Source organism: Chrysemys picta, chromosome 3 (assembly GCF_011386835.1).
Source record: "Chrysemys picta bellii isolate R12L10 chromosome 3, ASM1138683v2, whole genome shotgun sequence".
In the NCBI taxonomy this organism is placed as follows: Eukaryota; Metazoa; Chordata; order Testudines; family Emydidae; genus Chrysemys; species Chrysemys picta.
The window spans coordinates 200,158-344,336 of record NC_088793.1 but is presented as its reverse complement, the minus strand read 5'-3'; the positions used below and the strand labels follow the sequence as shown (position 1 = coordinate 344,336).

At 44.4% G+C, this 144,179-nt stretch overlaps 3 protein-coding genes across 21 annotated transcripts in view; 1 reads left to right on the top strand and 2 right to left on the bottom strand.

Annotated features, from left to right (window-relative positions):
* LOC122172128 (zona pellucida-binding protein 2-like) overlaps positions 1-20,348 on the bottom strand; it is a 21,680-nt gene extending 1,332 nt beyond the window's left edge. The window contains exons 1-6 of the mRNA XM_042845508.2: positions 20,167-20,348; positions 19,886-20,011; positions 14,928-15,071; positions 6,222-6,434; positions 5,274-5,365; positions 1-768 (exon numbers count right to left, since the gene is read on the bottom strand). The exon at positions 1-768 is cut by the window's left edge and continues 1,332 nt beyond it. Of these exons, the coding sequence (XP_042701442.2) occupies positions 436-768; positions 5,274-5,365; positions 6,222-6,434; positions 14,928-15,071; positions 19,886-20,011; positions 20,167-20,203 (945 nt within the window). The 5' untranslated portion in view covers positions 20,204-20,348 and the 3' untranslated portion in view covers positions 1-435. The remainder of the gene's footprint in view (positions 769-5,273; positions 5,366-6,221; positions 6,435-14,927; positions 15,072-19,885; positions 20,012-20,166) is intronic.
* A 7,247-nt stretch (positions 20,349-27,595) lies between these two features.
* Positions 27,596-84,031, bottom strand: GPN1 (GPN-loop GTPase 1). Of its 2 annotated transcripts, XM_005313257.4 has the most exons (14): positions 81,989-84,031; positions 81,779-81,872; positions 77,749-77,788; positions 74,768-74,834; positions 72,830-72,867; positions 67,939-68,017; positions 67,734-67,828; positions 64,131-64,176; positions 58,696-58,842; positions 49,730-49,812; positions 46,294-46,333; positions 41,647-41,737; positions 40,330-40,440; positions 27,596-28,393 (listed from the first exon to the last, which is right to left on the bottom strand). In XM_005313257.4, exons 1-14 carry the CDS (start codon positions 82,100-82,102, stop codon positions 28,308-28,310), a joined length of 1,131 nt encoding a protein of 376 aa, XP_005313314.3. In that variant the 5' UTR covers positions 82,103-84,031; the 3' UTR covers positions 27,596-28,307. The 2 variants fall into 2 exon arrangements, with proteins under 2 accessions (XP_005313314.3, XP_042701433.2); XM_042845499.2 differs by lacking the exons at positions 46,294-46,333; positions 49,730-49,812 and having other exon boundaries at positions 81,989-82,148.
* Positions 84,032-85,767: 1,736 nt separating this feature from the next.
* On the top strand, positions 85,768-143,246 carry ZNF512 (zinc finger protein 512). Of its 18 annotated transcripts, XM_065590009.1 has the most exons (18): positions 85,814-85,911; positions 88,969-89,091; positions 94,729-94,819; positions 97,368-97,423; positions 99,423-99,543; positions 110,831-111,024; positions 113,796-113,885; positions 117,201-117,287; positions 118,861-118,985; positions 119,424-119,510; positions 120,932-121,030; positions 124,210-124,377; positions 125,152-125,346; positions 131,394-131,495; positions 137,563-137,625; positions 138,187-138,285; positions 138,611-138,797; positions 142,875-143,246. In XM_065590009.1, the coding sequence occupies exons 6-18, from the start codon at positions 110,979-110,981 to the stop codon at positions 142,922-142,924; spliced, it is 1,398 nt and encodes a 465-aa protein (XP_065446081.1). In that variant the 5' UTR covers positions 85,814-85,911; positions 88,969-89,091; positions 94,729-94,819; positions 97,368-97,423; positions 99,423-99,543; positions 110,831-110,978; the 3' UTR covers positions 142,925-143,246. The 18 variants fall into 18 exon arrangements, with proteins under 18 accessions (XP_065446072.1, XP_065446070.1, XP_065446069.1 ...); XM_065590007.1 differs by lacking the exon at positions 88,969-89,091 and having other exon boundaries at positions 85,808-85,911; positions 94,729-94,800; XM_065589999.1 differs by lacking the exons at positions 88,969-89,091; positions 142,875-143,246 and adding an exon at positions 109,651-109,727 and having other exon boundaries at positions 85,830-85,911; positions 94,729-94,800; positions 138,611-140,768.
* The last annotated feature ends 933 nt before the right edge of the window (positions 143,247-144,179 follow it).

Below are 144,179 nucleotides of genomic sequence, written 5' to 3'. Positions count from 1 at the left end.
GAAGCATGCTTTACTGTCATTACAGAAGCATTACTTGCTGGACTAGGAAAGCCCTCACTACTCACCACAGTCTTCACTGGATGTAGCCCCTTTGTGATAGGTCACCAAGCTCCTTGTGCAGGTCTCACACTCTGTCTTCCCATAATGCTCATTGTAAGAACCCAGGGGGCAAGTGGCACATGTGACTGTATTCAGTGAGCTGTACAGCCCTGGGGAACAAGCAACTGTAAAACCATTAAAAGAAGAGATGCAGTGACATTTGGGGTCAGGGTCAGAGACTCAGATTGAGGATTCCTATCAGGGTTAAAGATTAGAGTGATGGAGCCGGTGCAGGAAAGAGCATCTTATTAATGGATATCCCATGGCTCATCAAGAAAAGAAATGTTTTGTGTGTACAACATTTTCCTACGGCCTCTATATACTTGTAATTAATTTTTACATGGTGTGTTTAAGAATAACTGCATCTTCATCTCCATTTCTAGCCATTAGTATAACAAAAGTGACTCCAGTGTGAAGTCTGTGATAGGAACAATCCCCAGTGCGGATTGTGCCCCACTGATGGGTTTGGGTGGGAAGATTTTTGACAATTGACTTACTGCAACAGTTGGAACACCCGTCTGTAGTGTTAATTTTACCAAACCCTGGCTTACAATGATCCACCTTATAGGCCAGAAGTGACCCAGCTTTGTAGTGCAAAGGAGGCAGATTCCCCTCACGGATCTGAAACTCATTCAGCCCCTCGATGGAGCGATGAATTCTCTCATAGGCCTGTGAGGAGTCAAGAAAACAATTAGCAGTATTCACCAGGTCAATAACATCTATATTTCCCACTTCCCCCTGGCTCCCAGCCCACCATCCACAGAGATTAAAAAAAAACAAACAGTATGCTGCCCTGGCAATGAGGGATGAAGAATCTCCCCCAAAGATGGAGGAGGAGATACCATGTAGCCCCAAGACTGGGAGGATCATGGATCCCACGCCCCAGAGAAAACCAAGGATGGTGATGGTTGGTAACTCCCTTCTAATGGGGAAGGAGGCATCCATCTGCCAGCCGGACAGATGTGCTGCCTGCCAGGGGCCCATATCTGAGACATTACAGAAGGATTGCTGAGGATCATGCGGCTCTCTTGCCACTACCCCATGCTGCTCATCCATGTGGGCACTAATGATACTGCGAGGTATGACCCTAAGCAGTTCAAAAGCGACTACAGGGCTCTGAGAGTGATGGTGAAGGAGTTGGGGGCACAGGTGGTGTTCTCATCTATCCTTCCAATCAATGGTAGGGGCCCAGGCAATGACAGACACATCCTAGAGGTGACTGCATGGCTGTGCAGATGGTGTCGACAGGATAGCTTTGGCTTCCTCCACCACGTGATGTTGTTCTGAGAAGAAGGATGCTGAGTAGAGATGGGGTTCTCCTAACAAGAAAGGGGAAGAGTAGCTTTGGATACAAACTGGCTAATCTAGTGAGGAAGACTTTAAACTAGGTTAGATGGGGCAAGAGACAAAAGCCCACAGATAGGTCCAAAACATAAAGACCTGGGTGAAGGGTCAGAATTTGGGAGGAACATGGCCAATCATAGCGGGGCAAAGGAGACAGGAGGGAATATAGAGGGGAAACTGAATTAACATCTTAGATGTCTGTATACTACTGCAAGAAGTAGGAGGAATAAACAGGAAGAACTACAAATACTAGTGAATAATCACAATTATGACATAATTGGCATCACAGAGTCTTGGTGGGATAATTCACACAACTGGAATATTGGTATAGAAGAAGCTTGTTCAGGAAGGGCAGGCAGGGAAAAATGGGAGGTGTTCAGTGTTACCTTGTATATCAAAAATGTATACACTTGCACTGAGGTTGAGATAGAAGCGGAAGCAGACCAGTTGAAAGTCTCTGGATAAGGATAAAAGGGGTTTAAAAAGGGTGATGTCATGGCAGGGGGGTCTAATATACCACCTAACTATGGAGAAGAGATGGATGAGGGTTTTTTTTTTGTTTTTTGTTTTTTTTTTAAAAACAAACAAATCATCCAAAGCACATGATTTGGTGATGATGGGGAACTTCAACTACCCAGAAATCTGTTGGGAAAATAATACAGCAGAGTAATGATTATTCAACAAGTTCTTGGAATGCATTGGAGATAACGTTTTATTGCAGAAGGTGGAGAAAGTGACTAGGGAAGAAGGTGTTCTAGACTTGATTCTAACAAACCATGATGAATTGGCTGTGAATTTGAAGGTGGAAGGAGCTTGAGTGAAAATGACCCTGAAACGATGAGTTCAAGATGCTAAGGAATGGTAGGAGAGAAAACATCAGAGTGAAGACAACGGACTTCAAGAAGGCACGTGTTAGCAAACTCAGGGAATTGGTAGGTAAGATACCATGGGAAGCAAGTCTAGGGGAAAAGGAGTCAGAGGAGTTGGCAGTTTTTTAAAGAGATGTTATTAAAGGCACAAGAGCAAACTATCCCAATGCATCAAAAACACAGGAAGTATGGTAAGAAACCACCTGGCTTAACCAGGACATCTTCAATCATACAATATTAGGGTTGGAAGAGATCTCAGGAGGTCATCTAGTACAATCCCCTGCTCAAAGCAGGACCAACACCCACTAATTCATCCCATCTAGGGCTTTGACAAGCTGGGCCTTAAAAACCTCTAAGGAAGGAGATTCCACCACCTCCCTAGGTAACCCATTTCAGTGCTTCACCACCCTCCTAGTGAAAAAGTGTTTCCTAGTATCCAACCCAGACCTCCCCCACTGCAACTTGAGACCATTACTCCTTGTTCTGTCATCTGCCACCACTGAGAACAGCCTAGCTCCATCCTCTTTGGAACCCCCCTTCAGGTAGTTGAAGGCTGCTATCAGATTCCCCCCTTGCTCTTCTCTTCTGCAGACTAAATAACCCCAGTTCCCTCAGCCTCACCTCGTAAGTCATGTGCCCCAGCCCCCTAATCATTTTTGTTGCTCTCTGCTGGACTCTCTCCAATTTGTCCACATCCCTTTTGTAGTGGGGGGACCAAAACTGGATGCAATACTCCAGGTGTGGCCTCACCAGTGCTGAATATAGGGGAATAATCACTTCCCTCGATCTGCTGGCAATGCTCCTACTAATGCAGCCCAATATGCCATTGGCCTTCTTGGCAACAAGGGCACACTGCTGACTCATATCGTTTCTCATCCACTCTAATCCCCAGGTCCTTTTCTTCAGAACTGCTGCTTAGCCAGTCGGTCCCCAGCTAATGACCTGAAACTCAAAAAAGAGACATACAAAAAGTGGAAACTAGGTCAAATTATGAAGGATTCATATAAAAAAAAATGACAACTCAAGAATATAGAGGCAAAATTAGAAGGACCAAGGCACAAGATGAGATTAAACTAGCTAGGGACATAAAGGGTAACATGAAAACATTTTACAAATGTATTAGAAGTGAGAGGAAGACCAAGGCCCATTACTCAATTAGAAGAAAATAACAGAAATCACAGCAAAGGCCAAAGTGTTAAATGCCTTTTTTGGTTTCAGAGAGACAAGATGGATGAGGTAATATCTTTTATTGAACCAACTTCTGTTGGTGAGAGAGACAAGCTTTTGAGCCACACAGGGCTTCTTCGGGTCTGGGAAAGGTATTCCCAGCATCTCAGCTAAATGCAAGGTGGAACAGATTGTTTAGTATAAGTATTAGAGTGGTGGCCGTGTTAGTCTGTATCAGCAAAAATAACGAGGCGTCCTTGTGGCACCTTAGAGACTAACAAATTTATTTGGGCATAAGCTTTCATGGGTTAGATGCATCTGATGAAGTGGGTTCTAACCCACGAAAGCTTATGCCCAAATAAATTTGTTAGTCTCGAAGGTGCCACAAGGACGCCTCGTTATTTTTGCTGATACAGACTAACACGGCTACCACTCTAATACTTAGTATAAGTAGTTAGCACATATTGTATAAGGGACCATTCAAAGTAGAATGGCCAATTAACATCTCTGCAGTCATAAGACAAAAATTGGGAGCTAGTGGGTTACAGATTGTTGTAATAAACCATAAATCCAGTGTCTCTGTTCAGTCCATGATTTTTAGTGACTAGCAGATTAATGAATTTAAGCTCCCAGGCTCATCTTTTGAAAGTCTTGTGCAGGTTTCTTTGAGGACTGGTAGGTCAGATACAGATTGATTGTTTTGTGAAAAGTGTTCACCTCCAGATAAGGTGGTAGGAACAAAGAATGTAGCGCATACTTACAAGATGGGGACTCAGTGACTCTGAGAAAGATTTGGGGGTCATGGTGGACCATCAGCTGAACATGAGCTTCCAGTGTGACGCTAGGGCCAAAAGAGCTAATGCGATCGTAGGATGTATAAATAGGGGGATTTCGAGTAGCGGAGAAAGGTTATTTTACCTCTGTATCCTGTGTTCAGTTCTGGTGCCCACAATTCGAGAAGGAGGTTGATTGGGGGGAGGGATAGCTCAGTGGTTTGAGCATTGGCCTGCTAAACCCAGGGTTGTGAGTTCAATCCTTGAGGGGGGCCACTTAGGGATCTGGGGCAAAAATCAGTACTTGGTCCTGCTAGTGAAGGCAGGGGGCTGGACTCGATGACCTTTCAAGGTCCCTTCCAGTTCTAGGAGATGGGATATCTCCATTAATTAATTAATTAATTTGAGACAGTTCAGAAAAGAGCCATGAGAATTAATAAAGGATTATATAGCATGCCTTATAGTGATAGGCTTAAAGAGGTCAATCTATTTAGCTTAACAAAGAGAAAGTTAAGAGGTGACTTAATTACAGTCTAAAAGCATTTACACAGGGAACATATTTCACAATGTGCTTTTCAGACTAGCAGAGAAAGATCTAACATGATCCAATGGCTGGAAGTTCACACTAGACAAATTCACATTGGAAATAAGGCAGACACTTTTACAATTGAGGATAATTAACCATTGAAACAATTTACCAAGGGTCATGAAGGAGTCTCCGTTACTGACAATTTTTAGATCAAGATTGGAACATTTTCTACAAGATATGCTCTCGGAATTATTTTAGGGGATTTCTCTGGCCTTTCTTTCCAGAAAGTCAGACTAGATGATCACAATGCCTCCTTCTTGCCTTGGAATCTATGAATGATCAGGAACCTGGGACACTGCCCCAGCTTTCCAGCCATAATGATCTGCAACTCCTCTATGGTGTGTTTAGTCAGTTTTGTAGACAATTTTGCTTTCTGAGCTAGGACTCTGATACTGATTTGGAATCTGGTACCAATTACAGCAGATACATTACCTCTTTAGAGCGATCCTCGATGTCTTGTTCACAGTTTTTGCTCGTACTTTCTGGCGGGCAATGAATTTCCCACATGACTCCATAAGGAAACACTGTGGTGAAATAAAGCAAACATGGTCACTGACAGCTCCTGCACTGTCTCATAGTATTTATCCATCCATCCTTGTATGTTAGCATTTCACAACTGTAAATGGCTACTGATGTCCAGATCATTCCAGACACTGTACACAATCCACAAAGCATAGCTACAAAGAAGTTGCTGTCATTTCTGAGAAGCATCTTTATGCCTCAGGCTTGGCTCTGGGTTCTAGCCTTGATTCCATCCTGGACACTGGGAATTGACTTTTCTCTCAAGACAAGAACAAGACAAATAAACCTGTTACTTGCATCCATATTCAACAGTACTGGGTTTAAGTGGGGAAAAGGTAGCATGCCCCTGTCGGAAAACAATATGCAATGTCTGAATGTACAATTCCCATAGACATTTCTGAGCTTCCTGTAGACAGCTGCAATCCCGAAGACAGCCTTCGCCAGATGCTGTAACCCAGGCTCCAGGCTTCTCCAATAAATGCTAGTTTAGTAAGTTGACGACATAAACTGTTTGGGCCAAACTCTCCTCTCGCTTACCCAGTCATAACTCTCTTGATGTCAGCAGAGTTACATCTGACTTATGCCACTGCAAGAGGAAAGGGGTCCTTGTGTTATTTTGTTACCTGATCAGTTCTGCAGCAGCTTGAAGCCTGGTTTGTAGTCTGGTCTTGGGTTTGCACCACCCTATTCATGTCACTTTTGGTGAGTGGCTTTGGCTGTCTGAAGGAGTCTTGAAAATGCAAACTGTGATTAAATACATGCCCAGAGGCAATGGTGATGAGAAGGGCCAGCAAGGTCATGGGTATAATTTCCTATCTGTAAACACACTAAGGGTTAAGTAACAAGCTCTGCTCTTACTCAGCACAGTCATCCATACTTCAGAGTGGTTCCTTTCTTGCGAGGGCCGGATGCACTTAGTGTATTTTTCAAAGACCTCACAGCTGAGATTCCTCACTAGCCCATTCAGATGCTCCAGAAAGCTGTGGATGTAGATGCTGTTGGTTGCTGAGCTGCAGAGAGGAGAGTAAAATGCAGACCGGATCTCCACACTCCTGTCTGGCCTGTGATAAGCTAAAGGGAAAGGACAGTGTTAACTCTATTAAACACTCAATTTGCATACAGTTTTCTAATCCCCATAGTGCTGCACAAGCAGCATCCTCCCCATCTATGTTAGCAACAAGAAGAAAGTCAAAGAAAGTGTGGGCCCCTTACTGAATGAGGGAGGCAACCTAGTGACAGAGGATGTGGAAAAAGCTAATGTACTCAATGCTTTTTTTGCCTCTATCTTCACAAACAAGGTCAGCTCCCAGACTGCTGCACTGGGCAGCACAGTATGGGGAGGAGGTGACCAGCCCTCTGTGAAGAAAGAAGTGGTTCGGGACTGTTTAGAAAAACAGGATGAGCACAAGTCCATGGGGCTGGATACGCTGCATCCGAGGGTGGTAAAGGAGTTGGCGGATATGATTGCACAGTCATTGGCCATTATCTTTGAAAACTCATGGCGATCGGGGGAGGTCCTGGATGACTGGAAAAAGGCTAATGTAGTGCCCATCTTTAAAAAAGGGAAGGAGGAGGATCTGGGGAACTACAGGCCAGTCAGCCTCACCTCAGTCCCTGGAAAAATCATGGAGCGGGTCCTCAAGGAATCAATTCTGAAGCACTAGAGGAGAGGAAAGTGATCAGGAACAGTCAGCATGGATTCACCAAGGGCAAGTCATGCCTGACTTAATTGCCTTCTATGAGGAGATAACTGGGTCTGTGGATGAGGGGAAAGCAGTGGATGTGTTATTCCTTGACTTCAGCAACGCTTTTGATACGGTCTCCCACAGTATTCTTGCTGGCAAGTTAAAGAAGTATGGGCTGGATGAATGGACTATAAGGTGGATAGAAAGCTGGCTAGATGGTCAGGCTCAACGGGTAGTGATCAATGGCTCCATGTCTAGTTGGCAGCCGGTTTCAAGCGGAGTGCCCCAAGGGTCGGTCCTGGGGCCAGTTTTGTTCAATATCTTCATTAATGATCTGGAGGATGGCGTGGACTGCACTCTCAGCAAGTTTGCAGATGACACTAAACTGGGAAGAGTGGTAGATACGCTGGAGGATAGGGATAGGATACAGAGGGACCCAAACAAATTAGAGGATTGGGCCAAAAGAAACCTGATGAGGTTCAACAAGGACAAATGCAGAGTCCTGCACTTAGGACGGAAGAATCCCATTCACTGTTACAGACTAGGGACCGAATGGCTAGGTAGCAGTTCTGTAGAAAAGGACCTAGGGGTCACAGTGGATGAGAAGCTGGATATGAGTCAACAGTGTGCTCTTGTTGCCAAGAAGGCTAACGGCATTTTGGGCTGTATAAGTAGGGGCATTGCCAGCAGATCGAGGGACGTGATCATTCCCCTCTAGTCTACATTGGTGAGGCCTCATCTGCAGTAGTGTCCAGTTTTGGGCCCCACACTACAAGAAGGATGTGGAAAAATTGGAAAGAGTCCAGCGGAAAGCAACAAAAATGATTAGGGGGCTGGAGCACATGACTTATGAGGAGAGGCTGAGGGAACTGGGATTGTTTACTCTGCAGAAGAGAAGAATGAGGGGGGATTTGATAGCTGTTTTCAACTACCTGAATGAGGGTTCGAAAGAGGATGGATCTAGACTGTTCTCAGTGGTACCAGATGACAGAACAAGGAGTAATGGTCTCAAGTTGCAGTGGAGGAGGTTTAGGTTGGATAGTAGGAAAAACTTTTTCACTAGGAGGGTGGTGAAGCACTGGAATGGATTACCTAGGGAGGCGGTGGAATCTCCTTCCTTAGAGGTTTTTAAGGTCAGGCTTGACAAAGCCCTGGCTGGGATGATTTAGTTGGGAATTGGTCCTGCTTTGAGCAGGGGGTTAGACTAGATGACCTCTTGAGGTCCCTTCCAACCCTGATATTCTATGATTCTATCCTGTGGGGGAGCTAATCTCTTTAGGGTATGTCTACACTGTGATAAAAGACCTATGGCATGGCCACAGCGGGCCCAGGTCAGCTGACTCAGGTTTATAGGGATTGGTCTTGTGGGGCTATAAAACTGCAGTGTAGATGTTCGGGCTCAGGCAGGAGTCTGAGCTGTCACCCAGCAAGAGGTTAGAGTCTCAGAGCATGGGCTACCTACCGCCCAAGCCCAAATGTCTACATTTTAGTCCTCCAGCCCAAGCCCTAGAAACCTAGCGCCCCGGGCTCTGAGACTTGGTGCCACTCCCTGCAGCTAGGACATTGACTCGGGGAGGCAGACTGAGGTTTGCTTTCATAAGTTCATGTACTGAGTGAAAAACGCAGTTTCAATCAGAATCCTTTAAAAACTATATTTAAGAAAAAATAAAATGCATGTTTATGTGATTGTTCAGCATAGCAAATATTCAAGCATGCACAAAAATTCAAAGATTCAGAAATATAAAAGTATAGATCTGAACATGAAAGTGCTGTGTGACGTAAAGACTGTTCATGACACTAAAGTTGAAGTCTTCTTGGATAATAGTACCTTAATTCCTCCACAAAGACATACAAGGTTCAGTTTTCAAGTCAAATCACTTTCATATGACAGGAGAATCGTTTCTCTTTCTTTCATGGGTCATGCTCATCCTTAGATGTGATAAAATTATTTTCAAACAAGAAAAGGAATTCCCACGTGTTGCAATTGATGCTCCAAATAACAAGACCACTATAGACATTTCAAAAATACACGGGAAAGCCTCATTTAAGTCCTTGGCAGTACCTAGAACTTCTTCAAATTCTTTGCAATTTTTTTTTACCTATCAGTGGTTTAAATACACCCATTTGGGAGTGAGGGGTGGGGGTGGGGTGTCACATGTTACCTGTGAGGAAGATGGCCGCCTAGTCCCAGACTTCTCATTCCCCACATATCAAGTCGTCTCTAATAATTACTTTCCTAGCAAACTGCCAATAACTTTCTGTCATAAAAGTTTAAATTAAGCCCCTGGATAAACTTCAAACTGTTGACTATGAATTCCAATGACAAAATGAGAGGCAACAAAAGTCCTAAGCCTGAATCACCTCAACAGCTGAAGTGGGAGAATGCAAGGCCACAGCAGAACCTAACCCAGGATATTGCGACACTGAAAGAATTCCTCATAGACTGACTAGATTCAATATTGAAAGATATTCATGGCCTCTCTAAAGATATATGTGATGTAAATTCCTGAATGGTTCACTTGGAAATGAGCTACAAAAGACTACCATTGAAACAGTGAAATTAAAGAAGAAACTGACTCCTTAAAGCTCAGATTAGACAAACTGGAAGAAAATCAGGATGATTTAAAAAACAGATCTTGAAAAAACAACTTTTGCCACTTGGGCACTGCTGAGGGCTTTGAGGGGATGGATATTATCATCTTTCTTCAGAAACTGCCCCCTGACCTACTTAATTGGACCCCAGCTGCTCCCATTAGCTATTGAAAGGGCTCATCGAATGCCTGGTACTAGAAAGCAGGAATCCCATCATCTTCAAGCTGCTGAAATTCAGTGACAAAGTACTGCTAATGAATGCTGCCAGAAAAGCTGAAACCCTTATGTACAAAGGCTACAAAATTTCTCTTTTTTCCTGACTTCTCAGCTGCGTTTAACAAAAAGAAGGCTGCATTCAATGGCATAAAACAAATCCTGAAGGGGACCAATGTCAGATACAGCATCAAGTACCTATCCACCTTCTGTACGGATTTAGCAGGCTCCACAAGATTTTTGCAAAAACCCCTCTGAAGGTTGGCAGACATTCCAAAGACTGAGATCAGATTTGACCAAAAGTACAAGAATGTGGTTTTTTTTAAAGTATAAAAAGCATACTTCAACAAGTTTAAAAATCAGTATGGTTTTCCTATGTATCCTTGTAGATATGGTAATATTGACTTATATAATCATAGAATATCAGGGTTGGAAGGGACCTCAGGAGATCATCTAGTCCAACCTCCTGCTCAAAGCAGGACCAATCCCCAGACAGATTTTTGCCCCAGATCCCTAAATAGCCCCCTCAAGGACTGAACTCACAACCCTGGGTTTAAGCAGGCCAATGCTCAAACCACTGAGCTATCCCTCCCCCAAGCAGATAACCAGTTGCACTGAACTCTTCTATTGATCTCCTTTAGAACCAAATAGTAAAGACAATTGTGTAGCACTGCAATGCAAAGAGTAATAGTTTATCACTAAACAGGGGTATACAGCGCCATCTACAGACTGAAGTATTATGTGCACTAATCATCACAATTTGCATTGCCAGACAGATTCTCTTCACCAGATTTGCCTCTGATGGATTGTGTTACAATAACCACTAATCCCTTGGAACAGTCAACACTCCTGACATGTAAAGCAGACTATAACCTAAATCTTAAATCGCACTAGTTATTCACTTGTGCAGGGCATTTGATATACTATGAATGATTTGTTTTATATATTATTGTGTTTTTCATATTTACATTTTGTATTTAGATTTATCATTAGCCTATTGCCTTTCAAGTTCTCTCCCTTGCTCTTTTCTCGAATAAATAGACTTACCATGCAATTTATATGGGTAAAAAAACAGCCTTGCTTGTCACACAAGACCCTTAAAAAATCCTGGGCAACTGGAGGTATGGGGTTGCCAGATTTGTGTTTATATTTATATACCTATATATAATTTTTTATATGATCTAGTATTCCAAATGCATCCTATTGTAAGGTGTTTTCCCTCCAGTAGCACTTTATTCAGCCTTGTTTGACACTGAAAAAAGCCTAGCTATGCAATTTGGTTCCCACTCATCTTTTATATACACCTTAAGAGGCTTCCCACACTCAAAGAAAAATCCAATCTTGCATCTACGTGGGGCATCTTGCAATTCATTAAGATGACTACAGCATCTAATCTTATTAATTCTCTTCTCCCACCTCTCTGGGATAACCTAGTTTAAAGCCCTCCTCACTAGGTTAGCAAGCCCGCCTGAGAAGATGATCTTCCCTCTCTTCATTAGGTGGATCCCATCTCTTCCTAGCAATCCTTCTTCCCAGAACAACATCCCATGGTCGAAGAATCCAAAGCCCTCTCTCCGACACCACCTGTGTAACCACGCATTCACCTCCACAATTCGACAGTCCCTACCTGGGCCTTTTCCTTCAACAAGGAGGATGGACGAGAAAACAACTTGCGCCTCAAACTCCTTTATCCTTCCCAGAGCCAAGTAGTCTGCTCAAGGTCATTCTTGGCAGTATCATTGGTGCCTACATGGAGAAGTAGGAAGGGGTAACAGTCTGAGGTCTTGATCAGTCTCAGCAGACACTCCATCACATCCTGGATTCTAGCTCCAGGCAAGCAGCACACTTCTCGAGTCTCCTGGTCTGGTAAGCAGATGGATGACTCCGTCCCCCTTAGGAGGGAGTCCCCGACCACCACCACCCATCTCCTCCTCTTGGGAGTGGTGGTCTTGGAACCCCCATCCTTAGGACAATGCATCCTGTGCCTTCCGGCCAATGGGGTCTCCTTCTTATACCTTCCCTCAGAGGGCTCTTCCAAATCCTTCTCCGCAGCAGTATCTGTGCAGAGAGCCTGAAAACGGTTTTGCACCTCTATATGCATTGGGGGTACATAGGTTCTCTGATGCTTGGTCCCAGGCTTGTGTTGAGTTTCCTGCGTGCTACTGTCTCTTTCCCTCAGGGCATGCAGCTGCCAGGAACCCTCTAGCTCCCTCCCCAGCAGTGTCTTCTATGTGTGAGCTGGGTTCTGCCGGGTCTAGCAGCACTGCAGCCCATTTCTGTGGGAGGAAGGAAATTCTGCATGTACAACAGTAATTTCTGCAAAATTCTGCATTGCGCAGTGGCGCAGAATCCCCCCAGGAGTAGAGAGAGTGTGGGCTGACTAGAACTGGAATGCACCTCTAGAGTCCATAAGAAACCTTAGATGGTCTGCCCAGGGGGCCTGGGACACTACTGCAGAGTCAAGGAAGGGGAACTCCTAGATTGACTGACCACAGGGTTAAAGCTTGTAATGTTCTGAACCTGATGGCTATTATGAGTTATGTACATAGACTGTGGCTTTATGTATTTGTATACATAAAACTGTGTTCATAATTTTTGCTGCAACATTCAGCTCCACCTCACTACAGGGAAGTAAAACAATCAGACAGGGAGGGGGACCTCCCCAAACAGATGAGACAAGTTCCAAGTACCTAGCATTGTACAACCCAGCAAAGACAATGATGGACCATTAAAATTATTGGGAAAACAGTGAAGCAACTTGAAAACAAAACCCTAGTAATGGAAAATTAAGAAAGGAGGGAATTTTTCCCACTTACTACGGTTCAAAAGTGTAAATGAGCATCAGTAGTCCCAAGCGTATCATAAACTGATCAAGGAAACCAATGGTGAATTGCAAAGGAATTTTGTTGAGAACACCACCAAGTTATAAAAAAGCTTTTCAGCAATCTAGTCTACCAGCTCTCCAGACTTCTTGAAATAGGAATCACTGTGTCCTTTGATTGCCTTGCTTGGATTAGATATTGAGAAGGTAAAACTTAAAATGGGTGTATTTTTTGTATATAACCTTAAGATAGAAATACAATACAAATAACAAAATTCAATGTTAAATATTTGTAAAACCTGAAAAAAAATACAAAAAACAAACAAAAAATAAAACTGAACCCATAGAAGTCATGCAAGGGCATCAATTATTCAAATGACTAAAGAGATAAATAAGTGACACCATAACTAAGGATAAGATTTTGTCATGGATATTTTTAGTAAACGTCAGGGACAGGTTAATAAAGAAAAATTCATGGAAGCTGGTGGCCTGTCCCTGGCATTTACTAAAAATATTCATGGGGAACCGCTGTGGGGGTCGGCTGGGAGCTCCCACCACCTGTACGGGCTCGGAGTTCCAGGTCTCCCTCCCCCACGGCTCAGAGCTGCAGAGGTGGGCAAGCAGCTGCGGGGTCCTCTGCAGTGGCTCGGAGCCCCCAGGTGCCCATAGTGGTGAGGAGCAGTGGGGTACCCCTGCCCCCCCAGCAGCAGGCAGGAGCTGTTGGGCAGCAGCCATGAGCTGTGGGGTCCCCTGCCACCCACGAGCTCTGGGGTACCCCTGCTGCCCACAGGAGCTCGGAGGGCCCCACCACCGCAGGTGGCAGGGGTACCCTGCAGCTCTCGGCTGCCACGGGTGGTGGAGGGACCCTGCAGCTCCCAGCCGACTGCTGGCTGAAGTCACAGATGTCTTTGGAAGTCACGGATTTCACTAGATACCACAATCCATTTCTTAATGTTAATTGGTAAAGCCAACTCATCCGGCACCCCTAAAATTACACAAGCTTGTAGAAAGAGAGAGAACATTTTTTGAGAGAGCACTGACTATGATGTTCCAAAACACATGCATTTTTGGAGAAGTATAGAGCAGCAGTTCTCAAACTTTAGCAAGCTGAGGACCCCCATTTTGATTTAAACATTTTTGCAGATCCCCAAGCCGGCTTTTAATTCCTCCCCCCTCCACCCCCCGGGGGTGTTCAACAGCTGTTCTGCAGCATGCAGGAGGCACTGGGAGGGAGGGGGAGGAGTTGATCAGCAGGGCCGCCGGCCCCAGACATGACTTGTGGACCGCCTAGAGCCAGACATGACTCGCGGACGCCGGGGAGTACCCTCGCGGAGCCCCAGGGGGTCCGTGGACTCCAGTTTGAGAACCGCTGGTATAGAGGATGTATGAAAGGTTGTCATGTGGCTGTTTGCATGTCCAACATTCACTGTGTGTTGCCAATTTAGCCTTAAACAAACATTGAGCCCAGTATATCTTGTTCTGGAAGAACAGTAAGGCTAAAGACAACCAATTTGACTCTTAATAAATCTGATCTTTTCATTGAAGGTCTGCCTTTTAATACCATAACTTCAGAATAAGTGTTGTTTATGGAAAAAGCTGTCACAAGAGGTCAAACAGGTTATAAAATATAGCCTCTCTCTGTCTGAAAGGAATTCTTGTCTCCCCTCCAAACAGGCAGGCAGGGTTTGGTCACAGAAACTCAAGCATAGAACCATGTGTCCCCACTTTGCAGAGACTTCTTTGCACATCTTTTATTATGGCACCAACGTAATGCAGTCACCACACTTAATTTAGCTGAAACAGGGTCACTAACACACCCCACCCCCAAGGGCTACTAGAATTGTAACTACTACTTTGTGGCTTTAGGACTACAATCACTCATCTGAGGAAACTCAGAATAAGAAACTGGGGAAGAAAAAACTGGAACATCTTATTTACAAGGACAAACAAATGTACAGGGGGGTCAGTGCCTGCTCATGCTCCCCCTTAGCTATGGGGCTGTGCCATGGGTTTTCTTAATCTCAGTGTAGACATACCCTTAGTGACCCACAGTTATTCCCACTGGCACTTTCCTCAACACCCTAACCTGCATCAATACCCAGACTCCCTGGGTCTCTCCAATATAGGAGATCATGCTCCCCCCTTTGGTCATGGCAACCATTTATCTCTGGCATCTTGATCTGTTCTTCACAAAGCAGCCAATCCCTCTCCCACAACTCTCTGCACCTTGGGCAGCTTTCCTACATACCATACCCCTGACAAAGAAATGGAAGTTCTTTGTGTAGCGCTTGCCCTCTTTGGAATAGGAGACATTGCATTTGTAGATTCCAGACTGCGCTGAGCCGAAGTCCTTGAAGGCTAGGGATCCATTCTCCAGTATGGAGCAATATTTGGAATCTAGAAGAGATAGAGAGATTATAGATTGTGGTCTTCTGTTCCAGTCATAGAACTCCAAATCCAGCGGATTATGACAAAATACTAAGCATGTTAATTAACCACACATCCTGGGACACATTGACTACACTCTCAGTTCATTCTTGTAAACGTTCAAGAAACCAATTAACTAATTTTGGCCAAATTTATTGTCAAAAGACAAAGCAATACAATATGAAAGAGAGACGTACATACTCTCCTTCCAGGAAGCAAACTCTTGCAGCATGTTCACCTTACACAAGTGTGCTTCAAAGACACTCATTTCAGATAGTATGATTTTACAAGTTATGCATCACTAGAAGTTTAAGTTTAACCCACTAGTTTGTGCCAGCTTCCCATTAGTACTTCCCTATACTTTCCCATATCTTGTTTTGAATACAACATTCCAACCATTGATGAGCCACAAAAGTACTTCCTAACCATATTTGATACAAAGTATTCATGCATCTTTGCTTTGACAAGTTTCCTGTTTTCTAATATCAAAGCTTTGGACAGTGTTGTGAGATGCCTGACATGGGTGAACAGAATTATGGGAAGAGCATAATACATTCAGTTAACATAACTTCCCAGCACTTTATTTATATAATGTATATTGTATAAATAATGTGTGCATAATACCCATTAATGTGGTGTATACTCCGCCCAACATATATTGGCTAACAGGCAATTTAAAAAACTTCTCACACATGTATGATCTATTCCTCCACCACTAAAAAATGCAGCCATCTCTGGGGTGTTATATAGCAGATGTTTAACAGTCAAGCATCCCTAATGCACAACAGTTTAAGCAAGAAGTAAAGATGAACCCTACATCCAACTGAAGCTATAGGAAGGAGGCAATAATTTAGGGAAACAAAAATTAAATTTCCACAGGTCTTCAGTTTTAAATATGAACCAAAAATAGCACTTCCAGCAGCACAGCCTCACTCCCAGCACAATTCTGAGGCATTGGGGTCAGTACTGGCTCAAGGAGGACGAGCACACCCTACTATGTCACCAACACTGCTTCCTGCAGTACAGCGCTGTCAAGGTTCCTTCCCCACTCTGAACTTTAGAGTACAGATATGGGGACCTGCATGTGAACCCCTACACTGAATTACCAGCTTAGATCTGGTTTTGCTGCCACCACTCCCAAGTACTAACTTCCTTCCCTGGGTAGCCTTGAGAGACTTCTTCACCAATTTCCTGGTGAACACCGATCCAAACCCTTGGATCTTAACACAAGAATTTAACCATCCCCCTCCTTTCCCCCACCAATTCCTGGTGAGTCCAGATCCAATCCCCTTGGATCTTAAAACAAGGAAAACTCAATCAGGTTCTTAAAAAGAAGGCTTTTAATTAAAGAAAGAAAGGTAAAAATCATCTCTGTAAAATCAGGATGGAAAATAACTTTACAGGGTAATCAGATTCAAAGAGCCCAGAGGAACCCCCTCTAGCCTTAAGTTCAGAGTTACAGCAAACAGAAGTAAACCCTCTAGCAAAAGGAACATTTACAAGTTGAGAAAACAAAGACAAAACTAACACGCCTTGCCTGACGGTTACTTACAAGTTTGAAAAATTAGAGACTTGTTCAGAAAGATTTGGAGAGCATGAATTGATGTCTGGTCCCTCTTAGTCCCAAGAGCGAACAACCCCCAAAACAAAGAGCACAAACAAAAGCCTTCCCCCCACCAAGATTTGAAAGTATCTTGTCCCCTTATTGGTCCTTTGGGTCAGGTGTCAGCCAGGTTACCTGAGCTTCTTAACCCTTTACAGGTAAAAGGATTTTGGAGTCTCTGGCCAGGACGGATTTTATAGTATTGGACATAGGAGGGCTGTTACCCTTCCCTTTATAGTTATGACAAGCCCCGTCTGGGATCATGTTGGGGCACTGGTATCAAAATGACTAAGTACATGGTAGATTCCTTCATCCCTTGGTTTTTCCTTTGAAGTCTTGTCTATATTACAGGATCAGAAAAGTAAGACAGATGGAAAAGGCCTTGTACATCATCTACTCTCAACTTCTTCCTCTCCTGTACATTATCCAGAGTTTATCAGTCTACAATTAAGTAGCACATTTTGAAGGGGCCTCACTTTCATCTGCAGAAGTTCCTTGATCGTGCAAACAAATAACATGATCACAAGCAAACTATCTAAAGATCAGTTGTGCACACATACTGCAGGGCTCTACATGTACTAAAAATTGAAGGCACAATTTCATCCCCTAAATGCTCATGTACAGGCCTGGTGCCCTGACTCCTTTCAGCTTGGGAGACCCAGGTGCCCTGGATGAAGGATAAACCCATTAAAACTAGGGCTGTCAAGCAATTATAAAAGCTAATCGCGATTAATCACGCAATTAAAAAAATTAATCACGATTAATCACGCGATTAATCATGCTGTTAAACTATAATAGAATACCATTTATTTAAATATCTTGGGATTTTTTCTACATTTTCAAATATATTGATTTCAAGTATAACAGAATACAAAGCGTACAGTGCTCACTTTATATTTATTTTTGATTACAAGTATTTGCACTGTAAAAAAAGAAAATAAATAGTATTTTTCAATTCACCTAATACAAGTACTGTAGTGCAATCTCTTTATCATGAAAGTTGAACTTACAAATGAAGAATTATGTACAAAAAACCTGCATTCAAAAATAAAACAATGTGACATTTTAGAGCCTGCAAGTCCACTCAGTCCTACTTCTTGTTCAGCCAATTGCTCAGACAAACAAGTGTGTTTATCTCCTGCAAATGTAATGCTGCCCGCTTCTTGTTTACGTCACCTGAAATGAGAACAGGCGTTCTCATGGCACTGTTGTAGCCAACATTGCAAGATATTTATGTGGCAGATGCGCTAAAGATGCATATGTCACTCCATGCTTCAACCATCATTCCAGGGGACATGCGTTCATGCTGATGACGGGTTCTGCTTGATAACAATCCAAAGCAGTGCGGACCAACGCATGTTTGTTTTCATCTTCTGAGTCAGATGCCACCAGCAGAAGGTTGATTTTCTTTTTTGGTGGTTCAGGTTCTGTAGTTTCCGCATCAGAGTGTTGCTCTTTTATAACTTCTGAAAGCAGGCTCCCTACCTTGTCCCTCTCAGATTTTGGCAGGCACTTCAGATTCTTAAACCTTGGGTCGAGCGCTGTAGCTATCTTTAGAAATCTCACATTGGTACTTTCTTTGAGTTTTGTGAAATATGCAGTGAAAGTGTTCTTAAAATGAACTCATCATCTGAGACTGCTATAACATTAAATATATGGCAGAATGCGGGTAAAACAGAACAGGAGACACAATTCTCCCCTCAAGGAGTTCAGTCACAAATTACATTTTTTTAATGAGCATCATCAGCATGTCCTCTGGAATGGTGGCCGAAGCATGAAGGGGCATATGAATGTTTAGCATATCTGGTACATAAATACCTTGCAATGCCAGCTACAAAAGTGCCATGCAAATATCTGTTCTCACTTTCTAGTGACATTGTAAATAAGAAGAGAGCAGCATTATCTCCTGTAAATGTAAACAAACTTGTTTGTCTTAGTGACTGGCTGAATAAGAAGTAGAACTGATTAGACCTGTAGGCTCTAAAGTTCTACATTGTTTTGTTTTTGAATGCAGTTATGTAACAAAAAAAAAATCAGCATTTGTAAGTTGCACTTTCATGACAGACATTGCACTACAGTACCTGTATGAGGTGAATAGAAAAATACAATTTCTTTTATCTTTTTACAGTGCAAATATTCATAATAAAAAATAATATATACTGATTTCAATTACATCACAGAATACAATAGATATGAAAATGTAGAAAAACATCCAAAATATTTAGTAAATTTCAATTGGTATTCTATTGTTTAACAGTGTGATTACAACTGAGATTAATCGCGATTAATTTTTGTAATCACAATTTTTTTTAGTTAATTGCGTGAGTTAACTGCGATTTATCGACAGCCCTAATTAAAACCAAATTGGGGAGCTGGCAGCAGCTCCATTGGAAATAGGTGCCAAGTTCTTACAAGTATCATGGGGCCATTCACTTGTTCAAAAATTAGTTATTGGGCTTGATACAGGATTACACTGGGTGAAATGCTCTGACCTGTGCTATGCAGGAGGTTGAACTAGATAATTACAATGGTTGCTTCTGTCCTTAGAATCCATGATTCTGTCCCAAATGGAGGTGCCAGACGACAATACATCCGAGCAACATTTGAGGACTATGGGTGAATTAGCACACATGAAAAGATCAGGACAAGTCTTGGAAGATTCAGGTGCTCTTAGGACTTCTGTCCTGGGGTAAATTTCACCCTAAAGGTGAAGAAGTGATCTGGAGATGCTGGTCCCAACACAATAACACTGGAAGCTGGACTAGTTCCTTGTGCTGGTGACTGACAACAGGCTAAACTGACACAAAGTGTGCTCAAAGCATTTGTAACAGCAAGTAAAGCTGATGTATCCAACTCTTACAAGTAAGAGGAGGCAAAGCAGCCAATGAATTAATCACAGAGAAAATCTGAGCACCTTTTTTTTGTCCAGAAGCAAAGCAGTGACTTCAGGCTCTTAGGCCAGCAGTGGTCAGGAACACAGTGAATACACCAGAAGAGGTCTTACAAATACTGGATCTAATGCAAACCATTTGCGGGGCAAAGAGACAAATGGGGTGATATCCTGTAGGTTCTCTACCCTAATGAAGGGAGGCCCTGATTCATGCTACCTGCCTAGCCAACACAGGGGAATTAACAGAGAGCTTCAGTACTAGGAGGGAGGTTGGAGGAGGGCTTACAGCACCTTGAATTTCCTGCCCAGTGTCCTTGGTCCATTTGTAAACTTGATCCATCCACGTCTTTGTCCCCAGCTGTTCAGAGGAGCAGGGCAGGACTGTCCCTGCACTGTTAATGCGGATGAAGACATAAACTAAGGTACAACAAAGATTGTTATTAATCATCTCTACACAAAACGTAAATGCTGGGGCCAGACAAGGGGGTGGAGACTATGGGGCTCCACAGACCCAGTTACTGCCCCCAAGTAGAGCATTGTGAGGGGACAGAGGATGCCCTTCAGGCACTTACCCATCTCATTTTCCTTCCCATAGATGAGCTGGTTCATGTTCTCTCTTTGTGGGCGCCTTGATAATACTGGCTGAGCTTTAGCCCTTTGTAATGGAAGGATTTTTCGGGTTGGAATTGGAACATGAACAAACCCTGCAGAGGCAGGAGGAAGGAGAAACCTCACTCATTCTGGCACCCCACAAAACAAGCCACCACAGACAATAACTAGACAGAAAGGATCTCCTTGTGCTTCTCAGGTACATACAGGATCACTGCACCCACCATAGGGAGGTGAACACCAGCCATTCTAAACATGCATAGTAGTATCACACTTTGGGGATCTTCTCTGGAAGCTTTAAGTCTATGACCAGCCCACACTTTTCTGCTGAAAGTCTCTAGTTCCAAACCTCTAGTCCCTAGTCAAAATAAGGGCCTGGAACCCACAGAAAGAGGCCAGAGGATTCCCAGGCCTCATCAGGAAAGCTTTGAGTTGATGTTTGTTAGAACCCCTTTTGATTGTTGGAGACTAACTTTCTCAGAAATGACATACTATCACTGCTCAATTGAGGAAATGCAGTCAATATGACCCATAATCATCACTGGTGTTAATGACCCAGGTAAGAGCTATCCTCATATCCTCATCACCATTAATGACCTGAGCTTTCACCAAATACAGCCCCAGTAATCAAAAGGAGGCAGAAGATCTGGGACTTCCGGCCCTCCATGGGGAAGATCCATCTAGACTGTCTGCACAGCTAGGGTCCTGCTCTCCCTTATGCCCCCACTCTCCCAGTTACTATAGTATAATTAGAGCTTGCTACAAGAATTCTCAGCTGTGACCTCAGCACCTGAAAAATCTAAAGGATACTTTCCACCCTTGGAGCTTAAAGTGCCTGAGCATTCCTCTGTGTGCCATGTAACAGGGGGTCAACTGTCTTTTCAACTTGATCATGGAATTGCTGAAAGTCATTGTGGTTAGGGAGAGGAGCTACAGATGACTAGTCCACATTATCAGACAAAGTGATGTCAGAGTCCCTGAGTCACTATATCAATAGGAACAACTGGTGGAACATATTCCGTTTCCAAGAGAGTGTCAGTAATTATCAAACACTGGAGAATAAGCTGGAAGTGGTTCCCGTACAACTTGAGTACAGAACATAAAAATGGCAATACAGGGTCAGACCAATGGTGCATTTAGCCCAGTATCTTGTCTTCCAACAGTGGCCAGTGCCTCAGAGGGAAAGAACAGAACAGGGCAATTATCAAGTGATACATCCCATTGTCCAGTCCCAGCTTCTGGCAGTCAGAGGTTTAGGGACATCCTGAGCCTGGGTTGTGCTCCTGATCATCTTGGCAAATAGCCTTTGATGGACCCATCCTCCATGAACTTCTCATTCTTTTTTTAACCCAGTTATGCTTTTGGCCTTCTCTACATCCCCTGGCAACAAGTGCCACAGGCTGATTGTGCATTATGTGAAGACATATTTCCTTATGTTTGTTTTAAACCTGCTGCCCATTAATTTAATTGGGTGACTGCTGGTTTGTGTGTTATATGAAAGGGTAAATAACACTTCCCTATTCACTTTCTCCATACCATTCATGATTTTATAGACCTCTATCATATCCCCCTCCTCAGTCATCTCTTTTCCATCTTTATTCTCTCCTCCTATGGAAACTGTTCCATACCCCTACTAATTTTTGTTGCCCTTCTCAGTACTTTTGCCAATTCTAATATTTTTTTTTTAGATGGAGAAGACCAGAATTGCACATAGTATTCAAGATGTGGGCATACCATGGATTTCTATAGTTATTACAATATTTTCTGTCTTAGTATCTATCCCTTTTCTAACGGTTCCTAACATTGTTAGCTTGTTTTGACTGCTGCTGCACACTGACCAGACGTTTTCAGAGAACAATCCCCAACGACTCCAAGGTCTTTTTCTGGAGTGGTAACAGTTAATTTAGACCCCATCCTTTTGTATGTATAGTTGGGATGATGTTTTCCAATGTGAATTACTTTGTGTTTACGAACATTGAATTTCATCTGCCGTTGTGTTGCCAGGTCACCTAATGTTGTGAGATTCTTTTGTAACTCTTCAGAGTCACCTTTGGATTTAACTCTCTTGAGCAGTTTTGTATCATCTGCAAATGTTGCCACCTCGCTGTTCACCCCTTTTCCCCAGAACATTTACAAATACGTTGAACAGTAGCCATAGTACAGATCCTTAGGGGACCCTATTTACCTCTCCACTGTGAAAACTGTTTATTCCTACCCATTGTTTCCTATCTGTTAACCAGTTACTGATCCATGAAAATCCAAGAACACTATATCCACTGGATCACCCTTGCCACATGCTTGTTGACCCTCTCAAAGAATTCTAATAGATTAATGAGACATGATTTCAATTTATAAAAGCCCTGTTGACTCTTCTAATATATCATATTCATGTCTGTGTCTGATAATTCTGTTCTTTACTATAGTTTCAGCCAATTTGCCTGGTACTGAAGTTAGGCTTACCAGACTGAATTGCCAGGATGACCTCTGGAACCTCAACATTAAAAAATAATAATAAAAAAAATCAGCAGTACATTAGCTCTCCACCAGTCATCTGGCACAGAGGCTCATTTAAGTCATATGTTACATACCAGTTAGAGTTCTGCAACTTTATATTTTTGTTTCATTAAAAGCCTTGGGTGAATGGTCCTGGTGACTTATTACTGTTCAATTTATCAATTTCTTCCAAAACCTCCTCTCTTGCCACCTCAGTGTGGGACAGTTGCTCAGATGTCACCTAAAAAGAATGGCTCAGGTGTGGGAATCTCCCTCACATCCTCTGCAGTGAAAATGGATGCAAAAAAATTAATGTAGCTTCTCTGCAATGGCTTGTCTTCCTTGAGTGCTCCTTTAGCACCTTGATCGTCCAGTGGCCCCACTGATTATTTGGTAGGCTTTCTGCTTCTGATGTACTTAAAAATATTTTGCTGTTAGTTCTTGTGTCTTTTGCTAGATGTTCTTCAAATTCTGCTTTGGCCTGCCTAAATTATATTTCTGCAATTGACTTGCAAGAATTGTTTTTTCCCCAGTAGAATTTGGGAAATGAGAATGCATTCTTAGGGCTGGTCCACACTAACCCCCCAGTTCGAACTAAGATACGCAACTTCAGCTACGTGAATAACGTAGCTGAAGTTGCGTAAGTACCTTAGCTCGAACTACAAGGTACTTACCGCGGGTCCACACGCGGCAGGCAGGCTCCCCCGTCAACTCCGCATACTCCTCTCGCGGAGCAGGAGTACCAGCGTCGACGGCGAGCACTTCCGGGATCGATTTATCGCGTCTAGACAAGACGCGATAAATCGATCCCAGAAGATGGATTGCTTACTGCCAAACCCGGAGGCAAGTATAGACGTACCCTTAGTGTCTTGGAAGGAGAGGAGGGAAGAACGGGAGAATGAAGCCTCTTGGAGTGCTTGGTTGTGGCTTAAAGCTAGTAAGTCCCTCAGAGGTGGAACATATAGAGGGTGCAACGCTCGAATTACATGAAAGAGTTGGGTGTGATGTTACACCCCATATTCTTCATAGAAATATGGTTGTGATATGCATATGGCGTAAGTAAGGTATATTTTATGTAAGATGCTCATGTAAGGTATCATTGGAAAGGTTATGATTTACTGAATGCGATTATCCAATTTGTATGCATGTATTATTTCTGTATTTAAAGTTAGGAATATTTATTATGTAACAATTACAAATGTGTGTGTATTTGTGAGACACCCACCAGACAACCATCCATCAGAGCCTTGATAAGCCTTCCTGAGAGGCGTCCTGGGACATATCACCTTATCTGGTAGTGTCACAGCTAAGATCACCTGATACAAAATACCACCTTGGACACTGCTGGTACTTTTCCTCTGTAGGGAGATGGGGATCAAACAAAGGTTTCCTGCCTTAGGTAAATCCTTTTAAGGCTGGGGAAGGGGTTAATCTGGACTCTCCTCCATTGCCTACCCAAGAAGAAGGACTGCTGAAAGAACCAGAAGGGACGAAGGAACTAACCTGAAGGGAAAGTCACGGGTGAGTCCTGAGACTTGGGTCCAGTCTGTAAGAAAAAATAACTGGAACTCTAAGCTACTGAAATGCTGCAACTTACCTAAAATAACATTTAGGGTGAGGAATTGCTTCTTGAAACCAGTCTCTGTAAGATCTTAAGTTTAGTATGCGTGTTTTGTTTTATTTGCTTTATGTTTTCTATCCCTTATAATCACTTAATCTACCTTTTATAGTTAATAAACATGTTTTTGTTTATTATTAAACCCAGTTTGTGCAATCCAGAGCAGGGGAGAAGGGGGGAGAAGCTATGCATCTCTTCACATTGAGGGAGAGGGTGAATTTTTATAAGCTTGCGCTGTGCAGATTTTTCTATACAGCAAAAGACTATTATTTTGGGTTTATTCCCCAAAAGGGGTGTGCATATGAGTGCTGGGTGAATCCTCTCACACAGAGGTGACTTCAGTCTGCGTCTGCAGCTGGGTGTGGCCCTACCTGTGTGTGCGTGTGCTGCAAGAGACCGGAGAGCCTAATTCAGCAAAACATGGAGAGGGAATCCAGGCTGGTGGAACAGGAGGGGCTCAGTGAAACTCCAGTACATCAGGTGGCATCCCAGAAGTGGGGGGTAGAACCTGTCACAGTACGTTCTGGTTACAGCAACCAAATATATCAAACCCAGATCTTCTGCAGATTCTTCAGCTGTAGAATATATCTCATAGGTAGGAGCTCAAGGAAACTGCACTGATGAAGTGGAGGTATTGCCTGTAGTCGATACCAATGGAGTCATCAGCAAGCAGGGTCAGATCCAGAGCCATAGGTGCAAAATCATAATTCTCTCGAGAGCAATGCTGCTGCTTCTCTTCTTCTATTTTCCCCTTAGTAACAGAAAGAGAAACCCTCACAAAATCTGTTTCTAGAGTTGATGGGGAGGAAGCAGCTGGCACCAGGGATGAACTTAGGCCATGTCTACAATACCAATTTTTGTCGAGAAAAGTAACTCTAACCGCCGACCCAACGATCTTCTCAGTTCCTTCTTGCCAGCAACTCCAACATAGGGGCAGGAGAGCAGGTAATGGAATGGATGTGAGCAAAACATCTCGAAGAACAACAGTTATGAAAAGAAGGTAACCGTTTTTTCTTCTTTGAGTGCTTGCTCATGTTGATTCCATTCTAGATGGCTCATAAAAACAGTATCCTTGGAGGTGGGCTCAGAGTTCACAGTCTAGCCGTTTGCAGTACTGCTCTACCAAAGCCAGCATTGTCCCAGGCCTGTTGGGTAAGCACGTAATGGGACGTGAATGTGTGGACAGATGACCGCCATACAGATGTCCTGGATAGACACTTGGGCTAGGAAAGCTGCTGAAGAGGCTTGCGCTCTGGTTGAGTGGGCAGTGACAATCACCGGAGGTGGCACCTTCGTCTGGTCATAGCAGTAGCAAATGCAGGCGGTGATCCTAGAAAAAAGTCTTTGAGCGGACACCGGACGACCTTTCATCCTGTCAGCCACCGCGACGAACAGCTGTGTCGATTTGCGGAATGGCTTGGTCCGTTCAATGTAGAAGGCTAGCGCCCTTCTGACATCTAGGGAATGCAGCCAACCTTCCTCCTCCAGCTTATGTGGCTTTGGAAAAAAGACGGGCAGATAAATGTCCTGGCCCATATGAAACTGGGAGACCACCTTGGGCAGGAAAGCCGGGTGTGGATGCAGTTGGACCTTGTCCCTTGTAAAAGACTGTATAGGGTGATTCCAAGGTAAGTGGTCTGATCTCAGAGACCCTGTGGGCTGAACTTATTGCAACCAAGAATGCGACCTTCCAAGAAAGGAAGAGGAGAGAACAGAAAGCCAGAGGCTTGAAAGGGGGGTGCCACAAATTGCAGGATGTAGCCCAAAGAAATTGTGTTGAGCACCCAACAGTCCGAAGTCAGCTGCGACCAGGCTGACCGGAGAGGGCATAGACAGTTGAGGAAAAAGCAGGAGGTGGATCCTGGGCAGTGGCTGGGGTGCCATCCTTGGGCGCATCCTCAAAATGCATGTTTCTGGCTGCCCTGGTCTCTAGAGGGGGTAGGCTGGGCAGAAGAGCGGGAAGACGAAGTGTGCTGTTGCCTAAACCCGTTGTCTTTCTCCTTCTTTCTGTAGGAGCTGGACTGGGGGACACCCCACAACCTTGACTGAGGCAGAGGAGGTGGAAGCCAGAATGGCGTTCTAGCTTGTTGAAGGGTGTGCAGCTCTGCAGTCATAGGACAAAAAAAGGGGGGTTAGTGGGTTACCGATTGTTGTAAGGAGCCATAAATCCAGTGTCATTAATAAGACCACGATTTTTAGCATCCAGCTAAATTATTAAATTAAGTTCCCAGGCTCGTTTTTTAAGGTGGAGTGCAAGTATCCCATGTGGATGAGGAATGAAGTCAGATATGGAGTGGTTGTTTTGTGAAAAAGTGTTCGCTCCTATGATATGGCTTTTTATAACAATCTGTAACCAACTAACCCGCTTTTTTGTCCTATGACTACAGAGGTATTAATGGGCCACTTCACCTTGAATAGGTTCCCAGACCTGAAGAACTCCTCTATGCAGCTCGAAAGCTTGTCTTTCACCAACAGGAGTTGGTCCAATCAATGATATTACCTCAACCACCATGTCTCTCTAATATCCTGGGACCAGCACAGTTACCATACTGCCAACAAAATAGAAGTAAGGAGCACATTTTTAATAGTGATTATAATTAACCATTGGAACAATGTACCTAGAAACACAGTGGATTCTCTCACTTGAAGTTTAAAATCAAGACTGGATATCTTTCTAAAATATATGATATAGCTCAAAAAAGAAATTATGGGACTGATGTAGTAATTACCGCGTGCGATGTAATGGCCTGTGCATGTAGGTGGTTGGATTACATGATATTAATGATCCTTTCTGGCTTTAAAATCTACGAAAAAACCTCCTGATGAAGGATAATGTATATAGAAAATAAGTGTAACTGTAGGTAATGGCAAGATTTCCCTCTTCCCGACTTGGATAGCACCCTTCATTTTGCTTGTCTTGGGGGTCAAAAAGTTTTAGAACTATTTGGAATAAGAATGAAACTGATGAGCAATTGTAGGTGAGCAGCACAGTGCTCACACCACTATGCAGGGTATTAGTTCATTTTTGACTCACAGGGAAGGAGCACCAGCTACTGAATCACTAACACCACTTCCTGTAGCATCTGCGTTTGCAGTATCTCTGGTCACCAGATGAAATGCTGTTTAGCTTCACAGCTCGAGATACTATGGCTTCAGGCACGCAGCTCACTCCCAGTGTGGTGCCTCTGGGTGTGCTGCAACCATGTAGAGCAAGCTTATTCAATGAACCTCCCATAGCAAGAAAGAGTCCAACTCGGTCATTCCCAATCACCACTAAGCCATTTGTCAATAGCAAAAAATACTTTATAATAAATTACAGAACAAAATAAAATGTCAAACATGGGATTGCAGTGACATTTCAGTTACCCTGTTTCAGTAACTCAGAGAAAACTCCATTTAGAAACAAGTTATTGAAAAGACCTTTCTAGCCTCTGATCAAATTTTAGCTGCAGAATTTAATAGGGAATACATTTAAAATTGAGGCTCTGGCTGTTATCACACAAGACTATTGCCCCAACCCTCTGAATTTGAGCCACCACCATAACTAAATGGAGACAATTCTCAGAAGAGCTTTCCAGCAGAGGTCTCACCCATCCCCTGCACCCAAGAGAAACCATGAGCTTTGAATGTGGGGATGGTGTTGAACTCCCAGGGGTGGACCAAAACTCCAGACAATAATGCTGACACACCAGGAATTCAAGTTCCCAACAAGGCGGAGCAAAACTATTTGGAGAAAAGGGAAAAGTGCAATCCTTATTTTGTTTTAAAAGTCACAATGGCAAAAGGTTAAACACCTGAAGTCAGAACTCCAGCTCACAGTAACCAACTGATTTTGCAAGTACAGATATTTAAATATCAGAGAAAGTGCTTCACGGAAGTTAGATTGCATACAAGGCTGCACTGGTGTCTTCACAGCACAGAAGGTGGTGGACAGTTTGCTCTTGCTGTTCTCGCCAGTCGAAGGGTTTGCAGCGCTTTGCTTCTGAAAGTCTCTTAGTGGCTACTTCTATTCTGGTACTTCATCCTTGTCTCCTGCATGAAGTTTCTGAAGGCTGGTTCTTCGTGGCTTTCCTCAGTGACTGGGGGGGGGGGGAACAAAACATATTTCAGTACTAAGACAGCTCCTACCCTGCTTAAGGTTCTGAGTTAAGATGGGAGTAAGGCTACTGGGAACACAGAGTAAGATGGAAAATGTGTGTCTAGGTCTTCATCTACTTGCAATTCCGTTCTCCTTGGCCCACTCAAGTCCTAGAAATTCCCAGGAGAGGAATATGAGAAGCTAGAGAGAATTGGACAGGGAAGGGGAACACAGATACAATCTCTGCCTCTCCCCCGCACGCTCCCTGTTCCCCGCCCCCCCCCCTCCCACACACACATTTTAGTTGAAAAGTGTCTGGCAATTTAGTAAGATCCCCATGGAACAATGGGATTGAAAAACCTACATCATATGACACTGTACCTGTCCCATAAGGCATTGCAAACCCTTCCCAAAGCACCCTGCAGCCAGTTGCACAGCGGGATAGCTACCCACAGTGCACTGCTCTCAGTGTCGATGCGAGAGCTGTTAGTGTGGATGTACTCTGCCAACACAAGGAGCATAATGTGGACATGCAACAGTGGTTTAATTAAAGCACTTTAATTAAAAGAGCATAACTTTTGGCAACAAAAGTCTGCAGTGTAGACATAGCCTAAGACAGGCCTGCACAACTCGTAAAGCAACGAGGGCCATATTACTCCAAAGAAAACAGTTGAGGGCCAACCCCTCCCCTCAGCGCCGCCCGCCCTGCGGAAACAAACCCTCCTTCCCCAGCGCCACCCAGCCAAAACAGCAGTGGGCCGAAAAGGAAGGGTTTTTTTTTTTTTTTTTTTGGGGGGGGGGGGTGGGTGATACTTTATTAAGAATTTTTCAATTAAAGCAAACAATTGTATGTCAGGCACACTGACAATGTGTGGAAGCCTGTAGTGTAGAGGGGGAAAGAAATGGCGTGCATAGGGTGACCAGATCACAGCAGTAAAATAGGACCCAGCCCCTCCCCGCTCGGCCCCACCATCACACCCCTCTTCACCCCCTAGCTCCCCCGCTGGCTTGCTGCGTCCCTCCTAGTCAGTCCCCCACCCACCACTCACCTCCTTTCACCTTCTCCCTTCCCTGCCAGAAACCCCCATGCCTACTCCTAGAACCCCTGCCTGCTCACTGTTCGCCTCTTTTCCCACCTGCTGCTTGCCTACCCGCTCGTCTCCGACTCACTGCTCGCCCCCTCCTAAGTATAAAGCCTCATTCAAAGACCTGGGGTCACTATATTACTGCACACGGCAGTCAATCAATGAAGTTGTAGATAAATCTCTGCATTATGCATTTTTGTATAACTTTTATATGACTTTGTATTGAACCTTGGTAATGTGTTATAGTGGGCCCCTGAGGTAGTATAATTAAGATAAAAGAAAAATGTCTTTTTGCTAGAAGTAGAATAAGATCTTCCCCCCACTTTGTAATCGATTGCCCTGTTGAATGAATGAGGTAGGCGTGGAAGGCAGTACCTCCAGACAGCTGCAACCCTTGGAGAGGGGATGGGAGCCAGACCAGATCAGGCCCAATGCTGGTCGCTCACCCGGATGTAATGGGCCAGTGGTAGCCACTCCATAGTTCAGACTGATCCTAACTTACAACTAAGATCCATTTTTAACTTCCGTGCAACTTCTCCAAAAAATTACCAGATCCCCTGAGCTCTCTTAGGCCAGGGTTAGGGTTAGGATTTGTCTGGGAGGTTTGGTAACCTTCAGAAAAGGGGTTTTGCAATTAAGGTATTTCACAAATATCCATCATTCCCTTTCTGAACATTTTCCTAGCTTCCTACCCCCAAAATGGCTTGGCCCCAAACACCAGGTGTCTGGCTGAGTCGGATGGGGGCCTCTGGGTGCTACTGGGGGAGAGCTGGGGGAATCACAAAGACCTGTGTCATGTTTAGAACATTGACTCTGTAAATTATTGAAACTGCCCTTCTGCTGAGTCCTAACTCTGCGGCAAGGGCTGCTCTGCAGAGGAAGAGGTGGGGCCCTGGATTGGGTGGGATGTGGCTAAAATTCTTGGGGGCAGGGCAGGGCAGGCAGGATGGTGAGGAACAGGGAAGAATGATATGGCTGTGGGGTTGGATCCCTGAACTGTTCATTTCTAGACTATCCTGCCTTCGGGTTTTTAGGGAAGCTGTCGAGTATTTGTAAGTGAGATTTTTGACGGGCTTTTAACTGGGCTCCTCTAAAATTTACAGCTTAACTCTTCAGCTAACGAAGTGGTTTGGATTTATGTGCAGTATGTCATAGTTCTCTCTTTTCTAATGCGGGGATGGACATTTGATTTGATCCTGTCCTCACTTTGCCTTTGCACTGCTGGGGACAGACTCGGCTGCACAGGTTCCCAAAGCGTGGTGGGATTGAGTCCAGAGAGCTGGGTGTGTGCACATGGGGCCAGCTGCTTCTGACTGTGAGATCGAAAGAAGCTAAATATACATTTAAACATCCTCCTAAGGTGGCTTTTCCATGGAAGCAGTTGCTGTAGTGACGACAGGCACATGAACTCATGAGGTAGTCCCTGCATTAACTAGTTTTCCACACTATGAAAAAGTTGAAGAACCCCTGATCCAAACACAACAGCCTGTCTGGTCCTGGGATTAGCAGTGATTCCCCCCAGAGACTGTCAAGACTTAATGAGCCAGGAACATCTGGGACCGTCGGGGGCATTCTGGCATTTCCCTCTCCCAATTGCCCTCCCACCTCTGCCCGCCTGCTCACCTCCTCACCCCCCCCCCGCTCACCTCCTCACCCCCCACCACTGCCCACCCGCTCGCCTCCTCATCCCCCCCTCCCTCCCCCGCCGCCGGCTCACCAGCCCCCCCGCTTACCTCCTCATCCCCCCTCCCCCACCGGCGGCTCACCTGCCCCTGGCCACCGCCCGCCCACCTCCTCCGTCCGCCCTTCCTCCCCCGGTCACCTGCCCCCCCGCTTGCGTCCTCAGCCTCCCTCCCCCGCCGCCAGCTCACTTGCCTGGCCTCTTACCTTCTGCCGCTGCCCCTGCCTCCTGCCGCTGGCTCACCCTCACTCTCCAGCCTGCCACTAGCCCCTTCACCACCCCGCCCACCCGCGGGACAGCCAGCCGTTGGCTTATACTTACTCACCCCCCACGGGCTGCACAGTGAGCCCACCTACTCACCCCCCCGCGGGCCGCACAGTGAGCCCACACGGGTCACATGCGGCCTGCATGATGTGCAGGTCTGGCCTAAGACATAGCCTTTCCTATCCATCCACACAGCTAAAACTTTCATCCAAGTCTCACTTCTCAATTACTGAAACATTCTTCTTGCTAGCCTTGACAAATGCAATCTTGCCTCACTTGTATCCATTCAGAATGCTGGCTGCAAGGAATTTTCCTAGCCTCTCTCTTTGACCAGGTCACCCATCTCTTACATGCCTCTTCTGGCTCTCCCTTCTCTATCACAAACATAAACCTGCTTGCATTTTCAAGGCCCTTCACAGTCAATCCCCACTTTACCAATTATCTCATTTGCTAATGAGCTGTTGATGCTTGCCTCTGATCCACCCCTGGTGGCAGCCTCCACTGCACACTGAGTCTCTAAGGTGCCACAAGTACTCCTGTTCTCACTGCACACTTGTTACACTTTCAAACAAGCATTTTCTCCAATGCTGCTCCTCATACTTGGGAGGTGCTCCCCCAAACTTCCACAAAGCTATCTTATTCTCCATTTTCAAATCCCTCCTCAAAACTCTTTGCCATGATGCCTAAAAAAAAGTTGACAATGGTTAGGCTACCGGTGAGTTAAGCCCACTGTTTATCATGCTGACTCCATGTACTACTCCGTCCATTTGTTATCTCTTTGTCCTATATTTAGGTAAGTACTGTCTTTCTGTTGTGTGTTTGTACAGCACCTTGCACAATGGGTCACTGGTCCACCAAAAACGGTTACTAACCTTCCGTAATGGTTGTTCTTTGAGATGTGTTGCTCATGTTCATTCCATACTAGTTGTGCACACACCACATGCACAATTGCTGGAGATTTTTCCCTTAGTGGTATCTGTAGGGACAGCCCTAGTGCACCCTGGAGCCCCGCACTTATGTGCCCGTATAAGGGGCGCCACCAGCCCCGCACCCTCTCAGTTCCTTCTTGCTAGCAACTCCGACAGAGGGCTAGGAGGGAAGGCCATGGAATGGACATAAGCAACACATCTCAAAAAACAGTTACAGGAGGTAAGTAACCGTTTTTTCTTCGCGTGCTTGATCATGTCAATTCCATTCTAGGTGACTCACAAGCAGTATCCCTGGCAGTGGGTTCGGGCTTCACAGATATGTTGCAATCGACACTGCTCAACCAAAACTGGCATTGTCACGGGCTCGCTGGATGATGGTGTAGTGGGATGCAAAGGTATGGATCGATGACCACCTTGTGGCCCTGCAGATGTCCTGGACTGGAATCTGCGCAAGGAATGCTGCTGATGAAGCCTGGGCCCTTGTACAGTGGGCTGTCACAATGGCCGGCTCGTAGCACGCCCAGATGCAGGCAGTTATCCAGATCTTCAGATGATACTGGCAGACCTTTCATCCTGCCAACCGCCTCTATAAAGAGCTGCGCTGATTTGCAGAAGGGATTAGTCCTTTCAATGTAGAAGTCCAGGGCCCAGCTAACATCTAAGGTATGTAGTCGACGATCCTCATCTGATCTGTGAAGCTTTGGAAAGAAGATGGGCAGAAAAATGTCCTGATTGTTATGGAACTGTGAAACCACCTTTGGCAGGAAGGTTGGGTTGGGGTGCAGCCAGACCTCATCTTTGAAGAACACCATATAAGGGGTTCTGAAGTCAGCGCTCTGATTTCGGAGACCCTTCTGGCCAACCTAATTGCCACCAAGAAGGCCGCCTTCTATAACAGTAGTAGCAGGGAACAAGATGCCAATGGCTCAAAGCTTTGACAGTTCCAGATTCAAGTCCTGTGAGGTAATCAGGTCATGAACCTGTGGGTAAAGTCTTCCCAAGCCTTTATGGAACCTGACTGTCATCTCATGTGTGAAGACTAATTTACCCTAGCCGGAGGATGGGAAGGCCAAGATGGCCACCAGGTGTACCTTGACCGATGATAGGGCCAGACCCTGGTGCTTCAGGTGGAGTAGATAGTCATCTATGCAGTCCATCTTGGACTCATATGGGGAAAGACCCCAATCGGAGGCCCAACAAGTGAAGTGCTTCCACTTGGCCAAGTAGGTCACCTTGGTAGAGAGGGTTTCCTGCTACCCAGCAAGACTTGCTGGACTGGCTCTGAGCAGGCCTGTTCCTCAGGGTTCAACCACGCAGCAGCCAAGCTGTCAGATGCAGGGACGTGAAGTTCAGGTGAAGCAACCAACTTTGGTTCTGTGAGATCAAGTTGGGAGCTATAACAGGGCTGCTACCGAAAGGTCTGGAAGTGTGCTATATCAATGCGGGTGTGGCCACACTGGGGCTATCAGGATAATCCTCGCCTTGTCCCTCTTGATCTTTAAGAGGGCCTTGTGGACCAAGGGTGTCAGTGGGAAGGCGTACAGTAGTCCTGTACTTCCTGAGATGTTTGTTGAAGCAATGCAGGTCCAGGATGGGCCTGAAGCCCCCTTTGGCCTTCCGGATTAGGAAATATCAAGAATAAAACCCTTTGCCCCTCAAATCTTGAGGAACTTCCTCTATGGCCCTCATGCGTAGGAGAGCTTCCACCTCCTGGGTAAGGAGTTGCTTGTGAGAAGGGTCCCTGAAGAGGGACGGGGTTGAGGAGTAGGAAACTGCAGGGTATACCCAACTGCCACGGTCTTGAGTACCCAACGGTTCAAAGTTATTAGGGACCATGCAGTATCGAAAGGAAACAAATGGTCCAAAAACAAAAGAGGGGATGGATCCTGGGTCAAGTCCGGACCACCGTCTTTGCGTGCACCCTCAAAAGGTCTGCCTCAAGCGACTCGGGTACCTTCCCGAATTTGACAGAGGCAGAGGTGGACAGTGCAGGAGTTGGCGCTTATAACCTTTCCCTTTTTTCTTATAGGGATCATCCCTGGGAGGTCCTGAGAACCTGAGAGGCAGCTGCAGCCGGAAATGTCTCCTGGAGGCTGGGGATGCGTACAGGCCCAAGGAGCGCAGCGCGGCCCTAGAGTCCTTCAGTCCTTGGTGTTCGTCTGTTCCGAGAAGAATGCAACCTGGGAAGTCTTGGACTGATTGCTGCACCTTGTGAGAAAGACCCAATAATTGCAGCCATGAGCTGTGTTGCCTGGACACTGCTGACGCCATTAATCTGGCTGCTGAGTCAGTCACATCCAAGGCAGCCTGAAGCGAGGCCCTGGCCACCAACTTGCCTTCCTCCAAGATGGCCAAGAATTCCTGCCTCGATTCCTGTGGCAGGGAGCCTTTGAACCTGGCCATCGAGTTCTAGATATTAAAATCCTACCTCCCAGCAATGCCTACTGTTTGGAGATACGAAGCTGTAGGCTGACTGTTGAATATACCTTCCAACCAAACAAACGGAGTCTCTTTGCACCCTTATTTTTAAGGGTGGCACTTGCCTGCCCCTGTCTGTCCTGCTCATTTGTTCATACATATATTCACACCCCTTAGCTGGGACATAATATTTCTTCTCTGTCCATTTTGAGGTCGGGGCAGGAAAGATGGGGTCTATCACAGTCCCCTAATTAGCTTCAACACCCTTTTGTGAACTCGGTAGGGCCACTTTGGAGGGGGCCACTGCAGCTAAAATGTCAAACAGGCTGTCCATGGGCTTGAGCTCCTCTGCCTCCAGCCCCAAGTTTGTGGCAACTCGCTTGAGGAGCTCTTGGTGAGCCCCGAAGACATCCAGTGGAAGGGGACTGGCTGGATCCACAACCACCTGGTCTGGGGACGATGAGGAAGAGGCCACCACCATAGGAGGAGCTGGCTCCTCCTCCACCATTGGGGTTGCTTCCACTTGGACCACTGCTGGGGTCTCAGTATAGGGGTCCGAGTCAAGGTTCGGCACTGGCTAGGGCAGGGCTGTGGTTCGCCTCTCAGATACCACCAAGGACGACATCTGGGACTAAGGTCCCAGCATTGACGGGAAACATGCTCACCACCCCCCCCCGGGTTCCAATATTGCCAGTGCACTGGCCACTGCCCTGGTGGCCAAGCGCCCACAGAAGGTCCAGCACCGAAGTCCGGTGTGTACAAGCTGATGCCAGTGTCTCCTTGTGGGAGGGATGGATTCACACCTGTACTCTGATGAGGACTCTTCCCTCAGACACAATAGTGGCGCCGTTGCCACTTCCGCCTATCGGCTGTGATGGGGAACCAAGGAGTGGTGCCAGGAAGCTGGAGATCAGAGCAATGGAGTAGGCGATCGTTGCCATGGGACTGGAGATAGGTGTCACAAAGCTGGGGATCGGTGCCGTGAAGCTGGCGACTGGGAAGCCGGTGACCGGTGCGCCAAAGCCGGAGACCACTGAAGTGGACCCATAGAGGGTTTCTCTCTGGTGGGGGCTGCCATCGACGATTCCGCTGGTTGAGGTTCTTGGGTGGCACTGGGAGCGACATTAGGTCTCTTGACACCTAGAATGCCTCCAGCATCAATGGGCTTGCAAGTGTAGGGTGCCCCAACTGCTCCCAGGAGTCAGTGGTGGATCCTGGACCAGCCTCGGTGCCCTGGGTGGAGTTGCCACCACTGATCGCCGCTCTGCAGAGGACAAGTGGCCCAACACCTTGTCAACCATTCCCCGCCTATTCTTCTTTGGCACTGGGGAGCGCCCTCTTTTGGTGCGCTGTTTCTTGTGCCTTCCCCTCAGCACTGGAGATGGCAAATGGTGCTGGGGATGGCCCGGTGCTGGTGAAGCACTCCGTACCGAGGCTAATGTGTTCAGCACTGAATTGGAGCAGCACATCTCTGAAGTTGGTCTGAGTGCAGGCTATAGCTCCAGAATGAGAGACTGTATCCTGGAAAGCAGTGACTGTCTGAAAAGGACTTCGGAATCATAGTACACAAATAATTGAACATGAGCTCCCCATGCAATGCTGTGCCAAAAAGTATAAACAGGGAAGCAGTGTGCAAGAGTAGGGAGATTATTTTACTTTTGTATACAGCTTTATTGAGAACAATACCGACTAATGAATCCAATTCTGGTGTCCACATTTTAGGAAGGCTGCTGAAAAACTGGAGAGGGTGCGGAAGAGAAAAGTTACTGGAAGCTTCGAAAAAAATGCCTTAGAATGAGATATTATGGGTATGTCGATTACACACATTTTGGTGCCTCTCAGCTCTGGTTGACAGAAATAGAAATAGCTACATAGATCGTGCTTAGAAGGTGTGGCTTGGACAGGAGCTTAGGCTCAGAAGCATTTAGAAGATATGATTTGGTCAAAAACAAGTTATTGGGCTAGATGCAGGAGTAACTGGATGAAATGTTATGGCCTGTGTTATACAGGAGGTCAGACTAGATGATGCCTTGTGGCCTTAAAATCTATGAAACCTGAAACTAGAAACATTTAAAACAAGAAACAGAGTTTAATTAATCTTTGAAGCAACTTACCTAGGGAAGTGCTGAATTTTCCATCATTTGAATTGTTTAAATCAAGACTTGATATCTTTCTAATAGATACATTATCGCTCAAACAGAAGTTAAGGGCTGAATGCCGGACTTACTGGGTGAGGTTCTCCAGCCTGTGGTATGCTGACTTCAGATCAGATTATCATAATATATTTTATTTTAAGGCCGGAAAGGACTATGAATTGTAATATTGTAAAAAACGTTTTTGCAGCACTGCCCACATGAACCACTCAGGCAAGAATCCACGATAAGGACATAAAATATTTTTTTTAAATTGTACCAAAAAGTGACCATTTGGAATTGCCAAACCACCTTATTTATTGTCATCCTCTCCTACTCCCACCCTTTCACCCATTATGCTTGTAGCTACCTTCATTATAAGTCACATCTTTGGGTACAGTTCAAAACAATACGAAAAAAATTTCAGAAGTCAGTTAAGATTGTTAATTGACAATAGTTGGGGTTGGACTAGATGACCTCCTGAGGTTTCTTCCAACCCTGATATTCTATGATTCTATGAAATTATTTACTTATAAGACAACTTTCAAAATTCCAACAGGAATAGCAAGGTCTAGTACAAATGTGTATTTCTTCACAACAAAAAAGCCTTAAATTCTACAGCCCGGCAAAATTTTTCACATGAAACTGACAAAAAATGTCATTAAATTGTTTTGCAAATTTCTGTAGATTTCACCAAATTAAAAGGGTAAAAAAACCCTTAACAATGAAAATAAATAAAATAAATAAATAAAAAATCCCCCTCAACTTTTCATTTCAACATTTTCAAAAAGAAATGTTTTGATATTTTGGATTGAAATGACTTTTCGTTTCAAAATTTCCTTTAATTGTATTAAATACACACATTTTAAAATGGCTGAAATCAAAACGAAACATTTCATTTGACTGGAAATGAAATTATTTGGACTTTTTCATTCACCAATTTAAAAAATAAGAGAAAATCCATTATTTGCCCAGCTCTATTTAATTGTAATTCATGGATGATATAGGCTTTAATATAACTATCTTCATTTCGCTATATAAATGTTTAAAAAGGGGCATCCCTCCACCACCCACAATTCTCTGCTTAACTCATCTATAACTTCTAATTCACTGGCTAGAAGGGACTTTACAAGATCATCTAGTCTAACCTCCTCTATAACACAGGCCATGGAATTTTACCCAGTTCCTCCGTATGCAGCCACATAAATTGTGTTTGGCTAAAGGATATTTTCCAGGAAGGCCTCCAGTCTTGATCTGATGATACCACCCCACTAGACTCTCCTCTATCCTCAAACCCGTCCCTAGATTCATAGATTCATAGAATATCAGGGTTGGAAGGGACCTTAAGAGGTCATCTAGTGCAACCCCCTGCTCAAAGCAGGACCAATTCCCAACTAAATCATCCCAGCCAGAGCTTTGTCAAGCCGGGCCTTAAAAACCTCCAAGGAAGGAGACTCCACCACCTCCCTAGGTAACGCACTCCAGTATTTCACCACCCTCCTAGTGAAATAGTTTTTCTTAATATCCAACCTAAACCTCCCCCACTGCAACTTGAGACCATTACTCTTTGTTCTGTCATCTGCTACCACTGAACAGTCTAGATCCATCGTCTTTGGAACCCTCTTTCAGGTAGTTGAAAGCAGCTATCAAATCCCCCCTCATTTTCTCTTCTGCAGACTAAACAATCCCAGTTCCCTCAGCCTCTCCTCACAAGTCATGTGCTCCAGCCCCCTAATCATTTTTGTTGCCCTCCGCTGGACTCTTTCCAATTTTTCCACATCCTTCTTGTAGTGTGGGGCCCAAAACTGGACATAGTACTCCAGATGAGGCCTCATCAATGCCGAATAGAGTGGAATGATCACGTCCCTCGATCTGCTGGCAATGCCCCTACTTATACAGCTCAAAATGCCGTTAGCCTTCTTGGCAACAAGGGCACAACTTCTTGTCCACCGTAACTCCTAGGTCCTTTTCTGCAGAACTGCTGCCTAGCCACTCAGTCCCTAGTCTGTAGCAGTGCATGGGATTCTTCCTTCCTAAGTGCAGGACTCTGGACTTGTCCTTGTTGAACCTCATCAGGTTTCTTTTGGCCCAATCCTCTAATTTGTCTAGGTCCCTCTGTATCCTGCCCCTACCCTCCAGCACATCTACCACTCCTCCCAGTTTAGCGTCATCTGCAAACTTGCTGAGGGTGAAATCCACGCCATCCTCCAGATAATTAATAAAGATATTGAACAAAACCGGCCCCAGGACCAACCTTTGGGGCACTCCGCTTGATACCGGCTGCCAACTAGACATGGACCCATTGATCACTACCCGTTGAGCCCGATGATCTAGCCAGCTTTCTATCCACCTTATAGTCCATCATGCTCGTAAGAATACTGTGGGAGACCGTATCAAAAGCTTTGCTAAAGTCCAGGATTCTCCATGGACCAACAGACAAAAAGGATTTTTGAATAAATACCCTGGTTTTAAATAAACTCTGGGCCGTCTTCCTGATCCAGCAAACATACAGGACCCCAAGTCCACAAAGGGCCCTAATCCTTAGGGAAGGATTGGAAGGACTAGGCCTACTGAGGACGCATAAGACTATGTGCTTGGTCTATGCTGGAGCTGTGATGAACATGAATCCACAAGGAAATCCTTAGATGGGATGTTGAAGGACTTCTCCTGCCAGAGCCCATGTTAGGGTTGGGGTGATCTCTGGTAAGCTTATTAGCAACTGTGTAGGTTCTTTATTGTTTTTAAATGTGTTTTCCTTTGTAGTGTTTTTACCTTAAGAATAAAATGGGCTTGCATAAAAAGCGCTGTGCTGTAACTAACAATAACTGTGGACAGTCGCACGGTTTTTCATGTCTGAAGAGGAAACATGCAGCTGTGCTTGGGGAGCCTGCCTCTGCTGGGACGAATACAGTGAAGGCAGGGAACTGTGCAGCGTGGGAATGCCGGAGTCGAAAGGGAGTGCTCGAGAAAGAATTGCTGGAGAGCTGGAAGCATGAGAGTTACGTGTCCTTGATGGACTACTGAGGGGAAACAGAGGTGCAGAAAACATGGTGGGCACAGGTTTCTCTTCCACTCTTGTCATTTCCAACCTCTCCTCCTTCACCCCATTCTTTTGAAGAATGACTCCATCTGACTCCCCTCTTCCACATCACAGTTACCTGCCTCTCCCTGACTCTGACCCCTTCACCTTCCTCTCCAATTTTGGATTCATAGCTCTCGCTCTTGCTCTCTTCACAATTTCCCACCCTCAGTATCTCTAATGGCTACACTGATGACCTGTCTGATCCCTGGCCTCCCACCTCATTTGGCCTTCAACCCTGAATCAGCTCTCTCACTCACCGTAACAGCCATGCACTTGACCTCTGATCTCCCCTCTCAAGGGGCATGTTGTGTAATTCCAAGCCACAGGCAGCCTCGCTTTCCCTTACCTTGATGGTCAATATCATCAGTATCACTCTCTCTCTCTTCATCTTCCTCATCCAAAGTTCCTCGTGTCATGATCAAGTCAGAGGGGCCCAATGCAGAAGTGTCAGAAGAATCTAATGAGAAATAGAAGCTTCTAAAGACAAAGTCTCATACTGACAACAACCTAATTCCCTAATATTTCATAACGTAAGCATCTGCACACAGCAACTGGTACCTACCCTACAAGTATGGACCACACCCCATGGTCCCCATAGACACAAATACATGCGCTAGAATGTGAGATGCTACACAGTAGCATGTTCCCTGTAGAACCCCACAGATTACAGCCCCACCCATATTGTTGAATTCTTGTTGGATGCCAATTTAATTGCTATGTCACCCTGCCTGGAATGTTTTATCAACGCAATCTATTTATTTCTAGCATGCCCACTCCCCTATCGGCTAGGCACCAGGGTTTCTTCTTTCCCTGATCTTCTGCTGGGGCTAACGCATAGAACAGAGGTTCTCAAACTGTGGTCCGTGGACCATCAGTGGTCTGAGAGCTCCATTCAGGTGGTCCGCGGATAGTTCCCTCTAAGGTGTGCGCCTGGGTGGCTGCACACGAGAGAATGAAGGGACACCCACCTAATTAGTGGAGCTGTGCAGGCCTGGCTCCACTAGTTAGGTGCCTGGACCCTGGAGAAGATGCACATGCAAGGTGAGGTGGTGGCCTTGGGGGAATAGGGTGTAGGTGGGAGGGACAGTGGGGTGAGAAGAGGGGGTGGGGGAATTTGGGATGTGCAGGAATTTGGAATGTGTAGGCTTGCGGCGGCCAGAGAAAGAGGCGACTTTCCCCAGCTCCAGGGCTGCAGCTGCCAGGAAGAGACAGCCCTCCTTCCCACCTCAGCTCTGTGGCTGCTGTTGGGGGCGGAGAGAGAGCACATCCATTGCATTGGAAAGGTAAGACTATTGATATTAAATATGAGTTGTGTGCTTTTATTTGTAGAACAAAAAATGTTAAATATTAAAGATTTTTTTTTAATATAGCACTTTTACCCAAAGCACTTTACAACAGTTAGCTAACGGTACAAACAACATTTGGAAAGATCATTAAGTGGTCTGCCGAGACCCTCGGCAATTTTCAAGTGGTCCACGGAAAATAAAGTTTGAGAACCACTGGCACAGAAGATGAGACAGGGAAATGGTCTGTGCCCTTCACTGGGACTAAGTTGCTTTATACTTTTGTGGCAGAGAGAAAAGCTTCAGAAAATTTTCAAGGCAAACTCTACAGAGACTCTTCTGAAGTTAAATTACTCCACCACACAAAACCCTTTCATTACCTGCAAGTAGGTTGCTCTCCATAGCCACAGAGCCCATGTCTTTCTGCAAACGTTCCAGCTGCTCTTTCTGCTGCTTGATCTGGGCTTTCGCCTACACAAGGAAACATTTTAACGTGATTAATGTAACACCCACCACAGGGTCTCTGGACACAGTTCAAGTAATACAAGTAAAACAGTATTTCCGCTCTAGAAGAGAGGACTACCCAAATGTTGGGTAAAGGTATGAGTCAATAAATGGACTTTACAGCAGAATTTGTTGGACCAGAGAAGGTAAATGAATTCCAGAGCTGAGGGACCTCCACCAGAAGCACTTTAAGCCATCTAGTCTCAACTGTCACACTAGTGCATTGAGAGAGGTGTCTCTTGGATAGCCAGGACTCAAAGCATGTAGAGGTACAATCCGTTTTGTTTCAGTGGAATACACTGAACAGAAAGCCAGCAGAGTCTTTGGAGAACTGGCACAGTAAGTTCCAGAGTAAAAAATGCTCAACTGATCAGCATTCTATGTTAGCTGGAGTGTGATAGCACTAGTCTACATGGGGCATATTGCAGAAATACGATTTGGTGGTTACAAATTATTCTCTCTGAAAAATATTTCTGCACCCTAGACAGGAACTTTGGGGTAGGAGCAGGGATCATAAAGATGAGTTTTGCTATTGTTCAAAGTTGTGCATAGTGAAAGGTAAACCTCAAATTGTTTGGAGGTTCAGATCACTTTATATTTTATCTCAGTCAGTTCTCTCATCCCTAGAGGTCATGGAGTGGCAGACTCTATGACCCTAGGACACAGACTTGGAAGGGCTAATAGTGTAACTGAGGGCAAGCCTTGTGGATAAGGGGGATGAGGCGGACATGGTATATCTTGACTTTAGTAAAGCTTTTGATACTGTCTCACATGGCCTTCTCATAAATAAATTAGGGAAATGCAACCTAGATGGAGATACTATAAGGTGGGTACATAACTGGTTAGAAAACCGTTCCCAGAGCATAGTTATCAGTGGTTCACAGTCATGCTGGAAGGGCATAATGAGTGGGGTCACGCAGGGACCAGTTCTGTTCAATATCTTCATCAATGATTTAGATAATGGCATAGAGATTACACTTATGAAGTTTGTGGACGATACCAAACTGGGAGGGGTTGCAAGTGCTTTGGAGGATAGGATTATAATTCAAAATGATCTGGACAAACTGGAGAAATGGTTTGAAGGAAATAGGATGAAATTCAATAAGGACAAATGCAAAGAACTCCACTTAGGAAGGAACAATCAGTTGCACAGATACAAAATGGGAAATGACTGCCTAGGAAGGAGTACTGTGGAAAGGGATCTGGGGGTCATAGTGGACCACAAACTAAATATGAGTCAACAGTGTAACACTGTTGGGGTCGGGGGGGGGGGGGGAAGCAAATATCATTCTGAGACATATTAGCAGGAGTGTTGTAAGAAAGACATGAGAAATAATTCTTCCTCTCTTCTCCGCCCTGATTAGGCCTCAATTAGAGTATTGTGTCCAGTTCTTGGTGCCACATTTCAGGAAAGATGTGGACAAATTGGAGACAGTCTAGAGAAGAGCAACAAAAATTATTAAAGGTCAGGAAAACGACCTATGAGGGAAAAAATTGTGTTTGTTAAGTCTGGAAAAGAGAACTGAGAGGGGACATGATAACAGTTTTCAAGTACGTAAAAGATTGTTACAAGGAGGAGGGAGAAAAATTGTTCTTCTTAATCTCTGAGGATAGGACAAGAAGCAATGGGTTTAAATTGCAGCCAGGGAGATTTAAGTTGGACATTAGGAAAAACTTCCTAACTGTCAGCGTGGTTAAGCACTGGAATAAATTGCATAGGGAGGTTGTAGAATCTTTATCCCTGGACATTTTTAAAAGCAGGTTACACAAACACCTATCAGGGATTGTCTAAATACTACTTAGTCCTGCCATGAGTGCAGGGGACTGGACCAGATGACCTCTTGAGGTCCCTTCCAGTCCTATGATTCTATTCTATAGTAACAGAAAAGTTCAGGATGGCAAAGGACAGCCCAGAGGAAGAGAAAAAAGGGTACAGTAACCTACCAGACTGGAGCTAGAATCCAAACTTTGCATAAAACAGGGCAGCCAGAAGACATTTTTCATCTCTAACATGAAAGTTACATCTCTGTCTTCTACTTTATTAGAGGGGTAGCCGTGTTAGTCTGAATCTGTAAAAAGCAACAGAGGGTCCTGTGGCACCTTTGAGACTAACAGAAGTACTGGGAGCATAAGCTTTCGTGGGTCAGAACCTCACTTCTTCAGATGCAAGTAATGGAAATCTCCAGAGGCAGGTATATATCAGTGTTGGAGAGGTTTAAGCTGAGGACATTTTTATGGCTGACCTGGAACAACGCTTCCTCAGCTCTCGTCCACTCATGCCCCTTCTCTACCTACACTATATTGATGACATCTTCATCATCTGGACCCATGGTAAGGAGGCCCTGGAAGAATTCCACCATGCTTTCAACAGCTTCCACCCCACCATCAACCTCAGCCTGGACCAATCTACACGGGAGGTCCACTTCCTGGACACCACCGTACAAATAAGCGATGGCCACATTAACACCACCCTATACCGAAAACCCACCGACCGCTACGCCTACCTTCATGCCTCCAGCTTCCACCCCGGTCACACCACACGATCCATCGTCTACAGCCAAGCACTGAGGTACAATCGCATCTGTTCCAACCCCACAGACAGAGACCAACACCTACAAGATCTTCACCAAGCATTCTCAAAACTACGATACCCACACAAGGAAATAAAGAAACAAATCAGCAGAGCCAGACGTGTACCCAGAAGACTCCTGCTACAAGACAGGCCCAGAAGAGAAACCAACAGAACTCCACTGGCCATCACCTACAGTCCTCAGCTTAAACCTCTCCAACGCATCATCAGTGATCTACAACCCATCCTGGACAATGATCCCTCACTTTCACAGACCTTGGGAGGCAGGCCAGTCCTCGCCCACAGACAACCTGCCAACCTTAAGCATATTCTCACCAGCAACCACGCATCGCACCATAACAACTCTAACTCAGGAACCAACCCATGCAACAAACCTCGATGCCAACTCTGCCCACATATCTACACCAGCAACACCATCACTGGACCTAACCAGATCAGCTACAACATCACCGGCTCATTCACCTGCATGTCCACCAATGTTATATATGCCATCATATGCCAGCAATGCCCCTCTGCTATGTACATTGGCCAAACTGGACAGTCACTACGCAAGAGGATAAATGGACACAAGTCAGATATCAGGAATGGCAATATACAAAAACCTGTAGGAGAACACTTCAACCTCCCTGGCCACACAATAGCAGATGTTAAGGTAGCCATCTTACAGCAAAAAAACTTCAGGACCAGACTCCAAAGAGAAACTGCTGAGCTTCAGTTCATCTGCAAATTTGACACCATCAGATCAGGATTAAACAAAGACTGTGAATGGCTATCCAACTACAGAAACAGTTTCTCCTCCCTTGGTGTTCACACCTCAACTGCTAGCAGAGCACCTCACCCTCCCTGATTGAACTAACCTCGTTATCTCCACACTGATATATACCTGCCTCTGGAGATTTCCATTACTTGCATCTGAAGAAGTGAGGTTCTGACCCACGAAAGCTTATGCTCCCAGTACTTCTGTTAGTCTCAAAGGTGCCACAGGACCCTCTGTTGCTTTCTACTTTATTAACACACTTGATATCTTCATGTAAGCCAAAGTGGGAATTTGCAGTGGTACATACAAAGACCTAAAAAGTCACTTTGGAAGATCATAACAAATGGTGTCCTCCACCCCTCAAGTACATGAATCCTTCTAGATTAGATACCCCTTGAAGCTAAGTGACTATAACCATGCCCAGGATTCCTAGAGTAATTTCTCTACAGCTTGTATAGTAGAATTATTCGCTCCTTGCTTTATAATCTATTCCCCACCGTACACACCCTACACCTTATTTGCCTTCCTCATGGCTCTCAGGCTGGGTCTACACTACCCGCCTGAATCGGCGGGTAGAAATCGACCTCTCGGGGATCGATTTGTCGCGTCCCATCGATCCCCGAATCAACGCTCTTACTCCACCAGCGGAGGTGGGAGTAAGCACCGTCGACGGGAAGCCGCAGAGGTCGATTTTGCCGCCGTCCTCACAGCGGGGTAAGTCGGCTGCGATTCGTCGAATTCAGCTACGCTATTCACATAGCTGAATTTGCCAATCTTAAATCGACACCCCCCCCCCCCCCCCGTAGTGTAGATGTAGCCTTAGACACTGTCCAAGCCTTACCACATTCAATTACTAGCACTAATGCATTTGGAGGATGTGTGGTTTGTAGAAAAGACTGCTGTACAAAATAAAACCGCACCATACCAAATCTAGCAAAGGAGAGACTGAGGATGGGTCTCAGGAAAGGGCTTTTCACCGTAAGTGTGATTAGTAAATTAAATATTGGGCTTCTGCAGTGCAGTGGAAATTTAAATCCAGATTGGATAAGTCTTTTAAGGAAAATAACCAGACTATACTCTGAGAAGCTGGAGTACTGAAGGAAAGCTGGAGCAGACTAGTTGGCACTCTGACCCCAGAATACACTGCCTGTATGTGAAATACTTGTAAATCTTTACCAATGATTTTCTCAGACGCTCATATTCTGGACGATACTCCCTGAAAAGAGAAACGTTTTGAACATTTACTTATAAACAACATCTGTCCATTACCTAAGCCTCTGAGCATATTTCCATTAATCCAACAATTAAGACAACATTTAACATTACAGCTGCAACTAGAACAGATCCTGAATTTTCCATTACCCATAATAAACCAGACATTGAGTGAACAAATGGTGCCTTATTCAAGGGAGATTTTTTTTCAAAAAGCATATAGGAATGTTGACCAATACATGGGCTGTCCCTCTTAAGGCAGAAGATGAGAAGCTAAGGACAAATACAAAAACTGCAGCTGTTGCTCACACAAGCAAGCTGGCAGAGATTCAGCCCAGAGACGACTGAGATAAGGCTGCTATGATGAGGGAAACTGCCTGAATTGGTGAGGATGACATTGTGCAGTGTTGGTGTAGCCATGTCGGTCCCAGGATATTAGACAGACAAGATGGGTGAGGTAATATCTTATTGGACCAACTTCTGTTGATGAGAGAGACAAGCTTTTGAGCTAAACAGAGCTCTTCCTCAGGGTCAAGGAAAGGTACTCAGAGTGTCGCAGCTAAATACAAGGTCAAACAGATAGTACATATTCTAAGGGCAGGTCTACACTACTGCTTAAGTTGATATAACTTACGTCGCTCAGGAGTGTGTGAAAAAGCCGCCAGTTATAGTGACCTAAGCGAGGTCCACAACAGCACTGTGTCATCAGGAGATACTCTCCCGCCAACATAGCTTCCGCCTCTCGCGGAGGTGGAGTAATTATGCTGGAGGGAGAGTGCTCTCCCTTCGGCATAGAGCAGTGGTTACCAACTGGTTGATCACGATCGACTGGTCGATCCTAGAGAATCTCCCAGTTGATCGCAATCTTTGGCGGTGTAGCGAAGCTGCTGCTAAGTCAGGCTCCCTGCCTGCCCCGGCCCCGCACTGCTCCCGGAAGCGGCCAGTGCAGCCCCGCGGGTGGGGGTCTCCCTCCACACACAGCTCCCACCTGCAAGCACCGCCCCTGAAGCTCCCATTGGCCGGGAACAGGGAGCTGTGGCCAATGGGAGCTGCGGGGGCGGTGCTTGCAGAGAGGGGCAGCATGCAGAGCCATGTGCCCCGTGCCCCACCAGGGACCGCAGGGGCACGTTGGCCTCTTCCGGGAGCAGCTTGGGGCCAGGGAGCTTTCCTTAATGTCGCTGCACTGCCGACCAGGAGTTGCCTTAGGTAAGTGCCACCCTGCGGGATGCCGTACCCCAACCCCCAGCCCTGAGCCAGCACCCCAAACCCCCTCCTGCACCCCAACCCCCTTCCCCAGGCTCAGCCCAGAGCCCCCTCTCACACTGCGAAACCCTTGTCCCCAGCCCAGAGCCCGCACCTCCTCCCAAGCCCAAACTCCCTACCCCAGCCCAGTGAAAGGCAGTGAGGGTGAGCGAGCGACCAAGAGAGGGGCGGATAGAGTGAGTGGGGCAGGGCTTTGGGGAAGGGGCAGGGCAGATCCTGGGTTGCCTTTAAATTCAAAAAGTAATTTTGGGTGTAAAAAGGTTGGAGACCACTGGCATAGAATATCTTCACCAGACATGCTACAGCAGTGCAGCTGCACTGATGTAGCGCTTCTAGTGTAGACTAGCCCTACCATTCAAGGTGAAGTGGCCTGTTAACACCACTGTGATCATAGGACAAAAAAGGGGGTTAGTGGGTTACAGATGGTTGTAATAAGCCATAAATCCAATGTCTTTATTAAGACCATGATTTTTAGTGTCTAGCAAACTCATGAATTTAAGCTCCCAGACTCATCTTTTGAAACTGATAGGTCTGACATGGAGTGACTGCTTTGTGAAAAGTGTTCACCCACAGGTGATAGGGTATTTTTCGTCTTATGATTTTCCTGTCAGAGTTCATTTAAGACAGTGGTTCTCAAACTTTTGCACTGGTGACCCCTTTCACACAGCAAGCCTCTGAGTGCGACCCCCCCCCCCCTTATAAATCAAAAACACTTTTATGTATATTTAACACCGTTATAAATGCTGGAGGCAAAGCGGGGTTTGGGGTGCAGGCTGACAACTTGTGACCCCCCCATGTAATAACCTCGCGACCCCCTGAGGGGTCCCGACCCCGTTTGAGAACCCCTGATTTAAGAGCGTAGTGATTGTCTGGTTTCACCCACACAGCTATTATTGGGACATTTAAAATGTACTGGATGAGATATACCACATGTTGTGATAGAGATCTGTAGGATCCTTGATCTTGAAAAGTGTATTGGGGGGTGGGGTGTCCTATCGAGTATGGGTTGTAATTGTTTCATAATACTCCACATGGGTGACAACTAGGGTTAGGAGTAGGGACAAGTGTCTCACAGGTTTGCAATTTGGGGGCCTGATTAGAAGGGCTAATTCCTGGCAGCACTCACTAGCCTAGAGTACTTTTTGCATCTGTACCCAGTAAAAAAAGAAAGATTTACCTCTCACAGATGCAGGACTTGTTACAGATTTCCAAGACTTTGTCACCTCATGATTACACTACTCTGGCACACTTTACATGGCGCTACACCGTGGGACTATTTGGAAGCTAAAGCGATTGCAGAATGCTACTTATTAATTAGGGTTTCACACAGGCAGCACATCTCACCAGAACTCCATGACCTACAGTCTACTCACAGGTGTCAAGTTGGAGTTCCAAGTGTTGAGTTTGACTGTATAAGGCAACCAAACAATCTGGCAGTATTCCATGAGGGGAGAAGCACAACTGCAATCAGCAGAGATGCCTGACCTGGAGCTTCACCAGTTTAAACAGGAGAGGGCTTGCTGGCAGGATGTTTTCTGTTTTCTTCAATTTGCTCACCACTGAGTCTGCCAGATTCCTGTTGTGGTTGCTTTCTGGGCACAATGCAAACCTAGCCTATCCTGAGGGATCGAAGGAGGAGGTGGGTTGAAGGGGTTATCTGTACTGGTGTTTTCTGGATTTTCTATTGAGCAGTTACCAATTTTTAAATTCATGTCTGGACAGTTTGTGTGTTTGAATGTCTTATTTGTGTACTCTAGCATACACAGGACAGGTGTTTTATAACAAATACTCTAGGTCAGTGGTCCCCAAACTTTTTTGGTTGTCGTCTCCTCCCTCCTCCCCCCCACCCCGGAGCCATGGTTGGGAGCCAGGACTGGGGCCAGAGTCATAGTCCGGAGCGGAGCAGCGGCTGGGCTGAACAGTACTCCCTCACCATCCCCTGGGGGGCCTCCTAAACATTCCTCCACATCCCTCTAGGGGGGTCACACCCCACAGTTCAGCGACCACTTCTCTAGGCCAACTGAGCTGCAAAAGACCATCACGCATTCAAGCAAAGGAACAAGCCCATGAATTGGTAGCTGAGCAGCATTCTTTAGATCAAGGACACTTTCCCTCACACTGAAAATCACCACCTCACCTCTCATATTCATCTACAGCTTCAGAGACTTTCACAAAAAATTCATCCAGTCCTGTACCCAGCACAGCAGAAACACCAACCACCTGCAAAAGAAATGTATGTTCCACAAACTAAATTGAGGCACCGTTCATACAAAGGATTATAAATAACCTTTATGGGAGATGAATACTGGAGTTACCAATCAAAGATAATGACTGAGGAAATTACCCATGGGGACTGCTATCAATTTAAAATTTAATTATAACTACAATCCTTCAAATGACCCAGAACCATCAAGCTGTGTATACAGCCTACGTTCCTGTCATTGCTACATTCATCATCTCTTCCTCACTCACTCCGTTTGTTATACCCACTTATTTTGTCTGGTCTTTACACTAAGTTCTTTGGGGCAAAGACTGGGTCTATCCTATACATGTGTATAGTGCCTAGCACAACAGGGCTCCAGGGCCCCAGTCCTCATTGGGCTTTTAAGCACTGCCACAGCATAAATAACAAAGACAATGTGAAACTGAGAATATAGTATCTTTACATCATAATGTTCAGCTGAATCATAGTAAAAATATGGGCAACACAATCCAATGCATGAAAATAATGAATTCCTTGTATATAGTAGAGAAGATGGGTAAGCGTAGGGGAAAAAAATCAAGTCTGTTTTCTAATTAAAGAAAAGATGGGTTATCATGGGGCATAGAGCAAATCTCTCATTCTGGGACAGAAACTAAAAACTCATCTTTTAAACATATATGTTATGGGCTCCTAGAGTGATACTGAGGCAAATGCAGATTCCTAAGGCCAGAAGGGAACCTTGTATTCATACAGGTAAGACTAGAACTATTGGTGTCTCCTCCTCTTCTTTCTGTTTTCCCAGCTAGCTGGGGTTGAGTCGCTGGATCAGTCTGTGACAGGATTGCCAATCCAATGCTCAATCCGTACCCACTTTGTGAGCCCGTACACAGTCCATCCACAATTTTCTCGGGTATCCTCTTATTCTCTGCCTATGAATTCTAGTTTCAAACATCTCCCTAACAGGATTCTCTTCATTCATCCTTCGTACATTCCCAAACATCTCAGCCTTCACTCTTCCTGCTTCTCTCCAATAACACAGTTCTTGGTCTCATTCCTGAGAACGTCATTCCACATGAGGTCCAGCAATGTCACTCCCTCAATGCCTTCAAACATCTCACTTCAATAGCTTCAAGTCTTCTCAAGTACCTCTCTTTGGTCACCCACATCTCTGATCTGTACAGAAGAGCTGGTTTTACCATGGTTTGTGTAGTTGTCCCTTAAGTTGCAAGGACATCCATTTATCATAAAACATGACACTTCCGCTGCACCAGACTTCTCCTACACTCACTCAACAGCCATGCTTGTGGTTCTCTGTTGATTTTGCCATTTGCCGTTAATCAGCCCAAAAGATACTTACACGCAGAAGCCTGATTTAGGTGCTGGCTCTCAACGTTGGTATTCGTCTGTCTTGGTTCCACCCAAGCCACCCACACGATTTTAGTCTTTGCTTTACTCATTCTGAGGTTACAATTTGTTAGTTCCCTGTTCCAGGCATCAGTTGCTTGGACCAAATCTTCCTTAGCATTGGGCATTAGAGCAATATTGTCTACACAGATCAACTTAGTACAATATTTCATTTTTGATTTTCTTATTGATGAAATTCATCACAATTATGAATAGCGAGGGACTAAGCATTGATCCCTGGTGGAGCCCACCTTGCATCTCAATATCCTCTGTTAGACCAAAGGGCATCCACACTTTAGTCATGGAACTGTCTATTGGTCTCTCCTGGCCTCAAAATCTATGCAGAAAGCTACCATTCAGAGTTTGGGTCTTGTATTATAAAGCAGCTCAGTACAATTAACTATTTAGCACGATAAGTATGCATAGCACTATTTTAATGATTTATATGATGCCATGATTTGCCAGATGCTTAATACAATTAAAATTGACAAGGGGGAAGGAACACAAGCCAGAACAGGGAATAAAGAATATTTAGATAAATCAGAATAAAATTCACCCTAAGGTACTTAAGAAACTAGCTGAAGCAATCATGGACCCTTTGCCGATTACATTCAGGAACTCATGGAGGACAGGTGCTGCCCCGCAGGGCTGGAGAAGGGCAAACATAGTATCCATCTTTAAAAAGGGGAACAAAGAGAACCCAGGGAATTATTGACTAGTCAGCCTAACCTCAACATCTGGAAAATACTGGAACAAATGATTAAACAATCAATTTTTAAGCACCTAGAGGATAATAGGGTAATAAGAAAAACCCAACATGGGTAGTCAAGAGCAAATCATGCCAAGCCAACTTAATTTCCTTCTTTGACAAGGTTACTGGCCTAGTAGAAAGAGGGGAAGCATTAGATGTGATATATCTTGCTTTTAATAGGCTTTTGACATAGTCCCTATAGTAAGATGAGGCCCTGAGACATAAACCCTTGGTATCAGAGGCCCGGTATGAGACCTGAGGCCTGAACTGAAGTAATGGTCAAGACTTTGCTAACATAAAGTTAAGCTGTGAGCCAGAGGCAGGCCCTGCTCACAGAAGTTGGCAAGAAGAAGGCTGCTAAAAGCACGTAGACACATATAAGCACTAATAAGATGAACGTGTGCCAGGATGGCACCAGAACATCCCGGTATGAACACATTCCACAGAGATAACAAGGAATAAGCAGACCCATCCTAAAGACAGGGTCAGAAGGACATTATGATGGATAGACTTGTTTGTTCGAACCAACCTGAACCAGGGGAAAGGCAGCATGCTAATGCGTAGAGGGGTTGTACCTCAATACGTCAGGAGTGATGTGCAACCTGTTTATACCGGTGTATAAGAATGCATCCCTGAGTGGAAGTCTTGGTCTGGCCTAGGGGACAGTGGCAAATCCCGCCACTGACTGAGTCGGTCCATTGTCAGGTAGCACATACATACTAGCAAAACTGTAGACATATGATCCGGGGAGGCAGAGACTGTGTTTCGTTTGGCAATAAACCTGGCTGAGTGCCTTCGTACCTTATTAGAGTCTGTGGTCATTGGGGTTTTTTGGGGTGTGTGCTGTGTCAGCTATCTGCACAGAGCCGGGGCAGCACACAGAGGGAACACACGCACGCAGACAACTCTTATAATTGAACAGAGCAGAGCACCACACCAGTGACATCTGATAACATTCCCACTTGACATTATGATATACAAACTAGGGAAATGTAGTCTAGAGATGAAATTACTATAAAGTGGCTTTACTGTCAAAGAGTGGGCATATTTAGTGGGGTCCCACAGGGGTCAGTCCTGGGTCTAGGTACTATTCATATTTTCATTAATAATTTGCATAATGGAGTGGAGAGCATACTTTTAAAATTGGTGGATGACACCAAGCTGGGAGGGGTTGCAAGCACTTTGGAGGACAGGATTAAACATAAGAACAGCCATACTGGGTCAGACCAAAGGTCCATCTAGCCCAGTATCTTGTCTTCCGACAGTGGCCAATGCCAGTTGCCCCAGAGGGAATGAACAGAACAGGTCATCATCAAGTGATCCATCCCCGTCACCCATTCCCAGCTTCTGGCAAACAGAGGCTAGGGACACCATCCCTGCCCATCCTGGCTAATAGCCATTGATGGACCTATCCTCCATGAATTTATCTAGTTCTTTTTTGAACCCTGTTATAGTCTTGGTCTTCACAGCATCCTCTGGCAAAGAGTTCCACCGGATGAATCATAGAATATGAGGGTTGGAAGGGACCTCAGGAGGTCATCTAGTCCAACCTTCTGCTCAAAGCAGGACCAATTCCCAACTAAATCATCCCAGCCAGGGCTTTGTCAAGCCTGACCTTAAAAACCTCTAAGTTGACTGTGTTGTGTGACAAAATACTTCCTTTTGTTTGTTTTAAACCTGCTGCCTATTAATTTCATTTGGTGACCCCTAGTTCTTGAGAGTAAATAACACTTCCTTATTTACTTTCTCCACACCAATCATGATTTTATAGACCTCTATCATATCCCCCCATAGTCGTCTCTTTCCCAAGCTGAAAAGTCACAATCTTATTAATCTCTCCTCATACTGAAGCTGTTCCATACCCCTAATCATTTTGGTTGCCATTCTCTGTACCTTTTCCAAGTCCAATATCTTTTTTTAAATGGGTTGACCACATCCGCAGATCATTTATGAATATGTTGAATAGGACTGGTACCAGTACAGACCCCTGGAGACACCACTATTTACCTCTCTCCCTGACCATTTATTCCTACCCTTTGTTTCCTAATACGCAAGAATGGCCATATGGGTTGGATCAAATGGTCCACCGAGCCCAGTATCTTGTCTTCTGGCAGCAGCCAATGCCAGATGCTTCAAAGGGAAAGAACGGAATAGGGTAATCAAGTGATCCATCCCATGTCTGGCATTCAGAGGCTTAGGGACACCCAAGGCATGGGATTGCATCGCTGACCATCTTGGCTAATAGCCATTGATGGACCTATCCTCCATGAATTTATCTAATTCTTGTTTTAATCGAGTTATATTTTTGGTCTTCACAACATCCCCTGGCAATGAGTTCTAGAGGTTGACTGTGCATTGTGTGAAGTAGTACGTCCTTTTGTTTGTTTTAAACCTGCCGCCAATTAATTTCATTGAGTGAGCCCTGGTTGTTGAGTTATGTGATGGGTAAACCACACTTCCCTGTTCACTTTGTCCACACCATTCATGGTTTTATAGACCTCTATCACATCCCTCCCCAGGTAGTCTCTTTTCCAAGCTAAATAGTACCAATCTTTTTAATCTCTCCTCATAGGGAAGATGTTCCATATCCTTAATCATTTTTGTTGATTGTTCTGTTCTTTTTCCAAAATATCTTTTTTGAGATGGGGTGACCAGAACTTCACACAGTATTCAAGGTGTGGGAGTACCATTATGATGGCGAGTGTCTCTTATTTCCTTTCCTAATGGTTCTTAACACTCGGTTAGCTTTTTTGACTGTCACAGCACATTGAGCAGATGTTTTCAGAGAACTACTTGCTATGGCTCTCAGATCTCTTTTCTGAGTGCTAAAAGCTAATTTAGACCCCATCATTTTGTACGTACAGTTGGGATTATGGCTTTATATATATATATATATATATATATATATATATATATATATATATATATATATATATACACACACACACACACACACACACACACACACACACACACACACAAATTTCATTTGCCATTTTGTTGCCCAGACAACCAGTTTTGTGAAATCCCTTGTAACTCTTCACAGTCTCCGTTGGACTTAACTATCTCGAGTAATTTTTTATCATCTGCAAACTTTGCCACTTCACTGTTTACCCCTTTTTCCAGATCATTTGTGAACATGTTGATCAGCACAGGTCCCAGTACAGATCGCTGGGGAACACTTACTTACCTCTCTCCATTCTGAAAACTGTCCCAGATTGAGGTGTCAACAGAGGTGGTTTTGGAGCAAATTGATAAATTAAACAGTAATAAATCATCAGGACCAGATGGCATTCACCCAACGGTTCTGAAGGAACTCTAATATGAAACTGAAGAACTATCATCTGTGGTATATAACCTCTCACTTAAATCAGTTTCTGTACTAGATGACTGGCAGATAGCTAATGTGATGCCAATTAGAATTCAAAGTGATCTTGACAAATTAGAGAATTGGTCTGAATTCAACAAGATTAAATTCAGTAAAGACGAGTGCAAAGTACTACACTTAAAAAGGAAAAAAATCAAATGCATAACTACAAAATAGAGAATAACTGCAATGTGGTAGTACTGCTGAAAAGGATCTGGGAGTTATAGTGGATGGCAAACTGAATATGAGCCAACAAAGACTAATATTCTGGGATGTATTAACAGGGATGTCATATGTGAGAAATGGAAGGCAACTGTTCCGCTCTATGTGGTACTGGTGAGCCCTCAGCAGGAGTACTGAGTCCAGTTCTGGGTGCCACGCTACAAAAATGTGGACAAATTAGAGGGAGTGCAGAGGAGAACAAGAAAAATTATAAAAGGTTCAGAAAGCCTGACCTATGAGGAAGAGTTAAAAAACTGGGCCTGTTTAGTCAGTAGAAAAGACAACTGAAGAGGGACCTGATGATAGTCTTTAAATGCATTAAGGGCTGTTACAAAGAAGATGATTATCAACTGATCTCCATGTCCACTGAAGGTAGGACAAGAATTATTTTAATCTGGAACAAGGGAGATTTAGGTTAGATATTAAGAAAAACTTTCTAACTATAAGGTTAGTCAAGTTGTGGAATAGATTACTAAGGGAGGTTGTGGAATTTTCATTACTGGAGATTTTTTATGAACAAGTTGGATAAATATCTGTCAGGGACAATCTAGGTTTAATTGATCCTGACTCAGCACAGGGAAGTAGGGTGGACTAGATAACCTCTTGGGGTCCCTTTCAGTCCTACATTTCTATGATTCAAGGGGCTTTAAAAACAAATAAGACATAGTCCCTGCTCTGACCTAAACAGACTTTTTTTAAATCTAAGGCTTATTATAATTTGGGGTGCTGCATAGAGTGAAGAAGTGAATCGGAAAGGGGGATGGTGTGAATGAAAGGGCAAGCAGAAGGAATGATGAGACAACTGAGCAGGAGCACGAGGTTATAGATAAGACAGACAACAAGGTCCCTGTCCTGAGGAGCTTACAGATAACTCAGTGGAAAACAAAGCATCCCAGGGCTTTCTAGAAAGGGAGGATAGACCACGGGCTAGTCTGGAACTTGGGAAACTGGTGTTCAATTCTGTAGTCTGCTACAGACTTACTGTGAGACCTTGGGCAAGTCACTTAGCCTCTGTGCCCCATTTCCCTGGATGGAACTACAAGACATGGCCTGTCATGACCCTGATCACTTTGTTTATATGTTGTGCTATCTCATCTAATTTTGGTCTTGAGATTACAAGGCTTTTGGAGCAGGGGCAGTGTCTTCCTCTGTCTGTGCAGCACAATGCAGCCCAGACCTTGGGCCTTTTGATGCTACCATAATACAAATAATAAACATCCAGGGTACGCAGTAATTTTTATAAAGTACAGGAACATTTGCAATATAATCAAGGCCTAAAGTATATGGTAAAACCTACCCGATTTCTGTGGTTCTCTAGTGATACAGACCAGAAAATCTGAGATACTCATTTATTTACAAACAAAAGAGCAGAATTTTATTGAATTAGGTATGAAAACAAATCATGCAATCAGTAGAGTATATTTGTAAGTCATGCTCTGGCCAGAGGATCCATGCATGAAAAGGATGGTCCAATGGTTAGGACACTGGTTTAAGACATAGGAAAACTGGGTTCAATTCCCTTCTCTGCCACAGACTTCCTGTATGACCTTGGGAAAGTTACTTAGCCTCTCTTTGCTTCAGTTCTCCATCTGTAAAATGGGGATAGTACCCCTCCCTAAATGACAGGTGTTGTGAGGACAACTTCATTAAAGATTGGGAAGTACTTTGGGATATACTGATGAAGAGTGCTATATAAGAAATAGCATTATTGATTCAGCAGCTGGTGTTATTTATTTTGATATTGAATTCAGCCTTGTTGTCCACACATTTTCAGATGTCAACATGTGTAGATTTGTGTACTGACAACGCCTAACTGCATCACAGAACTGTCAAGAAGGAAAGCAGAAGGGTTTTTACAGCTACATAGTGGGAGCAGGCTGTTGGTACTTTTAGCAGCTAGGGAGACAGAGGAAGCCATTTGGAATTGTGGCATAAACTCATTAGCCGGATGTTTCTACTAAAATTATCAGTGAAATACTTGAGTTGACATTTTAAATTATCATTAGGTCTCAAAGTCAACATCGGGTTACGATGAATAGGGCAGTTCCAATAGAGCTAATGTTTCAGGAAGAAGATATAGCAACAGCTTACACTCTGTCCACTTAATCATTATCATCTGTAGCATTACCATCATGCCTAGGAACCAGGACCTGATCGTGTTGGATGCTATACAGATACAGAACAAAGAGACAGTACCTGACCCACCGAGATTACAATCAAGTATCAGGCAAGAGACCACAGATGGATATGGGCAGATGGAGGGGTACAAGTGAACAAGGAGACAGTATGGTTCTGCATTATAGGCAATAGCCTTTGCACACCAACAGCCTAACTATTGTCAAGTTTTTTGTAGGCACTGTGGCAAAGGACAGTTTTGAAGAGGGAGTGGAAGGTGGATAATGAGGTACCTTTGTGGATCTTTACAGGAAAGACCTGCCAAGCATGTGGGGCAGCATGGGTGAAAGCACAAAGGTAAAAAAAATTTAAATTTTAACACTTTTTTTAAAAATTGAAAGCTAATGGGGAGCACAATTCTGCAGCCAGGGGACAGTACGGGAGGGACACCATGCAAACCCCAATGAAATAGCTATGGGATTACTGGCACTCCCTGACATATAGGCTTTTCAATGGCACTCATTACTGGATTATTTAAGTACTTTATAGTAATGGATTTAGCCTCCCAATCCCACTGGGGTAGGAAAAGATATCTTCCCATTTACCATATGGGCAAGATCTCTGTTTCTAAGGTCATGACCAAAACAACCTCCTTCAGTAAGTGGTACAGAACTGAATCAGACTCCTTTAAAAAGAATGAAGGTCTTAGCTGACCCTGCTAGAGTACAAGGTATTTCAAATGAGAGACTCTGAAATGACACCATCCACTCCAACAATTACACTGCTTTCTTAGGAACACGACTACTTCATTCTTTGCTTTCTCTGGTGATTTATTTGCAATTTAATTTTAAATTACTCCCTCTGCCACTCTGAGGCAGGATAAAGTAATCCAAAGCATTTGCCCCTTATTCTCTGAAGAATGACGCAGAGAAATCAGTCCCCTCTATGTCCCAGGGTGCAGGACTCAGCAAGGAATCGAGTCTGAGAGCAGTGAAGAGAGATCCCTGTGTATGGGGGGTAGTGAACAGGGGGGAGGCTTACCTTGAGTGAGCTGTAAAACTCATCCAACACCAGGCTCATGGAACGAGTCAGGTTACTAACATATGTTGTCTCTTGATTCAAGGCATCTTGAAAGATCTCAAAATCCTGCATCCATTCTACTGCAAAACTGTGATCAATGATATCTGTCTGGAATGTATAAGGAAATGAGAAGTCAGTTTTCAGAGATGATGGTGGTTCCTTGGTTCTGTATTAGCATGGGCACTCCACAGTACCTGAGAGTTAAGGCTAGTAAACCGTTTTCATTCTAATTCCATTATCAAATGCTCATAACTTTCCAAAACATTCACTCCCTGGCCTAAAATATTCCATGCTTTGTTTTGCCAGTTCAGCTGTTTCAATCTGAAAAAGGTACAAACCCCAACACTATTTCAATTTTAAAAAGGCATGTTTAGAGTTTAAGGCAGTGCTACTGCAATTTGATCAACATGGGAGGACTCGTAGGTCTGCGTGCAGTCCCACTGAAGCCAATGGGACCCTGCCAGCGTGTACGAGATTGCATTATTGGGGTCTAGGCAAGTTGAGTCCTCACTTATGACCTCACACACCGTTGGTTGGTTTGAAAAACTTTAGTTTTTTTTATTAGTGACTAAACACTACTCACCGAGCACCACAGCAATCAGAGCTATGCAAACATATAGTACAGCACTCCCTGCCCCCATAGAACTTACAATATAATTTTTAACGCAAGACAAATGGATTTGGGGGAGAACACTGAAGACAAAAGAACAGGAGCAGTAAAGGGGAGTTTTGCAAAGGACTTTTACAAGTGAAGGAAGAAAGACTGGGTGAGTCTGTCTGTTAGTTTGTTCTGTGCTTGCTTGCCTGCCTGCTGTGTGATTCCTTAATTGAAGATTATAGTGTGGTCTGTTCTGGGGGTTGCGTGCTAAGCCAAGTGCTAGGCTAGGCTGAGAGTTTACTAATGAGGCTCTAGCCTGCTATCCTTTGATACCTAAATACTTTTGGGTCCCTTGACAAGAGGCAGGGATAACTCAGGGGAAATGGGGGCTTAAAAAGCTAGCTCCTAAGAAGCCAGAGAAAGCAGCAAACAGGAGTTTTGTGCGGGAGTGAGTGAAGCAGATACACCTAACAAAAATACTCTAAACTTAGGCCATTTTAATCACCCACCCGCCCCAGCCAAAAAGAAAACCTGCAAGAGTAAAAATAATGCAGACAGAAGTCCAGCAACGAAGTGGGGACTATATAGCTTATTACACCGGGAGCACTCAAGGAAGACAAGGCCATTGGGGAAAAGCTAAATGAATTCTTTGTATTGGTCTTCACTGCAGAAGATGTGGGGGAGATTCCAGCACCAGAGTCATTCTTTTTAGTTGCCAAATCTGAGGAACTGTCCCAGATTGAGGTGTCAATAGAGGCGGCTTTGGAACAGATTGATACAAACAGTAATAAGTCACTAAGACCACATGGTATTCACCCAAATGTTCTGAAGGAATTCATACAAAATTGAACTACTATTGTAGTTTGCAGCCTATCACTTAAATCAGCCTCTGTATCAGATGACTGAAGGGTAGCTAATGTAGTGCCGATTTAAAAAAAAAAAAAAAAAAAAAAAAAAAAAGAGGCTCCAGAGGCAGTCCTGGCACTTCCAGGCCAGTAAGCCTAACTTCAGTACCAGGCAAATTGGTTGGAACTATAGAAAAAAACAGAATTACCAGATACATAGATGGACTTAATTTGTTAGGGAAGAGTCAACAGGGCTTTTGTAAAGGGAAATCATGCCTCACCAGTCTATTAGAATTCTTTGAGGGTGTCAACAAGCACGTGGACAAGGGTAATCGAGTGGCTGCAGTATTCTTGGACTTTCAGAAAACCTTTGACAAGGTCCCTCACCACAGGGTTTTAAGCAAACAAAGCAGTCATGGGATTAGAGGGAAGGTACTCTCATGAATCAGTAACTGGTTAAAAGACAGGAAACAAAGGGTAGGAATAAATGGCCAGTCTTCACAATGGAGAGAGGTAAATAGCAGGGTCCCCCAAAGATCTATACTGGACCTGTGCTGTTCAACATACTCTCCCACAGCCTCCTCTCCCCACAGACCAAGGAGATCAATCCCCTCCCCTGTAGTCCATGCAGGAGTGAGTTTGATGCGGGAGCCAGCTACTGCCCAGCTGAGAGTGCCATGTGAGCTCTCCACACTGAGGAATTTCAAAATTTCCTGGGGCTTTGAAAGGAGAGGGGCAAATGCCTGTGTAGCTGGATGTAGGGCAGTGGAGTTCGAAAAAGTGAGCATTGTGGGATACCCCCTGGAGTCCAGTTACAGCGAAGTAATAAACGCTGTGTCTACACTGACGCTTTGTTGATCTAACTTTGCCGCAACAAGCTCTATGCCTCTTGGCATGGTGGTTTTATTTTGTCAGCAAAGCAGAAGACTACTGTTGGTGGGAGGAGTATTGTGTGTACACCTCCACCATTTTATTGAAAAAAGCTGCCTTTTGACGATGAAACTATGTAGTGTAAACAAGGCCTAACTCAGGCTATGTCTACACTGTACTTTTGTTGGTAAAACTTTTGTCGGTCGGGGTGTGGAAAAAAACCACAATCCCAACGACAAAAAGCGCCAGTGTGGACAGCGCTTTAATCAGCAGGAGACACTCTCCTACTGACAAAGCTACCGTCCCTCGTTGGGGGTGGTTTTATTTTGTTGGCAGGAGAGCACTGCCGTAGCAGCACAGCTGTGCTGCTGTAAGGTGCACAGCGTAGACATAGCCTCTGAGTGTCACAGTTAAATACAAGGTGGAACAGATTGTTCAGCGTAAGTAGTTAACACATTTCCAGGGACCCTTCAAGGTGAAGTGACCCTTTAACACTCCTTCAGTCATAGGGAGAAAAGGGGGAGAAGCAGCTGGGGGTGGGCAGCAATCACCCCCCCCCCCCATCTTTCCTCCTTATGACTAGAGGGGTGTTAAAAGGGTCACTTCACACCACTGCATACACAGTAACTGACATAGTTACTTTTCCATTTTACTGACTTCGTACCCTAGACAGCAGTGTGTGTGTAGACAGCTCCACTGCTCCACTGTAATTACCAGGTCAGGTTCTTATACAGCAAAAGCAGAGATGCACTGATTTTACATCTTCCTAGTTTTACAAACTGTCAGAGGAACATAGGCAGGCTTGGAGGGGGCATGCAAGGTGGTGGCCTCTAGAGCAGGGGTGAGAGTAGCGTGAGCACTCAGGACAGTGGGTCTTTGATCAGGTGTGTGAGAGAGAAGCGAGGCTGGCATTCAAGGCAGGGGGTTGCCAAGGCAAGTGAGAGAGAGAAGGAAAAGTTTAGGAACGGGGTGACTGGGAAATACATAGCATCGGAAATAACTATCACATTTGTAAAAGTGGACTAGGCTTCAAGCGGGGGGAGGACGGGGGACGGATAGCTCAGTGGTTTGAGCATTGGCCTGCTAAACCCAGGGTTGAGAGTTCAATCCTTGAGGGGGCCACTTAGGGATCTGGGGCAAAAATCAGTACTTGGTCCTGCTACTGAAGGCAGGGGGCTGGACTCGATGACCTTTCAAGGTCCCTTCCACTAATTTATTTAAAGTGACAGCATCCCTTTAAGAGTATACATCAGTAAATAAAAAGGAATGGAAACACATCCTTAGGATGACTAGTATCTGCCAAGTGTACAGTTTAGTAGTGTCAATGATCGACACCAACAGGCTTTGCCAAAGGATGCCCATTACAGCACAGAGGACTCTCACCGTAAGAAAAAGGAACTTAGGCAATAGAAAGGAATTTGTTTACAGAACTCCATTTGTGTTTTTTCTGTTGGGCAAGGAAACTCAGCCCATTATTGAGAAGTGGTAGGTTTAGAAAATTCTCCCTACCTTACTAGGGCAGGGCAAGACTATGGGGGTAGATATGAAGGTAGGTACTGAACCACACTTCTAGATGAAGGGTTAAGGTATCCAGTATAAGTGACAGGTGGCAGAAATGTGGTCTTCGTCAGTGAAGATGGCATGTAAAATCAGCGTAAAAAGGAGAAGACTGGAGTCAAATGAAAGGTGTAGCAGCTGGAAACAGAGAGTCCCAACTAGAGTAGCCCTGCAACTCTCCACAGATGAGGAGAGACTAACTGGGCCCTCACCCAGGCATGTGAGGCTAGTTCTCCCGGCAGGTCCAGAGCAGCGAGGAGGAGCAGCAGAGGCAAAGATCTTCAGTCCCTCAGAAGCCCCAATGATTTAAGTCTAAGTTGTCTGCTGGGAGATGGCAGCCCTTAAACCCTGGAAAGGACACTGGGAGGGCAGAATTGGGGGTGATCATTCGTGCGTGGGCACACACGATTATGTTCATACACAAGAACAGCAACAGGAAGTTTTAGAAGTATTTTTTTAAATGGCAGAACTTTTCAACTGAATCAAAAATCACATTGTGCAGTAGCTACCTCTGTAGCTGAAGAGTCTTAGCTGTGTTACCCTGGCCCTGCCTTCCCCTTTCTCCCTCCTATTGCTTGTCAAACTTACCTGTTGTGTCTCATCTTATATTTAGATTCTAACCTCTGTGAGGCAAGGGGCATTTTTTAAATTTTAGGTGATTTAGGAGCATAGGTCACTTTCAATGGGATTTGTGGTTCTAAGTCACATACATGCTTTTGAAAAACCTAGCATCCAGGCAGAACCCCACAAAATTAGGGTCTCTCTAGACTGAGGTTTCACAGCAAAGTTTGACAGCTTGATATAAGGAAGAGAGGAAAACATAAGAGGAAAAGGAAGGAGTCCAGCAGTTTCTCCAATTTAGAGACAATTTTCTGTAGAACAAAGCTCTTCTCTATTCCTCAGTCCTACTCTTCCATTTTGATACCAGACATGATGACAACTAGCATCCTTAAAAAATATTTAATGGGATTATCAAATTGAAATGCTACCTTCACTTTCCTAGATTTGATCGCTGTCAGTTACCTTGCAACTAAGCTTAACTGCCTTTATCTTTTCCACATCAAAAATAAGCCTCCTATTCATAGATTTTAAGAACAGAAGCAACCACTAGATTATCTAGTTTGACTTTCTGTATAACACAGGTCACAGAGTTTCACCCGATTACCCTGTATGGAGGCCAAATTGCTTGTGTTTGGCTAAAATAGATCTTCCAGAAATGCATCCAGTTTTGATTTACACACTCCAAGCGATAGAAAATTCACCACATCCCTGCTTTCCAATGGTTAATTGCCTTCACGGATAAAAATCTGTGCCTTATTTCTACTTAGAATTTATCTGGCTTTGACTTCTGGCCATTGGTTCTTGTTATGCCATTCTCCACTAAATTAGAGCCCTTTAGTAGCCAGTATTCCTCCATCCATCTCTGAGGCAAAAATGTCCTTGCTGAGGAGAGGTGATGACACTATTATAAGAGAAGTCTAACAAGCATCTTGTTCACTTGGACACTGACAACAGATTCTACTTACCTTGTTCATGGCCAAAATAAAAGGTAGTTTTGTTTTGTACAGGATACTGAAAGGAGAGAAGAGGAGCAGTCAGAAAAGTCACCTAGACTTCAATAAGACATAGATTAACATCTTTCCACATTAAGCATGAGGCAGATAGGCCTGCATATAAAAGCCAAATCCCAAAATTGTGATTTTAGTAGGAAAGGACATTTTACTCTGACCAAATTAAAGTGTAATCTTTCACTCACATCACTAAGGACCTAAATATAAAAAGGAGGTTATAAGCATCTCTCTGTAGAACAGCAATTGTCCTGTGTGCATGGCTGAGCTTGACTGATGTTTTTCTATTATTTCAGCTCTACTTGTTATTAACCTTCCTTTTTTCTTTTATTTTGACTCAGGACTTTTAGCATGGTTGAGATGATATTTGTGGACTGATCTATGACCTCAAAATACATACAGATCTGTAGACCCAACTGGACATATTTTTGGATCCATGAACTTTGAGGCATAGTTACTAGAAAGGGTAAGTTCTCTGTTTAGGAATGCAGAATTGCTAAACTGCATCAGACCTCAGGTCTACCCAGTTTAATATATTGTCTGGTTCTGGCCACTGTTGGAGACACTTCAGAGGATGACATAAGAACAGTGCAGCAGGCTTATGTGGAATAATCTATCCCCCATATAAAACTCATCCTCATCTCTAATACATCTCTACCTCGATATAACACGACCCGATATAACACGAATTTGGATATAATGCGGTAAAGCAGTGCTGGGGGTGGGGGTGGGGGGCTGCACATTCCGGTGGATCAAAGCAAGTTCAATATAACACGGTTTCACCTATAACACGGTAAGTTTTTTTGGCTCCCGAGGACAGCGTTATATCGAGGTAGAGGTGTAGTTAGAGATTGGCTTAAGACCAGAAACACAAGGTTTAATATTCCTTTCAAAATTTGTATTGTTATAACAAAAATTTTGAATATTCTTACTAGCCATATAAATAACCAATCCCTTTTTGAATTTTGTTAAATTCTTAGCCTCAATGACTTCCTCTGGCAGTAAGCTACACAGCTTGATTACATATTGCATGAAAAAGTAGCCCTGGAGTGGATATTAGCCAGTTAACCTAAAAGACAAACCAGGCCCCCTAATAAGTCTATGGTTCTCATGTAAGATTTGTTAGAGTTGTCCTTAATGGAATCTGCTTTGTATTCCAGGTTCAGCAACTTCTGTTCACTGTGGTTGTTTAAAATGGAAATAAAAATCAATGTCTTATTTTCAGTCATTATAAGAAAAACTTCTGCAAAAAGGGGAATCTTGCAACATGTTCAGAAAACGGTGGGTGCGACATTCTTTGTACAAAGTATGCCTTGTGAGGTATCATTCTAAAAGTCTTAATCTGCTAGAGATTAATATGTTGTTGAATTGTATGTGCTATCACTGTATGTGAAGTTATAAAGTTTGGCTATGTATGTGTTACTAAAACATGTTGTGAGGTTGAAAGCACCCACAAGCAGCCTTTCAGGTACAACCGTAAAAAGGCCAAACAATGTTAATGGCTTATTAAGAAAATGCACACAAACACAAGGATTACCCCAGGAACTGTATACAATAAAAACCTCTCAGAGATAGCAGTACACAATGGGAACTGTTTGACCCAGGTCACAGCAAAAGAGCTTTCCAACAAGTGAATAAAAGATATAAAAGAGAAAAAACGATATCATAAAGGGACCTTGCTCTCTCTACAACAACAACAGCTGAAAATATCTGAGAAATAAAGTCTAAACAGGGAGAAGTTATGGTCCCAGGCTAAGAAAGTGCTAGTCCCAGGCTGATGGGTCAGAGGGCTCAGTGGTACCCCAGTTCCAGGTGGCACTCTGGAGGGAAACTCATCACAGTGGGATTCAAGCTCAATCTTTTCCCCACCATACAGGGCCCTCTGCAAAGAGCACACTACCATCAGCTCTCAGGAGCTTTCCCCCAGTACTGTCAGCCCCATTTTCCCTGAGGAATGCAGCTTTCTTGATGGGTCATGAAGGCAGAGAGTTCTGTCTCTGCTATAGTTGAGCCCCAAACTACTGAGGGCCTTGAAGAGGCCTGAACAGAAACTGAATTTGCATTGAAGAAAACAGGACTCAGTGAAGGGTGCAGCATGCCACTGTGATGTGCTCTTGGTGGCTTTTGTAGCTAAGCAGATGGGATCCTGCACAAACTGAACTTTCCTGTATCTGGAACTAAAGAGGAAGACAACATGGAATTTCAAATAACTCCTCCAGGAGGTGATGAATGTGTGAACTGCTGTGGCTACATACTCCTCCAAATGGCAAAGATGAAGCATCCTGACAAGATATCAGTAGATGCAACAATTTCTTTGCCACTTTGTCCAAGATTACCAGTAATACTCAAACATCAATGACCTTGACAAAAAGCAGAGCAGATGCCTTTAATGAAAGAACTACTCAGTATCCTGGCTAGCAAACAAAATATTTCTGCCCTCCCACCATTAGCATAGAACTCTTGCCTGGGCCGAGTTTGCTCTTCCTTCATCAAGATACTGATTTCTTGCAGACATTAAGAACTCTCAGACTGTACTGATTTCATCAGACACTCTGGGTACGTTCTCCAGACGTGAGTAAAAGCTCTGTGTAGCTTGAAAGCTTGTCCCTTCCATCAACAGAGACTGGTCCAACAAAAGATATTACCTCACCTATCTTGTCTCTCTCACATCCTGGGACCAACACAGATAAAAAAACACTGCAAACAATTGATTTCATGTAGCACCTCTCAACCTCTCCAAGAGGTCTCAAATACTGGGGAGAGATATAGGTGGTACTGAGCCTTGTGAAAGTCCACAAGGGATTTTTACTGGTGAGGAGCAGCTGCTTGTCGGAGTTCTCACAGGTCCCGGTTGAGAAGAATGATTGAATCTGTCAGTGTTGCACTGTTTTCTTTGGGTAAAAATACTGTGAGTGAGAGATGAATGGTCAAATCCAATAACTTTGTTCCAATTTAAGGTTTCAGAGTAGCAGCCCTGTTAGTCTGTATCTGCAAAAAGAAGAACAGGAGTACTTGTGGCACCTTAGAGACTAACAAATTTATTAGAGCATAAGCTTTCATGGACTACAGCCCACTTCTTCAGATGCATATAGAATGGAACATATATTGAGGAGATATATATACACACATACAGAGAGCATAAACAGGTGGGAGTTGTCTTACCAACTCTGAGAGGCCAATTAATTAAGAGAAAAAAAACTTTTGAAGTGATAATCAAGCTAGCCCAGTATCACTTCAAAAGTTTTTTTTCTCTTAATTAATTGGCCTCTCAGAGTTGGTAAGACAACTCCCACCTGTTTATGCTCTCTGTATGTGTGTATATATATATCTCCTCAATATATGTTCCATTCTATATGCATCCGAAGAAGTGGGCTGTAGTCCATGAAAGCTTATGCTCTAATAAATTTGTTAGTCTCTAAGGTGCCACAAGTACTCCTGTTCTTCTTGTTCCAATTTAAGGATCTTTTCAAGAAATGTGGGCTCCCTCATTTCTTTGTGAGGATAAGACAGACAGCATTTTGAAAAGATATATATTTGATTTCTGAACCTATGGTTTCTTACCTGCAAGCATACAACATGTTAGACATAAAGGTGATAGGGCTGGTGCTGCGAGATGTGTCCATCACATAAACGACAACTGAAGGAAAAGTGGAAGCCTGAAAGAACAGGATAAAACAAGTTTTAGTTAAGTAAAACATGCCATTCTGCAACCACCTACCCCAGCCAGCCTCGTGCAAAACTCTGATGTCGTGCAAAACACACTTACCAGTGCCTCAGTGATGATAGTGCCTGAGGCTGACCAGGTGAACACCTCAATCTGTCCTGGTGTATCAATAAGAACATATCTGTGAAGAAGGCAACCGCCAAAAACAAAGAAAGAATTAGTCAAAAGTAGGGCTGTCAAGAGATTAAAAAAAAACCAAAACCACAATTAATCGCACCGTTAAACAATAGAATACCATTTAAATATTTTTGTATGTTTTCTACATTTTCAAATATATTAATTTCAATTACAACACAGAATACGAAGTGTACAGTGCTCACTTTTTATTTATTTTTTATTACAAATATTTGCACTGTAAAAAAAAGAAATAGTATATTTAAATTCACTTAAGTACTGTAGTGCAATCTCTTTATAATGAAAGTTGAACTTACACATGTAAAATTATGTACAAATAATAACTGCATTCAAAAATAAAACAATGTAAAACTTTAGAATCTACAAGTCCACTCAGTCCTACTTCAGCCAATCGCTCAGACAAACGAGTTTGGTTACAATTCACAGGAGATGCTGCTGCCCATGTCTTGTCTAGAATGTCACGTGAAAGTTAGAACAGGCATTAGCATGGCACTGTTGTAGCTGGCATCGCAAGATATTTACATGCCAGATGCACTAAAGATTCATATGTCCCTTTATGCTTCAACCACCATTCCAGAAGACATGTGTTCGTGGTGATGACGGGTTCTGCTTGATAACGATCCAAAGCACAGCGGACCGACGCATGTTCATTTTCATCATCTGAGTCAGATGCCATCAGCAGAAGGTTGATTTTCTATTTTGGTGGTTCAGGTTCTGTAGTTTCAACAATAGAGCGTTGCTCTTTTAAGACTTCTGAAAGCATGCACCACACTTCATCCCTCTCAGATTTTGGAAGGCACTTCGGATTCTTAAACCTTGGGTCGAGTGCTGTATCTAGCCTTGGAAATCTCACATTGGTATCGTCTTTGCATTTTGTCAAATCTGCTGTGAAAGTGTTCTTACAATGAATATGTGCTGGGTCATCATCCGAGACTGCTAGAACATGAAATATATGGCAGAATGTGGGTAAAACAGAACAGGAGACATACAATTCTCCCCCCAAGGAGTTCAGTCACAAATTTAATTAACAAATTTTTTTAAATGAGCATCATTAGCATGGAAGTATGTCCTCTGGAATGGTGGCAGAACATGAAGGGACATATGATTGTTTAGCATATCTGGCACATAAATACCTTGCAACACCGGCTACAAAAGTACCATGCGAACACCTGTTCACACTTTCAGGTGACATTGTAAATAAGAAGCAGTCAGCAGTATCTTCCATAAATGGAAACAAACTTTTGTCTAAGCAATTGACTGAACAAGAAGTAGGACTGAGTGGACTTGTAGGTTGTAAAGTTTTACATTGGTTACATAACTGCACTCAAAAACAAAAATCTACATTTATAAGTTACACTTTCACGATAAAGAGATTGCACTACAGTACTTGTATGAGGTGAACTGAAAAATACTCTATTTTGTTTCATTTTTATAGTGCAAATATTTATAATAAAAAATAATAAAGTGAGCACTGTACACTTTGTACTCTGTGTTGTAATAGAAATCAATATATTAGAAAATACAGAAAAACATCCAAAATATTGAATAAATCTCAATTGGAATTCTAGTGTTTAACACTGCTGTCATAACTATAAAGGGAAGGGTAACAGCCCTCCTGTGTACAATGCTATAAAATCCCTCCTGGCCAGAGACTCCAAAATCCTTTTACCTGTAAAGGGTTAAGAAGCTCAGGTAACCTGGCTGACACCTGACCCAAAGGACCAATAAGGGGACAAGATACTTTCAAATCTTGGTGGGGGGGAAGGCTTTTGTTTGTGCTCTTTGTTTTTGGGGAGAGTTCGCTCTTGGGACTAAGAGGGACCAGACATCAATCCAGGCTCTCCAAATCTTTCTGAACAAGTCTCTCATATTTCAAACTTGTAAGTAAACAGCCAGGCAAGCAGTGTTAGTTTTATCTTTGTTTTCTCAACTTGTAAATGTACCTTTTACTCGGGTGTTTACCTCTGTTTGCTGTAACTTTGAACTTAAGGCTAGAGGGGGATTCCTCTGGGCTCTTTAAGTTTGATTACCCTGTAAAGTTATTTTCCATCCTGATTTTACAGAGATGATTTTTACTTTTTTCTTTAATTAAAAGCCTTCTTTTTAAGAACCTGATTGATTTTCCCTGTTTTTTAGATCCAAGGGGGTTGGATCTTGATCCACCAGGAGTTGGTGGGAGAGAGGAGGGGGGGAGGGTTAATTTCTCCTTGTTTTAAGATCCAAGGGGTTTGGATCTGTATTCACCAGGGAATTGGTGAAGAGTCTCTCAAAGCTACCCAGGGAAGGGAATTAGCACATTGGGAGTGGTGGCGGCAGCGGACCAGATCTAAGCTGGTAGTTAAGCTTAGAAGTTTTCATGCAGGCCCCCACATCTGTACCCTAAAGTTCAGAGTGGGGAAGGAGCCTTGACAACTGCGATTAATTTTTTTAATCGCCATTAATTTTTCTGAGTTAATTGTGTGAGTTAACTGCAATTAATCAACAGCCCTAGTCAAAAGCACAAGCTTCTGGTAATTAGCCTATCAAAAAGATGGGGACAGATCATGTTAATTTTAGTTACAGCTCAGGGAGATTTCTCCGAAAGTGTTCCGAGACTTAGGGCTTGTCTACACTGGCACATTTCTGCACAGTAAAGCAGCTTTTTGCCTCAAATGACTGCTCTGCTCATTGTTTTGAGCTCGGCTGCCCTGGAGACTTACACCCCTCCCCTTTCAAAGCACCATTTCTGACAGCTATTGCTCCAAAGCAAGCCATTAATGTGGAATGCATGCTGTTGAACATGAGGGAGGGAGGGAGGGAAGGAGGGAGGCAGGCAAGTGCTGATGTTGGGGGTTTTCCCCTCCCCCAGGACTGGCTGCTTCCTGTCGCTGTCTGAACTTACAAGACAGCATGCTGACACACAGGAGAGAGAGATCACTTGATCATTGCCTGTTAGGTCCACTCCCTCTGGGGCACCTGGCATTGGCCACTGTCGGTAGACAGGATACTGGGCTAGATGGACCTTTGGTCTGACCCGGTACGGCCGTTCTTATGTTCTTATGTACACTCTATCCCCCAAAACATCCTGTTTCTCTCCTCCCCTACATACACACACTCCCTGTCTCACATTCCCCCCTGCCCCTTCAGTTGAAAAGAAGTTGGCAATGTAGTAGGATGCCCATGTGTCACGGAGTCACCGGGCGATGCTCTGGAACTACTCCATATGAAGCCAATCAGGACTCTGGGGGAGCCTCCTCTCTCTGAGCAGACCGTCTACAGGGCAAGAAGCTTACACAGCTTCGACCTTCCTGGGTCTGACCTTGGCGCATTCAGCATCCCCCTTTCACATGGTGCACTTCCCACAGCAAGTCCGCACCGGCAGGGCTCCCGGGGAAGCCAGAGGGCCTGCACCCCAACTCTGCAGTCAGATGTGACTCTCAGCCAGCATAAAACAGAAGGTTTATTCGTAGACAGGACCACAGCGTAGAACAGAGCTTCCTATTACAGACATCAGTGACTTTCAGCCAAGTCCATCTTGGGAATCCTGGGCCAGACGCCCTGAATTCCCCTCTTCCAGTTCCCCCAAGCAGACTGCCAGCCTCTCCTCCTTCTCTCGCTTCCCAGGCCAAAGGTATCACCTGGTCGCACCCCCATCCTGGGTCTCGGGTTACATAGCTGCAAATAGCTGGGCAGTCTCACCTGCCCTGAGAGCCTCAGCAAAAATCACACAACCAATTCCCACCACCAAAGTATTGGTGGAGTACACAGGGAAACTAAGGTACACACAGTATTAGTATAGGACAGTAAGACTCACATGCAACATAGCAAGATGAATTAAACCCCACTTCATCACATCATGGAACAATGGGATTGGGAAACCTGCATCATGTGACGCTGTGCTTGCCCCATGAGGCATTGCAAACCCTTCCCAAAGCACCCTGCGGCCTGTGCACAGTGGGATAACTACCACAATGCACTGCTCTCTTTGCCTTTGCAAGAGCTGCTAATGTGGATGCGCTCCACCATCACAAGGAGCACAGCATGGACACGCAACAGCGGTTTAATTCCAGCGTTTTATTAAAAGTGGTGTAACTTGTGGCGCAAGAAACTTGCCAGTGTAGATATACCCTTAGGAAAGGACCTGAAAATCTCCTGCACTGAAGGTGTCAGCAAAAGATCATTACTGTTCAAAAGCATCAACATAACAGCTACTTAGACTGTAAGCTCTTTAGAACAAAAACTGATTCCCTGTGTTTACACATCACGTAGAACAATGGGGCTTATATGAATTGTATTAAGGGAGCTTTGCAATCAACAGACCCATCCTCTACCAACTTCAAACTGTTAACATTTGGACTATATCACAGAGGACATTAATTTAATTATCCATCAAATTCCAAGTCTTCTGTTTAGATATCGTCAATATTGAGGCTAAGGGAAAACCAACAAGCAGGTGGCACTGAACTCCCCCCACCCCCACCACACATCACATGGACCTTACAGAAGAAAAATAGATAAAATTACCAGTCTGGTACTGGGAAAGCACAAGAGAGGGGTGAGACCAGGAGAATGAGTCTCCAAATTATTCTGCTCTGGTTACTGGAAGCTTGTGGTTCTGCTTCCAGCTGTAGCTCTTTTCTCAAGCACCACACACCTAAGTAGCAGACAGTTCCTGCACCTGGATATGTACAACTCTTTCCCAGGATAAGACTGGTAATTTCAGACAGCTTTGCTCAAGTAAAGACCCTGTACTGGAACTCTTTCAAATGGCTTTCCTAGAGGGATTTCAGAATAGTATATTTTTTTGGAATTTACTCACTGAGATGTGTTCTGTCGCTTTTCAATAAACTTCATCACCTGATTGGAAAGAAAATAGACCCATTACAAAGCAAAGACTATGCCCTTTTATAAGAGATAAGCTTTAACTTCAAATTATTTTTTTGGACTATATATGTACACCAAGGAATGCTAAAGTTAAAAACCCAAGCATTTAAAAAAATATCCAATTTCTCTTAACAGTTAATTTCTATAAGTACTCAATCATTGCATATACTAAAATCAACCTTAACTCTGCTCATATCCTGATTAGAGAAATTGTACAAGGAAGGCAATAATTTCCCACTCTTCATTAAGAGTTTCATCTTGTATGATGTGGTTTGGTTCAATGCCTCCTCGAAGGTCCTCGGCATTTCACTAAATCAGGCCCTGTGATTCCAGATGGAAGCCAGTTTTCAAGTGTCATTAGATAGAGCTAGCAAGTCTCCATATACAAGCCTCAGATGCCCAGAAATCAGAGCACATACATGAAAAGGACAGAAATCAGCATAGTGTCAAAGAACACATAATATCAAAAACAAGTATGTATGAAAAATTACACAATTGATGTTCTGTGGTGCACATTTTCTATACTCTACACACAATGAGAAGCTGGCATCTCTACGGGAGTAGAGCTAAGGCAGACTGGAACCTCCAAAAGTTTGGATTTCTTGTATCTTTAGTCTTAACTCTGAATATCCTGGGTTTCTAAATGTTAGAGTTAAAATGTACCCAACATTCTGGAAAGGTAATAACTCAAACCACTGATATATGCCTGCAAACTTAACTTCATCTTAACCAAGTTCATTGTGATATAGCAACATCTTAAATATCTTTAACTTAAAGGTAGTATTTTGTTGGAGGTTAAAAAAAAAATTAAAAAAAATTCAAGGCTTAGGAGTGCCACCATATCCTGGCTCTTGCTAGACCACACAGCCCTATGAAGCTAATGAGCTGCAGTTTCCCCAATTTTCCTCTGCATCATATTGCTTTGTAGAGTTTATATACAAACTGCAGTGTTTTCATTTCTCCTGTTTTTCTTACTCTGCATAGAATTTATGAAGTACTTGTCAAACCATTCAAACTTCATACAGCAACTATTTCTTTACTAAATAAAGACAATTTTTGTTTTATTAGCCTATGTTCCAGATATTAATCATGTTTAACTGTAGTACTGTAAACATTCAAAACTTCACATTGTTTTAGCTACAGGATTCAAAGATTCTTCAAGGAAATTTTTGAAAATGGTAGCATTTTTAAGCAAACTTAAAAATGGCTAGGTGAATTGCCTTCAAACATCCAAAAAAAATAATTTAAAAAGGAAGTAAGCACAAAAATACATTTCCCAAGTAAAGTTACAAGATAAGAGAATACAGGGCTTAGACTGTCTGCTACTCTGTTTGTACAGTGCCTAGCATTATGAGCTCCCATTCTTGGTTGATACTTTGGCACTACCATAATAAACACGATTAATAATAATCATAATAATCAGGGGACATGGCTGCAAACTCAGCTATTATCTCTCCATAACGTTTCCCCCCTCCCACTTTAAACCAGGTCATCAAAAGTTAGGGAGAAACACATCGCTGGCAGTATTGCTGCTTTCTATTTGCCAAGTGGAGCAGGTAGAGGTGTCATTTGTTTGCGCCCTTCCACTCTGTATCCCTGAGACATTTTACTCTCACAGCAGCAAATCCCTGGATCAAACTCAATTTAAAATTACTCAGTCAATTTACTAGATATGTGGTTCAATACAGTAGACTGCACTTCCCCTGCCTCAAAGCAATTACTTTTTATGGCAGCTTCTAACTTTTCTTCTCAGTGAAAATATGCCCTCTGCAAGTCCACATGTGGAAGAATGGGAAACTGGCTTGTAAGTTACATGCTGCCTCTTACTAACATACAGCACAGCCTCATATAATAAGAACAAAGAGCTTGGTACCTGATCAAATCTTGTGGCAAAGAGATTGAGAGAAGTCACTATTCCACCATTTGGGCCCAGACCATATCTGGACACACAGCTCAGGAAAGCAGGTTATAGAAATGTTAATAGGCTTTTTTCCCAAACCTGGTACTACTTGCTTGTTTACATAGGTGTCTGGCATACTCTTGGACTAACAGTAACAAGTAAGAGACAAAGCCCCGGCCCTGGAGAGTTTACAATCTAATTTCCTAAGTGATGCAACCAATAAACGATAGGAAAGGACAGTGTTTTCATCAGTACATTGTAAAGAACTTTACATCATTACCCCATTTTTCATATGGAAACTGAGACACAGAGCGGTGAAGTCACTTGCCCAACATCACCCACCAGGGCAATGATTTGTCCCAGTCAAGTGGCCTCTTCATTAGGCCACACACTTGCTATGCATTTCTGTAGCAGGGTGCTGATGCAAAAGCACCTAATTAGCCCCTGCCCAGTCAGCTCCAATCAGGGGAAACAGATTGGGGCTGATGGAAAAGGCCTGATGCCAGCCTGAGGATTGGCAACACCTGCTGGCCTGACAAGCCAAGGGCTATAAAGACTGGGAGGGAGCCAGAAGGCAGGGGGCAGCCAGGGAGAAGTCAGTCAGGGAGGGAACTGGAGGCCTCCTAGCTGAAGGCTGGCTCTGCCTGTAAAGGAGGAGATTAATCCTGTAAAACTTGTACATAGATGGACACTGGTGGTGGGACGAAGTTAATAAAGACACGGGTGTTGCACAACCCTGAAGCCTCTCTGAGCCTTATTGGGGAGGGCAAGCGGGCCCCAGGAAGAGGGGCAGGTCGTGCACCCTGTTACAGCTTCCTAACCACTCTGTCCATTTTGTTACAGTGGAATGGGGATAATGGCCATGCTTAGAAATGTTCGAAGTGTGTAGCTGCTAACAGGGTCAGTCAGAGAAATCTTGTACATGGTCTATGTCCCAAAATCTTAACAGTTGTTACATCATTGTTACAGTAATTTTAAGCATTCAAAGTCTCTCTCTCTCCTTCTCCAAGCTCTCCCCAACCATTCCCTGAAACATTTTGCCTTCCCACTGGTTCCAGCTCACTCTGCCCTTCCCATGCCATTAATTAACACTGCAGAAGCCATTACCATGCAAGAACTTGCTTCTTGGAGCCGACAGGAACCCCTGTCTCGTTTTCCCCAGGTTCCTTCCCAGTGGGCCACCTCCTCACCCGAGCCCCTCATCTCTTCCCATTCCACCCATCCCCATTTATGCCCTTCCCCATAATCACCCCCAAACCTTTCCCCCATTCCCCCTCCCAGCAAGCATCTATAGGTCTTTTTTTCATTCAAATATACTTTGATTGCATTCCCTCCAAAATGAAAACAAAACAAAACCCTGAAATAATTAGATTTTAGCAAAATGCCTTCAGATCTTTTTGAGTTTTCTGGCCTACACTGAACTCAAATTGACACTGGCTGAGTGGTTTGGGATTAAAGACTACTGCTTATCCCTTTGAGGTGCAGTAAAATTTTCCTTGTTTCAAACCCCTTTTGCTCCTCGGTCCACATGTGTTCAGCATAACCCATTCAGTTCATGCGCATTAGGCACATGCCTACAATGAGAGCTAAATGCTGTGATTTTTTGGTCCCCCAAAAGGCTAGGGGTATCATGCACTCGGCGGAGGTAACTCCTGAGTGACTGAGATCCTGGTGTTATGATCTCAGCTCTAGTTTGATCCTTATCTGTATGCAAATATACAATGGTGGAATTCATGAACCCTAAAATCTGGTTTTGGTTTTTTGGGGTGGGGGAAGCTGTAGGTGAGGAACCACTTTGTGAAATGACCAAAAATCTGGATCACTAACCCTGTCCCACGCCCTCATGAGGCACAAAAATTTTCAAGGCTATTCAAGTAATAGTGCAGATTTTAGAGCACTTGAGTCAAACTTCAAACTGAAAGCTAGTATAAAAGTTAACTCTAGCAGACCTGGCAGTCCGCTATACTGTACGCTACAAGCATTAACCCTTTAACTCATCAATACCTACACTATTTCATAACACCATTCTTCCCAGAGATCAAATATCCATAATAAAAGATCAGGCAAATAATAAAAAGCCCATCAAGTCAGGTGTTCAGTCTCCAACAATGGTCAATGTTGGATGCTGCAGAGACAGCTATAACCCTCTCCTTGCACCTAAATCCCAATTTCCATTTGAAGAACATAACATAAGAACGGCCATACTGGGTCAGACCAAAGGTCCATCTAGCCCAGTATCCCGTCTTCCGACAGCGGCCAATACCAGGTGCTCCAGAGGGAATGAACAGAACAGACAATCATCAAGTGATCTATCCCGTTGCCCATTCCCAGCTTTTGGCAAACAGAGGCTAGGGACACCATCCCTGTCCATCCTGGCTAATAGCCATTGATGGACCTATCCTCCATGAATTTATCTAGTTCTGTTATAGCCTTGGCCTACATCCTCTGGCAAGGAGTTCCACAGGTTGACTGTGTGTTGTGTGAAAAAATACTTCCTCTTGTTTGTTTTAAGCCTGTTGCCTATTAATTTCATTTGGTGACCCTAGTTCTTGTGTTAAGCAAACAACACTTCCTTATTTACTTTCTCCACACCAGTCATGATTTTATAGACATCTATCATATCCCCCCTCACTCATCTCTTTTCCAAGATGAAGAGTCCCATTCTTATTAATCTCTTTCATATGGAAGCTGTTCCACACCCCTTATAATTTTTGTTGTCTTTTTCTGAATCTATTCCATCACAGGAGCACCAACAAGCAAACCAAAGCCCTTGTTTTCCAACCTACCCAGGCAAACCAGTATCCTGGCTTAAATTCTCACTGTGTCTGGCTACATTTTACCCATGAGCAACCCCAAACTCCAACCCTCTCTGTTTTCCTCAGTGTACAGAGATGGTATCTGTGTCTGTAGGAGTTGAGTATGCAGAGGTGACCTTAGGCAAAGGAAAAGGATACTGTTTCATGACTTCTTTGTACTTCACTGTGTCTCTGATATCTAGAAAAGAATAAAGTGATAAAGTCACAACTGAATGAATTATAGTAATGTGATGAGAGGGGAAAGACAGCTCCCCAGGTGTAAGCATTCCCCCTTCCCTCCCTGCCTCAATGAAGGCAGCCAGTACAGGTGGGACTATTTCACAGAGGACTTTAATGCTTCATCGACACTAGCCACCCCCACCATACTTGTAAAACATCACATCAATACACAAGACCTCCAAATAATTTACATGTTTGACAATCACCGTTTGGATTAGATTTGCTTTCAGCAGGGCTAGATCCAGATACGATGGTGAACAGAACATGTGCATTTATCTGGACAGTGAGGGATCCAACACTCTTGAGAGCTGTAAAGCGGGGTTCTCAAAATTCATTGCACTGTAACCCCCTTCTGACAACAAAAACTACTACACAACACCAGGAGGAGGAACTGAAGCTTGAGCCCAACCAAGTTCCACCCCCACCCCCATGGGGGTGAGGGACAAAGCCCAGAGGTTTCAGCCGCCGGCAGGGGGACTGTAACCTGAGCCCCAGTGCCCAGGGCTGAAGTCCTAGAGTTTTGGCTTCAGCCCCGGGCAGTGGGGCTCGGGCATCGGCTTTAGCCCCAGACCCCAGAAAGTCTAAGCCAGTCCTGGTGACTCCATTAAAACGGGGTCCCGACCCACAGTTTGAGAACCGCTGCTGTAAAGCAATAATTTATATTTCTCTAATGCACTGTTTGCTTGTAATCCTCTAAATCCACCCCTCATCTAGCATTGCAAACCCTTCGCTATCAACACTCCCCCCTTTTGCCCACTATGTTTCTCAATCTCGTTTTCTAACCTCTCTTTTCATTTTTCAGCCACCCCTCTGGACTCTCCTGTTCACATTCTTTTGTTACCACAATATCATCCCTTCCCCATTTCACAGAAATATAGGAATTACCAGGATGGATCAGACCAGTAGTTTATTTTAGTACAGTCACCCACATCTGCCTGCAGTCAATGCCAGATACTTTACAGAAAGATACATGACACCCCCGAAGTTGACAGTTATGGAATAATATGCACAGGGGGAAGTTTCTTCCTAACTTCAGGCAGCTGGTGGTTTTATGCCCTGAAGTAGGAAAGTTTCCATCCCTTTTTAGTCCTAGTGTGATTTTGAATGTGCAAATTATTCATATAGATATAATCCTTTTTTGAATGAATCCTAACCTATTTAACTCTTTGACACAAAATATTATTGAGGCTATATGCTGTGCAGAAAGTAAAAATTAAACCCCAAGAGCCACCCAAAAATTTACTTTTTAAATAAGTAAATATGATACAACACAATCGGTCAAGACACAACTATCTAAGCAGCCACTTGCTTTCACTGTAACCAGGGGCATCCTCCCCCATTCACCTACACTTTTGATTTTTTTTCTTTAATAACTTATGTGGGTTTTTTGGTTCACTTAAGTCTATTTAGATTTTAAATTCTTCAGGTCAGCAACATCTATTATATCTCTGGAATGTGCCTGCCCAGTTCTGAGTGCTATGGAAACTGTGACGGGTTGGATCACAGAAACCCCCTTGGGAGCTGCCACCCGATGTGCAAAGACTACCCCTGCTCCTGTTTTCCCTGCCAGCTCAGGACTCCAGCACCCTGTCTTGCTGAGCCAGACACTCCCGTCTGGCTCGACACAGATCCAGGGTCTGAATCTCCTGTCCCAAAGCTGCAAGTTACCTGAAAACAGCGTACAGAAGTGCGCTTGTCTTTAGCACTCAGATGCCCAACTCCCAATGGGGTCTAAACCCAGATAAATCTGTTTTACCCTGCATAAAGTTTATGCATAAAGTTTATGCAGGGCAAACTCATAAATTGTTCGCCCTCTATAACACTGATAGAGAGATATGCACAGTTGTTTGCTCCCCCAGGTATTAATACATACTCTGAGTGAATTACTAAATAGAAAGTGATTTTATTAAATACAGACAGTAGGATTTAAGTGGTTCAAAGCAGTAACAGACAGAACAAAGTAAGTCACCAAGCAAAATAAAATAAAATGCGCAAATCTATGCCTAATCAAACTGAATACAGATAATCTCACCCTCAGAGATGCTTCAGTAAGTTTTTTCTCAGACTGGACACCTTCCAGGCCTGGGCACAATTCTTTCCCCTGGTACAGCTCTTGTTGCAGCTCAGGTGGTAGCTAGGGGATTCTTCATGATGGCCCCTCTCCCTCTCTGTTCTCTTCCCCCCTTTATATATCTTTTGCATAAGGCGGGAACCTTTTGTCCCTCTGGGTTTCCACCCCCCCTCACTGGAAAAGCACCAGGTTAAAGATGGATTCCAGTTCAGGTGACATGATCACATGTCACTGCAAGACTTCATTACTCACTTGCCAGCACACACATATACAGGAAGACTCACAGGTAAATACAGCCATCTGCAGACAATGGGAGTCATCAAGATTCCAAACCATCATTAATGGTCCACACTTTACACAATTACAATAGGCCCTCAGAGTTACATTTTATATTTCTAGTTTTAGATACAAGAGGGGTACATTTATACAAATCAGATGATCATACTCCGTAGATTATAAGCTTTGTAATGATATCTTACAAGAGACCTTTTGCATGAAGCATATCCCAGTTACGTTACATTCACTTATTACCATATTTTCTCTAAAACTACCTCAGTTACATTATATTGGCTTATTATCAAGTTTTTATAAAACCATATAGACCGCACAACGTCACAGAAACAACATCTAGTTCACATGCCTAACCTAGAACATGGCTGTTCCCAGTGATTAAAACAGACTGAAATAGAAGGGAGAGCCAAACCAGGAAAAGGAAGTCTGAAAGCTTCACTCCCTTACACTGTAGAGGGCAACCTGGGACTAAAGTATCCTCCAATACTCTGTTTAGTCCAATGTGAATATCACAAATGAAGGGAATACCAAACTCTGAAATAACCTCCCCTCATCAAGTGCTTCTTGATAGGCAGTTTATATTTTTTGCTTTTCCAGTTTCAAAGTTGAAAATCTTGTTCACTCATTTGTCTCCTTCTGCAATTCCTTCCACGCCATCCCTTAAAAATAGAATGCTCTTCTCTGAACTATTCTGAAAGGGTATTAGTCTTGTCCTTCAGCTTCCTCCATCAAGACTCCTTCTGTGATGCACAAAGGAAGTCACAAGTTGAAAATGGCTAAACTAAGTGGCAACTGCCAATAGCTAATATTTATAAATAAAAGAGAAAGCTTTCAAATGCTTCAGAACCACCTCATATTACTACCACTCTTGTCCTTCATTCCTCATTCTCTCTATTGTTTGTTACAGCTTCTTCCAAATTAGACAGCAAACTTTTCAAATCAGGGGCTGTTTACCTGAGCATCAATACCATGTCCAGAACAATGGGCTCCAATCCTAATTAGAGCCTTTAGTTGCTAGTGCAATGCAAAAAAAATAAACAAACCCTTTTCTCCCTAGTTATACCCCGTTAGTCTACCCTAAATAAACCCCCGCATTAGCATTCAGATTCTTCCAACGTGAGATACAACCCACCTAGCCAACTACCTCACAGCATCCAACTTCCCATTTCTGAACAAAGATATACAAAAACTACAAAAGTATTGAGAATACAGTGAATTACATATCTAGTAAGTTTTGTATCTATGTTTTTAACTAGCAAACTCAGTATTATCACAACCTGCCTACAACCCAGAGCCCTCTCAATCAGGACCAGGCACAGAGACAGCACTACTAGATAAACCTTTCATGGGTAAGGGAAAAAGAGAAAGAACTCATTCTGCTCAACCCTCAACTGCATGGGACATGATGAACTGCGCGGTGTTAGACTTGCCTTAGAAACGTGACTGGGATGAACAAATAGGCTCAGTAGTCAGAGGAGCTGTATATTAAACCCGCAATTACTAGCCCTGGCTCAGCACGTCCTATAACAGGGCTGCATGAAAGGGCATCTGCCCCTCGAGGGAGAGGGCGCAGCGCGAGCTACTCACCGATGTTAGCGGGAAAGGGGAGCTCGTGCACAGCAGGGTCCAGGTTGATGACGTAGGGCGGGGAATTCTGGCTGTGCAAATGGGCCGTGAGCCTCTGCGGAGAAGAGGGAGAAATTAAAGGAAAGGAGGAGACCTCTCTTCCCTCCCCCCGCAGACACCGGCCCTCCCCCGGCCCGGGAGGGGGCCCTCCCCCGGGTCTCGTCTCATCACCTGCACCAGGGTGGTTTTCCCAGAGCCCGCCATGCCCAGCACCAGCACGCACACCGGCGGGGCCGGAGACTCGGAGCCGGCTCCCGCCGGCGCCACCTCTGCCGCCGCCGCCATCTTGCTAATGCCCCTTCCGCTTCCGGAGCAGATCGAAAAGCGCTTCCGGGCGGAAGCGGAGTGTGGGGCCCGGGGCGGGCTTCGGGAAGGAAAGTGACTCACTCCCGGGCGACACGGTCCAGCCCCTGCCTATTGACAGTGGCTCCCCCGCCATCGCCCAGCACGGCATCGCTTCCTCCCCCACCCCCGCACTGCCCAGCTCGATGAGTGCTGCATGCGGCGGGGAACCCCGAGAAGCCAGTTGTGGGGTGACCCATCCAGCTGTGCATGAGTAGTTGGGGCCCTGGCATGGTGGTTTTATTGGCCTTGAGTATGTGCTACCTGTGGAAAGAGGGAAGATAGGAAGATGAGGTTGGGGAAGGGGAAGAACGCAGACGTGAGAGGAGAGGGAGGGAGGAATTCCATGAAAGATCCGGGAGGAGAGGAGTTAACGCAGAAAGGGGAGAGAAGGATAAATCCATTCAAAGATTCTAAGGCCAAAACGGATCGTTGTGATTATCTACATAAGAAAGGCCATACCAGGTCAGACTGATGGTCCATCTAGACCAGTATCCTGTCTTCTGAGGATGCCTATGCCCAGTGCCAGATACTTCAGAGGGAGTGAACAGAACAGGGCAACGTATTGAGTGATCCACCCCCATCATCCAGTCCCTGCTTCTAGCAGTCAGGGGTTTAGGGACACCCAGAGCATGGATTACATCCTTGACCATCTTGGCTAGTAGCCATTGTTGGACCTATCCGCTATAACTTATCTATTTTTTAAACTCAGTTATACTTTTGTCCTTCACAACATCTCCTGGCAATGAGTTCCACAGGGTGACTGTATGTTGTGTAAAGAAGTACTTCCATTTGTTTTAACCGAGCCTATTCATTTCATTGAGTGATACCTGGTTCTTGTGCTATGTGAAGGGGTAAATAACACTTCCTTATTTATTTTCTCCACACCATTCATGGTTTTATAGAGCTCTATAATATATCACTTCAGTCATCTCTTTTCCAAGCTGAACAGTCCAAGTCTTTTTAATCTCTCCTCATACAGAAGCTGATCTATGCTCCTAATCATTTTTGTACCCCTTCTCTGTACTTTTTCCAGTTCTAATATGTCTTTTTTGAAATGGGGCAAATAGAACTGCATGCCTTATTCAAGGTGTGGGAGTACAGTGGATTTATATAGTGGCATTATGATATTTTCTGGCTTGTTATCTCTTTCCTAATGGTTTCTAGGATTGTTAGCTTTTTGACTACCATTGCATATTGAGCAGATATTTTCAGAGAACTATCATAAATGACTCCAAGATCTTTCTCCTGGGTGGTAACAACTCATTTAGACCCCATAATTTCACTGCCTTGTTTACACTAGGCTTTTTTCTAAGGTTCTTGTATGGCTGGCTCCTATTTTTACAGTATCTGAGAACTTCACCATCTTTATCCTCACAACACCACCATGAAATAGAGAAGTAGTATTATCCCCATTTACAAATGGGGAACTGAGGCACAGATAGGCTAAGTGACTTGCTCAAGGTTACCCAGGAAGTCTCTGTGGAGCAGAGAATTGATCCCAAGTCTCTCAAACCTTAGGCTTGTGCTTCAACCATTAAACTAGTCTTCTATAACACATTAGCTAACATGGAAGTTTTAGGTTGGACACTAGGAAAAACTTCCTAACTGTCACAGTGGTTAAGCAATGTAATAAAGTGCCTAGAGAGGTTGTGGAATCTCCATTGTTGGAGATTTTTAAGAGCAGATTAGATAAGCAGGGATGGTCTAAATCAGAGGTCTCAAACTCCCGGCCCACAGGCCATCTGCGGCCTGAAAACCTCCCCAATGTGGCCCACGGGGCTCCAGCATTTTGGGGCCAGATCTCTCCCTTGGCCCCACCTGCTGCCCCGGGGCACTCCCCCCTGGTGATTTAAAATGGCCCAGGGCCCCACTCACCACCAGCAGTGCAGTGGAGCTGAGTGGCTTCTGCCTGCTCGCTCCACCTGTCTGCCAGCCTCTCCCTGGGGCAGGGCTGTGCCTCTATGCGATGCCCCTGCCCTGAGCACCTCTGCGGCCAATTGGAAGCTGTGGGGGTGGTGCTTGGGGGCAGCAGCTTGTGGAGGCCCGGGCGCGGCCCACCCTGCCTTGGAGCACCAGGTAAGTGCCACATACCCTGACCCCCTCCCAGTAGGGCCGCCCGGGAGGGCAAGTGGGGCAATTTGCCCCAAGCCCCTGGGCTCGGAGAGGCCCCCATGAGAATATAGTATTCTATAATAATGCAACTTTTTTATGGAAGAGGCCCCCTAAATTACTTTGCCCCCAGGCTCCCTGAATCCTCTGGGCAGCCGTGCCTCCCAGAGCCTACACCCCCTCCCCTTTCCCACACGTCCCCTCCCACCCCCAGACTCCCTCCCAGCACCTACACCCCTTCCACCCCTAAACTCCCTCCCAGAGCCTGCAACCCCACCCCATCCTCCTGCACCCCCTGCCCCAGCCCAGAGCCTGCACCCAGCACCCAAACTCCCTCCCAGAGTCCAACCTCTCACCCCTTCTGCACCCAAACTCCCTCCCAGAGCCTGAACCCTGCACCCCAATCCCCTACCCCAGACCTCCTCCCCAACCCAAACTCCCTGCCAGAGTAGGGTAACCAGATAGCAACTGTGGAAAAAATGGGACGGAGGTGGGGGTAATAGGTGCCTATATAAGAAAAAGTCCCAAAAAACAGGACTGCCCTTATAAAAATGGGACATCTGGTCACCCTATCCCAGAGCCTTAGGCAGGTGGGGGGCGAAGTTTGGGGGGGCAGGTTCTGGGTGGCATGTGTGACATTATTGGCCTGCTGGGAGGATTTGAGGACTGGCACTGGCCCTAAGGTAAATTGAGTTTGAGACCCCTGGTGCAGATAATACTTAGTCCTACCAGGAGTGCAGGGGACTGGATTAAATGACCTCTTGAGGTCCCTTCCAGTCCTATATGATTCTGTGTTCTAACAACACACTTCTAAATCAAACTAGATGATTATGATTACAATGGTCCTTTCTGGGTTTATAATCTAGGCCAGACAAACCCTAAAGGACACAAATGGGAATGCAGCACCATTATGGTGACAGTTTGATGGCTACTCAAAAGATATGTCCTAAGCTTCTTGTTTCAGCTAGTTGGGGAAGGGGGAGAAGTCAAATGAGCCAGAAGGAACAGGTGACCTTGTGATTCAGATAGCTCAGAAGATGATTCAGTGGTAGTTCATGATTAGGAGGAGACTGCACAGGCAGCCTCTCTCTCCAGCTCCCATAACCCCACTCCTGCCACCCAGTCCTCACCTGCCCCTCCAGCTGCCAATAGTAATTTTGGCTCAGTGAGCAATACTCACAGCTGGCCACCTGCCTGGGCATGGCCAGCTAGCTGGGTTTGGAAGGGACTCCGAGGAGGCTGGTTTTCTTGGGCTAGGCTAGGAAGGGCCCCAAGGCAAAGGTACGAAGCCTGTGTTTGATGCCACCAAGGGGAGCCAATGGAATAGGGCAGAGTGGGTTGTGGGGCTGGCATCAGAGGACGGGGTAAGCAGCCGGGCCCGCGCCGCCTCGGGCTGCGGTCACAGGACACCGACTCCTGCTCCTGCCTGCGGGTTGGGTCGGGTCCGCCAGAGTGGGAGGGGGCGTGGCACTCTCGGAAACGGCTGCGCCGGCGGAGGGTTTGACTCTATGGTTGAGGCGCGGTAAGATGATGTCACTACTAGCCTGGTTGGGTCACGTGGGTGATCACCGATGTTTGTGCGTGGCGCAGAGCGATGAGGCGGTAGTGGGGCGCGCGCCATGCGGAGCGGCGGCTGTTCGGTAAGTGCTTGCTGCCCGCCTCCTCTTCCCGGACACTCCCCGCTCCAGGCAGCTCAGCCGCCCTCTCCCCGCGCTGTGCTCTGCGCCGGTCCTGGGCGCCGGGGGCCAAGTGGCAGCGCCTGGCTGAGCTCGTCCCGCCAGCTCCCCGCTCTGTGCCCCGCTGACTTGTGTCAGACGGGGCTGTGAGCTCTCCAGGGCAGGGGCTGTCTCCGTGTCCGGGGCGCCCGGCTCGAGTCACTGGCGTGTTCTCGGCCGGAAAGCGGCAGCTTGTCTCTGAAGGTGGAAAAGGCGCAAACTGCAAAGCTGGTAAATAGAGACAACAGCCTATCATCACGTTCCCTTGTATACCTCTGTGTCCATCTGGTGTCTCTTGCCCTATAGTTAGATTATAAACTCTCAGGGGTGGGGGAGTACGTTTTGTTCTGTGTTTGTGCAGGGCCTAGCACAGTGGTATCCTGGGCCACGAGGAGGGCTCCTAGGCACTATGTTACTATAGATAATAACAATCTATATTAAGAAACTGATCTGGCACAAGTTTGCTTGACTGGGCTAGGGACTGGTCTGATGCTTTGAGCTGCTGGAACCAGGAGAGCATTTGTCTAGATGATAACATTTAAACTTCTTTCAATGACACTTAAGGCATTCAAATATAATGTTGCAGGGCATTCAAAATAATGTGAGTCTAGACAGAGCTTGAGTGTGACATGAGAGCCAGGTCCACGCACTGATCACCTCAGAAAGGGACCGAGCACTGCATGGACTGGAACTGAAGATACAGGTTTTAGGGAGTTGTATGGTGGAACCAAAATGGCATTCATTCAGATCTTTTGAACCTGGTTAACTGCCCATAGAAACTGTAATAGAGTTTTAGCAGCAGGAATACACTTTTCCACACACAACACATGGACATTTGGTGCTGAGGCTGACCCCTCCTTATCCATGTGCATCCGAAGAAGTGGGCTGTAGTCCACGAAAGCTTATGCTCTAATAAATTTGTTAGTCTCTAAGGTGCCACAAGTACTCCTGTTCTTTTTGCGGATACAGACTAACACGGCTGCTACTCTGAAACCTGTAAGCACCTTGATTAACATCTCATCAGACACATAACAACTGCACTGGAATTGTTGAGTGTTGTTAATTACAAATATTTCTGCAAGTGTTCAAACAGTGTTCAGCAGGGTGGATTTGATTTAAATCAAGTTGATTTAAATCACTAGTCAGGAAGACTTGATTTAATCATGGATTTCTACATAAAAGTGCATTCTTGTTGGTTGTTATAACCTTAATACATATTCTTCACAACTCAGAGATAGATGTAGGTTTCATTTTTAGAAGGTACACACTATACATTTTTAAAGTGGTTACTTTTGAAAACTTTTCAGATTAGTTTTACAGCTATATCAGAAAATGTATGATTGATTGGTTATTTCATTTACCAAAGGTAATTGAAGCAGGTATTTTTGAAGTCCTTGGGAGGTGAACTATCTCCAATTCAACAGGTTAATCATTAATATTTGGAGGATTTTCTTGCCATGCTGTAATAGGAGGAGAACATTACCAGACAGACATTTAAATTGTTTTCTTTGCCAGAAGCTGGGATTGGGTGACTGCATGGATCACTTGATGATAACCTGTCTGTCCATTCCCTTTGGGGCACTTGCCATTGGCCACTGTCAGAGGACAGGATACTGGGCTAGATGGACCGTTGGTCTGATCCAGTATGGCCGTTCTTATATTTAATGAAAACAACAACATTATGTATTCTGGATTTTTTTCTTCAACAGTAAACATAATCTTTTAACAAAACAAACATGAATTTTTGAATTTAGTTAAACATCCAAGTTTTTTAAAATTGTTTTTAACTAAAATAGTTAAATGAAATATTTAAAAAACAAAAATTAAATCGACTATGTCAGCCAGGTCAACATAAGAAACCTAAAATATTGGCTTCTGCAGCTAACTCAGTCGTCTTCACCTTCATTTTCCTGTTTGTTCATAATCTGGAAAAGAAAAACAAGCTTTCCTGCTTTTTCAGGACCCAAACGATTTCTTAATTTGGTTAAAAGTGAGATTATCACTTCAACAGTCTCTGAATCCAAGTGCTTAAGTGACTTCCACCAGTTCACTGATGTGACTGTCTTTAAAACATCATCAGCAAACACATATTCCTTGAATGGTTCACCCTTAGCTCTGAAGTTTATTATAGTTGGCATTATGGAGGGATGATTCCTGGATGTCCATGTTATAGTCAACTCCTCCTCTTCAGCAGTTAAGGGTTGACCCTCGTATGGAATATTGAGAATATTTGCAAGAAAATGAGCTGGAGATAGTGCTTGTCCCATTCATTTTTTTTAATGCTTGTAATTTAACTCTTTCATTGCATATTTCTCTTTTAAAGGTTTCACTCAGTTCCTTCCAAATGTCAACAGCATCAACAATAAAACAGCTATTTCCCTGCATTTTGTTCAAGGCTACAGAAATAGGCTTCAGGGTACTCAGCAGGTGTTCAACGTTTCTCTTAAGCCCAATGTTGAGAATTTTGGCTGTGACAGTGTTAGGATATAGATATCCAGGCCTGTCTGTAAAGGCCTATACTTTAGGAATTTACGTGTATTGTGATCACTTAGCTAGTTGTAGAGGTATAAAAGAGAGAATCAGAATCCCTGTCTGTTTGTGTAAGGGCCTTGTCGTACTGGGACAGTCTGAGGCTCTGTTCTTAGGCTAAGTAAGGCCTTTGGCGAAGCAGCAGAGGCAGCCCTAAGCTGAGAAGTGAACGGTCACATCCTCACATCCCAAACTAGTCCCATGGAAATAAGGTGCTATTGGGCTGTTAGGAATACAATCCTGTCCCTTGGTGTTCACACCTCAACTGCTAGCAGAGCACTTCACCCTCCCTGATTGAACTAACCTCGTTATCTCCATACTGATTTATACCTGCCTCTGAAAATTTCCATTACTTGCATCTGAAGAAGTGAGGTTCTTACCCACGAAAGCTTATGCTCCCAATACTTCTGTTAGTCTTAAAGGTGCCACAGGACCCTCTGTTGCTTTTTACAGATTCAGACTAACACGGCTACCCCTCTGATACTTGAATCCTGTCCTGATATTCCTGTCACCTCCAGAGAAAGGGAAGAGCCTAGAAGATGTAAAAGGAAACTTAGGTTGATAGTTTTCTGTCTGGTAAGAACTCACTTATCAATAGAGACAGTTGGAAAACCCTTATGTCTGTATAGATGTAGTTGTGAAATCCTCGCTTCTGTATTGTTTTGTATGTTTGTTTGCATGGTTTCTGTCTGGTTCTGTAATTGTTTCTGTCTGCTGTATAATTAATTTTGTTGGGTGTAAACCAATTAAGGTGGTGAAATATAATTGGTTAAATAACCATGTTACAGTATGTTAGGATTGGTTAGTTAAATTTCAGTAAAATGATTGGTTAAGGTATAGCTAAGCACAACTCAAGTTTTACTATATAGTCTGCAGTCAATCAGGAAGTAAGGGGGGGAATGGGAACAGGGAATGGGGGTGGGAAAATTGGAATCATGCTTTGCTAAGTGGGGAAGGGGAACAGGGAATGGGAACAGGGATGGCTCTGTGGTGTCAGAGCTGGGAATGGGGACACTGAGGAAGGAAACTGGAATCATGCTTGCTGGAAGTTCACCCCAATAAACATCCAATTGTTTGCGCCTTTGGACTTCGGGTATTATTGCTCTCTGTTCATGCGAGAAGGACCAGGGAAGTGAGAGGGTGAAGGAATAAGCCCCCTAACAGACAGTCCCATCTATTTTTTCACGATTTTGTTCACAAACTGTCATCCGATTAGGCCAGTTCTTCATATAATGCTCAAAACAGTCCACTACTGAGTTCCATTGCACATCTTGTGGGAGAGTTAGCTTGGTTCCTCCCACTTTTTTCAGAGCAGCTGCTGCAAAGTGGTTGTTACAGTAGTATTTTGCAATTTCAACAACATTAGCCTTTATTTCTGGAACGCTGAAGTCTTTGGCTAGGAGGTGCATCAAATGAGAACTGCAACCGTATTTTATTAGCTTGGGACTCTAAATTTCTTCTCATCTTGGATACATTTGAAGCATTGTCTGTGACCAAGCTGCATACTAGACATTTGCATTTTTTTTCAGTTTGTTATAGCTTTTACTGCTACTTCTTGTAAGTATTCTGCTGTGTGTGCATTTCCTGATGTATTAATTGTTTCTGTAAGGAAGACATTCCCTTCTTCTGTTGTCACACAAGCACATACAACAGGGTTATTGTGGACATTGCTCCACCCATCAAGACTCAGGTTAACAATTTTACTCTCTAGACCGTTTGCACACTGCTCAATTTCTCTTTCATACACTTTATCCAGCAACTTGCCTGCGACATCTGCTCTGTTGGGTGGACTGTATCCTGGTCTTAATGACTGAACCATGTTAATGAAGTGTGGGTTCTCAATCATATGCAAAGGAGAGTTTGTTGCATAAAGAAACCGGGCAATTTGTTCATCAATTATCTCTTTTTGTAATCTGCTGGTCCTTATCACAAATTCATCTATGGTTGTTTCTGGATGACAAATTTTTTTTTTTCCTTTTTGCTACAGGTAATATACTGTGGCTATGTGACAGTTTGAGAACTGCAAAACTAAGCAGCTCTGATCATAGAATCATAGAATATCAGGGTTGGAAGGGACCTCAGGAGGTCATCTAGTCCTACCCCCTGCCCAAAGCAGGACCAATCCCCAAATAAATCATCCCAGCCAGGGCTTTGTCAAGCCTGACCTTTAAAAATCTCTAAGGAGATTCCACCACCTCCCTAGGTAACCCATTCCAGTGCTTCACCACCCTCCTAGTGAAAAGTTTTTCCTAATATCCAACCTAAACCTCCAACACTACAACTTGAGACCATTACTCCTTGTTCTGTCATCTGGTACCACTGAGAACAGTCTAGATCCATCCTCTTTGGAACCCCCTTTCAGGTAGTTGAAAGCAACTATCAAATCCCCCCTCATTCTTCTCTTCTGCATACTAAACAATCCCAGTTCCCTCAGCCTCTCCTCATAAGTCATGTGCTCCAGACACCTAATCATTTTTGTTGCCCTCCACTGGACTCTTTCCAGTTTTTCCACATCCTTCTTGTAGTGTGGGGCCCAAAACTGGACATAGTACTCCAGGTGAGGCCTCACCAGTGTCGAATAGAGGGGAATGATCACGTCCCTCGATCTGCTGGCAATGCTCCTACTTATACAGTCCAAAATGCTGTTAGCCTTCTTGGCAACAAGGGCATACTGTTGACTCATATCCAGTTTCTCGTCCACTGTAACCCCTAGGTCCTTTTCTGCAGAACTGCTGCCTAGCCACTTGGTCCCTAGTCTGTAGCAGTGCATGGGATTCTTCTGTCCTAAGTGTAGGACTCTGCACTTGTCCTTGTTGAACTTCATCAGATTTCTTTTGGCCCAATCCTCTAATTTGTCTAGGTCCCTTTGTATCCTATCCCTACCCTCCAGCGTATCTACCACTCCTCCCAGTTTAGTGTCATCTGCAAACTTGCTGAGAGTGTAGTCCACACCATCCTTCAGATCATTAATGAAGATATTGAACAAAACCGACCCTTGGGGCACTCCTCTTGATACCAGCTGCCAACTAGACATGGAGCCATTGATCACTACCCGTTGAGCCTGACTAACTAGCCAGCTTTCTGTCCACCTGATAGTTCATTCATGCAGCCCATTCTTCTTTAACTTACCGGCAAGAATACTGTGGGATGGTATCTTCCTGATGGTATCTTCTGGACTGAGCACTGAGTCCCATTGGGTAGATAAAAAGATTAACTTAAATAATCTATACAGAAGCCCATGGAACCCCATAAAATTGGGTCCCTAATCCATGAACGACTGGAATTTGTTTACAAAACTTCTCTTAAACATTACATGAATATATTCTCATACTATAGAATTAGAATTTATAATCCCTATTCCATGATGAGACATTATAGCTCAAAGATATATTTTAATTGAAACTATCTTTAGATGGGTTTTTTCCTCAAAAAGCATTTTATCAACCCCCCCCCTTTTTTTTTTTTTTTAAACATGGATTTTTATCCACCCTGGTATTCAGGGGACCCATAAGTTATATGTAAAATGTCACTGTTCAATCAGTATCCCATCCTGTGCCTGAATTTGTGTATTGTCTCTTTAGAAGGGTTATGGCCCTGGAATGGGAATACTGTCTTTCATGTGCCTGCTTCTTGTTGGCATAATGGAAGCTTTTGTGTTTTTGTAACATCATTTCTGACAACATTGAGCCAGAAGCCTTTAGTGATCACTGTGCCATTGGGTTTCTTCACAGCAAAGTTAATTTGAGCTACCCCCAACTCAAGTTCCATCCACACAACTTATTAACTTGAGTGTGGTGGTGCTTTAGATTCAAATTGGTTGGTTTGTCTGTTGGTATAAGTTAAAGCTTGAGTTAGTGCCACTTGTCAGCTGCTAATATGACTGCTGTACTGTGGACATAGGCTAGCTCCACTTGAGTGCCATTAGTCCTCCAATGCTGTCCCAAAGTTCCCCCTGTAAGGACAGACAGCTTCTTTGCAATTTATTGGAGAAGAATTCATAGAGCAACTCAGCTTACTGCAATGCAGAGAACCGTGGGATGTGTCCCCAGATGTCTTAGTGTTACATGAGGGTGAGTGCAATGGCAGTGTGGACACAGCAGCTCAAATGTTATTTCACAGTGTGGCCTCTTGAACTTGACTAACTTGAGAAATGTAACTTGAGTGTATAACGCAAGTAAACTCTGCAGTGAAGACATACCCACAGTGAAACTATCTCTGCTAATAGAAACTCACCTACAGCAGTATTTTTTTCTTTCACATTTGTGTGGTACTGCAGCCTGTAAGAGGCTTTATAGGTTGAAAGAAAGTTTTTAAAAAATAAGTGTACAGTAATGCAAATACTGTATTGCCTGCAATAACTAAGTAAAGTTGTCTTATTGTCCATATAACTGTCCAGTCCTTTTGGGAATCATGCTAAGCTCTTGGCCTCAATAATGTGTAGTGGCATTGAGATCCACAGGTTGGTTATGCATTGTGTAAAAAGATATTTTCTTTTATCAGTTTTAAATGTAATGTCTTTCAATTTTGTTGGTTGTCCCCCTGCTCTTTTATTGAGAGGGTAAGTAGGAACATTGAATCCAACTTCTCTGGGCCTGTCACTTTTTTATCCTGCTATCATATCCCTGCTCTTCTGTCACCTCACTAAACAGTCCAATCTTTTCAATCTCTCGCCATACAGAAGTAGATTGGGTGGCAACCAGAGCTGAACATCATATACCCAGTGAGGGAGAGCCTCTGACTTATATAATGCCATTATTGAATGCAGCGTAGTTGTAGCCATGTTGATGCCAGGATATTCAAGAGATGAAGTGGGCTCGAAAGCTTCTCTTTCTCACCAATAGAAGTTGGTCCAGTAAAAGATGTTACCTCACTCACCCTGTCTCTCTAATAGTGCCATTATAACTAGGGCTGTCAAGCGTTTAAAACAATTAATCACGATTAATTGCACTGCTAAACAATAATAGAAGGATGGTTTTTACATTTTCAAATATATCAATTTCAATTACAACATAGAATATAAAGTGTACAGTGCTCACTTTATATTTATTTTTGATTACAAATATTTTCACTGTAAAAAAACAAAAGAAATTGTATATTTCAATTCACCTAATACAAGTACTGTAGTGCAATCTCTTTATCATGAAAGTTGAACTTACAAATGTTGAATTATGTACAAAAAAACCCCTGCATTCAAAAATAAAACAATGTAAAACTTTAGAGCCTACAAGTCCACTCAGTCCTACTTCAGCCAATTGCTCAGACAGACAAGTTTGGTTTAGTTTGCAATAGATAATGCTGCCCACTTCTTGTTTACAATGTCATCTGAAAGTGAGAACAGGCGTTCGCATGGCACTGTTGTTACCAGTGTTGCAAGATATTTACATGCCAGATGCGCTAAAAATTCATATGTCCCTTCATGCTTCAACCACTATTCCAGAGGATATGCATCATGCTGATGACGGGTTCTGCTTGATAACGAACCAAAGCAGAGTGGACCGATGCATGTTCATTTTCATCATTTGAGTCAGATGCCACCAGCAGAAGGTTGATTTTCTTATTTGGTCGTTCGGGTTCTGTAGTTTCCACATCTGAGTGTCACTCTTTTAAGACTTCTGAAAGCGTGCATCACACTTCATCCCTCTCAGATTTTGGATGGCACTTCAGATTCTTAAACCTTGGTCAAGTGCTGTAGCTATTTTTAGAAATCTCACATTGGTACTGTGATGCTCTATAACTTGGGGGGACACCCAGCACCCCCATGTTCATCCTTGTAAAATGATTGTGTGGCATCCAATGCAAAGTTTGTCATGTGGGGTGTCTTTGAAAGGCTCATGATGCACTGAGCATTGTTGTTATAGTGATGTTATAGGTTATAATTTCATGTATGTTGTTATGAGGCTGAAAATATATCCCCATGGCTTAAAATAAGCCCAGGCAAAAACCTCTCCAAGACCAGAAAGGTAGTTCGCACCTCCCATCCCAACCACACAGGAACAAAGGGTGATGGCCTAGGCAGCAACAAAAGAATCTGTTAGACTCTCAAGGGAGTCAGACCCCTTCCTTTGGTCAGTTTGGAACTGCGATGAGGTAATGCTCACCTGACTCTGAAGGTGGGAGGGTGGGAGGCAAAGCCAAGAGGGAAGAAAGGACATGGTAAAAGGGAGAGACATTTGTCAAGCTCTCTCTCTCTCTCTCTTCCACCTACATCTACAGACACCACCACCAAGCGACTGAAGTGCTGATCAAAGGGGAGAACCTGGCTGAAGAGCAACCATCCAGCCTGTGGTGAGAAGCATCTAAGTTTGTAAGGGCATTGAAAATGTTAAGATCAGCTTGGAATGCGTTTTGCTTTTATTTCGTTTGACCAAATCTAACTTGTGTTTTGACTTATAATCACTTAAAATCTATCTTTTATAGTTAATAAATTTGTTTATTCTACCCAAAGCAGTGGGTTTTGTTTCAAGTGTGTCAGAGGCTCCCCTTGGGATAACAAGCCTGGTACATATCAATTTCTGTTAAATTGACAAAGTCATATAAGCTTGCAGCGTCCAGGGGGCATAACTGGACACTGCAAGATGGAGGTTCCTAGGGTTGTCTCTGGGACTGGAGATATTGGCTAGTGTCATTCGGTTGCAAGTAGCGGGGAGCAGCTTACATGCCAGAGCCTGTGCGTGAACAGCCCAGGAGTGGGGGTTCTCACAGCAGAGCAGGGTAAGGCTGGTTCCCAGAGTCAAGGATTGGAGTGACCTAGCAGATCACCCATCTAGATAACACCAGAGGGGAACATCACAGGGACCTTCTTTGCATTTGTCAAATCTGCAATGACCGTGTTCGTAAATCAAACAACATGTGCTGGGTCATCATCCAAGATTGCTATAACATGAAATATATGCAGAATGTGGGTAAAACAGAGCAGGGGACATACAATTCTCCCCCAAGGAGTTCAGTCACAAATTTAATTAACACATTATTTTTTTAACGAGCATCATCAGCATGGAAATATGTCCTCTGGAATGGTGGCTGAAGCATGAAGGGGCGTACAAATCTTTAACATATCTGGCACGTAAATACCTTGCAACGCCGGCTACAGAAGTGCCATGCGAATATCTGTTCTCACTTTCAGGTGACACTGTAAATAAGAAGCAGGCAACAGTATCTCCCGTAAATGTAAACAAATTTGTTTGTCTTAGCGATTGGCTGAACCAGAAATAGGACTGAGTGGACTTGTAGGCTCTAAACTTTTACGTTGTTTTGTTTTTGAGTGCAGTTATGTAACACAGAAATATCTACATTTGTAAGTTACACTTTCAGGATAGAGATTGAACTACAGTACTTGTATGAGATGAACTGAAAAATACTTTTTTTTTTTTTTTTTGGTTTATGTTTTTACAGTCAAATATTTGTAATCAAAAATAATATAAAATGAGCACTGTACGCTGTATTCTATGTTGTAATAGAAATCAATATATTTGAAAATGTAGAAAAACATCCACAAATATTTAATTTCAATTGGTATTCTATTGTTTAACTGTGCGATTAATCGCGATTAATTTTTTTGAGTTAATCGTGTGAGTTAACTGCGATTAATTGACAGCCGTAATTATAACTTTTTTTCACCATCCTATTCCTTAAGCGTTCAAATTTTTTTTTCTTGTTTTTGTTTGTTTGTTTGTTTTTTACTGGTTCTGCCCACAGTGATCCACAGATCTTTCTCGCTTGTACAGTACATTTAGAAGTCAGTAGTATATGTGAATAGTGAATTATTCCTTCCATTGTGCATATCTTTGCATTTATCAACATTCAGTGACATTTGTTTGCCATCGTGCTGCTCATTTACCCAAGGTTTGTTAGGATCCCTCTGAAGTTTCTCCCCATTGCCTCTATCTGTGACCAGTCAACATAATTTGTGTCATCTGCAAATTTTGTCACCTCCCTACTAGCCCCCTCCTCCAGATAATTAATACATTAAGCAAGCCCCATCCTTGAAAGGGAACTTTGTGGCACCTGCTGTTAACCTTTTGCCATGAAGAAAATTGACAATTTAGCCCTTCTCTTTGTTTTCTGTCTCTTAGCCAGTTTCTAATCCATGATAGAACTTGACCTCTCACCCTGGACCAGAGCTGTTCTGTTGCCTGAGTCAATCATATCTTTACTAGGCACTGGATTTGGGGAACCACTGGTGTAGCTTTTCTCAACACTGTGCCATCCATATCTTCAATGTTATAATGCTGTGAAGATGTAGATGTCCAGCCCATTTAGAACAGGAAAGCTATACACTCCGGGTTCCCAAGCCTGAAGCACAGAGGGCTATTGAAAAAGGGTTGTGCTGGCTGCTTGATATTGAAACTTAGTTAGGCCTGAGATGTTACCGAGGAGGGAGGTGGAAAATGAGACTTTGGGTGGGACTAATGGTGTGCAGCTGAGGTCCTTATTCTCTCTTAGGTGCCATATGAATTCCCATCACCTTGATGTCTTAAGTGCTGTCCCAACTTGGCGAGTTGCTGGGGATCTGATGCAATTGCCATCAAGTGAGAGAGTCCAGGCTGAGTTTAGTCACTCATCTATTGGGAATGAATGGCTTGGGATAATGAGAACTTCATTGTGCCCCAGTGCAAGAGAAGGGATTAGATCTCCCATTGCATGGGTTGGTCCCTATTCTAATTCCTTTACAAGTTCACCCGGGTTTGAGGCGGGGACAATAACTTTTTCACTGAAGAAGACAGTGCTTCCCCTTCATAAGTGATATGACCGAGATTAATAAGCTGCAGTTTATTATGTGAACTGAAAAACTAACACAAGAAGAAAAATCCTTATGGTACTATCCTGAATTGTTCCTCTTTCTGTTTTGCTAGGATACAGGACCTGGGCACAGACAATAGAAGATCAAGAGATCTCTGGAAAACAAAAAGTATGCATACGTTTCTTTGAAATCTGGCTAAAAACAAGGAACAAAGTTGAGAAATTCTCACTGCAGAGTTCCATCCCCTCCTTTTAACAATGTCCTTAACCTTAAGGGCTATATAAATGGCACATTTTCCATAGCTTATCTTGGGCCTGGATTAAGCTGGCTCACAGTGGTCACCATACCCCATTAATTGTAAGATTTTGTTTCAGGGGATTCTTTAGTAGGAGTAGAGAGGTTATTTTACCTCTGTATTTGGTACTGGTGCAACTGCTGCTGGAATACTGTTTCCAGTTCTGGTGTCCATAATTCAAGAAGGATGTTGATAAACTGCAGAGAAGAGCAACAAAGAATAACTAAAGGATTAGAAAACTGACCTTATAGTGATAGGCTCAAAGAGCTCAATCTATTTAGTTTAGCAAAGGGAAGATTTAAGAGGTGACTTGATCCCAGTCTATAAGTACCTACATGGGGAACAAATATTTAATAATGGGCTCTTCGGTCTAGCAGAGACAGGCTGGAAATAAGATGTTCATTTTTAATGGTGAAAGTAATTAACCACTGGAACAACTTACCAAGCGTTGTGGTGAATTCTCCATCACTAACAATTTTAAAATCAAGATTAAACATTTTTTCTAAAATATATGCTCTAAGAATTATTTTGGGGAAGTTCTGTGGTGTGTGTTGAACAGAAGGTCAGACTAGAGCATCGGTTCTCAAACTTAATTACACCACAACCCTCTTCTGATGACAAAAATTACTACACGACCCCGGGGGGGGGGGGCAAAGCCTGAGCCCCACCGCCCTGGGTTGAGGGGCCAAAGCCTGAACCCCAACACCCGGGGCAGAGAAGCCAAAGTCAAAGCCCAACAGCTTCAGCCCTAGGTGTGTGGGGGGTCTGTAACCTGAGCCCCGCCACCCAGGGCTGAGGCCCTTGGGCTTCAGCTTCATCCCTGGACTCCAGCAAGTCTAAATGCCAGCTCTGGTGACCATTACAATGGGGTCGTGACCCACCTTGTGGTCCCAACTCACAGTTTGATAACCGCTGGACTAGCTGATAATAATGATCCCTTCTGGCCTATGAATTTATTAATCATATGTTGCTCCAGGTGTCACCCAGTGCAATGCCAAGTTTGCAGACAGAAATAAAAGAGCAAAGTGCTGTCTCCTATACCTATGCAGGCATGAAAGGTCCTAAATACAGGACAATGGCCTCTTCTCCTGCAAGTAACCCCTTCCCCCTCAGACACACACAATTCCCCAGTCTGGCACAACTTATCCCCCACTACTTTCCAGTTTTTGTGCAACGGTGATGAGGCTGTGAGCTTCATGGTGGGGGAGCATTAGTGGGATGGCCAGTGCATTCACCACTTGGCAGATTCCCCCACCTCAAGGAAGCACAGATCCTCCAACTGTTATTACAGCTTATGGGCTGTGGTAGCAGCAGAGCATCTCAACAGCTACTCCACACCATGCTGCCAGCTTGGTGGGGGATATTTGTTTTCCTTCAGTTCCTCTTCTATTCTCTGTGCAAATCCCATTTACACGTGCTTTGCAGAAGATAGGGGCCACATTTGGCCTTATGAAAGGTCTGAACATCTTAGACAACCAGCATGACCTTTGGTAAGTTGTTCCAATGGAATTGCTCTCACTGTTCAGCTTTTACACCTTATTTGCAGTCTGAATTTGTCTAGCTTCAACGTCCTGCTATACCTTTCTCTAATTGTTCCACGTATAGGTACTTAAAGAGTATAGTCAAGTCACCCCTTAACATTTTCTTTTTAAGTTAAGTAGATTGAGTTCCTTGAGTCTATCACTATAAGGCTTATTTTCTAAACCTTTAATCGTTCTCGTGGCTCTTCTCTGAACCCTCTCCAATTGATCAATATCCTTCTTGAATTGTGGACACTAGACCTTGATACAGTATTAGAGCAGTGGTTGCCAAATACAGAGTTAAAATAACATCTTTGCTCCTACTGAAGATTATCTAATTTGTGCATTTCAGGATTGCATTAGCTGTTTTGGCCACAGTACCACACTGGGGATCTCATGTTCACCTGACTATCCACCAGGACCCCCAAATTGTTTTCAGAGTCACTGCTTCTCAGGATAGAGTCTCCCATCCTGTAAGTATGGCCTCCATTCTTTGCTCCTAGATGTATACATTACATTTAGCCATATTAAAATGCATATTGTTTGCTGGCACCCAGTTTACCAACCGATACAGATTGCTCTCTGTCAGTGCTCTCTATCCTCTTCCTTATTTATCACTCCCGCAATTTGTGTTATCTGCAAACTTTCAGTGCTAATTTTATGCCTTCTTCCAGGTCATTTACAAAAATGTTAAATAGAATAGGGCCAAGAATAGGTCCCTGTGGTACCGCAGTAGACACCACACCCATTTGATGATGGTTACCTATTTACAGTTACATTTTGAGACATCTCAGCCAGCTTTTAATCCATTAATATGTGCCATGTTAATTTTATCTTGTCAGTTTTTTATTCAAAATGTGTTGAGTACCAAGTCAAATACCTTACAGAAATCTATAGTACATCAATACTATTACCTTTATCAACCAAATTTGTAATCTCACTAATATATAGTTTGACAGGATCTGTTTTCCATAAATCCATATTGATAGGGATATATTACCCTCCTTTAATTGTTTATTAATTGAGTCCCATATCAGCCACTCCATTATCTTGCCTGGGATCCATGTCAGACTAGCAGGCCTATAATCACCCAGTCATCTCTCTTAAAAATACTGGAAGAAAGCCAATCTTCTGGAACTTCACTGCTGTTCCAAGACTTATTGAAAATCAGCATTAATGATCCGGTAAGCTCCTCAGTTAGCTCTTTTAAAACTCTTGGATGCAAGTTATCCAGACCTACTGATTTTAAAATGTCTGACTTCAGTAGCTGCTGTTTAACACCCTCCTGAGATACCAATGGAATAGAAAGTGTTATATAATATGATATCTGGTGGTTTTTTTTTTTTTTTTTTTTTTTTTTTATCCAAATAGAGAGCAGAAACATTTACCGAATACTTCTTCCTTTTCTGCATTATATTTGATGATTCTATCATTTCCAACCAGTAATGCCTTGTTAGGATTCTTTTTTCAACAATATACTTTAAAAAATCCTTCTTGTTCTTAATTCTGCTGGCCATAGAGTTTTCCTTGTGTCCCTTTGCTTCCCTTATCAAGTTTCTACAATTCCTAGTTTCTGATTTATATTCATTGCTATTTATATTCATTTATATTCATTCCCCTTTCTTCCATTTGTTTATATATATTATATATAGCTGTCTTTACTTCCCTTCTAAACCAAATTAGTTTTTTAACCAATCCAGCCTTCTTCCTCATTTGTGGCTTTTTGAGCATCTAATAAAGTGTTCTTAAACAATTCCAAATTATCAGTCACATTTTTTGATTAAATTCTTCCTCCCAGTTGATTTGGCTCATAATTGTTTTCAGCTTTGTGAAGTTGGTCCTTTTAAAGCCCCAAGTGTGTGTATATATATGTATATCATTGGCCTCGACTTTAGTGTGCAAACAGAATATAAATGTGATCAAGTCATGATTGTACTGAAGTTACTGTTAACTGATCACAGAACTAAAAATTCCTCTTTATCTGTCAAGATGAGGTCTCGTATAGACTGCTTTCATGTTGGATGTAATGCTTTCTGAGTTAGGAAATTTACCTGTAATATACCAAGGATGTTTTAATACTGGCATCATGAGACCTCCAGCATACATTACTCATACTGAAGTATTCCAGGATATCACAGCAATTTTTTCCTACACATTATAGGAGCCACTCATCCTGTTCACTAGCGTGATTTGGTGGTCTGTAGCAGACACAGATCAATACCCCATCTTGTGCTCTATCTGTTAGGACATTGATTTGTAAATATTCAAGATAATTTTCTTCCTGGTTATCAGTGATAGGAAAGAGGTAATGCCATTTTGGACATAGTGCCACTCCCCCTCCACTTTTGCCCACTCGATTTTCCTAAATAGGTTGTAACCTTTGATTTTTAACATTCCAATCATGGGAATCATCCCACCATGTTTCACAACCACCAACCAGATAAAATTTATGTTCATGAATGAGAAATTCCTATTCCTCTTGTTTGTTACCCAGGCTCCTAGCATTGGTGTATAGGCAATTCAATAATCTGTCAATTAATCGCCGTTAACTCACGCGATTAACTAAAAAAAAAATTAATCGCACTTTATAACAATAGAATACCAATTGAAATTTATTAAATATTTTTGGATGTTTTTCTACATTTTCAATATTAATTTCAATTACAACACAGCATACAAAGTGCACGGTGCTCACTTTATATTTGTTATTACAAATATGCACTGTAAAAATGATAAACAAAAGATATAGTATTTTTCAATTCACCTCATACAAGTACTGAAGTGCAATCTTTTTATTGTAAAAATGTAACTTACAAATGCAGATTTATTTATTTTTTGGTTACATAACTGCACTCAAAAACAAAACTGTGTAAAACTTTAGAGCCTACAAGTCCACTCAGTCCTACTTCGTATTCTGCTAATTGCTAAGACAAACAAGTTTGTTTACATTGACGGGAGATACTGCTGCCTGCTTCTTATTTACAGTGTCACCTGAAAGTGAGAACAGGTGTTTGCATGGCACTTTCGTAGCTGGCATTGCAAGGTATTTACATGCCAGATATGCTAAACATTCGTATGCCCCTTCATGCTTCGGTCACCATTCCAGAGGACATGCTGATGATGCTTGTTAAAAAAATAATGCATCAATTAAATTTTGACTGTACTTCTTGGGGGGAGAATTGTGTGTCATCTTCTGTTTTACCCACATTCTGCATATATTTCATGTTATAGCAGTCTCGGATGATGACCCAGCATATGGGGGGGGAGGGATAGCTCAGTGGTTTGAGCATTGGCCTACTAAACCCAGGGCTGTGAGTTCAATCCTTGAGGGGGCCACTTGGGGATCTGGGGCAAAATCAGTACTTGGTCCTGCTAGTGAAGGCAGGGGGCTGGACTCGATGACCTTTCAAGGTCCCTTCCAGTTCTAGGAGATGGGATATCTCCATTAATTATTATGTTCATTTTAAGAACATTTCACAGCAGATTTGACAAAACGCAAAAAAAGTACCGATGTGAGATTTCTAAAAATAGCTGCAGCACTCGACTCGAGGTTTAAGAATCGGAAGTGCCATCCAAAATCTGAGAGGGACGAAGTGCGGAGCATGCTTTCAGAAGTCTTAAAAAAGTGACACTCCGATGCGGAAACTACAGAACCCGAACCACCAAAAAAGAAAATCAACCTTCTGCTGGTGGCATCTGACTCAAATGATGAAAACGAACATGCATCGGTCTGCTCTGCTTTGGATTGTTATGAAGCAGAACCCATCATCAGCATGGACGCATGTCCTCTGGAATGGTGGTTAGAGCATGAAGGGATATATGAATCTTTAGTGCATCTGGCACGTAAATATCTTGCAATGCCAGCTACAACAGTGCCATGCAAATGCCTGTTCTCACTTTCAGGTGACATTGTAAACAAGAAGCAGGCAGCATTATCTCCTGCAAATTGTAACCAACCTTATTTGTCTGAGTGATTGGCTGACCAAGAAGTGGGACTGAGTGGACTTGTAGGCTCTAAAGGTTTACACTGTTTTGTTTTTGAATGCAGCTTTTTTTTTTACATAATTCAACATTTGTAAATTCAACTTTCGTAAGAGATTAAACTACAGTACTTGTATGAGATGAATTGAAAAATAATTTTTTGTTTTCAGTGCAAATATTTGTAATAAAAAATATAAAGTGGGCGCTGTGCACTTTGTATTTTGTGTTGTAACTGAAATTAATATATTTGAAAATGTAGTAAACATCTAAAAATATTTAAAATAAATGGTATTCTATCATTGAACAGCGTGATTAATCACGGTTAATTTTTTTTAATCGCGTGACAGCCCTAATTTCTACTCTTCATGTCCTTTGGTTCCTTAATTAATTTTGTTCTCAACATTTCAATTGTGTGCTGAGTTCTCATATCTTCCCTCTTTTTACCCCCTCCACTCCCCTGCTCCTTTTGTTATTAGTTTAATGTCCTCTTGACTACTCCAGCCAGCCTGTCTTCCTTCCAAACTATTCAGCTGCTCGCCACATAGAAGGTAGACCAACGTTCTACAAAACCAAAACCTTCCACCACCTACCTAGCCAGCGGTTCACTTCCAGAATCTTCTGCCTGTGGTCTTCTTTTGTTCGTAGGACAGGAAGGATCTCCGAGAAGATCTCTTGCTCATTCTTCAGCAAGCTTCTGAGTTCCTTGATGTCATCTATTATCTGCAAGATATCCCGTGAAACAGTGTCATTACTGCAGATATGAAGCAACACCAATGGATCCTTTCCTGTTGACTTAAAAAGCCTGTCTAATCTTAGAGTGACAGTCCTACTGTCTGCCTGTTCCTTGCAGAATGTTTGGGTTCTTGTGCATATTGAATCTTCCTTGGACGGTTGGAGGACTCTGTGATTTTTCTTGTAGGTGGGGCTGAGTTGCTGTCCACAGGTGTGTCACATACATCTCTCCATTCCCTTGGACCAACTGGATCATGAGAGGTGTTGTCCACAGTTTCCATGTTTTGGATGTGGTATCAATTGGAAACTTTTAGCTGTGGAATTCCTTCTAGTCCTGTTCTCTATCTCCAGTCATGTAGATTGTCACTTTGACCTCTTGCCTCCAGTGGTTATGTGCTCCAAGGCTTCCTTTCTGACTTCCTCTCTCTCCAGTTCTTCAGTGGCAAGCTCCTTTCTTTCTTGAATCAGGGATGCTGATACTTCCTGAGCCTAACTATATGGGATGTCCTCAGCTTCTCTGATTCTCAGTAGCATTTCTACTTGCTCCTCCAATCCAAGAATCTTCTCCTCCAACACAGCCACCAGCTTGCACTTACTTCACAGGAAGTCCCTTCTGGGTTCAGGTATGAAAGAAAACATGGCACATCCATTGCATTCACCACCACTGTTCATTGCTGGCTATCTTGAAATCACGCGTAGAGCTGACACTGGAAGGAAAGTTTCTCACGTTCCCTTTCCAAATGCCCTTTGAAACTCCGTTAGCTGTCTCTGTTTATGGCTCTCAAATTCACCTGACAAGTGACTCTTTATAGTCCAAATCTCCTTGCTTAGCTCCGCCTCTCTCCACCAAGGAGCAATTAACCACTCAGAGACTGCTAACAGCAGAGTTGATCAAAGCTCCGAGGCTTAGAGCTGTGTGGCCTTTACCAAACCACCAGCAAACAAGCCTGTCTCATCTACTTATTCAAGGGCCCACTGCCCAGCTATGCAGCCTGTACACAAAGAGCAAATAAACAGTCAAACAACCAACCCACAGACAGACCAAACACACCACTCACCAAGTCCCACTACCTCCAAGCACAGAGTCCCCAGTTACGCCCTCCGGAACTCCACTGTTAGCTGCATCTATTTGTGGCTCTTGGGTTCACCTAGTACAGGAGTCAGCAACCTTTCAGAAGTGGTGGGCCGAGTCTTCATTTATTCACTCTAATTTAAGGTTTCGCGTGCCAGTAATACATTTTAACGTTTTTAGAAGGTCTCGTTCTATAAGTCTATAATATATAACTAACTATTGTTGTATGTAAAGTAAATAAGGTTTTAAAAATGTTTAAGAAACTTCATTTAAAATTAAATTAAAATGCAAAGGCCCCCGGAGCAGTGGCCAGGACCTGGGCAGTATGAGTGCCACTGAAAATCAACTCGCGTGCCGCCTTCGGCACGTGTGCCATAGGTTGCCTACCCCTGACCTAATACATGACCTTTTTTATACCAAATCTCCCTGCCTAGCCAGCGTATCTCCGCTCCTCATCACCAGGGAGCTATTGACCACTCAAACTGCAAACGGCAGTGCTGATGAAAGCTCCAAGTGACCTTTACCAAGGCACTAACCAACAGATCTCTGTCAGATGCCTACTCAGGCCCATGACCCTGGCCCCTGCCAAGGATGAAAAGTGTTTACTCTTCTGACGATTTTTAACATTCTGTTCTGAAGATTTTGAAGCTGTAATGAATTAGGTGGATCCACTCCTGCTCAGGGTGTTTAAGGGCTCAGCTGACCCTCCCCTCCCCCCCCTTCAAATGCACTTGTGTAGCTCTCCTTAATGCCTGTCAAGTGTATGTAGAACAATAACTTCCTTTTAGATGTGTGAAAGACAGGGTGGGGGAGGTAATATCTTTTATTGAACCAACTTCTGTTGGTGAGAGAGACAAGCTTTCCAGCTACACGGAGCTCTTCCTCAGGTCTGGGAAAGGTACTCAGAGTGTTGCAGCTAAATCTAAGGTAGCACATATTCCAAGGGACTGTTCAAGGTGAAGTGGTCTGTTAACACCCCAGTAGTCCTAGGACGAAATAAGCCATAAATCCAATGCTTTATTAAGACCATGATTTTTAGGCTAGGTCGACACTAAAGACCTTACAGCGGCACAGCTGTACCAATGCAGCTGCCACTGTAAGATCTCTCATGTAGCCCCTCTATGTCAATGTGAGAGAGCTCTCCCGTCAACATAATTAAACCATCCCCAATGAGCAGCGGTAGCTATGTCGGCAGAAGAGCGTCTCCCACCGACCTAGATTCTAGGACTGGAAGGGACCTCGAGAGGTCATCAAGTCCAGTCCCCTGCCCGCATGGCAGGACCAAATACTGTCTAGACCATCCCTGATAGACATTTATCTAACCTACTCTTAAATATCTCCAGAGATGGAGATTCCACAACCTCCCTAGGCAATTTATTCCAGTGTTTAACCACCCTGACAGTTAGGAACTTTTTCCTAATGTCCAACCTAGACCTCCCTTGCTGCAGTTTAAGCCCATTGCTTCTTGTTCTATCCTTAGAGGCTAAGGTGAACAAGTTTTCTCCCTCCTCCTTATGACACCCTTTTAGATACCTGGAAACTGCTATCATGTCCCCTCTCAGTCTTCTCTTCTCCAAACTAAACAAACCCAGTTCTTTCAGCCTTCCTTCATAGGTCATGTTCTCAAGACCTTTAATCATTCTTGTTGCTCTTCTCTGGACCCTTTCCAATTTCTCCACATCTTTCCTGAAATGCAGTGCCCAGAACTGGACGCAATACTCCAGCTGAGGCCTAACCAGAGCAGAGTAGAGCGGAAGAATGACTTCTCGTGTCTTGCTCACAACACACCTGTTAATACATCCCAGAATTATGTTTGCTTTTTTTGCAACAGCATCACACTGTTGACTCATATTTAGCTCGTGGTCCACTATAACCCCTAGATCCCTTTCTGCCGTACTCCTTCCTAGACAGTCTTTTCCCATTCTGTGTGTGTGAAACTGATTTTTTTCTTCCTAAGTGGAGCACTTTGCATTTGTCTTTGTTAAACTTCATCCTGTTTAACTCAGCCCATTTCTCCAATTTGTCCAGATCATTTTGAATTATGACCCTGTCCTCCAAAGCAGTTGCAATCCCTCCCAGTTTGGTATCATCCACAAACTTAATAAGCGTATTTTCTATGCCAATATCGAAGTCGTTAATGAAGATATTGAACAGAGCCGGTCCCAATACAGACCCCTACGGAACCCCACTCGTTATGCCTTTCCAGCAGGATTGGGAACCATTAATAACAACTCTCTGAGTACGGTTATCCAGCCAGTTATGCACCCACCTTATAGTAGCCCCATCTAAATTGTATTTGCCTAGTTTATCGATAAGAATATCATGTGAGACCATATTAAATGCCTTACTAAAGTCTAGGTATACCACATCCACAGCTTCTCCCTTATCCACAATACTCGTTATCCTATCGAAGAAAGCTATCAGATTGACATGATTTGTTCTTTACAAATCCATGCTGGCTGTTCCCTATCACCTTACCACCTTCCAAGTGTTTGCAGATGATTTCCTTAATTACTTGCTCCATTATCTTCCCTGGCACAGAAGTTAAACTAACTGGTCTGTAGTTTCCTGGGTTGTTCTTATTTCCCTTTTTATAGATGGGCACTATATTTTCCCTTTTCCAGTCTTCTGCAATCTCTCCCGTCTCCCATGATTTTCCAAAGATAATAGCTAGAGGCTCAGATACCTCCTCTATTAGCTCCTTGAGTGCTAATAGAGACATAACATCGGTGCTTCTGTCTATGTAACTTGTCGGTCAGGGGTGTAGGTTTTTTCACACCTCTAAATGACTTAAGTTTTACCGACAAAAGTGCTAGTGTACACAAACATTTTGGCTAGCAAAGTTATGAATTAACAGGCCACTTCACCTTTAATGTTTCCTTAGAATATGTGCTAACTACTTATACTAAACTATCTGTTCAATCTTATACAGTAACTCCTCACTTAACATTGTAGTTATGTTCCTGAAAAATGATTTAAGTGAAACGATGTTAAGCGAATCCAGTTTCCCCATAAGAATGAATGTAAATTGGGGGAGGGGGGAGGGTTAGGTTCCAGGGAAATTTTTTTTGCCGTACAGTACAGTACTGTAGTTGGGAGGTGCTCCTGCCTTACCCCATACAGGCACAGCCCACTGGCCCTGGAGACAATGAGGCAGGCAAGGAGGCTGAAGGTGCCGTAGGCTAGGAGAAATATACTGTGCAGCAGCAGCGGCAGCTCCCCCTACTCTGCAAGCACCAGGGGCTGGGGGCTTAACCCTTGCCCGCCCACGCCACCCCTTTCCCCAAGCCCCCACCCTTAATCCGCCTCTTCTCCCCCCCCCCCCCCCACTCCCCTTTACTCTGCACGCCAGGTCCTTGCTCCTCCCCTGCCCGTGGCAATCAGCTGGTTTGCGACATTCGGGGGGGGGGAGGAGCGAGGATTCAGCGTGCAGGCTCCCCCTGCCCGCAGCAATCAGCTGGCTTGCAGCGTTTGGGCGGCAGGGAAGGGAGGGGGAGCCTGCGCACCGAGTCCTCGCTCCCCCCCCTTCCTCCTGAACGCAAGCCAGCTGATTGCCGCGGGCAGGGGGTGTGTGGGGGAAGGTGCTGATCCGTGGGGTCTGCTGGCAGGAGGCACTCTTGGGGGGGGGGGCGTAGGGGAGCTGATAAGGGGGCTGCCAGCTGTGGACAAAGCAGGCAGCCAAACGACATTATAGCAAAGCATTGCACAACTTTAAATGGAGCATATTCTGTAATTGAGCAGGGACGTAAGATCGAAACAACATTAAGCGAGAGGATGTTAAGTGGGGAGTTACTGTATTTAGCTGTGACACTCTTATACTCCTGAGGGCATTCTGCACCAAAAAATTAAAAATTCTGCGCACTATATTTTAAATTTTTGCAAAATTCTGCATATTTTATTTGTCAAAATAACTCTGTCAGTAAATATGTCTGTAACAATCCAGACACACACACACACAGAGATATATTTTCCTCCAGGAGTAGAGTTAAAGAGACCCCTACAACAACCCAGTTTCTGTTTCTCTGCCCCCTCCCGCACAGAACCCAGTTGCAGGGCACCCTCCAGTCCAGACTCCTGCATCCCCTCTTCTCCAGAGCCAGCTGTGGACTCCCTCCCCACCACCAGCCACCCCCACCTCCCTCAAGAGCTCAGGGATCCAGAGGAAGAAACAGCCAGATGCTGAGTCCTGGGCTTGTATGGAGTTTCCTGCAGGATGCTTCCTTCCTTCAGGGCATGTTGAGAACTGTAGCTGCTGAGAACCCTCTAGCTCCCTCTCTCCTCCTCCCCCCCCCCCCCCCCCCGGCAGTGTCTTCTACAATAAATCCTCACTTAATGTTGTAGTTCTGTTCCTGAAAATTGCGACTTTAACAATGTTAAGCTAATCCAATTTCCCCGTAAGAATTAATGTAAACGAGGGGGTTAGGTTCCAGGGAAATTTTTTCCACGAGACAAAAGACTCTCTCTCTCTCTCTCTCTCTCATATGTGTATACACACACACACACACACACTCTCTTACTTTTAAACAAACCATTTAATACTGGTATGCAGAGATGATGATTGTGAAGCTTGGTTGAGGTGGAGGAGTCAGGGTGGGATATTTCCAGGGAATGCCTTACTGCTAAATGAACTAGCAATTGGTTGACCCCTCAAGGGTTAACTCTCACACTCTACTGTACAAGGCAGCAGGAAAGGAGGGAGGGCAGACAGAGACACACACTGTGTGTGTGTGTGTGATGCGCATTTCCCCTTTAAGTATGAAGAGTGGGGTCAGAAGTACATTGCCTTGTTAATTAGATCAGCGAGCTGAGACCAGACTGCTGCTGCCTGGAAGCTCCCTCTGTCATGTGTCCCCCCGCTCTATGGAAGATGGGGTAAGTGGGGTGCAGGGGGGAGGGGTACACCCTGACATTAGCCCCCCCCCTTTTCCTCCCCCCCCCTCACTCAGCAAGCAGGAGTCTCAGGGAGCAGCCCCAAGGCAGAGGGCAGGAGCAGCACATGGCAGTGCTGGGGGCGGGGACAGCTGCAATTGCTAGCCTGCTGGGCAGCTGCTGCACAGGGAACTTAGGGGACCGGGGAGCTGATTTGGGGGGGGTGGAATGTCGATCCACCCTGGTTCCAACTACCCACCAGCTAGCTCCGCCGGGCTGCTCTTCTTGCAAGAGGTGGACAAAGCAGGCGGCTGCCAAACAACATTAGAAGGGAGTATTGCACAACTTTAAACGAGTATGTTCCCTAATTGATCAGCAACGAAACAACGTTAACTGGGACGACTTTAAGTGAGGAGTTACTGTATTTGTGAGTTGGGTTCTGCTGGGTCCAGCGGCTCCTAGTGGCAGCCAGCAGCTCTGCAGCCCATTTCTGAGGGGAGAAAAATGAAATTCTCCGTGCACAATATTAATTTTGGAGAAAATTCTGCATTGCACAGTGGTGCAGAATCCCCCCAGGAGTAACTTAGTACCTTTCCCAGACCCGAAGAAGAGCTCTGTGTAGCTCAAAAGTTTGTCTGTCTCACCAACAGAAATTGGTCTACTAAAAAATATTACTCACCCACCTTATCTGTCTCATATCCTGGGACTGATCACAGCACCAACAACACTGTATACAACATTCAGGATGTCTGTCCTGCAGACTGTATTCTGTCTTGCCTCTATTTCCTTGTATTCCCCTGTCTGTCTGTATCCATCTGTTATCTCCTGTCTTATACTTAGATTGTGAGCTCTTTGGGGCAGAGACTGCCTTCTTTTTCTGTGTTTGTACAGTGGGTAGCACATTGTGGTCCGGGTCCATGACTGGGCTCCTAGACACTACATTACTATTAATAAAAAAGAAATTAGGTTTACTGAACTGTGGGGTGGGCTCGAAGACTGGTTGTGAAGATGAAAGCAGCATGCTCTGCTGTGAGACTAATTGCATCGGCATGTGTGCATGTACCCATCTTGACGTTTGTTTTATATCTAGGATTTTCTTTTTCTAGGTCCGAGGAGTTTGAAACTAGTCTCCTAGGGTCGGACAATAACAATGAGTGCTTCAGTGATTCTTCTACTTCTTCCAAGGGTCGAGTGAGCGGGAGCTCAGAATCTGGGGGCAAGCGGGCTATTCGCAGACCCACTGACTGGCTGGAAATGAGGGGAATAAAAACCAATATTAATAAATCCTCAGAGAAGAAAGGTACTTTAGAGCCCTTAGTACTGGGCAAAGCTGTCTTCTCACTGATTCTTTTAATCAAGATTGAATGTCTTTCTGAAAGATATGCTACAGTTCATCCACAAGTTATAGTCTTAGTAGTGTCTTTTCTAGGCTAAGGAAGAATAACTGTCTCCACTGCAGAACTTGCTGATAAAATTCTATGGTCACTTTTGTGCAGAAGGTCAGGCTAAATGATCTGGCCTTTAAGATCAATTAAACTATGATTACAGGTCTGCTTTGTCTGTGGGTGAGAGCTCTGCCAGTGCTTCGGGGGAATGCTTTGCATAGGAATTTTAAAACTAGGCTAGAAAAGAGAAATAACACTAGAACATATACAAAAGAGAGCAAGCCAGCAGTGGTCCTGGGGGTTAGAAATGGGCACGAAGTTGTCCTTTCCATTTCTAACATCTTTATTTTCTGATTTAGAATGGGCTAGGACCTTTTGTATTAATGTACTAATGCATCTTGCATGTCATATCCCATGAGGTGAAACCTGTTAGTTAATGATGGGGAAGACCTCTGATATTCAGGTGTCTATGCTGGATGAAAACTGGGGCAGTGTGAAAAGAGGCAGGAACTTGGCTGAGAAGGTTCTGCATGTGTAGGGATTGGTCATATGTCAGTTGAAAACCTGTCTTTGAGACACCAGTACACAGCAGGGGGGCAATCGCAGTAGTGCTAGCCCCAGGCATTCAAATATCATGAAATTGGCTTAAAAATCATATTTTAAAAAAAGTTTGTTTCTTTGGATTTTCCTTTTGGTTTTTGAGTTCTTACAGTCCACTTGGGTGCAACCATGAGAGTAGAACCTTGTTGGGTTTTTTAAACATGAAAGTAGAGATTTTCATGTAATTGGATCACTCCAGGAGCTGGGACTTAAAGACAAACACAAAATATCACAAGAGTCATGCTAAAACAATAAGAGTTGGCAACTCTGATTTTTGAGAGGAAAGATCCCATGTGTATGCTGCATCAGCATTTGTGTGTCCTATGTGTGGGTTTCTTCCCCAGTGCGCTAAGTGGGGGAGCCCTGTCTGTGTTCATGGTGTCTCAGTGCCTTACAGCAAGCAGAATGCAAACTAGGCAGTAATGGGTGGTCAGATGAGCCTTCCTGGAATCTCTTCTGTTATGGATGAGGAGCTTCCCCCTGAGAGTGGCTGTAGTGGGCAGGTGATTTACATGAGCCAATACAAACTCTGTAGCAGTCTCTGCAGCAGTTTCATGACTAATGGGGACCTGACTGGAAATTTTGGGAGCAGCAGCTGAGCGTCAGTTTTAAATGCTGGTTGCCAGTTCCTTGTTCTGGACATGGGCCTCAGGATCCCAAATAAGGGGCTCCTCCCTGCATCTTTTCTCCTGATTTGGCCCCCATTTCCATGCATATTGCAGAGGAGCAAACTCTTCCGGAAGGTGTTTTCTACTCCTTCTCTCAAACTTTCCAGTGCATTCTCCATCCTCTTGGTTCTGGCAGTGGGGTGTCTGTGGCTTCTCTCTTTCTGCGTAGAACTGGGGAGCAGTGCGGCACTTCCAGTCCTTTCAAGGTCCTTCAAAAAATTCTACTTTCCTGACAGAACATCCATTGGTTCAGTGTTCACCACTTAACTCACCCCTTTTCCACTTGTTGAGTCTTCCTTTGGCTTCCCTTTGACTAGGATTGTATGCAGTTCGGCAACTATGAAACCCAGGGACAAAGCATGTTGAGTATCCATTACAGAAGGAGTTCATCCAAAACCTAACAGCTTTCTGTTTCTGGTCTGTACTGACCACCAAATCAGTTTCAGCTCCAGCTGAGGGTTGGACAGGGTGAAACCCACTTGTTATTTCTTAGTGTAGACAGGGCCCAGGTCTTCAGCCTTGTTCCTCATAAGTCCCCGAGGTGCGTGTGGCTGTTCTGTGTTACTGCTTACCTGGCTGTGAGGAGTTGGTGGTGATACCCTTCAGATCTCTGACTATTCTTTCTGGCTCTCATGTCAGCTGTACTCCTTACCTCCCACTTGCACACAAGTGGTTGCTTCCTGTCTTAGGGTAAGCTGGCCCTTTAAGAGGGTTGAGGCTCAGTTGCACCTGTGCCTGCCTACCCAGGTGGAGGAAATGAGCGAAGTCATATGACTAAACTAGGCATGATGGAGAAATAAGGGGAGCTGGTGATTCAGTCATAGAGGGACTGCAGATTTATACAGCACTGACTCCCAGGGCTGTTCTAAGTGTGTGTTGGGGGGGATCTGGGAGGGATGAAAGATTAGGAAGAGGGCAGTGGGTTGGAGGGACAGGCCATTTGACACTCCAGGGGGCAGAAAGCCTAGTTTGTGTTCCCAGGAGTGGGAATGCATTGAAGAGGTGAACGAGTTTCCCCACGCTGCCACCCAGCAATGTGATGACCCCTGAGAACGAGGGGAGGATAGAGAGACTGAACAGAGCCCAGGTGGGGCTCGAGCTCAGCCCAGGAGAAGGGCAGGGTTGGAAGGGAAGATAGACCCTTGGGAAGGAAAGGCTGTGCCCAGCTTAATAGCAGGGCAGAAGACTATTTTGGTTTTGTGTTGGTTTGGACTTTGATATGCCAGAAGGGGTGTGGACTTTTTGGGACTTGGCCACAGGGCTAAGTCACCTCAGCAACCAAACCATGTTGAAGACCGAGAGAGCATCACTGGAGATAAGGGGAAACTGAAGCGATGGCTGGAGATCAGCTAGGTGTGATGTTACACTCCCCGAGCCTCAGCAGGACTGACTTGTCTTCATTCTCTGACACCTCATAGGAGAATCACCTTCCAGAGGAAAGAGGAAATCTGAGCGAGAGGATGATGCAGATTATGAAGAATTTTCCAGAAAGAAGCAGAAAGTTCCTGGTAATATGAATAACTTGTAGTTCCTAGCCACAGACCTGTTTGTGCTCTCAGCTTCCTGTGTTGTTACCATGTACTGCTGGAGCCACGGCCCTGCACATGCTCTTGGCTACCTTTCTGTTGGGATTGTGCCCTACGCAAGCCGCCTGCTGCTGCTGCCGTCGATCTTCTAATCCACAGTGGGGCTGGAGCGGCTCTAAATCTCACTCACCCTTGAAGTTTTAACCAAGCCCCACTGAATGGGAGGTTAAGGTTTTGGGCTGGGACCTGGGTTCTATCTCTGGCTTTACCACAGCCTCCCTGAATGGTGTCAGGCAAGTCGCTCAGACCAGATTTTCTGAAGTGGGCACTAATAGCAGGCTCCTTGTTTTCTGGCTGCCCAACTTGATACATAAAGCTTGACTTTCTGAAGTGCTTCAACTCACAGCGTTTGGTCAAGGAGACCCTGTGGATGCTCAGCTCCTTTGATAAGCGAGGTCCTGTGTGTCTTGAGTTGAGCACCCAGAGTCTTGCCAGCTTCCTGAAGTAGGGGTCTGAGACCTTGCTCATGGAATTAGTAATACTAGTCAGTGGAAAAGGTGAAGCTAGAGCTCATGGTCTCAGGGCTCTCAACTCACTGTAAATTCCCTTAGGCCAATGGGTATTTTGGTAGGGGAAAGCAACAAGAAGATGTGGAGGAATCCGTATTGTCTCTGTCCTGTCTGTTACTCTAGCTCTGTGCCAATTGTATTGATATAATGCAGGAATTGCAGCAGGGCCTAGGATCATGAACAGTGCAGATGGAAATTTCAGAAAATTAAAAGCATTCACCATTTTTATATGCCTATTAGAACTCACTGATTTTCCATGTTTTAAAAATGGTGATTTTCCACCATGTTTGTAACTTGGCCAAATGTGGGTGAATTTTCCCGGGAAAAGCAAAAGGCACCTCTTGGACCCTACTTGCTACTCCAAATCACAGGCTAGAGCTATTCCAAATCGGGGGGGAGACTGTAGCTGAAATTAGGCAGTTCTAGTGGAAAACGTAGATAATCTTCATTGTAGGCATTTCTACAGCCTTGAATATAATAATACTCCACATGACTTACAAAGTAATTTAATCTCCCACTTCCAATTTATAATTTGCAAAAGATCAGCAAAGCAAGAATTGTTTGTTGGAAAATCTGCAAATAATTGTAATGAACAAATGCAAGAATTTCACAAATAGCCAAAAGGTGTCAAATACATTATTTGTTACTCAGGACTAGAGGTAGGCTATAGTTTGTAACTTTTTCTCTCATGTGCTCACTGATAAGCTATTCCAATAAGTAGCTTTTTATGGTATTGGCTCAGCTGTGCTGTAGCAGAGGCAGAGCTTTTATTATGCTCTCAGCTAGAGCTGTGTTTACTTTTTTATATATTTCACACCATTATAAATGCTGGAGGCAAAGCAGAGTTTGGGGTAGAGGCTGACAGCTCGCGACCCCCCATGTAATAACCTTGTGACCCCCTCAGGGGTCCCAACCCCCAATTTGAGAACCCCTGATCTATCAAATTGGGGGAAATGACTGGAAAATAGCAAATATAGTATGTATATTTAAGAAGGGGGTGGGGGGGAGTTGTCTGGGCAACTATAGACCTGGGTTTAGCAGGCCAATGCTCAAACCACTGAACTATCCCTCCCCCAAAAACCGCTCCCTAAAAGGGATGTATCAATGGCTTGTGCTGAAAAGAGAACTATTCAGCTGGAGGGAGGTAACTAATGGAGTTCTTTGAGGATCTGACTTGAGACCAGTCTTTTTTTATTATTTTTCATTAACTACTTTAGGACAAAAAGTAAGTGTATGTTAATGACATTTGCTGATGGCACAAAGTTGAGAGGCATTGTCAGTATAGAGGAGGGTTGGAATATTACACAGGAAGAATTGGGTGATCTTGAGGACTGGAAAAATATAAATGGGATGAAATATAATAGTAAAAAGTGATGTCATGCATTTACTGACTAATAAAAATTTCTGCTATAAGTGGGAACTCTTCATTTGGAAACGGCAAAAGAGCAGAAAGACCTGGGTGTATGTACTGGTCACAAAATGACCACAAGCCACCAATGTTCACGCAGCCATGAAGCGAGAGATTTCCAGAAGAGATAGGAAAGTATTAATACTCTTGTACAATACATTGGTAATACTCCTGTGGAATATTGTGCACAATTCTGGTCACCCATTTTCAAGAAAGATCAGTTGAATCTGGAACAGGTGCAGAGAAGGGCTACTAGGATGATTAGGTGAATGGAGAACCTGTCTGACTAGAGGAGATGAAAAAAGATTAGCTTGTTTAGCCTAGCAAAATGAAGGCTGAGAGGATATTATTGCACTCTGTAAATACATCAAAGGGGTAAACACCAGGGAGGATAAATATTGGCACAAGAACAAATGGCTATAAACTGACCATTTTAAAATTTGGGGTGGAAATGAGAAGATTTCTGACCATCAGAGGAGTGAGGTTCTGGAGCAGCCTACTAATAGTCTGTTTTCCCTACTACTCCTAACTAGTTTTACAATGGAGTTTGAGACGTTTCTGAACAGGATTATATCATGGGGTTTCCTGCTAAAGCAGGGGACTGGACTTGATGATCCAGGAGGTCCCTTCCAGTTCTATGTTCCTTTCATACTTCTCTCCCCACATCCCATTATAGTGGTTGTAGTCTCCTGGGCTGCTCTTCCTGTGTGTTCCTGTTGCTTATTCTCTGGGATATGTGGTGTAGGATTCAGAGAAAAATCCCCACCTTTGGAACCTGCTTCCTATGGGGCACACTAGAGTCCCAGTTGCATGAACTTCAGGGTGTCCTGTAGATCACATACTCTCTTGACTTAGGCCTTTTATGTCTCCATTTGTGCAGTCTTTATTTTTTTAGGGGGGAGGAATCGCTCAGTGGTTTGAGCATTGGCCTGCTAAACCCACGGTTATGAGTTTAATCCTTGAGGGGGCCACTTAGGGATCTGGGGCAAAATCAGTACTTGGTCCTGCTAGTGAAGGCAGGGGGCTGGACTCAATGACCTTTCAAGGTTCCTTCCAGTTCTATGAGATCGGTATATCTCCATATATTTTTATATTTATTTCTTGAGCCATATTTAACTAACTTTGGATGCTGAGCTAATGGACTCCATTTTAAAATCAGTAAATAAACTTCTGTCCTCTGCAGAGAGAAATTGACCCTTGCAGTCCTTGCCTGCCAAGCCAGCAGCTTAAATAGGGCCCCTGCCCCATGAGCTCCACTTTCTGTCTAATGAGAGTTTGCAGAGTTAGGTTTCACAGGTTTTCTCATTGTTTATATTATAGCAAGGAAAAAGCAACGAGCTGGGGTGCAACAAAATCCCAAATCCAAAGGGCGTTATGTGCGGAAAGAGCCACCAACGTATGCAGCAGGTAAGAGGGACGAACAGTGTTTATGCAACAGGTAAGAGGTGAATGTGGTTCTGTGTGGTCAGTCCTGGGTAGGGTGACCAGACAGCAAGTGTGAAAAATCAGGACAGGTTGTGGGGGGTAATAGGAGCCTATATAAGAAAAAGACCCAAAAATCAGGACTGTCCCTATAAAATCGGGACATCTGGTCTCCCTAGTCCTGGGTAATGTTTTTCTATGATCTCAGTCACTTTGCTTTTGGCAAAGGAGTGTGGATACCATTGTCATTTGGACCCGATGGCATTGTAGGAATATCTAATGATGGTGGTTGCAGCATGTTGCTCTTTACCACTTTCTGCCATTTAAACCTATTCTATGGTAATACTCCCTTTCTAATGCGTGGAAATTTAGACTTTTTACTGCCAATGCATGTTCAATGGTGCCTGGGGAGGGAATCACTTCTTGAATTGTGCAGAAATACATCAAGCTGGTTTCAGCCTAGACGACAGTAAAATATTCAAGTATCAGAGGGGTAGTCGTGTTAGTCTGGATCTGTAAAAGCAGCAAAGAGTCCTGTGGCACCTTATAGACTAACAGACTAATAGTATTTCATATTTCTTTCACGCAGCAGAATGAAGGCATTACTACAAATCACCCCACGCCATAGCCTGATAGCCAGAGGCTCAAGCAACCCAGTCTGTAGCCATACAGTAACACCCTTGTTCTAGTATCAGAGGGGTAGCCGTGTTAGTCTGGATCTGTAAAAAGCAACAGAGAGTCCTGTGGCACCTTTAAGACTAACAGATGTATTGGAGCATAAGCTTTCGTGGGTGAATACCCACTTTGTCAGACACGCATCTGGCAAAGTGGGTATTCACCCACAAAAGCTTATGCTCCAATACATCTGTTAGTCTTAAAGGTGCCACAGGACTCTCTGTTACCCTTGTTCTAGAATGTTGGACCATATAACATTCAGCCTTTGTTACAATCAGCGGAGTGACCAGTGGAGTGTCTACTACACCCACTCAACTCCCAGCTCCTATTCAGAAGGCCTTATGATTAAGAACATAAGAACGGCCATATTGGGGCAGACCAGTGGTCCATCTAATGGTCTGAGTCACATCAGCCTCCCCCCTGTCTCAAAGGGACACCTTTTAGAGTTACAGATAAGGGGGAACTGTATTGGAGCACATTGCTGTAAGGATTCCAGTTCTGGCTTTCATTCTCTGAAACCATTTTCAGGCCAGAGAATCCTTGGAGCTGAAACTTCTGCTAATTCTCAGAAAGGGACCAGGGACTGGAGGCCACACCTGTCCGTATGCTTTTCTTTGCCTGTTGTGTGGCATGGTCTTCTGGAGCAATTCCATGTTTGCATGAAGTAGCAAAGCCATTTATTAATGTACAGTGAAATCACATAGAAATCCTCATTCCTTCAGCCCCCTTTAGTTAGTAGAATGGGGAATTTGTTCCCCAGCAATGCAATTAAACCATTAACTTAAAGAAAAGCCCTTCTGCCAAAGCTAGAGAAAACCTATGTTGTGTTTCATTTTGTTTTTGATTTTCTTCCTCTTCTGCCTCCATTCCTGTGATCTGACAGGCAGTGTGGAGGAACAGTGGTACCTGGAGATCCTAAATAAGGGCAGAGTTACCTGTCCAACATGCAGAGCTGTGGTCAGGAAGACTGTAGAGGGACTGAAGAAACATATGGCGAATTGCAGACAGGTGAGAGAGACAGAATAGCACCATCTCCTATTCCCTTTTTCCCAGCTTAATGACTGCAGTACCTGCCAGCGGGTACACAACCTTCAGACCAACAAGAACCACACCATTTCCTTCTATCACGTTAATGTGTGGGGTATCCATTTGTCTGTCTGTAAATCAGTGTAGTCAACTGCTCCTTCCTATCAGTGTTACTTGTAGTTTTAGGAAAGTGGGCAGAGACCTATCCATTCTCTTTTTCTTACCCTGTCTCTTTCTCTAGTCTTTATACCCCTGTAAAGTCTGTTCATTGACTTCCAAATGCACGGTGGGTTTTTCTCACTGTGCAGTTATCTGACCCATACAAGGTTTTCTTCCTGCCTGCTGCCCCATTTCTCCTAAACAGTCACCCAATATCTGAGGTTTGTGTTAATGCAGTCTGCACTCTTGTTTTACTTGTAGGAGATGTTCACATGTCATCACTGTGGAAAACAGCTCAGGTCTTTGGCAGGAATGAAATACCACATCATGGCAGATCACAACAACCTGGTAACGTTGATATTGTACGTCTAGCAGAAGCCCTGACCTTCCAGGCCAGACAGCCCTTTGTTGCTCCCTTGTTGCACAAAGAGACTGAAAGGTGGTGGTTTGTCAAACATTTTCTACCTTTAAAAGTTCAGGTCTTATCTAACCAGTTTTTCCTGAAAGATTGAATACTTGGAAAACTAGTAGCATTATGATGTCAGAAATGCTAGGCATGTGACAGCTGATAAAGATGGGAAGGCCTTTCTATTCAGACTGTTTAAAACACTCGTGTGTGTATTTGTTATTAACATTTATCGAATACTCTGTGTTTTAAAAAAAAAAAGTCAGAAGAAATGATCTGATTATTAAAGACTCTATACTTCTCACCCCTTCACTAAAGGGCTGGGAGATTTTGTAAAATACTGATCAGAGTCAGACAGCAATTACAGAGCAGACTAGTTGAGATTCTGACATTTTCTCAGTCCTCCTTTATCCTGCATAAAGATACACAAAGGGCATAACCCATTTTCCCTCTTTAGTCACCTTTAAGAAGCCTCTGTCTCTAGGTCTGGCAGTGAAGAGTGAGACCCTTTGGGAGATGTCTCTCAGAAGAGTGGGAGAGAGTTTCTAAGCTTGGTGAATTGATCCCTCATTGCTTTTTATATAGTGTTTATAACCACGGTATCGAATAGAATAAATAACTGATGCAGGGCTGTCCATCTGTGCTGCAGAGTTTGCCAACAAAACTGTCTGTTGTGTTACTGCTGTTGGGAACCCTGAGGACAGCAGTGAGACGAACAAGAATTGTATCACTTTCATGCTGCTACTGCTTGAGAAGCTCTGAGCAGCAGCTGAGACAGCAGAAGTTATTCACAAGGAAGGAGGGGACACAATGGAAGAAAAGGGAGGGGGGATTGCAGGCATGCAGAGTAACAGAGGCCTCCCCTGCCCCTTAACTCACAGGATGGGAACAGCAGAAAGAGAATGCTCCTCCTCTCTGGAGGGCAGAGGGAGCTGGGCAACTTGAAATGTATCCAATACCTGGGAGTCAGAGGCTGATATGAGAAATGGAGCCCCAACCAGATAGCACCCTTATAAGGTCCTCATATATACTCCTCTTCCCAGCAGCTGTAGGTTGGCTTAGCTTTTCATCAGGGTGGGGGCCTTTAGTTGGATGTTAAAATGATCACCTATGAAAGATATCACCCCATTGGGATGAATGGAACAGTTGATTCCTCTTAAAGCTATTCAGTTGTCCGCAGACTTAAGCAGAGATCGCTTCATCAGATACATTCAGGTCATTTTTGGAAGGTTTCCTACACAGCCATAGATTTAGAAAGTGCTTAGATTACGGAGCTGGATTATGGAGCAAATTCCCAGAATGTGGAATTACAGAGTGCTGAGGGCCCTGTGCTTACCTTTTTTTCTCTCTGCTTTGCTTTTAGCCAGTTGTGAAGGAGGGAGGTGAATTAGATGAGCCGTGTGAACGAGACCGCCTCCGGAAGGTGCTGAAGCGAATGGGAAAGCTAAAGTGTATGAGGGAGGTGAGCTGCAGTATCTTGCATCCCAAATGAAGCAGCATCCTTAGCCAGAGTTTAGAGCACTGCATGATGTCTGCTGGACTCACTTACAAGAGCCAGTCAATGGGACTTGTGCCAAAGCTCTGGTTATGGTTTTAAGACAATGGGCCTCTTCAGAAGAACCTAATGCTGTTAGGTAACTGGGTGGACAGCACAATGGCAGAAGGGATTAAAATAGACAAATGTAAGGTGACATACGTTTAGAAGGAATGATTTAAATGATCTGCACTCGCTGAACTATTGTAACCTCTTACCTAGGGATGTGATCGGTTCTGGTGGGCTGTAGCTCAACCCAAATTATAGGTCTTGATGTAGGTATTTCTGCATGAACATCTCTGGCATATGTTGTGCAGGTCAGACTACATGATCATCATGATTCCTTCTGGCCTTAAATTCTATTAATCTAATGAAAACTGAAGATGTAGAGGTAATTGTGAAAAGAACAGACATCTGCTTAATGTGCAGCAGTGATCAAAAGAGCGAGTAAGATACTTAAGAAGTACTATGGCTTGGATAAACTTTGGCCACAGCTCCATTCTCCGTGAACAGGTGTGCACTTCACCACAGATTGCCCAGCCCACCTCTACAATCTGAATGAGGTCAATAACTGAATGAATATAGACTGACAGCCCCTCTTGCCTCTGTGGGTGGACTGTCTGGGTAAGGGCTGAGAGAAATTGGCAGGAGACAATGTACACAAGCTTTTTGCCCAAGCTGTAGCTGCTCTACAGAAAGAGGGTTTCAGTTTACAAGGCCTCAGTTTGGTACTTCTCATGCACTGAGTTCACAGCAGGATGGGAGGGGACAAACATCTAATAGTTGTGCTGTCATCAGTGTGTCCACACCTAAGATTCTGCATTTGGTGTTCGTCATTTTATCTCAGAAAAGACAAAACAGACATTTAAAACAAAACAGTAAAATCCCAAGGAAGGGTAACAAAAAAGATTTGGCAGCTATTTATAGTGGGGCTGAAAGGAGGGTACCATAAGAACGGCCGTACTGGGTCAGGCCAAAGGTCCATCTAGCCCAGTATCCTGTCTTCCGACAGTGGACAATGCCACATGCCCTAGAGGGAATGAACAGAACAGGTAATCATCAAGTGATCCATCCCGTCGGCGATTCCCAGCTTTTGGCAAACAGAGGCTAGGGACACCATCTTTGCCCATCCTGGCTAATAGCCATTGATGGACCCATCCTCCGTGAATTTCTCGTTCATTTTTGAACTCTGTTATAGCCTTGGCCTTCACAGCATCCTCAAGCAAGGAGTTCCACAGGTTGACTGTGCGTTGGGTGAAAAAATACTTCCTTTTGTTTGTTTTAAACCTGCTTCTTATTAATTTCATTTGGTGGCCCCCTAGTTCTTGTGTTATGAGAAGGAGTAAATAACACTTCCTTATTTACTTAACACCAGTCATGATTTTATAGACCTCTATCATATCCCCCCTAAGACTCCTCTTTTCCAAGCTGAAAAGTCCCAGTTTTATTAATCTCTCCTCATACGGCAGCCGTTCCATACCCCTAATAATTTTTGTTGCCCTTTTCTGAACCTTTTCCAAGTCCAATATATCTCTTTTGAGATGGGGCAACCACATCTGCATGCAGTATTCAAGATGTGGGCGTACCATGGATTTATATAGAGGCAATATGATATTTTCTGTCTTAATGATTTCCAACATTCTGTTCGCTGACTGCTGCTGCACATTGAGTGGATATTTTCAGAGAACTATCCACAATGACTCCAAGATCTTTCTTGAGTAGTAAAAGCTAATTTAGACCCCATCATTTTACATGTATAGTTGGAATTATGTTTTCCAATGTGCATTACTTTGCATTTATCAACATTGAATTTCATCTGCCATCCAAAGAGGAATTAAGGACTCAGGCCAGATTCTGTGCTGTCCCTCTTGGAAGGTGTGGTATATCGTAGCTTTATTCCACCTGTGCACCCTCTGAATTTTGGGTCGGTCTTGAGTACCTGCCACCGCCTAGCTCCGAGTTACAGCAGTCTTGCACGGCTACCTGAGGCTTGCTGCCTGGTGCAGAATAGCCAGAGTGCATTGTGCTACAGACACGCTCCCTGCCCTGATCTAACAGCTGTGCGAGAGCGTGGCATGGGGCTGTTCTGAGGAACTCCTTGACACAAGTGGTACACTAAGGGATGGAATGGTGTAAATAGGCTGTAGTGACAGACAAAATCTGGTCATGAGGCTGCTTCATTTGGAAGAGTTCAGGGAGGTATGAGAGGTATTTAGAGCAATGGATTGTGTTGATGGCGCTGACCATGCTTTATCCTGCCCTATCGAACAGAATGGGAGGGTGCTGTTGTAATGCTGACAGACCCCGCTCGTCGATGGGCAGGATCAAACCTGGGACCTCTGGCGCTTAGTGCATGAGCCTCTACTGCATGAGCTAAAAGCCATATAGCTGTTGGCTAAGGCTGTAGAGCAGACTCATTAATCTCTCTCTAAGTGGCCTCAGTGCCACTGGAGGGGACAGAGCACCACACCCAGGAGGTGTGGGGGTTACACTGTAAGATGAAAATTTCAAATGGACAAAAGTAAATGTGTGTTTATGTAGCACACAATTACTCCATGAGCTCACTGGTAGGGGATATTGAAGCAAGCCACTGACTGGTCTAATGTGGGTATTCTGTATTTATGATGTAGGATGCCTCTAGTCCCCAAGCACTTCATTTTGGCAGCTGTACTTCGTTGCTGTGATCACTTCCCAGTTCTCCACAGTGCCATAAATATTGGTATCTCTTCATGTGGTCACGGCCATTGGAGGGTTTCTTGCCCCTTTGAACATCTGTAATGTTCTGCAGCTGCCAAGTAGTTACCTAGCTCCGTAGCTTTAAAAGGGTGGCATCTGCAGTGAGGCAAAGAGGGAAAACAGTGACCAATGGGCTCCTTCATCCAGCCATGAATGCTTTCCCCAGGACAGTATTACACAGTGATGTGCATTATGGGGGTTTTGTGCAACATCTGAGGCTGGCAGCTACTAGAGAGCAATCAGCCCAGCCTGGATGGACCATTGGCTTCTTCAGATTCAGTAGAGTTATTTCTGTTCTTTGCCAGCCAGGGATGGGGTCTGCCACGTGTGCCAGAGCTCTGGCTCCATGCTCTTCTCTTCTGTACTGACAGGGGTGTACAGGCAGCTTCACCAGCATAATGGGATACCTGTACCATATGAAAAAGTGTGGGAAGGAGGCCTCTGAGTTGGAGAAAATGGCCATGAAATGTCGTCACTGTGGGAAAGCATACAAGTCAAAGGCAGGGCTTGTTTATCACCTTAGGTCTGAGCATGGGCCGGTAAGTATGAGTTGCCATTGTTATCGGGGAAAAAGAGCTATGGGTGGTGACCTTTCTTTCTCCAAACCACTCTTTCATTTGCCCACTTTGGACAATTGATTTTGATCTTCCTGGGCCCCCTGTACACTGGAGAGCCTACTCCTGTCTGTTTCATGCTCCACAGTGTGGTAGGGGCTGGCAGCCGCCTCCTGCCTTTCTAGTAGAATACTTCTTCCTGATCCCTTTTCATCTGGGAGGGGAACATGCGATGCTCCCCTGGTGACTGAGACTTCTGCAGCTAGGACAGAGCTTGATACGTAAGTAGTCTGGATGGCAGCAAACCCTTCCCCAGCTCCCCTCACCCTCCTCCATGGGGGTATGGTGCTGGCATGTTTGATGCCTGTGAGAGCTGCTTGTTGCTCTTTTTCTCCTCCAGATTTGAGATCCGTCAGGAACTGGAATGCATGTTATTCCTGAGGTGTTCAATAGAGATGGGAGTGGGGTGCCTCAGCCCATCCAAGGCACATATCTCTGGTTACTTTTTGAGCCCAGGTGCTCTCAAGCCTTGTCGTGTCTGGGCAGAGAGCTCTCTTCCCACAACTGCCCTGATACATGGATCTCACATCTTTTCCTGCCCCCAGGGTACTCTTGTGCCTGAGTTTTTTGAGGGGAAGTGACTGGGATAGGGCATTTTGGCCTGGGTCTGAAGGACCTTGATGAAACATTCTAGGCATTCAAGTGTGGTCTAAGTGGAATCTGATGACTAGGGCTCACCCTATTGGCCTTTCCTTGCAGGTCACTTTCCTCCATGAAGAAGGGAGGCCTGAAAGTCTGAAGGAAATTACCCTGGAGCCCAGTAATGCAGGCAGAGTCCAGAGGAAATCTGCTAAGGTGGCAGTCTATTACCTTCACGAGCTAGCTAATGAAGAGCTGGCCAAGGAGTGGCCTAAGAAGAAGGTTCTACAGGACCTAGTCCCAGATGATCGAAAGGTATAAGGCTTTAGGTGGGGATTGTATTGGCAACAAGTCTTTACAGTAGAAGAATCCTGCACTGGCCCCCAGGAGATGGCACTGTATAGTGCTTTCTGGTTCCAGGCAATGGGCCAATAGTACCTGATTGGGTGCGGAAAGAGCTAATTTATGACACAATATAAAATGGGGTATGCCTGGCTAGGCAGTAGTACTGCTGAAAAGGATTTGGGGATTATAGTGGATCACAGATTGAACATCAGTCATCAGTGTGATGCACTTAAAAAAAAAAAATGCAGATATTCTTAGAAGACTCCTGTTACTACATCCATGTAAAACATGGGAGGTAACTGTTCTTTGGAATACATGTCTGCAACTACTCAAAGAAGTGTGTGTATGCCCAGCGCACTGAAATCCTAGAATATTGCCTAGCAGTACCCTAGGAGTGGCACTCATGCTCTTCCCTCATAGCCCCTGCCATGGCTACATAAGGGTGGCGCTTCTCTGAGCCCCATAATTTCCTTCTCACTGCCCAGAGCTAGTCGGGGCGCTCAGTGTGGTGTTTCTTCACATTGATTTTCGTACCTCAGTCTTCTGAGATTTAGTTGTAAATACAACAAGGAGTCTGGTGGCACCTTTAAAGACTAACAGATTTATTTGGGCATAAGCTTTTGTGGGTAAAAACCTCACTTCTTCAGATGCATAGAGTGAAAGTTACAGATGCAGGCGTTATATACTGACACATGGAGAGCAGGGAGTTACTTCGCAAGTGGAGAACCATTGTTGACAGGGCCAATTCAATCAGGGTGGATGTAGCCCACTCCCAACAATAGATGAGGAGGTGTCAATTCCAGGAGAGGAAAAGCTGCTTCTGTAATGAGCCAGCCACTCACAGTCCCTAGTCAAGCCCAGATTAATGATGTTGAATTTGCAAATGAATTTTAGTTCTGCTGTTTCTCTTTGAAGTCTGTTTCTGAAGTTTTTTTGTTCAATGATAGTGACTTTTAAATCTGTAATAGAATGACCAGGGAGATTGAAGTGTTCACTTACTGGCTTATGTATGTTACCATTCCTGATGTCCGATTTATGTCCATTTATTCTTTTGCGGAGGGACTGTCCGGTTTGGCCAATGTACATGGCAGAGGGGCATTGCTGGCACATGATGGCATATATAATATTAGTGGATGTGCAGGTGAATGAGCCCTTGATGGTGTGGCTGATGTGGTTGGGTCCTCTGATGGTGTCGCCAGAGTAGATATGGGAACAGGGATTGGTTCCTGGGTTGGTGTTTCTGTGGTGTGGTGTGTAGTTGCTGGTGAGGATTTGCTTCAGGTTGGGGGGTTGTCTGTGAGCGAGTTGTAAATAGTTATAAATAATTACAGTAGTTCGTTAGCTAGTAGTACCTTAGTTAGACTAGTGAGTTAGGTTAAATAGCTTTGTTTTTTTGGTGGAATGCCTTCATCAGGATTCAAGCACTGTCTTTCGCGTGGGGTGGCTATTCCTAATAGTGATTCCCCACACACAGTGTTTATTGTGTTGGGAGGAGGTGCTTCATCTGCAAGTCTTTAAGAAAAGAACACAAGTGGCAAGGGACTTGAGCCTCAAGCAGCACCTGATTGAGCAGTCCAGGAGGCCTGCGTCAGCACCAGAAATAGTTCCGGCTCCTCAGATGTCATCAGAGCCACAACGAGCCCATGTTCCTTGTCCGGACTCTGAGGAAGAGGGATCGTTGACTGTTACTCAGGCTCACTGAGAAAAAGGATCAATAAAACAGACTGTAGTTACTCCAGATTTCGGGGAGTGTCATCTTCCTTTGCCAGAATCAGTGCAGACTGGCACCATGACTCTTCAGGTATGTGTGGTGGAACTGGGCCTTCTACCTGCCCTCTGGTACCAGGCAACATCAACTTGAGGCTGTACCATTAACTCTGGCATCGTCCATTGAGTCCAGTAGTGACGGCATTGACACAGACAGTCTCCACGCCTCTGGTGTACCAGTCAGGATCAGATCTGCTATGCCTTTTGGTTCCTGATTCTCCAGTTATCTAGGAACATCCAGCTGCTGCGACTTCCTAAGTAATGACCCCACCGTTGGGGTTAATTACACAGGTGTCCCAGATGCCAGCACTGCATATTGCTCTGAGTACACAGTTGAGGTTGGCACCTTCACCGGTCCCGAGGGATTCATTGGCAGAGCAGTCAGCTTCGGAACCAACGGTGATCATGATTCAAACCATGTCATGAGGATCGGTACTGATCCCAGCATCAATGCGTCTTTTGGCATCGGTACCAAGAGAGAGTGCATTGCCTCTGCCAATCTTCAGAGCACCAACTTATTTACCGGCCTCGGGATTGATGTTACCACCATGTTGGACCGAGGAGGTTGGATGGTGACTTGCCCCTTGGGGGTTGCTCCCCCATTAACTCTGGATGATTCTGGGTATTCATCTACGTCAAGCTCAAGGTCGTCGTCCTCCCCACTCATTTGTCTTTCAAATGCCAGTCTAGGGACAGCCCAGACCTCCTGCTGATACTGACCAGGACTTTTCCTGCTGCAGAGAAAGGGGCTCTTGGCTCACTGTTTACTGGCCACTGATTCCTTACCCATCTCCATCGTGGCATGGGAGTCCATGGGATGTTCCTTGTTCCTTAAGCTCCCAATCTTCAACCCGCTCCAGAGCAAGATTACCCAACAAATCTATGGCATCACCTCTCCAGCCACCTACATAAGAACAGCTATACTGGGTCACACCAAAGGTCCATCTAGCTCAGTATCCCGTCTTCCGACAGTCATTAGTGCCAGCTGCCCAGGTGCAAATTCAGGTGGAGATGACACCTCAGAACATGTGCAACCTCAGACATATGCACAGGGTCTGGTACTGCACTGAAAGACCAGTGAACCCCCATCCTTAGTCCTCATCACCAGATGACACCTGAGTACCAGATGCTTCCTTTCCAGTGCTTGAGGACTTTGGGGCACATCAGGAGCTTCTTAGACAATTGGCTTCTGCCTTGGGTGTATAAGGCTGAATTGGTGCAGGAAAACACTTATGCTCCAATACTTCTGTTAGTCTTAAAGGTGCCACAGGACCCTCTGTTGCTTTTTACAGATTCAGACTAACATGGCTACCCCTCTGATACTTGACAAGCTAGTGGACATTCTTTCGTCCTCAACCCCAAGGAGAGTAGCTCGCCCTATTAGCAAAGCACTGTTGCAATCTGCCATGGCCTTGTGGAACACCCTTTGACGTCTATGGCAAAGCATATGAGCAAGTGTTATGTCCATATGCAGGGATTCAAGTATTTTTATTCACATCCTGCTCTTAACTTGCTTGTTGTGACAACAGCCAATGAGAGGTCGCATCAAGAGAGGTACAAGTCCATGCCCCAGGACAGAGGTAAAGAGGTTTGGTCTGATGGGCAGAAAGATTTATTCAACTTCCTCCTTAAAAATGTAAATTGCAAACCAGCAGGCACTGCTATCCAAATATAATTTTATGAACTGTGACTCTGTAGCCAAGTTCACAGACAAATTACCAAATCCTTTCAAGAGGAGTTCAAGGCATTTGTTGCGGAGGCCACCTGGTTGTTAAGACCTATTTTCTATTGGTCCTGGACATAACTGTTATGGCTATCGAAGTATTTGCTTCAGTGTTCACAATAAGAAGAGCAACTCTGTACTCTCAGGTCTAGTTCTTAGCTCCCTGCAAAATCATTTGGTTGCAATCTCAGCTTTCCATCCTCCCATCCAAGGAAGGTCAATATTCTCAGACCCTATGATGATGAAGTTTTTTAAAGGTATTGTTCGCCTTTTTCCACCAGTGAAGGAAATGGTGCCATTGTGGGAAATTAATATGGTGGTGGCAGCACTGATGGTTCCATCATTTGAGCTGATAACCTGCTCATTGGCTCTCCTCTTCCGGAAGAGGCCTTCTTTATGACTATAACATCCTCAAGAAAAATCAGCAATACACAAGCTTTAATGGCAGATCCTCCAGACACTCAATTCTTCAAGGACAAGGTGTCTTTAAGATCGCACTCAACATTTTTGTCCAAAGTGGTATCTGTTTCACCTTAATTGGGTTATTTGCTTACCTATATTTTTTCCCAAACCATGTTCAACTGTGAAGGAGCAACATGTACATACCTTAGATGTCAGACGGTGCTTATCATTCTATTTAGAAAGGGATAAGCCACTTGGTGCGTTATTTTGACTCTGTGCTGAGCAGATGAAAGGATAACTAGTCTCCGCTCAGACTTTTTCCAAGTGGATAACTGTATTTCCTTGGCTTATGGAATTGCTCAGATGATGCCAGCTTAGTCATTACAGTCTTATCCAACAGGAGCTCAAGTGACATCAATTCCATTTCTTAGCAATGTCTCCACATTGGATATTTGCAGGGCTGCAACAAGGTCTTCTATTCATACTTTTGTTAGACATTATGCTATCACCCTGGCATCAAGATCTGATGCAAACTTTGGTAAGACAGTTCTGCAGTCACTGTTTAAATAGACTCTGAGCTCCACCTCTTGCTGAAACTGCTTGTGAGTCACCTGAGAGGAATATATGTCTGCACCCTTGAAGAAGACAAGACTTACTTACCTGTGTCTTAACTGTTCTTTGAGACGTGGATGCAGACTTGTATTTTACAACCCACCGTCTGTGCCTTCTGAGTCTGCAGCTGGGTTTCAGGGCAAAGGAACTGGGGGGGTCAGAGTGATGCCACTCTTATATAACCATAGGCGGGGTTATGACAGTGCATGAGTGCCACCCCATGGCAAAATTCTCCAACTTTGGTGTGCTGGGTACCTACACACCTGATTGGAATACATATCTCCACCCACATCTTGAAGAACAGCAGTTGTGGCACAGATAAGTAACAATCTTTTCTGATCTACTTAGCACTTGTGAGGCCTCAGCTGGAATATGTCCAGTCTTGGGCACCACATTTTAAGAAAAATTTGAACATATTGGAAAGAGCCCAGAGATGAACAAAAATAAAAAAAAGGTTTAGAAAACCTGATTTGTGAAGAAAGGTTGAAAAAATGGAACATGTTTAGTTTAGAGAACCCGACCCTTAGTGTAGTGCCCCTCTTTGGGGAACAGATATTTAATAACGGGGTTTTCAGTCTAGCAGAGAAAAGTATAACATGATCCAAAGGCTGGGAGTTGATTTTTAACTACGAGAGTAATTAACCGTTGGAACAATTCACCAAGGGTCATGGTCGATTCTCCATCACGGACCATTTTTCAATCAAGATTGGGTGTTTTTCTAAAAGATCTGCTCTAGGAATCATTTTAGAGAAGTTCTATGACCTGTGTTATACAGGAGGTCCAATTAGATGATCAGAGTGGTCCCTTCTGGCCTTAGAATCTATGACTATAGCTGGGGAGTGGAAGGACAACATTAAAACAATCTTTAAATATGTAAAAAGATTGTATAAAGAGAATGATGATCAGTTGTTCTCCATGTCCACTGAACGTAGGACAAGAAGAAATCAGCTTAGTTTGCAGCAAGGGAGATTCAGGTTAGATATGAGGAAAAACTTTGCAATTCTAAGGATAGTTAAGCACTGGAACAGGTTACCTAGGGAGGTTGTAGAATGCCCACTCTTGGGGGTTTTTAGGAACAGATTAAACAAACACCTGTCCCAGATGGTCAAGGTACTTGGTCCTGTCTCAGCACAGGGTAATGGACTAGATGACCTCTTGAGATCCCTTTCAGGCCTACATTTGTGTGAATCTGTGAGGGAGAGGGGCCCAGGTCCTACTCTTTTATGTAACTGAGGGTGGGAGGAATCACTCCAGTGTGAGTTTGGGGGAAGTTTTGGATGCCAGGAGTGAGGTGAGGTGGGGTGGGGGCTTAGCCAAGCTTGTGAAGAGTCACTCAGTGGTGCTTTGGAAGGTTATTCATTGAGTTTCACTGTTAGATTGGGAGGGAAGTTTACTACAAGGGAAGTGTCTACTGTGGGGAAACAGCCTTAAAACTTAAGAGTAGCATGCCTGACCCTGTGTGTAGCCATCCTGCCATCTAACTTCAAATTCTGCCTCTATTCTTCTGTCTCAGCTGAAATACACGCGGCCTGGACTGCCCACATTTAGTCAGGATGTGTTGTGCAAGTGGAAATCGGAGATAAAGATGTACCGAAGGGTCCACTGTCCAAACCAGGTAACTAACCGCCAGTCCTTTCTAAAGCACTGAAGAGACCATGTCTGAGGACCTTAAAAAAATAATTTAGTCTGGCCAGGCTTTGCAGCGATGAGTTGAGAGACTTCCACAAGGCCAGAATCAAGGTTCATCTCTGTGTCTGGAGGAATCAAACACTGCTTGCTCTCAGGGTGAATAGCTGTCAGTTTCTCACTGAGGTTCTGGATGTGCCTGGGAAACATTTAGGTTGCTTCTCAAGAGATGATCCTGTGTTGTTATGGCTAGAAAAATCCAGTGGGGAACTATTGGGTCCATTGGTGGACACTGTTAGTGTCTCTCCAAAGGTGAGTAAGAACTGAGTGGGCATTAGTCCATTCCCTAGGAACCATCACTTACTGTTGAGAATTTTGCAAACTCCACCCGGACTTTCTAGAGGAAGGCTATTGAGGGGTTAGAGAAGCTGCTGTGCCTACAGGCAGAGCCCTGGTATTTTCTAGATCGTTGTTGCCTGGGCTTTAGGTCTGGGTTTAGTATGGACACTACACTGGTCTCTCTGGTTAGTGATGGGTGAAGGCCAGATGTCTATGCTGATTCTGTTCAGTATGACAGCATCCTACAATATTATCATACCCATGGCTGCCTGGACTGTGGGGCTCCTCATAGAAGAAAAATGTCTCTACTTCCCTGTCAGAGATCCTTGGGGAAAGTGCTGGGAAATGCTCATCCATGCCCAAGGACTCCAGTGAGGAATCCTGGAGAGTTGTATTCTCAGCCCTCTTATATCTGAGGCCACTTGGTGGGTAGAGATGCAGTTTGGGTATGGTGCCATCATCATGTTGACAACATACAGCTCTGTCTTTTCATTGGATCCAGACTATACATCCCTGCTTTCCCAGTGTCTGTCTGAGGTAGGGGCTTGAATGGCAGTGAGCTGGCTGAGGTTCATGACAAATAAGAAACAGGTGATATTCCATTGGGAGTATTACTAAAGCATATGTTGTTGTGTGGGGGAGCTGTCCTATAGTATGAGGCTTTGCCCACATTTGTCATGAGGTTCGCAGCCTTCAGGGACTGCTGAAGTGCCAGAGGTTTAGGAACAAATAGATCACGAGGACCAGATTGTATTCACTCAAGATTTCTGAAGGAACTTAAATATGAAATTGCAAAACTACTAACTGTGGTATGTAACCATCACTTAAATCAGCCTCTGACTGGAGGATAGCTAATGTGACACTTAATTTTTAAAAAGGCTTGCTATTATAGACTGGTGAGCCTAACTTTGGTACCAGGCAAATTGGTTGAAACTATTAGGGAACAGAATTATCAGACACACAGATGAACCTGATATGTTGGGGAAGAGCCAACACAGCTTTTGTAAATGGAAATCCTGCCTCACTAAGCTGTCATGGGGTAAGAGGGAAGGTCCTCTCATGGATCAGTAACTGGTTAAAAGGTAGGAAACAAGGGATAGGAATAAAGGGTCAGTTTTCATAGTGGAGAGAGGTAAATAGCAAAGTTCCCCAAGGATCTGTACTGGGACCAGTGCTGTTTAACATATTCATAAATGATCTGGAAAAATGGGTAAACAGTGAGGTGGCAAAGTTTGCAGACACTATAGAATTACTCAAGATAGCGAAGTCCAGTGCTGATTGTGAACAGTTTACAAAGAGGTCTCACAAAACTGAGTGACTGGGCAAGAAAATGTCAGATGAAATTCAGTGTTGATAAATAACATAATCCCAACTATACATACAAAAGGATGGGGTCTAAATTAGCTGTTACCACTCGAGAAATCTTGGAGTGATTATGAATAGTTCTTTGAAAACATCTACTGAATGTGCAGCAGCAGTCAAAAATGCTAAAAGAATGTTAGGACCCATTAGGGAAGGGATTGGTAATTAAACAGACATGGTTCACCCTCACCTTGAACACTGCATGCAGTGCTGGTCACCCATCTCAAAAAAGATGTATTAGAATTGGAAAAAGTACAGAGAAGGGCAACAAACATGATTAGGTGTATGGAACAACTTCCGTAAAATGTGAGATTAAAAAGACTGGGACTGTTCAGCTTGGAAAAGAGATGACTGAGCAGGGAGAGCATAGAGGTCTATAAAATCCTGGTGTGGAGAAAGTGAACACGGAAGTGTTATTTACCTCATCACATAACATACGTGTCAAGCTCTCTTGCAGTGGCTCAAGAACGTGGGTACCAACCTCAGGGCAGACTGTTAAGAAACAGGACACAAACCCCAAATTGGTTGAGAGTTTTATTAGATTAGTTAGATTTCACCAACCAGTTATCAATTGTATACTCCTCAAGCGCGATAACAGCCTCACAGTGGAGTCTCAGACAGTCCCCTTGGGTACTTCCATGTGTCTTGCCACCCAGGTAAGCTTACCTTTGTGATAGATGATCCCTTACATCAAAGATCACAGCAGTGTTCAGGTTACTTCCAGGCCCAAAGGATCAGTCACTTACTCCAGGTCAGTTGCACTTTAGATCTCACACCAGAGACGATGCTTGTAGCCAATCCTATAATAAACTATCTAAAGATTTATTATATAGGAAAAGGAAACGAGTTATTTACAAGGATAAAGCAGGTGATAAACATAATACACACAAATGAGTTCCAGTCTTAAGTTTAAAAAAATAATAGAAGCTTCTATAATAAGAACCTAATAACTACCATACTGGATCAGACCAAAGGTCCATCCAGCCCAGTATCCTGTCTACCGACAGTGGCCAATGCCAGGTGCCCCAGAGGGAGTGAACCTAACAGGCAATGATCAAGTGATCTCTCTCCTGCCATCCGTCTCCACCCTCTGACAAACAGAGGCTAGGGACACCATTCCTTACCCATCCTGGCTAATAGCCATTAATGGACTTAACTTGCATGAATTTATCTAGTTCTCTTTTAAACCCTGTTATAGTCCTAGCCTTCACAACCTCCTCAGGCAAGGAGTTCCATAGGTTGACTGTGCGCTGTGTGAAGAAGAACTTCCTTTTATTTGTTTTAAACCTGCTGCCCGTTAATTTCATTTGGTGGTCCCTAGTTCTTATATTATGGGAACAAGTAAATAACTTTTCCTTATTCACTTTCTCCACACCACTCATGATTTGATAAACCTCTATCATATCCCCCCTTAGGGCTGGTCCACACTAACCCCCCAGTTCAAACTAAGATACGCAACTTCAGCTACGTGAATAACGTAGCTGAAGTCGAAGTATCTTAGTTTGAACTACAAGGTACTTACCACGGGTCCACACGCGGCAGGCAGGCTCCCCCGTCGACTTCACGTACTCCTCTCGCGGAGCAGGAGTACCGGTGTCGACGGCGAGCACTTCCGGGATCGATTTATCGCATCTAGACAAGACGCGATAAATTGATCCCAGAAGATCTATTGCTTACCGCCGAACCCAGAGGTAAGTATAGACGTACCCGTAGTCTCCTCTTTTCCAAGCTGAAAAGTCCTAGCCTCTTTAACCTCTCCTCATATGGGACCCATTCCAAACCCTTAATCATTTTAATTGCCCTTCTCTGAACCTTTTCAAGTGCCAGTATATCTTTTTTGAGATGAGACCACCACATCTGTACGCAGTATTCAAGATGTGAGCGTACCATGGATTTATATAAGGGCAATAAGATATTCTCCGTCTTATTCTCTATCCCTTTTTTAATGATTCCTAACATCCTGTTTGCTTCTTTGACTGCCGCTGCACACTGCGTGGACGTCTTCAGAGAACTATCCACGATGACTCCCAAGATCTCTTTCCTGATTAGTTGTAGCTAAATTAGCCCCCATCATATTGTGTGTATAGTTGGGGTTATTTTTTCCAATGTGCATTACTTTACATTTATTCATATTAAATTTCATTTGCCATTTTGTTACCCAATCACTTAGTTTTGTGAGATCTTTTTGAAGTTCTTCACAGTCTGCTTTGGTCTTAACTATCTTGAGCAGTTTAGTATCATCTGCAAACTTTGCCACCTCACTTTTTACACCTTTCTCCAGATCATTTATGAATAAGTTGAGTAGGATTGGTCCTAGGACTGACCGTTGGGGCACACCACTAGTTATCCCTCTCCATTCTGAAAATTTACTATTTATTCCTACCCCTTTATTCCCTGTCTTTTAACCAGTTCTCAGTCCATGAAAGGATCTTCCCTCTTATCCCATGACAACTTAATTTACGTAAGAGTCTTTGGTGGTAATAAGCAAAATCTATGGGTATGTCTACTTTGCAAAGAAAAACCTTTGGCTGCCCCATGCCAGCTGACTTGGGCTCCTGGGGCTGTTTCATTGCAGTGCAGACTTCTAGGATCCTTCCACTGTGCAGGGTCCTAGAGCCTCGGCTCCAGCTCAAGCCCAGAAGTCTACACTGCAGTGAAACACCCCTGCAGCCCGAGACAGCTGGCATGGGACAGCTGTGGGTGTCAGGCTGTCTACACAGCAATTAATGTCCTTTATGGCTAACCCAGGCTAAGAACTGGGAATCATATTCTTATGTTTCGTAATCCTTTCTCCTTGTGGTATGTCTACACAGCAATGTAAGCCTTGGGTTAGTGGGATTTGAGTCAGCTGACCCATGTCAGGAACCCTGGGCTTGAGCGTCTACACTGCATTTTAACCCTAGGTTAAGGATTTTCTGAACCTAGGGTTCTGGTGTCCACACTGCTGTGCACAGATCCGAGTCAAAGAACCTCTATCCCAGAGTGCCTAGTCCCCTGTCCCCGTCCCCCGCCATGAACACTCTAGCCCTACGAAAGTGGTACTGTGGGAAAACTCTACTGCCCACCCTGTTTCCTAAGTGGGACAATAGAAGGGTTTATACTGAACTTACACAGCACCACTCGGGTTTGGCCCAGCCACTCCTCCATCATGATGGGGAGGCTGCCAGGTCAGATTTGAGCCTCTGCTCTTCCAGGGGGTTAGAGTGGTCCAAAAGGAAAAATGAAAATACCTCCACGGTCCATGAAAGGAGCCATGTCCCCACAGCCTCATGCAGGGCAAAGACCAGTAGTCTTAGGAGGAAGGTCTGGGCTCCTTATCCCTTGTGTGTCCAAACAACCCAGGGCTGAGTACCAGGATGCTGAATTTAAAAGTAAGGAAAAACTGGTCTCTCTGTTTCTTCAGAGGGCTCAGGGTGCTCTCAACGTTTCACCAGCAGATAGACCCTGTTTCCTGGGGCTAAGGAGTTCCGCACTAGCTCTCTTTGCTCCTGAAAGCCACCCACAGACCGTGCCTGAGCCAGTATTCTCCCCACCCTTCTCCAGGACTGACAAGCATTACAGGTGCAACAGGTTGGGCTTGTCTGAACCCAGAGGAGCTCTTTAACTCCTCCTCGACTGGGACAGGGGGCTGCCCCACTACAACCCTTTCTATGCAATGGACCTTGCTGTGTTTATTTAGGGCTCTATCATCAACATGCCTTGGAGTATTATAATGTTCTGTAGATGACCCAGTGCAGCAGCCACTGCCCCACCAGCATTTTCCACATGAAGCATGTTGCTCCCTGTGCTCCAGATTCTGCACTGGCTTCCTTGTGAGCACAATTCAAGGTGGTGTGATTGGCATTCAAAGCACTACCGGGTCTAGTCATAGAGGTGCCCCTTTCCCAATGACAGCTGGGACCATTGAGGTCAGCTGCAGTACTTTCCCCATCTGTGAATGTGGAGGAAGAGTCCTAGATTCTGGTAATTACCCCCACCCATTTCTCTGACAAAGCCCAGGTTGGTGGACTTTCAGGGCATGATGCAAACCCTATCAATTCACTCAGGGGTTTAGTAGAATGGGCATCATCTCTCTCAGCAGTTCATTGCTGGCTAGTCTCTTTATTTTGTCTGAGATTTGCACACTTGCCCAGAGGTGGGAATTATTTCATTTACTGGAGTCTTAAACAAATCTATTTGCAAAGGGCTCTCTTCTCCCCATCCCTGTCATGTCTGGTCTTATCAAACTGTGTATCCTTTCTTTGCTTTCTCCCTTCTAAGGAAGGACCATCCCAGAGGAGAAAGCATTTCTGTGCATGGGGAACTGATTTCTCAACTGTGTCTTGCTGACAGCTGTTGCCCTTCTCTCATTTCAGGGCTGTGAGTCTGTATATGGCAGTGTCTCAGGACTCAAATCTCACCTTGGCACCTGCACCTTGGTTTGTACCATTTCTATACAGTCTCTTTCATACATGCACCCCACTGTTATTGTTCCCCAGATATGTGCACATCAGTCAGTGGCCTGCTGGATCCTTGTCTGTCAATGCTCTTTAATAGTCCCTTCTCCACAGTGTCTGACTGCCTCCCCAGTATTAATGGATCTGCATCACAAATGTGCTGTGAGGCAGTAAGACTATATGTCCTTTACACCTGTACCTGAGTCACTGTCCTGCCTGCAATCTCATGGCTACAAGAGCACCTTTACCAGATACACTCCCCCTGTGTGAGACCTGCAAGGCCTCCAGCAGTGATGGAGGTTACTTGGGGAGTATCTGGAGTTGGTTTCACCCTCATTCTCTCAGGGCGCACTTGGGCATCAGTTTCTGTGCTGCTGTGACCCGAGTGCGCACCCTCTTGGATGAGTTCAGGGATTTTGTGCTCTGTCTCCTCACTGCTGGATCACATCTGGCCATGCCTTGGGTGCAGGGTCTGGGCCTTTCAGGATCACTGGGCAGAGAGGAGGGTGGCATCTGGTGATGTGTTTTCTGTTTTGGTGGCAGGGAGACTTTGTGGCTGGGAAATACAAGTGTCTCCTATGTGAGAAGGAATTCATATCAGAGAGCGGGGTCAAGTATCACATCAACTCTGTGCATGCTGAGGTGAGAAGAGCGCGGTGCCCTGCCCCCTTCAAAGTGCCAAGTCCTAGCCCTTGTCCCATGCTGCTGCCACTCTGTTCATTTTGCCAGCACCTTCCATATCCTGCAGTATTAGCCAACCCATTGCAGAATCCAGTGAGCCCCCAGAGAGCAGGATGGAATCTGCCCAGCAACTGGTAAAAATAACGCTGTGCTGGCCAGCCTAATTCTCGGATCCCATTTCTCTGCTAATCCCTGCCCTGTGGGTGATCCCAGCAGTGGAACATGACAGGCACCCCCATTGTATCTCCTCCCCCAGTACTAACCCTCTGCTTTCTGAACCCTCCAGGACTGGTTTGATGTGAATACCACTAACAAAAAAAGCTTTGAGAAGCTGATGAAAATTCGCCAGAGAGAAGATGAGCAGAGAAAGCAGCGAAAGAAGCGTGCTGCAGCCCGGAGCAGGAAGAAAAGGCCTGGGACTGTATCTGCCAAGAAGCTCCTTGGTGCAGGGGCCGAGAGAAGCAGAAGAAGGAGTAAGAGGGGGCATTCCCAGCTGGTGGACAATGAGAGCAGGAGCAGCGAGGAGGAGGAGGAGGAGCCCCAAGCTGCACAGAGAGCAGAAACTCCAAAAACCATCCGCAAACGGGGCAGGAAATAGATCATTGGAGGCAGAGGAACTAGGCCATTCTTGGAAGCCAGGAGCCCAGATCATGGCACAGCGTCACTCCCTCCCGTGGACAGTGGCACGAGCAGGGTATTCAGTGTAGTTTGTGCCCTAGTTACAGGCTGAGTTCAGGTTATGTTAGTTGCTTATTTAGTGATTTTAAATATTTTAGTCTCTGCTTTTGTTGTCCTCCTCTTGGGGATCCTCGGCTTTGGTGAGGACAGGTTTCCTTGATGGATCTCTAGCACTGGCTGTGCCGGTCTCAGCTGGGGGAGTGAGTTCCTGTGGGGTAGTGTGTGCAGATTCTGAGCAGTTTCTGGGGTGGGGCACAGATGCTCTAGCTTGATCACCTGCAGCCCAATGCTACCTCAGGTGCTTAAAGGGGTGGCCTCTGAGACTCAGACACTGAGTGCTGTCTCCACCTTAGGTCATTGCCATAAAGCACCATCCCTTTTCTACACTAATCTCCAAACTCAGCACTGCCCAGCAATTTAGGAACCCAGGCCTGCCTGATGGGGTAGGACATCATCCTGCCAAAAGCAGGAGTGTTTGCAGTGGGCTAATGTACCCTTCAGCACCTGCCTCTTTTACGGCTGAGCACTGACTGGTCCCAAAAAGTGGGGAGGGAGCTCTTCCTCCAGTCTGTGGCTAGAGACCAGCTGTCTGTACCCTTGCCTTGCAGAGACACATGGCAGCAAACTTGTCTGCCAGCACACTACAGTCTGGGGACGTGTGAGATCCGTGTGGATGGCTTGTGCTGTGTTATAGGTTCACACTTCATAACAGCCACCTCCCACTGCAGGACAGAGCTCATACACAGTAGCAAAGCACTGCGTATTGCTGCCATGGGGTGGCCTTGCCCTAGTTTGGTGTCCTCATTCCCTCTCAAGCCTTAGGTGCTGCTTCTCCTTGTAAGTGAGCTCTGCAGGTGCCTTCTCCCCTGAGCTAGTTGTAGCCTGCTCCTGGGATTGCCACCTTTCCCGGGACAAGCCTTAGGTAATGGGCCTTCCTGTGTGTTGGTGTCAGGGCTGGAGGGAGGGGGTCCTGTTTACCTGTTGAATTAAGTTTTAATTTAGCATATGGTGAGTGTTTTACCATGTTCCACTTGTACAGCAGGGTCAGTTGAGACCCATACATGCGTAACATCTCTGGCAGGCTTAGCCACCCCATTCTCTGCTGGATAGAGAGGGGGCCTGCAAGATTTCTGATGTCAGATCACATCCCCTGACAGGGAAAACTGCAGGATTTGATCTCTTTACCTCTCCTCTCTTGTCCTGCAACAGTTCCCTGTCTCAGCTGGCTCTTTAGTTCGATACATGAGGATTCAGTTAGCAGGATCTGGCACTCAACAGTACCCTTCATGTCTTGTTTCAGTGGAAGCTTCCACTTCAGCCAAAGTTGCTGGTGCTGAAATTCACAGTGGATTCCCTGAGGTGCACAGGACACAGACAGACTTATTTGTGTGTTTGTTTCTAGCAGTGTTGTTTGTTCACCCGTATAATCAAATTGCCTTTGTGGCTGGGGGTAGGACCCAAGCTCTCCCCAGCCATGGCCATTTTACAGAAGTTACACCCTAATGTGCGTAGAGTGAAGCAAATTACCCCCACATCTTGCCTCATACAAACTAACACCCATGACGATTGTTGGACTCTGCATGCAATGCTCCATTCTGATCTAGGTGCAGCAGCTGCATTTCATGCTGGGACCTGCAGTTGTCATAGATTGCAGTGCTGTATTAAAGAGTCAGGTTTCTGGGTTCTTCTATAGAGGCTGTGAGATGTGTGGTCAGAGCAGCAGGATCAGGATCAGAACAAAATGAAATAAAATGTCACCAGTGCAAGAATGTGATTTCTTGTTTGTTTGGTGTATAGTGTCTTTAGAATCATCCCCACTTTAGCAGTATGGGGCAGACGAGTGCAGAGCTGCCTGTCTCTGGGCTTGTTGTGGGTGGCAATAGGACACATGCCCTTAAGCACTGAGGCAAAGAGCACTCACTTTGTTTTTCAACCACTTCTCTATCCAGCACTCCAACCCTCCTCACAGCCTGTTGCATTAATGTAGGTGAAATATGTGGGCACAAAGTCAAAGGCATATATTAGGAACAAAAAGAATTCTAACAGTGGTGTTGGTCCAGTATTAGATGGAAATGGTAGAATTATCAATAATAATGCAGAAAAGGCAGAAGTGCTCAATAAATACATCTGCATATGGGGGGGGGAGGAATGATGTAATCATATCATATGATAACACTTTTGCCACTTCACTAGTAGCTCTGGAGGATGTTAAACAGCAGCTATTAAAGTTAAACATTTTTAAATCAGCAGGTCCAGATAACTTTCATCCAAGAGCAGGGGCGGCTCTATGTATTTTGCCGCCCCAAGCACGGCACTCAGGCGGCTTTTGGCGGCATGCCTGCGGGAGGTCCGCCGGTCCTGCGCCTTCGGCGTACCCACCGCCAAATTGCCACCGAAACCGCAGGACCGGCGGACCTCCCGTAGGCATGCTGCCGAAGCAGCCTGACTGCCGCCCTCAAGGCGACTGGCGCGCACACACCCCCCCCCCCCCCCCCCCCCCAGCAGCTTGCCTTTTCTGCAGAACTGCTGCCTAGCCACTTGGTCCCTAGTCTGTAACAGTGAATGGGATTCTTCCGTCCTAAGTGCAGGACTCTGCACTTGTCCTTGTTGAACCTCATCAGGTTTTTTTTGGCCCAGTCCTCTAATTTGTCTAGGTCCCTCTGTATCCGATCCCTACCCTCCAGTGTATCTATCACGCCTTCCAGTTTAGTGTCATCTGCAATCTTGCTGAGAGTGCAGTCCACACCATCCTCCAGATCATTAATAAAGATATTAAACAAAACCGGCCCCAGGACCAACCTTTGGGGCACTCCGCTTGAAACCGGCTGCCAACTAGACATAGAGCCATTGATCACTACCTGTTGAGCCAGACGATCTAGCCAGCTTTCTATCCACCATTCATCCAGCCCATACTTCTTTAACTTGGCGGCAAGAATACTGTGGGAGACCGTATCAAAAGCTTTGGTAAAGTCAAGGAATAACACATCCACAGCTTTCCCCTCATCCACAGACCCAGTTATCTCCTCATAGAAGGCAATTAGGTTAGTTAGGCATGACTTCCCCTTGGTGAATCCATGCTGACTCTTCCTGATCACTTTCCTCTCCTCTAAATGTTTCATAATTGATTCCTTGAGGACCTGCTCCATGATTTTTCCAGGGACTGAGGTGAGGCTGACTGGCCTGTAGTTCCCCGGATCCTCCTCCTTCCCTTTTTTAAAGATGGGCACTACATTAGCCTTTTTCCAGTCATCCGGGACCTCCCCCAATCGCCATGAGTTTTCAAAGATGATGGCCAATGGCTCCGCAATCACATCCACCAACTCCTTTAGCAAGAAAGGAGAGCAGCAGAATACGGACCCTGGACTTCAGAAAAGCAGACTTTTTGACTCCCTCAGGGAACAGATGGGCAAGATCCCCTGGGAGAATAACATGAAGGGCAAAGGGGTCCAGGAGAGCTGGCTGTATTTTAAAGAATCCTTATTGCGGTTGCAGGAACAAACTATCCCGATGTGTAGAAAGAATAGTAAATATGGCAGGCAACCAGCTTGGCTTAACAGTGAAATTCTTGCTGACCTTAAACGCAAAAAAGAAGCTTACAAGAAGTGGAAAATTGGACAAATGACCAGGGAGGAGTATAAAAATATTGCTCAGGCATGCAAGAGGGAAATCAGGAAGGCCAAATTGCACTTTGAGTTGCAGCTAGCAAGAGATGTTAAGAGTAACAAGAAGGGTTTCTTCAGGTATGTTAGCAACAAGAAGAAAGTCAAGGAAAGTGTGGGCCCCTTACTGAATGAGGGAGGCAACCTAGTGACAGAGGATGTGGAAAAAGCTAATGTACTCAATGATTTTTTTGCCTCTGTCTTCACAAACAGGGTCAGCTCCCAGCTGCTGGACTGGGCAGCACAGTATGGGGAGGAGGTGACCAGCCCTCCGTGGAGAAAGAAGTGGTTCGGGACTATTTAGAAAAACTGGATGAGCACAAATCCATGGGGCCGGATGTGCTGCATCCGAGGGTGCTAAAGGTGTCAATCAACATGGGTTTATGGAAAATAGATCCTGACAAACCTACTTGATTGATAGATAATTATTTTTTTAATGAGATTACAAGTTTGGTTGATAAAGGTAATAGTGTTGATGTATTGGACTTCTGTAAGGCATTTGATTTGGTACTGCACAACATTTTGATTAAAAAAACTAGAACAATATAAACTTAACCTGGCACACATTAAATGGATTAAAAGCTGGCTAACTGATAGGTCTCAAAATGTAATTGTAAACCGGGAATCATCATTGAGCAGATGTTTTTATATTGGTGTCCTACAGGGATTGGGTCTTGGCCCTGCACTAGTTAACATTTTTGTCAATTACCTGGAAGAAAACATACAGTCATCACCAAGAAGGTTTGCAGATGTTACAAAAATTGAGAGAGAGGTAAATAATGACGAGGACAGGTCACTGATACAGAGTGATCAGGATGTCCTGGTAAGCTGAGTGCAAACAAACAATATGTGTTTTAATATCTGTAATATGTAAATGTATGCATCTAGGAACAAAAAATGTAAGCCATGGAGGACTCTATCCTGGGAAACAGTGACTCTGAAAAAAATAATAGGGGTCATGGTGTATAATCAGGTGAACATGAGGTCCCCAGCATGGCGCTGTGGTCAAAAGGTCTAATGCAATTTTTCGATGTATAAACAGGAATCTTGAGTAGGAGAAGAGAGATTTTACCTCTGTAGGTGGCACTGTTAAATTGGAGAGGGGTCAGAGAAGAGCCATGATAATGATTAGAGGATTAGAAACCATGTCTTATAGTGATTTGAGCTCCTTGAGTCAATGTATTTAGCTTAACAAACAAGAAGGTTAAGGGAGGACTTGATTACCATCTATAAGTACCTACGGGGGGATAAATGTTTAATAATAGGCACTTCATTCTAGCAGAGAAAGGTATAACACAATCTATTGACTGGATGTTGATGCTAGACCAGGGGTTCCTAAACTTGGTTTGCAGCTTGTTCAAGGTAAGCCCCTGGCCAGCCACAAGACACTTTGTTTCCCTGAGCGTCCACAGGTATGGCCACTCGCAGCTCCCAGTGGCTGCGGTTCACTATAGCTTTTGATCTCTGATTCAGTAGCTACAGTGACAGACAGGAAGTGTCTGTTTACATGGCTAACAT

Bases quoted from the DNA above. Each gene is read 5' to 3' on its own strand.
- GPN1 (XM_005313257.4), bottom strand. From the start codon at position 82,102: ATGGCGGCGGCGGCAGAGGTGGCGCCGGCGGGAGCCGGCTCCGAGTCT. The intron at 74,835-77,748 runs GTATCCTTTTCC...CTGTGTGTCCAG, and splicing joins TACAAAGAAGTCATGAAACA to ATATGGTCTGGGCCCAAATG. The intron at 40,441-41,646 runs GTAATGAAAGGG...ATTTCTCATTAG, and splicing joins GGAGAGCAACCTACTTGCAG to ATTCTTCTGACACTTCTGCA.
- ZNF512 (XM_065589996.1), top strand. From the start codon at position 85,799: ATGATGTCACTACTAGCCTGGTTGGGTCACGTGGGTGATCACCGATGT. The intron at 85,912-94,728 runs GTAAGTGCTTGC...CTACATCTACAG, and splicing joins TGCGGAGCGGCGGCTGTTCG to ACACCACCACCAAGCGACTG. The intron at 121,031-124,209 runs GTGAGCTGCAGT...CTGTACTGACAG, and splicing joins AGCTAAAGTGTATGAGGGAG to GGGTGTACAGGCAGCTTCAC.